At 46.8% G+C, this 143,820-nt stretch overlaps 2 protein-coding genes across 4 annotated transcripts; one reads left to right on the plus strand and one right to left on the minus strand.

Annotated features, from left to right (window-relative positions):
- The first annotated feature begins 41,294 nt into the window (after positions 1-41,294).
- Positions 41,295-107,755, plus strand: DRD2 (dopamine receptor D2). 3 transcript variants are annotated; one of them, XM_030918254.1, is made up of 8 exons: positions 41,295-41,617; positions 92,201-92,516; positions 98,989-99,098; positions 100,122-100,258; positions 101,509-101,699; positions 102,888-102,974; positions 104,467-104,794; positions 106,428-107,755. In XM_030918254.1, exons 2-8 carry the CDS (start codon positions 92,232-92,234, stop codon positions 106,619-106,621), a joined length of 1,332 nt encoding a protein of 443 aa, XP_030774114.1. In that variant the 5' UTR covers positions 41,295-41,617; positions 92,201-92,231; the 3' UTR covers positions 106,622-107,755. The 3 variants fall into 3 exon arrangements, with proteins under 3 accessions (XP_030774114.1, XP_030774116.1, XP_030774115.1); XM_030918256.1 differs by lacking the exon at positions 102,888-102,974 and having other exon boundaries at positions 41,414-41,617; XM_030918255.1 differs by lacking the exon at positions 41,295-41,617 and having other exon boundaries at positions 92,205-92,520; positions 98,996-99,098; positions 106,428-107,734.
- A 9,184-nt stretch (positions 107,756-116,939) lies between these two features.
- Positions 116,940-129,536, minus strand: ANKK1 (ankyrin repeat and kinase domain containing 1). The gene is given in 10 exon segments (XM_010382375.2): positions 116,940-117,995; positions 118,039-118,295; positions 119,224-119,260; positions 119,897-120,015; positions 121,046-121,198; positions 121,839-121,888; positions 122,193-122,266; positions 122,269-122,361; positions 123,533-123,824; positions 129,349-129,536. Coding segments are annotated over 10 exon segments (2,319 nt in total).
- Between the last annotated feature and the right edge of the window lie 14,284 nt (positions 129,537-143,820).

The following is a 143,820-nucleotide window of genomic DNA, read 5'->3' on the forward strand; positions in this document are numbered from 1 at the left end:
GGGATTACAGATGCCTGCCACCATGCCCAGATAATCTTTGTATTCGTAGTAGAGACGAGGTTTCACCATGTTGGCCAGGCTGGTCTTGAACTCCTGACCTCAAGTGATCTACCTGCCTTGGCCTCCCAAAGTGCTGGGATTATAGGCATGAGCCACCGTGCCTGGCCTGGAATCAAGTCTTTTTCATTTCTAGGTCTCCAGTGTCTGGCAAGGTACCTGACTGAGGGTAGGTGCTCAAAAAATGCTGTGAAAAGCATGGACAAAAAGGTGAGAGACAGACACCCCTGCTCCCATCCAGTGGCCATTCCTCTGGAAATGGTGGCATCTCTGTGACCATAGGAGCATCTTGTTTCAAAACAGATTTCATGTTGTTAATAAGGCTAGGCTACTTCAAGTTTGTGCTCTGAACAACTTGAGGGGTTGAAGTATGCTTCTTCCTTCTCTGGATGGCACTCAGACCTCTGCCCTTTCCAACTCTGCTTTGGGTCAGTCCTCTCCATCTTGCCAGCCCTAATACCTGCTTGATGAAGGCTACTAAAGATGTGTAGCTGGCTAGGATGCTCACTGTGACTTCGTCCATCCATAGGGAAGCTTTGTTGATCTCCTCAACAAGGCTAAGTGCAACCTCCCCACGATGACTTCATAGACTTCTTCCATCCTGACGCTGCAATATTGGAGTCACATGAAATACTTTAAAGAAGGCTGATGCCTGGGTCCCTCCCTCAAGAGATTCTGATGAATTGTTCCAGAACGTGACCTGGGCATCAGGATATTCAAAATTCTCAAGGTATTTTTGTTGTGTAGCCAAGCCTGAGAACCTATGCATTTGAACCTCGGCTCCATTGTCTACCCATCAGCTAATGTATCCTTGGCATTCAAGGGATGTTTGCTGAATGAGTGATGAAGAAAGGAATAAATGAATGAAGGGCTTCCTACCCAAGAACCAACAACAGAATAACTCAAGAATGTTTGGCAAAACATACAAGCCCAGGCCCTATTCCCCTTCCACTCTCTGTGCCCCTCCCTCCCTGCCCTCATCCCATCATTCATGAACTCAGATTCAGTTTGTCTGGGCTATTGTTTGGGCTTGTGTGCTTTGAAAAAGACTCCCCAGGTGTTTCTGATAGGCAGAAATCAGAATCTTTGGTTAGGAAAATGAGTAGGTGAATGAATGAGTGAACAAATAAGACATCTGAGCAAGCAGAAGGAGTTTTAGCTGGGAAGAACTAAAGAAGCTAAGACAGATGAGCATTCTGTATGGTTGAGGAAATTGGTGGGTATGATCTTCCACTAGTCTTGTTTCCATTCACTCAGTTGGCAAAATAAACAGCACTTGAGGATGCTCTTTCCTCCTCCCTATCTCTCCTTTCCTTTCTTTCTAGAAGAAACCAGTAATTGCCTGGAAACATGAGTCTGGGCTTTTCTCTTGGGATTCCAACTTGCAGGTAGCTGTGGCTGATCTCTCATTGTTAGCACATATATTGGACTGGAAATTGTAGTCTTGGTGAGGAAAGGGAAAGTAGAAAAGTGGGGAGGAGGGATGAGTCAGTTAGGAATTTGGTGATCAATCCCATCCCCCAACCCCATGATGAGCTCAACCCGGCAGGTCCTTGGAGCTTGAAGAACTGGTCAAGCCATTTAATCTGCAGTCACCAGGGACATGGGGAAGTAACAGAGAAAGTCAGGGATGAAGATGAAGAAAGAAAGAGATCAGCAAGTCAGTACACTACAGGCAGCAAGGAGTTACCCCTTCCTACTCTGCTACTCCAGATGGAGGCACAGGACCCGCTCGCAGGGGCACGCACCTGCAGTGCCCTCAACAAACAGTCAGCGAGCAGTCAGGAAGGAATGTGAAGCAATGCTGTCCTCAAGTTCAGGGATCTGCAAACTAGCCAGTGCCTGGGCTTGTAGCAATTTTTAGTGGAAACTATTAAGACAAACATAACAACCAAACCACAGAAGTGGGCCTACACCATTAATATTCATTATTATTTTCTGCAGTAATAGAAATGTTCAGTACTGTGTTGTCCAATATGGTAGTCACTGGCTTCATGTCACTCTTCAAGTACAGAGAACTGAATTTTACATTTTATTTAATTTTAATGCATTTAAATTTAAATAGCCATGTTAGTGAGTGTCTACCATATTGGACAGTGCAGGCCTACACTGTGAAGTGGATGGATGGGGAGGGATGGGAATAGACCTGGGATGAGGAAAGGAAAAGGAAAACCTTGGTAAAGCATCACGTGACTTGGGCAAAAGAGTCCAGTCCCCGTTGTGGGGTGGAATACTTTATAATATGTTCTTCTCACTGAAAGATCCAGAATGTCCTCTGACCTGTGGTTTTTTGGGATCTTGGGCTAATCTAGAGAGTTCTTGTCCTTGTGATGCCTTCAACACTATGAGGAGAGATTACAGTGCCTGCTATACTCAGGGGAGTGCATTTTTTGATCAAGACTCACGTTGAAAAAAAGAGAAACATTCATTTTTCTATTGTAATATTTCTCAAAACTCTTCCCTTACAGGAAACTCTAAAGGAGCAAACCTCTCCTGCTGGGCCAGAGGGGCCAGACTGGATTGGAACTCAGAGCTAACTCCAAAGACCTCAGACTCTCAGCTCTATAAAGCTGCTTCTCCAATTGGAAGTCAAGATTTCCCCAGGTCAGTGTCTGCTGTTAACTTCCTGAGTGGTGTTGAGAAAATAATTTATTAAATAGGGTTTGTCAAAGATCAGATGGCTGTAGATGTGTGGTATTATTTCTGAGGACTCTGTTCTGTTCCATTGGTCTATAGCTCTGTTTTGGTACCAGTACCATGCTGTTTTGGTTACTGTAGCCTTGTAGTATAGTTTGAAGTCAGGTAGCGTGATGCCTCCAGCTTTGTCCTTTTGACTTAGGATTGTCTTGGCAATGCGGGCTCTTTTTTGGTTCCATATGAACTTTAAAGCCGTTTTTTCCAATTCTGTGAAGAAACTCATTGGTAGCTTGATGGGGATGGCATTGAATCTATAAATAACCTTGGGCAGTATGGCCATTTTCACGATATTGATTCTTCCTATCTGTGAGCATGGTATGTTCTTCCATTTGTTTGTGTCCTCTTTGATTTCACTGAGCAGTGGTTTGTAGTTCTCCTTGAAGAGGTCCTTTACATCCCTTGTAAGCTGGATTCCTAGGTATTTTATTCTCTTTGAAGCAATTGTGAATGGAAGTTCATTCCTGATTTGGCTCTCTGCTTGTCTGTTACTGGTGTATAAGAATGCTTGTGATTTTTGCACATTAATTTTGTATCCTGAGACTTTGCTGAAGTTGCTTATCAGCTTAAGGAGATTTTGGGCTGAGACGATGGGGTTTTCTAAATAAACAATCATGTCATCTGCAAACAGGGACAATTTGACTTCTTCTTTTCCTAACTGGATACCCTTGATTTCTTTCTCTTGCCTGATTGCCCTAGCCAGAACTTCCAACACTATGTTGAATAGGAGTGGTGAGAGAGGGCATCCCTGTCTTGTGCCAGTTTTCAAAGGGAATTTTTCCAGTTTTTGCCCATTCAGTATGATATTAGCTGTGGGTTTGTCATAAATAGCTCTTATTATTTTGAGGTACGTTCCATCAATACCGAATTTATTGAGCGTTTTTAGCATGAAGGGCTGTTGAATTTTGTCAAAAGCCTTTTCCTGCATCTATTGAGATAATCATGTGGTTCTTGTCTTTGGTTCTGTTTGGCTAGCCATAAGTAGAAAGCTGAAACTGGATCCTTTCCTTACCCCTTATACGAAGATTAATTCAAGATGGATTAGAGACTTAAACGTGAGACCTAATACCATAAAAACCCTAGAAGAAAATCTAGGTAGTACCATTCAGGACATAGGCATGGGCAAGGACTTCATGTCTAAAACACCAAAAGCAACGGCAGCAAAAGCAAAAATTGACAAATGGGATCTAATTAAACTAAAGAGCTTTTGCACAGCAAAAGAAACTACCAGCAGAGTGAACAGGCAACCTACAGAATGGGAGAAAATTTTTGCAACCTACTCATCTGACAAAGGGCTAATATCCAGAATCTACAAAGAACTCAAACAAATATACAAGAAAAAAAACAAACAACCCCATCAAAAAGTGGGGAAAGGATATGAACAGACATTTCTCAAAAGAAGATATTCATACAGCCAACAGACACATGAAAAAATGCTCTTCATCACTCACCATCAGAGAAATGCAAATCAAAACCACAATGAGATACCATCTCACACAAGTTAGAATGGCAATCATTAAGAAGTCAGGAAACAACAGTTGTTGGAGAGGAGGTGGAGAAATAGGAACACTTTTACACTGTTGGTGGGATTGTAAACTAGTTCAACCATTATGGAAAACAGTATGGCAATTCCTCAAGGATCTAGAACTAGATGTACCATATGACCCAGCCATCCCACTACTGGGTATATACCCAAAGGATTATAAATTATTCTACTACAAAGACACATGCACACGTATGTTTATTGCGGCACTATTCACAATAGCAAAGACTTGGAATCAACCCAAATGTCCATCTGTGACAGACTGGATTAAGAAAATGTGGCACATATACACCATGGAATACTATGCAGCCATAAAAAAGGATGAGTTTGCGTCCTTTGTAGGGGACATGGATGCAGCTGGAAACCATCATTCTTAGCAAACTATCACAAGAAGAGAAAACCAAACACCGCATGTTCTCACTCATAGGTGGGAACTGAACAATGAGATCACTTGGACTCGGGAAGGGGAACATCACACACTGGGGCCTATCATGGGGAGGGGGAAGGAGGGAGGGATTGCATTGGGGAGTTATACATGATATAAATGATGAATTGATGGGTGCTGACGAGTTGATGGGTGCAGCACACCAACATGGCATAAGTATACATATGTAACAAACCTGCACGTTATGCACATGTACCCTAGAACTTAAAGTATAATAAAAAAAAAGAAAAGAAAATAATTTAGTTTCTCTGAGCTTTCTCTGTAAAATGAGGGGGTTAAACAACCCCTAAGATGCCCGAGGTTTCTCCTAGCTTAAAAACACAACATTTCTAAGGCATTTAAAATGCCCTTACTAGACACCAGTTGAAGTCAAATGGGCAGTGAAATGGCTTCTCTCTCACTGCAGTGAGTTTTTCTTGCAACCCAATTACCCTCGACATTAGTCTCTTTTATTTATTAATGTTATCATTACTATTAGAACAGTTTCTATTTTCTGCTGCTCAGCCTCCGTCACCCCCAGGAAAACCATTGTCAGCTTCAGCCAATCCTGCATGAGCATGGGGCCAGAAACATGCACAACCCAGCTCTGAAACAAATGGCGCTCCCACAGACAGCGCTCATTATTATCTGTCCTTCTCTCCCATTCTACTCCTTCCTTGCTTTATCAGTCGGTATTCTGCTTCTCTCTATTCCATTTTCCTTCTTCCCTCCCCCACTTTTTCCTCAACCATCCTTTCTCTCCTTCTTTATCTCTCCTGTCCACCCCCCACCCCACCCAGGTCTCCACCTCCCTCCCCAGTCCACCTTCTCTGATTAAAGCTTGCAAGTCCCAGTCAGCCTGGTTTTATGCTCTTGCCAAACAGGAGAATAGGCAGTGCTTTGGTGGGTGGGAGGGGTAGGAGTGGCTGAAGGGCTGGAGACCCTGTTTCCATGCATTTCTCCAAGTGCTGAGAGAGAGAGAGAGAGAGAGAGAGAGAGAATGTGGCTATGGGAGCAGTTCTTGTTGCTAATGGAAAACAAAAAAGGAAAGAAAAAGACCTGCCAGCCTAACCAGCCCCCAAACCTGCATGTCCCATCAAGACATCAACAGTCATGTTAAGGAGCTGGAGGTGAAAATGGGGGAGGTAACCCCCTGTATTAGGCTGTTCTTGTGTTGCTATAAAGAAATATCAGAGACTGGGTAATTTATAAGAAAAGAAGTTTAATTGGCTCATGGTGCTGTAAGCTGTGCAGGAAGCATGGTGCCGGCATCTGCTTTTGGGGAGGTCTCAGGAAGCTTTTACTCATGGCAGAAGCTAAAGCAAAAGCAGTCACCTCCCCTGGCAAAAATGGGAGTGAGAGAGAGTGAGTGTGTATAGTGGGAAGGTGCCACATACTTTTAAAAGACCAGTTCTCATATGAACTCAGAGTGACAGCTCACTTATCACCAAGGGGATGGCCCAAGCCATTCATGAGGGGTCCGTTCCCATGATCCAAACACTTCTGACCAGGCCCCATCTCCAACATTGGGGATTATATTTCAGCATGAGATTGTCGGGGTGCGGGGTGAGGAGGGACAAACATCCAAAGTATATCACTGCCCCTGCCAATTCTTATCTTAGGGAGGGGGACCTGCTCCCAACCAAACTCAGGGAGTCTCATCTCACAGAGTGAGGCGGCTAAGTTGTGGGATCCAAATCTGTGGGAAACCAGCAACCTTAGCAAGGGAGACTTGGAATCATCACCTGCAATTCCAGGCTCCTCTGCTGGGCTGATTCCCTGTCTAGAAGACCTCGATGGGGAGCTGCAGCTTGGGCTGGAGACTCATGAGTTAGTATTTCACCAGTGCTTCTATTCTCTTTCCCCCATAGTAGGACATTGAGAGGAAAGCCCTGGCTTCCAGGGACTGTGCTCTCTGCAACATCTTGGGGTTTTGCTGCTAATACAATAGCTGTGCTTACCTTCTGCCCTCATTCCACAAGGAACCCTGCTTCACAGAATTAAATCATGGGACTCAGTTACTTCTCAGACCAAGGGCCCTCTTTCAAGCCCTATTACTCCTGGTCAGGGGTAGCTGGGAAGCAGAGGAGAAAATGGTCTTAAACTATTCTTCCTAATTCTGCAGGGCCATTCTAAGCTAGTGAAATGAGTCCCCCATCTGGGTTTCTGGCCAGTGCCACCTCTTCCTAGCCTCGTGTGCTCACCAAGCCTTATTCTTTTCATCTGTGAAATGGGAATAGAATACCTCCTTCATCCGGGATCTTTACAAAGGTTGAAGGCCTTAGACCATGGACAGGGCAGTTGGGTAGCCTGGAAGCTGGAGAGGGATCCAAAGACTTCTTCAGGTCACTGTCTTGCTTGGGAATCTATAATGCTAGGGAAAGTTAAGTGAGTCCAGAAATGACCATGAAATCGGCTGAGGCAGGTGAGACCTAACAGCTCATTACTTGTGTGACTGACACAGTGACAAGGCCCTAAAGCAATTCTGAGACAGCCAAGAAAGGGCCAATAATGGGCATCTCCTTAGTATCTGGGGTGAGTTTCTGAGGCGTCACTCATCAGTTTCCAGACGGCCTCTGCTGATTTGGTTTTCACGGTGGTGTGGTATGGAACCGCTGACGCGGATGCACGGGGAGAAGAACAAAGGGAGCATTGTCACATTTAAGCAACGTCGACACTCAGGCAGGAACAAAGGAGCTTGTTATGCAATAGACAGAATGAGAAGGCCAACCCAGGGCAGCTGCCTTGAATCGTGGAGTCATGGAGCTACAGTTTTGCCAAGGGAGATAAAACCAAACTAACTTCAGCTTCCTAGTGTGAAGTGATGAGAGGGAAGTGGTGAAGCTGAAAGAGGCTGGCCAGCCTACTAGGAGAGGGATATTTTCAGTGACTACATACCAGGGCTACTGTGGCTGCTAACAGAGGCTTGAAGGTGAAGACAGGTGAGGGAATAAAGGTGATAGACAGGTGAGGAAACAGGTGAGGGCTGTAAAGAAAAGACTGATGACGGGCAGACAATAGGGTGTTCAGGACACCAGGTGAGATAAAAGAATCAGGTTAGTCTCAAAGACCAAGGCCCATGTGGATACCAGGAGAGTCAGCACTCAGCATCAGTTAACAGAAGACATCATCCCCAACTCTAATCCTGCACGCAAGCTGCCTATTTTCGCCTATTCTGTCATCTCTGCTGTGTTAGTGGGTCTGAAGGGTGGTGGAAGAGACAGGGACAGGACAGAGAGGTGTGTTTATGATTAGGGCAAAGTTGTGAAGTCTGGGATTGGGACATTTTTCATGGAAGACAGAAAGATGTCCTACAGTTCTGTGAGGGACAATTTATTCAAAGAAGAGGGACGTCCCTGTTTTCTGCTTCTATCAAGGAAGGAATGTTTAACACAGCAGTAAAATCACCATGGAAATTCAGGGGAAGAGTTTCTTGATCCTGAGAGCAGTGAGCACGTAAGCAAGAAAGTTGGGAGACTTCTTTTCTTTGGAAAGAGTCCGAGTGACAAGCAGCATCAGAGGGGTATCAAGGATCTTTTAAAAAGAGGCTTTCTTCCTGTCTGGGAGGTAACTGTGGCTCACCCTATCTGGGAGGGAATGAACAAATAACCCTCTGATCCTCAGGTTCTGTACATTTACCAATCCACTGGTACCACTCCTGCTGCCTAGCTATCCAACCAGATTCAGATGACACATAGAGTTAGATGACTGAGCCAACTAGCTTATCAGAGCACAACATTTTCTATCTAAATACCTACAGGATTGATCTGCATGAACATGAGGGTGATCACTTTCTGGTTTTTGTGAATGACATTTGAACTTCATGATACTATCTCCCTCTTTGTTCTACTCTTGGGTAAAACAAAAGTATTCTCTCCCTCCTTCTGTCTCTGGCTCTGCCTTTGTCTCTGTTTCTGTGTGTGTGTTTTCTCTGTCTCTGTTTCCCCATCTCTCTCTCTCACACACACACCCCAATAAAAACTTAGCCCTGGAAGAGATAACTAAACTTAGTTCCCAAATCCTGATGTCTTCATTGGCACAGTGCACACACAAACCATTTGCATTAATGAATCAAGGCCATTTATTACCAGGACACTCTTGTGATGGTTCCTTCCTTGGCTTCCTGCCATTTAGGCTGTTTAAAGGCTGCATTCCTCAGCTGCATGCAGAGATAATAAAAGAGGAAACAGAAGGAGGTTCTGGGGTTATGGAGCAGGGAGCAAGGAGGGCAGAGGAAAGCTTCTCCCTCTCTTTTTGTCTCCAGGGAAGCCGAGGAAAGCACTGTGACGATGCTGATGCTCGTGGCCATTACTGGGCATCTGCTATGAATGGATACATACCCAGATGCGAATAATGATGGCAGTTACTGTTGAGCATCTACAGTGTGTATTTTACATTCATCACTGCATGTACTCTTCTCATCACACCTAGGAGGTAAATGTCATTATTCCCATTTGATAAAAGACAAAAATAGGGTGAGGCAGCTGCCTAGCCTCACTGGTTGTGGAACAACCAGAATTTCCAAACCGAGGTTATTCTGGCTCCAAAGTCTTCCTACTCACTTAACCCACTGCTGTTCCTTGTTCTGCTGGCCTCATATGACCTGAGTTTTCAATGAGCAAATCCTAGTTTCTTCACCGGACCCAAATCCCATTTGCACTTTTATTCCCACCACTGCTCACCTGTCAGGAGGAACTGATGACATTTTATCCCCTGTGCTTGCCTACCTGGCCTGACTCCAGGGCCCTCCCTTGTTTCTGCTGCCTGACCTTGGGGAAGGCAGTTCTGGCTAGTCCTGGGTGCCTAGTCTCCCTCTTCTAAATGGCTGGGGTGCAGGAATATGCCTGGAGAGTAAGGCCACTAGACTACAGCAAGAGTCTCAGCAGAGGGATGACCTGTTTCTTTCATCTTTTAAAACTATGTCTGTATTAGTCCTTGATTGTAAAAGTGAAATACTCTTTCTAATATGGGTTTTGTTGGGACACAGTATTGGGTGGTGGCTAAGAGTGTGGATCAAACAGTATACAGTAGGTTTAACTCATTCAAACAACAGCAAGATAGTATTTCACAAATGAACCACAATTTAGTCAACCAATCTTCTATTAATAGATAGTCACTTGGTTTCCAGTTTTTTTCTTTTTCTTTTTGGTCATTGCAGACAAAAGTGAAATAAGCAAATACATACTTATGTACATATATATATATATATATATATATATATATATTTTTTTTTTTTTTTTTTTTTTTTTTTTGAGACAGAGTTTCACTCTTGTTGCCCAGGGTGGAGTGCAGTGGCACAGTATTGGCTCACTGCACCCTCCACCTCCTGGGTTCAAGTGATTCTCCTGCTTCAGCCTCCCAAGTACCTGGGATTATAGGCACTTGCCACCACACCCAGCTAATTTTTGTATTTTTAGTCAAGACGGAGTTTCACCATGTTGGTTAAGCTGGTCTTGAACTCTTGACCTCCAAATTAAGCATTTTCTTGTATGTAAATTTTAATCAAAAGAAAAAAGTAATAAATATAGAAATCTGCTTAATGACACAATTGCTGAAATGCTTAGGAGGAATGTATACTGATGTCCAAATGTTACTCTGAAATGTATCACAAAATAAGTTGGGTTGAATAGTCCCCTGCCGTGCCTCCTGCCAAAAAAAAAAAAAATTCTTATGTTGAAGTTTTCATCTCCAGTACCTCATAAGCGACTTTGTTTGGAGATACAGTCTTTATGCAGGTCATCAAGTTAAAATGAGGTCATTAGGATAAGCCCAAACCCAATAAGAAGAAATTTGGACACAGAGACAAACTTAGAGAGAAGATTGTGTGAAGAGATGCAGGGAAAAGACAGCCATCTACAGCCAATGGCAGATACTGGGACAGATCTTGTTTTATAAGCCTCAGAAGGGACCAACCCTGCTGGCCTCTTAAATTTGGAGTCCAAATTTCTTCTATATTAATTATAGGAGTTTTTAGTTTTAAAAAACTGGATCCCTTGGACTTTCTAGCTATAAAAGCACAGCAATTTCAAATAAAGATAATTTTGTCTCTTCTAATATTTGTAAAATTATTTTAATTTTTTGGTATTAGCTAGTTTCTCCAAAATAATATGTAATAATTCTCATGATAGCAAGCAAGCCTGCCTTACTCCTGATTTAATGAAAATAGCTTAAAATTTTGCTGTTTAGTATAAACTTTACTATTGCTTTTGATATTCTTATCATGTAGAAAATAATGCATGTGTTCTGCTATAAGGTATTTTGGGAATTTATTAAGCTTTTTCTTTGTCCTAAGTATATGATGCATTTTTGCAAATTCTCAATTGACATAAAAATAATGTATGTTTTATGTATATAGAACTGTCAAGTCTGTTGATTATATTATTCAAGTCCTTTTTATCCTTGTTACTTTTCCTCTACTTGGTCTATCAAATGTGTGACATATGTAAATTATAAGACATAATAAAATGAATACCTGTGAGGCCGGGCATGGTGGCTCACGCCTATAATCCCAGCACTTTGGGAGGCTGAGGCGGGCGGATCACGAGGTCAAGAGATTAAGACCATCCTGGCCAATATGGTGAAACCCTGTCTCTACTAAAAATACAAAAAATTATCTGGGCATGGTGGCACGCACCTGTAGTCCCAGTTACTCAGGAGGCTGAGGCAGGAGAATTGCTTGAACCTGGGAGGCAGAGCTTGCAGTGAGCCGAGATTGTGCCACTGTACTCCAGTCTGGCAACAGAGCGAGACTTCGTCTCAAAAAAATAAAAATAAAATAAAATAAAAATGAATACCTGTGAACCCATCACCCAATTAAGAACTACAACATGGCCAATATTGTTGACTCTACCTGCTCGTCCACTAGCCTAACCTCTTGCCTTCTCTACCCCATAAAAGATAACTACTAATTTGCTGTTGCTTGTAGGAAAAATATTCTTTATTGCAGTTAGTTGAGTTCCTTTAGTCCTATTTTATACAGCATTTTAATTAGGAATAGATGTAAAATTTTATCAAATGCCTTCTCAGAATCTGTTCTTATAATCACTTGGGTTTTCTCTTCTGATTAGTTGAAGCTATAAATTAAGTTGTAGATTTTTAAATATTAAACTGATATTAATATTCCTGGAATAATTCTTAATTAGTTGAATTAATTCTTAATTGGTTGAATTAAGAATTCTTAATTTTTACTTTTTTTGTACCATTGAAAGGTTTTATTTGCTATTATTACATTTATAATTTTATCTTTTATAATAAGTGAAATTAGTCAATATTTTATATTTTTCACTGTCAGATATTAAGTTAAACTAGCTTTATTATCTGTAAGATAAATTAGAAAGCTTTTGATATAGTTTGGATATTTGTCCCCTCCAGATCTCACGTTGAAATATGATCCCCAGTGTTAGAGGTGAGGACTAGTGGGAGGTGTTTGGATAATGGGGGCAGATACCTCATGAATGGCTTAGTGCCCTGCCCATGGTGATGAGTTTATGTGAGAGCTAGTTGTCAAAAGGAGCCTGGCACTCACTCTTCTCTCTTGCTCCCTCTCTCGTCATGTGACATGCCTGCTCCTGCTTCACCTTCCACCATGAATGAAAGCCTCCTGAGGCCTCACCACAAGGTGAGCACATGTTGGTGCCATGCTTATACAGCCTGCAGGACTGTGAACCAACCAAACTTTTTTCTTCATAAATTACTCAGTCTCAGATATTCCTTTACAGCAATGCAAAACGGATTAATATAGCTTTCCACTTTTTAATAGTCTGAAACATTTTAAATAACTTAGAAATGATTTGTACCTTAAAGCTTAGATAGAACTTGTCTGTAAATATGTCTGAACCTAGGGTCGTTTTTAATGCGCATCTTTAGTCATCTTTCCAATTTCTTATACAGTTGTCTGTTCAGGTTTTATACTTCTCTACGGGACAATTTTGGTAGTTATTATTATTATTTTAGAGACAGGGTCTCACTCTTGTTACTCAGGCTGCAGTGCAGTGTCATCATCATGGCTTACTGTAACCTCAAACTTCTGGGCTCAAGTCATTCTCTGGTCCAGCATCCTGAGTAGCTGGGACTAAAGGCAGACATCGTCATGCCTGGCTAATTAAAAAAAAAATTTTTTTTTAAAGACAGGGTCTCACTATGTTGCCCAGGCTGATCTGAAATTCATGGGTTCAAGTGATCCTCCCACCTTGGCCTCTGAAGGTGCTGGAACTATAGGCATGTGCTACTGCACCTGGCCTGATAGTTATTATTTGATCAGAAAAATCATCATTTCCTTTAGAGTTTCACATTTATTGCACGTAATATTATTGCATATCTTGCATATCTGTGATTATATCCCCTTCTCATTCTCAATATTGTATATATATATATATATATATATTTTCTTTTTTCCTTAATCTACACAGAGATATTCTGTTTCATGTTTTTTTTTTTTTCTTAAAAACAAGCTTTTGGGCTTTGTTTACTCTTCTTATTTCCATTGTTGTTTTCCATTACATTAATTTAAACATTTATCTTTCTTAAATATCTTTTCTAGTCTCTTTTGGTTTATTTTGTTATCACACATCCTAATTTTTCGAATTTAACACTTAACCAATTTATTATTTATTTTAATTAATAATAAAAGGAGAGATTTAAGACTGTAAATTTCTGGGAGTATGAATTTAGCTGTGCTGGATAACTTTTGATATGTAGTATTATTTATTTAAAATGTAAATGCAATCATTATTTAAGGAAACAACCAGATATATTTGAAATTATAAACACAAAAGTGTTCCTTGCTTTCAAGTAGTTGTTATATTGTTAGGTGTTTTGGCTTAGAAGGGGAAGTTTTTTTAATTGTTGATTTTCAGATTTGTAATAGTTGATTTTCTGAGTATGTGGTCTGCTATAAGGTATTTGGGGAATTTATTAAGCTTTTTCTTTGTCCCAAGTACATGATGCACTTTCGCAAATTTTCAATGGACATAAAATAATGTATGTTTTATGTATCTAGAACTGTCAAATCCTTTGATTATATTATTAAAATCCTTTTTATCTTTGTTACTTTTTTTCTACTTGGTCTATCGAATTTAAAATAAATATTTTAAAACATTCTATTATTTTAGTTTTTCTTATTATTATAGGAGTTAAAAAAATGTTCAGGTTTGACTGCTATATTGTTTATACCAGTAACTTAATGATTATTATATCTTCTTCATGGACTATGCCTTTTATCATTATAACTGTTCTGTTTTTGTCCCAGATTTTAATTCCATTTTATTTGATATTATTGTTGCCATGACTGCCTTTCTTTTTGCTTGCATTTGCCTGATATTTTATTTTCAACCATTTCAAATTTTCTTTGTCATCATATTTTCTGCATATTTATTCATGAAAATTTAACTGAGTATATTTTAAAATTCAGTCTTAAAATCTCTGTCTTTTAATAGGAAAATTTAGGTAAATTACATGTAGTGCGTTACATTTCATACTATTGTTTTCACAGTGCATTTTATTTCATATTACTTATTTTAAATGTTTTTTACATTTGCAGTTTATTTTCTGTTGTCATTTTCTTCTTTTTACTTTTCTCTAATTTTGCTGACAGTTTAGTCAAGACTGCTGTTGCAAATGATGAACCCAACTTTTAACCAAAAGCAGCAATTGGTGCCTGAAATATGGAAAGTCCAAAAGGTGGAACCAGGCAAGGCTGGACCCAAGTGCTTAAGTGATACCATCAGGGATATATTTGAAGTTTAGATTTCTTCCTCTTCTAGCTTCAGACACAGACAAGTTCTCCCTGTGGGAAAGCAAAGATTGATTACCAGCAACTCTAGTCTTATATTTCATCTGCTTAGGAATCCCAGGGAAAAGAAAGTATCTTTTCTTTCTTTTTTTTTTTTTTTTTTTTTGAGATGGAGTCTCCCTCTGTCACCCAGGCTGGAGTGCAGTGGCGCCATCTCGGCTCACTGCAAGCTCCGCCTCCCGGGTTCACGCCGTTCTCCTGCCTCAGCCTCCCGAGTAGCTGGGACTACAGGCGCCCGCCACCACGCCTGGCTAATTTTTTTGTATTTTTAGTAAAGACGGGATTTCACCGTGTTAGCCAGGATGGTCTCAATCTCCTGACCTCGTGATCTGCCCGTCTTGGCCTCCCAAAGTGCTGGGATTACAGGTGTAAGCCACGGCGCCCGGCCAAGAAAGTATCTTTTTAACAATAATTCAAGCAGAACATTCAATAAAGCACTCACAGTTTGTTCATCTTGGGTCAAGTGCCTATTTCCACTTTCTTTTTGTCCCTCTTCAGTAAAATGAACTATTAGGAGGATTTAAAAAGTTAATATTTGTGAAAAACTTAGAAAAGCACCTGGCACCAATAGCAAGTGCTGCATTATTGTTTATTGAGTGAAAAGAACATCTGGGTAATGTTAGCAGAAGAAGGGAGAAATGAATATTGGGAAGGCAAATGCAGGAATATTCATATATTTGGTCTAGTTGAATTTCTGCTTATTTTCTTATTCCTGTTCATTGTGATGTTTTATTATGCTTTCTGATTCTGTTGTTGATTATGTTCCCATTCCTAACAGTCATAATTACACTGATAACTTCTACTATAACACTAAAATCATTTTTCCATTATTTGCGTACTTCCACATATCTATCTCAAGATGAACCTTGGTGGTTTCTAGAACAGTTGTCACTCTGCTGCGCTCTCTTCTCTGCTTCTCTATCGTCTTTTTTTTTTTTTCTTCTTCTTTTTCTTCTTTTTCTTTTTCTTTATTTCGGCTTTGAGTTCTTTGGCTTCGGGGGTCTGGCTCTTGCTTTCATTCTTTCGGGGGACTTTAGTTATTTCTTCTGGACTTCTTTATGTGGCTTTATCGTTCCTCCATTCCTTATCGCTTCTCTCTCTCGCTCTTCTTTTTTATTTCTGTTTTTTTTTTTTTTCGATTCCTCTCTTCTCTTCCTTCCTTCATTCCTTCCTTCCGTCCTTCCTTCATTCCTTCCTTGCCTTCCTTCCTTCCTTCCTTTCCTTCTCTCCTTCCTTTCTCTCTCTCTCTTTCTTTTTTCAAGACAAGGTCTCACTCTGTCTCCCAGGCTAGAGTGCAGTGGTGCAATCATGGCTCACTGCAACCTCAACTTCCCAGGCTCAAGCAGCCTCCTGAGTAACTGGGACTACAGGCATGTGCCACCATGCCCAGCTAATTTCTGCTGCCTTCTAATTGCAGCGTTGCAAATGAGAAAACTTATGCTAGTCTGATTCTCTTTCATGCATGCTTCCTACTCCCTACCTACCCAATTTGGAAACTGCTAATGTTTTTATCGCCCTATGAGAAGTTTCAATATTATATTTTAGGAATTTCACTAGGTTATTTATAGGTATGAATCTATTTTCATCAGTCTTGAGTTGGATTTTCTATATGCTTTCAATCTGCGAATTCAAGTCTATCTGAAGCTCAGGAGAAATTGTCTTCTTCATTCGTTCCTCTCTTCTCCTTCTGAATCTTCTATTTTTTGCTTATTAGGTCCCCGGATTTTTTTCCAAGCTGATGATCTTTTTCTTTTATTAATCCATTTTTGTGTCTTGGCTCTGTTCCTTGAAGCATTTCCCTTGATTTCCTAGATCTCCAATGTGATTCTCAGTAGTGACTTCCCTGCTCCTCAGTTTACTTTAATCTATTAAATATTTAGGGTTTTCTTGTTTTGTTGTTAGCTTTTGAACATCCCTTTGTGCTCACGTTGTGTTTCCTTGACTGCCCTCATCACTTTTTAAAATTAATATTCTCATATGTCTCATCCATCAGCCCTTCCAGAGTGCCCTTGAAAGATTTGTAATATTGCTTTGCCTTCTCATGGTTTGTGATTCCTTCATCCTCACAGAGGGCAGGTTGGTGGGGTTTCTACTGATGGTTTTAAATGGACAAATAGTGAACATGCAAGGATTTCTACCTATTTGAATCAGAGATGATTGAACAGATAATCCATTATCTTCTGTTAAAGGTTGAGGGGATATTTTCTTGCACCTAAGTCTACTAATATAAAGTCCTTGGAGAAATTCCACCAGTGCACTTGTCCTCCTGGATGATCAGAAACAGCAGGATTGGATAAATTCTCCTTTTTAGAACCAAATAACACAGGCAGCTACAGTCCCTCTCCAAGCAGATTCACCATATTCTGCTGGCTAAGCTCACCTTACCTCTCTGAAAACCAGGAAAAATCTTCATCTTTTCTCCAGGCTCAAGGAAATAAAAATCTGGTCCTCTGTTGCTGGAAACTTGACTCTTGTCTGGATCTAAGGAGAATAAAGCCTGTTCTCTCTCTTCATAATCCCTAGGAACATCTGAGGCCTCAGGTGTGCCGTCCAGGTGCCACCAGCAGAGACCTCTTGCTTGTGGTATTACTGCATACTGTTTCATATAGCGGTTAGCAATTATCATTTTTCTTTTAAGTCGGGGTCTCAGTCTGTTAGTCTGCACTTAGGCTGGAGTGCACTGATGCAATCATAGCTCAATGAGACCTCGATTTCCTGGGCTCAAGCCAGGCTCCCACCTCAGCCTCCTGAATAGCTGTGACTACAGGTATACACTACTGTGCCCAACTAATTAAAAAAAAAAATTTTTTTTTGTAGAGACAAGACTATGTTGCCCAGCATAGTCTTGAACTCCTGTGCTCAGGCGACCCTTCTACCTTGGCCTTCCAAAGCGCTGGGATTACTGGCATGAGTAGCCATACCTGCAATGCCAGCAATTTTATTTTTATTGCTATATATTATTCCATTGGTGAGTACAACTTATGTATTAATTCTCATTGGTAAGAATAGTTCATTTATCAATTCTATAGCTGAAGAACTTTCAGGTTATTTCCAGTTCATGGCTACTTTAAGCAATGTTCTGCAAACATTCTTACGGATGTTTCCTGGTGCACATGGGCATTCATTTTTCTGCAGCAGTGGTTTTCAAAGTAGATGTGCTACCTCTGGGGATACCTAAGACATTCCTGAGATGAAAACTTTTTATAAGACATTGTTTACTCTTTTCACCAAGTTGATGGTTGCACTGATGTTGCAAAAACAGTGGTGGCAAAACTGCTGATGCCTTAGCATGAATCAAGGTCGTGGGACCAGACTGTACTAGTAGTCATCATATTATCCACCACAATGTGCCACAGTTTAAAAAATGCCAATTTCACTTAAGAGAGTTCTTTAACGCCAGGTGCGGTGGCTCACGCCTGCAATCCCAGCACTTTGGGAGGCCAAGGCAGGCGGATCATGAGGTCAGGAGTTTGAGACCAACCTGGCCAATATGGTGAAACCCTGTCTCTACTAAAAACACAAAAATTAGCGGGGCATGGTGGCATGTGACTGTAGTCCCAGCTACTTGGGAGGCTGAGGCAGAAGAATCGCTTGAATCTGGAAAGTGGAGGTTGCAGTGAGCCAAGATTGCGCCACGGCACTCCAGCCTTGACAACAGAGTAAGACTCCATCTGGAAAAGAAAAAAATGTTCATTAATATGCAGGAAAAGTTATCAATTATATTGAATCTTGACTTGAGTACTTTTTAAAAATATTCTGTGTAGCATCAAAAAATATCAAGAAAATATCTAAGAAGGAGAAGGCTTCTACAAGGAAAGCTCTGTAACTTCGTTGAAGGACATTAAAAAGATTTAATAACTGGAGCTATATATCCCACTTATAGATTAGAAGACTCATTATTGTAAAGATGTTAGTTCTCCCGATGATGATTTAAAGATTCATCACACAGAGAGTACCGACATTGTCTTACATTTTTGCAAAACCCCTTAATGTCTAGCTTAATGGAAGATAGCTGGATTCCTATGTACTGCTATGTTTTGTTGTTGCTGTTATGAAGGGTTCCTTTTACAAATTGTATTTTCTGTTAGTAGCTGATATACAAAAATATCATTGTTTTTAAAACTATTAATTTTATAGCCAGCAAACTTACCAAAGTCTCTTATTAATGCTAATAGTTTAAATAAAAATTCCTTTTGATTTTCCAGGTGCATAATAATGTTGTCAGTCAATAGCGATAGTTTTACTTCTTCATTTACAGTCTTCGTACTTTTTATTTATTTGTATTGCCTTAATGCACTGGAGATGATCTCTAGCACAATGTTGGACTGCTGTTTTTAGATCACATGTCTCTGCTTTGTATTTATTTTTATAGATATTCTTTAGTACATTAAGAAAGCACCCTCTCTATTTCTATTCAGCTAAGAGATTATTCCTTAAAATTATAAATGAATGTTGCATTTTATGAAATGATTTTTCTACATGTATTGTGATAATCATATAATTTTTTCCTTTTCCTATTAATAAGGCAAATCACTTTGATTTTTTTCTAAGGCTGAATCAGCCTTGCATTTCTGCATTAAACTCTATTTATTTATGGTTACGTTAGTTTCTAAAATTTTTTTGGAAAATTTTTGCACCTCTGTTTGTAGATCAAGTTTGCTTATACTTTCTATTTTTCTCCAAGATTTCCATCAGGGTTTGGAGTCAAAGTCATTGCTTAAGTTGAGAAGTAGTCTTTCATTTTTTAAATTCCTCATAACTGTTTGTATAAATATTTGAGTATTCCTTTCATAAATCGCTGGTAAACCCACTGTTTAAACCATCTGGACTTAGAGTCCAGGAATTTTGTTTTTTATTATTAATTCAATTTTTCTAATGCTTACATAGAATTTTATTTTTTACTGTTAATTCAGTTTTTTAATGCTTACATAGAATTATTCCATTTTCTCCATAATTTATTTAATTGAGCTCTATTAATGAAAACATTAATTGTCTTCTGTTTTTACTGTTACAGAGGATGCTGCAATGAACACATTTACACAAGCATTTTGCACATTTGTGTGTGTGTTTACATTTTAAATATATTTGTATAAGATAGAGTCTTACAACAGAAATTGCTTGGTCAAGAATATGAACAGTTTCAGTTGTCTTGGTCTTGGTATCGGACCATTTCTTCCTTGCGGAAGCAGCATTGGAATGAGAAATGCCCTCTGGGTTAGTTATTGATTGTGTGTAACAAATTACGTTAAAACTCGGTGGCTTAAAAGAACAATAAACATTTATTACCCTCACAGTTTCTGTGGGTCGGGAATTTGAGAGTGGCTTAGCTGGGTGTTTCTGATGTGGGTTCTCTCTTGAGGTGGTATTCAAGAAGTCAGCCAGGTCTGCAGTCATCTGAATGTTTGGCTGGAGCTGGAGGATCTGCTTTTAAGGGGGCTTATTTGTGTGACTGTCAAGTTGGTGCTGGCCCTCAATAGGAGGCCTCCGTTTCCCCAATGTTGGCTCTCCACAGGCTGCTTGAGTATCATCACAACATGGCAGTCAGCTTCCCTAGAACAAGTGATGAGAGAGAGAGAGACGGATATGGCAGCAGTGATGCCTTTTGAACTCTGAAATCATACACCATCACTTCTGCCCTATTCTGCTCATTAGAAGCATGGTATTAAATCTGGCCCACATTGGAAGGAAGAGGAATTAGATTCCACCTGATGAAGGAAGACATGTCAAAGGAATTATGAGCGTATTTTAAAATCATCACAGCCTTTCTCTAAACCTAGTTTAAATGGATTGATTTCCTTGGCATGGGTTTTCAAAAATATGTATCTAAGAAGTTTTGCCCATTGAAGTCACAGAGGCCAATGAGATCAGCTGGTGAGAATGTGGTACTGGGAATACAAGCTGTCAACCACCTGCTGCCCTTGGTGTCCAGTCCCCAGTGCCCTGGCTACTATCCAGGCTCAAGATTTATGTCTTAATTATGTAAATGAAGAGATTATGCCATCAGGGGCCCTGGTGAGCTAATTACTAAACAAGAAATCAATGCTGCTGAAGTCAAAACTAATGAATCCCAAGGCTCCCCACACTCTGACTGTAATTGCAGTAGTGAAAATCTTATTTCAACAGACCATGCCAGAGAGCTGGGAGGGCCTCGCACTGTGATTTATTCATTGAGGTCCTATCCAAGCTGCTTTTTCTCATGGATGCTGGGTTCTGGAAACAATCCCTGGCCGTCTCTCTCTCAATCCACGGGCACCTCAGCACCTATTCAGTCATCTGTAATAGCTCAGGCTCTGGGAAATGAATATAAGGATTGTTCTGGCCAGTGACAGTGAGGAGGGAGGAGCTTCGGTCAGAGCATCAGCTCAGATAGATGTGACATTTGGAGGACTGAGGCAGGGTGAGAGGGTTTCACTGGAGTCCCTTTATCCCTCCCTGCTTTGCAAGAGGTATCCAATTGCCCCCGACAGTGGACAAAAATGGACAGAGAGGTCGCTTGACTCTCTAGGCCCCAGAGGCACAAAAACGCCTACTCAACTCATTGTCCCCTCTGCACCCTCCCTCACTCCCTCACTGCAGGGCTCTAGGCTCTGTCTTTCTTGCTTAATGTGGCTATTTTCCTTTTAATCCAAATTGCCTAGTCTTGCCCTTAGCTTTTATCCAGTGCTGCTACAAGAAATAGCCATGTGCGATCTATTTCTGCAGTTATCGTAACCATACTGTTGAGGATCATGACTGTTAAATCTGCAGCAAAATAATGAGGGGGATTTTTCTGGTGTCCCAGAATTGTGGCTAAGGCCCGAACCAAAGCAGAGGAGAAGAGGCACTGAGGAAGCCTGCATTCTAAAGACAGCTGCCCAGGAGCAGGGCTAACATGTCCTGGCAATGTGGTTTGTAAACCACAGGTTGCAGAACTGACCTGCCCCCTTCAAGCCACTCTCTATCCTGCCTTCTGCTCCTCACTCTTGCAGGTATCAAGTGAGGACTGGGGAATGGTATGGGGAGATGGCACCAGAGCTGCAATCTTACAGTGTTGTTGGTGGGGGCAATTCCCTTATCTCCCCATGGGAAGACACACATGATCACAGAGACCACTGCACTGGCACTCTGCCCTAGAGACTCTCTAAGAGGCCTGTGGAGATGGTCCATGCCAGTGGAGGGCGAAGGGGCTGCAGAGGGCCTGGGAAAGAAGCACTGGGGTTACCCCATCCTGGATCTCAGCAGCCCTTGGAGAACACAGAGGAAGTCCATAGCATTGCCTGTGGTTCCACACAAGGGGCATGGAATGGAACGGCAGGAGCTGTGGACTGTCCAGCTGGTTGCCAGAATAAGTCGGGAAGACACCACTCAGAGAGAGGGGGGCATAGCGCATGTTGAAGGGGGGCATTATCACCTCCTTTTCAAGTGGGTCCTTCTAGGAGAGGAGAGCTGGGTTGAGTTGAACATTGCTCCATAAAAAGACCCCACCCTCCATATGGAGACTGCCACTCAGTGGGGTCCACCAACCTCCCACAGAGCCAGGTTGAGCCAGGCTGAGATCAGAGATGCCTCCTCACCACCACAGACCCTCGACCATGCTGAGATGCCTCCCACCTCCCCATCCTTTCTTCCTGCCCCCAAGTCTAGAACTGCTAGACCCAGAAGAGGGAGGAGGAGGAGGAGGAGGAGGAGAAGTGAAGGAGGAGACCATGCTGCTCCCCCACCTCCGAGTCTCTAAAGCCACAGTCTTCCTGGGGTTTGGGGCATGGACAAAAGGAAGAGCTTTGAATCAGATATGAATTTGGAGTTTTAAATGGAATGGACTGAGTTTTTAGTAACTGAAAGTGACAGGAATATTTATTCACTTTCTGCCCAAAATATCAAGTGATGGGGAAAAGGGATTTGACAGAACACAGCAGAAAGCAGTGGCTAGAAAAAATTAATTTTCATGTTTATACCCCACTGCGTTGAGACTCCTGAATAACCCACTGCACATCATTCTAGTCGATGCTCCTTAAATAAAGCCCCATGGAAAGAAAGTCTTCTCAGAATTTTTTGCAAGCCTATCCAAGATGTGGGGAAATGTGCACCCTCACACACTGTGGGAGGAGAGGTAAATTGTAAAGGCAAGGCTTTTCCAGGGAGCAGTGTGTGTCACAAGACTTAACAAGGGCATGCCTTTGATGCAGCAGTTTTATAGTGAGGAAGGTATTTATTGATGGTTAAACAGGTGTTCATGGAGTACCTATCATGTGTTGGGCACTGTTCTGGGTACACTGACCATGGCAGACATGGTTTCTAGCCTTGTGGACGTTACAGTTTAGTGAAGGAAAAAGACGGGCCAACAGGATGCTACAATACAGGCTGCTTCCTGCCCTAACAGAATGAAGAGCGGGTGACAGTGGTGACATAAGAGGCGCAGAGGACTCGGTCTGTGGTGGAGGTGGGTATCAGAGGAGACTCGTCTGAGGAAGTGATGTCTCTGTTGAGATCTAAAAGATGAATGGACGAGGATGCTTAGTCAGTGCAAAGTGTGCTAGGCAGTGGAATGAGGATGTACAAAAGCACAGAGCCAAACAGAGTGGGACAAGTTCAGAAAACCCAAAGACGTTCACTTTGGCCACAAGGAAGAGCAAGAGTGAAGCGGCTTTAAGCAGGGAGAAGCTGGAAAGGGGCAAGGAGCCCTGAGGGAATAATTCAGGATGTATGCAAAGATTCACCAAAGCATCATTTATGGTTATAATATCTGATGATTGGACACAACTTAGATGTCAAACAATGGGTCACCAGTGGCACCAATACAATAGAACACTGTATGACTATAAAAACAACGCTGCTGATGACTATTTATTGATGTGAAGATATGCTAAATGTTGTACTGTGAAATTAAGAGTCTTGCAAAAAAATCAGCATATATAATATAAAATATACAGGCTAGACATGGTGGCTCATGGCTGTAATCCCAGCACTTTGGAAGGCTTGAGACCAGGAGTTTGAGGCCGGCCTTGGCAACATAGTGAGACCCCATCTCTACAAAAGCCAAAATCACTAGCTAGGCATGGCGGCTAGCTAATGTGCTTATAGTCCCAGCTACTCAGGAGACTGAAGCAGGAGGATTGCTTGAGCCCAGGAGTTTGAGGCTGCAGTGAGCTATAATCAGGGCAGTACACTCCAGCCTGGGCAACAGAGGGAGACATTGTCTCTAAAATATATAAATACATTAGTAAAATAAAATAAAATTGTATGCACAGTTTGATTTTATTTTTACTTTTAAAATTATGCAAAGATTCTGGAAAAATACATACCCAGTTGACTATACTTATCTCTCGGTGTTGGGGAGATGAATTTCGTTCTTTCTTTTTTGCTCTACTGCAGTTTATGCCATACTTTATCTGTGTGCAAGTACGGCTTGGATAATAAGGAAGTCAAAGTTATAAAATATAAAATCACTGAAATGTAAGCTTAAAAAATTTAGTGCCAGGAAAGTCTTAGTTTCCCTATAAAGCATGAAGAAATTATTCAAAATTGAGAAGAAGCTAGTGTAAATGCAACTGACATTGAATATCAGTTTAGATATTTATGAACTCCAACAAATTCTGCATGCTTATTCAGAAGCTGTCCACTTCCCTCCCCCATCTGCTACCATTCCCAGCCACATGCACCAGTTGCTGAGCCCCAGGCAGCGCCAGCTTCTCATGGAAATCTTTAATTCTTGTTCTACCACCTTCTTGGTTCTCTAGTTTTGTCTCAGAAGCTTCTTAACCTATTAGTATCTGCAGGCAGATAAGCTTATAATACTACTCTAAAGTCTGTTCGAGGCCTTCTGGGTGTCAATAAATTCCAGTGGGTTCACACAACTTTGTCTGGGGAAATAGACGTCTTCTTCTGGTCCTACTAGTGTGTGGCTCGCTTTAGGACCTGAGCACACACACCCAGCATGATAAATGTGCATCACCATCTTGCAGAGCCTTGGAGTAGAAGGAGAGAAGCTGGTGAACTTTCTCCTTTCTGAAAGTTAACATGTTTTCTTTTTGCCATGGATACCTGTAATCAGAGTCAATTTGATGCTGTTCAATTATTACGGAGAAAGAGTTGCCACTTGGATTCAGTGCTTTGAATTCAATTGATCTTTGAATAAGAAGCTTCTGCAGTGATGTGGACCCTCTGCCTGAAGTGGACCAACATTCTTTCTGTCCCTTGAAAGACACATGTTGTCCCTGTTCCCATTCCTGTGTTCATGCAGGTCCTCTCACTAGGAAATCCTGCTTTGCTGCACTTTCGGTCTATCCCAATGCTACTGATCTGTCATGACCCAGATAGATTTTCACCTATGTGAAGTCTTCCCTGATGCTACAATTTACATGCATCTAGACTCTATGTGCTCCTTGAAAAGAGCATAGATATTGCCACAGGAAGCCATAAGATCTAGTTGTAACTTTACTGCTTACTACTTGAGAGATCTTATGAAATTAACTTACCCTTTAAGAACATCAGTTTTTTTTGTTTGTTTGTTTGTTTGTTTGTTTCATGGAGACATTGAATAACAGGACACAAGATTACAGAATATTATAGTTTAAGTGCCTTAATTACCAAATGCTACATGTATTATTCAACAAACATTTTTTAAGTACCGACTATGTAAGTGACACTGCACTAGGCGTTACACAAATGCTGGTTTTGTTATAAGAAGAAATAATAGTTTTCTAGGGAATTTAGCCAATTATATTGTTTTAATGTTTCACCTATGGATGTCTTGTTAATTCTTTTTGTATTTTGTATGTTAATTTTTGGTATTGCCGAATATTTATCAAATTCCTATTATGAGCCTAGTGGGGATAAAATGGTGGATAACAATGTTCCTTCCTGCAGTTGCATGGATTTAAAAAATGGGTAACAATTGAAGATTTTTAGCAAGGACTTAATTTGATGGGATTTGTGCCTTTAAAATATGATGTTTTTTCCAAGTAGTTGAAACTTTCTCCCCTTTTTTGTTTGTCTAAGTTCTGTACATTTTTGTTTATCAAGTTTGTTGTCACTTTCTATTGGGATACTTCTCTGAAGTCCAAGTTTGAGTTTTGGGCCCTCCTGTCTTGTACCTTTTCTTTTCTACCTTCTGTGCAGCTCTGATGACATGGGTTTTAAAAGTTTGAGTACTTGTCTGTATGCCCCTAGATCATGAGCTCCTGATGAGACATTTCTGGGTGGTGGAAGAAAGAGTGTTTACTAATTGAGAAGCCTGGAGGAGAGACAATATCTGTGGGGAAGTGCCAAGTTTTAGTTAAACTGGGAAGAGAGGAGTCCGTTTGGTTGAGGAGTCTGGGGGAACATGAATGTTTGTTTACCACAGAGTTGACTCTAAAGGAGACTGTGGGCTCTCGCATTATGAGGGAGGAAGTCCAAGGCAGTGGGAGAGGAGCGCTAAGCCCAGGAGCAAGGCATACGGAGTTCGTTCCAGAGAGAGGTCCCAGGTCATTCTTGAAACAGGAAATCCAAGACGAGGAGAGCACACTGGCAATGAGTTTAGTTGGTGCCTAGTACTCTCACCATGTGGAGAGAACAACAGCCCTAACTCACCAGAAAAGTGCAAGGCCTTTAAGAAATGCTTAACGTATACCTCAACAAAGCTGGAGGGAAAACAGCAACAAAAGGGGACAAATGCTTTATTAAATAAATAAATGTCTAAAGAAAATACTAGGTTCATGAATTACCTTCTCCATATCAGAAAGAGCAGTGGCTCTAATCTTCTGGCCCACACAAAGGAAGGCCCAGTATGTGCCTGGCCATGGCCCCCTGACTTCTGTTGCTATCAAGGCTTGGGAATTACCTGTCCAGAAATCCAAGAACCTTTGCTTATGAGTTTTGTTTTCTCATTAAGCTTTATAGGGTTTTCCCTGATAATTAACACATATTATTTACCAGTCCGTCTTCGCCAATTAAGATGATAATTAGATTCCATGTTCTACCAGGTGTTTACCAGCCACTCTGTGAAAAAGAGCTTAATGAAACAATCCAGACATATAATCACATTAACAAGAGGGGAGCCTATGGGGAGGAGGATTTGAAATGTTTAACAGTTGAGTGGAGAGTAATGGGATTTCAGGGCAAACACAGACCCCATATGGGCTGTCATATATCCCATGGCATGGGAAGGAGAGTATGGGTCAGTTGCGAAGATTGGGTGTTTTTTTTTTTTGTTTTTGTTTTTTGCCTTGGCAGGTCATAGAAACAGGAAGCCGGTGCATGCAATAGTGTGGGCTACAGGCTTTGATAGAATGGTGGCTAACAACAACAACTGATGTTTGTCAGATATCTACTCTGTGCATGGCATTATGTCAGGTGATCTACAAGCTTTATGTCAATGGATTCTTACTGAAACACTTTGAGGTAAGTATTATACTTAGCTATATATTATTGACAAAAAACTGAGGCTCAAAGAGGTTAAGTAACCTACCTAAGGTCATGCGGCTATTAAGTAGTGAAGCTGAGAATAGAACCCTGGGTGAACCAAGGTATGCTCCTCCATGTGGTGGGAGACTGATAGAAAGCAAAGAGGTTTGGAGGACAATGGTGCCTGCCTCTAAAGCCATGTGGCTGCCACAAAAATGGCTTGGCCCAACAGTGGCAAGTATATGGCACATATACAGCCTGTCACTCTCTCCAGCTATTACCCTTGCTAGACATTTCTAGTTTATCATGATCTCTCCCACTGAGCACAGATGTGGCCTCACACTCCTCACCACAGCACTGCAGGCAGCCACTAAGTCAATCAGAACTGACATGTCAGATGAAACCACTTTGCCATTCCTAACTTAGATGTTGTGTAAAAATATCAGTGGCAAAGCATCGGGCTCAGAGTTTGCAGGAACCAGCCCTGGATCCTGGTTCTTCCTCTTCCAGCAGTTCCCAGAGCTTTTCTCACCATCTGTGGAATCTGAAGTATTGTTGTGAGGATTCAATGGAGTAATATCTGCCGATGTGCAAACCACAGAGCCTGCAGGAGAGTAAGTCGTGGGGAAGGGCTGGCTTCCTTCTTTCACAATGGCAGTCAGTATGTTTAGGCTTATATCAGGGCCAAGGATGGGTTTCTCAGTCTTAGAAACCTCCCTGGTAGGGAAAGGCTGTGACACACTAGCCTAGATCCCAGGGAATACATGGAGAGGTGGAGCGTCCAGGGGTGAGGACCGAGAGTAGCTAGAGTGACTGACGTGCTGGAGAACAGTCCAGCCAGGTATGAAGGGAGGTCCATGGAAGAGAGGGGCAAATAAGCTATTTCCAGCAAAAACCAAGAATCCATGGGCCAGGCCCCACCTGGATACAAATCCAAATCTATACCAGCCAACATGAGCCAGGCAACGTGGCCTGAGCTGAGGCTTCAGGAACCCTGGGATAAAGAATGTGTGCTAGACAAACAGAACGTGTCTTGCTTGGCCTTTTCACTATTTTCCATTTAGGCTATGTTTGGTTTTCCTTTAGTTTTCTAAAGTTTCAAAATACCAACGTCTTTATTGATTTAAGAGGAAAAGAGAAACTCTCTGTACCAAAGAAGGAAGGTGGGAAGGTTCAGAGTGGCCTATGCCGAGAGTCCTGAGGTCACTGACCATCTTGGGGGCACTGAGAAGAGCCATGGAACTGGTGAAGCCAAAGAGAGGACAAGCAGTGTGAAGGGGAGGTATTCAGGAGAGCAGCTGTCAGTCGACTTCAAAGTCTTTTGTTACCTTTGATTTAAGTCCCCTTCTGCTAGGTTAAGTAGAGCACTGCATGTCCCTCTTGAGTTCCAGTGTCCTGCCACCTCATGTACCCCTTCCAGATCTTGACTTTGAGTTGATGGAGGTGAGAGAGATCTAGAAAGAAAAAAAAAAAAAAAAAAAAAAAAAAAAAGACCATACCTGGGCATGATGGCTCAGGCCTGTAATCCCAGCACTTTGGGAGGCTGAGGTGGATGGATCACCTGAGGTCAGGAGTTCGAGACCAGCCTGTCCAACCTGGTGAAACCTCGTTTCTACTAAAACTAAAAAAATTAGCTGGGCATGGTGGCAGGCACCTGAGATCCCAGCTACTCAAGAGGCTGAGGCAGGAGAATCACTTGAACCTGGGAGGCAGAGGTTGCGGTGAGCCATTGCGCCATTGCACTCCAGCCTGGGTGATTCTAGGATTGGTGACGGTGGGGCTCCATTACAAATTGAAGGACGGCCAAGAAAGGAGCAGTTACCAGGAGGGAGGAAGAAGGAGAGGGAGAGAGAGAGGCATACAGAAGCTGTGACCTGTGGCCTAGCGTCGCAGGCTCCCCCATCCCCCTGGAGTGATCTAGAGACTGACCCTGACCTCATTCTCCTCTCTCCCTCTGATTTCCTTCCCGTAGTCCAACCCAGTGCTCAGGAAGGCAGAGTGCGAGGGGACCTTGATTCAGTCCACATGGGTCAGCTTCCAGGGTGTGAGCAGGGTGAAGGGCAGAAATGAGACCTGGAAGGACAAATCTGAGATGTCCAGTACAGGGCTTTCCTCCCTGGCAGTGGTCTTGAATCTAGAATTTGAGCACTGTTCAGCTGGTACCTACATTTCCTGGTTTGAGTTTTGCAAATCTATACTCCATGGCTGGCAGACAGCCAGGAAGAGAAGGCAGCCAGTAGTATGGGTCACACAATGTTGAGGGTGCATACCCCAGGGGATGGGAGGTGTAAGGCATGGAGGGTGAGACAGCCTGGAAGGCAGAAGTTGATGTGTGGAAGCCTGGGCAACAGGTAACAGGCCAGTGGTGCCAAGAAGGTACAACTTGGAGGGACATAGGTCATCCACCTGGTTAGTTGGGCACAGCCATGAGGTCTCTCAGGGAGGATTCAGAGTCTTCAGCAGATAGATTTAGCTCAACATCTATTATTTTCCTTTTTTTATTTCAATAGTGTTTTTTGGGAATAGGTGGTGTTTGGTTACATGAATAAGTTCTTTAGTGGTGATTTCTGAAATTTTGGTGCCCATCACTCAAACAGTGTACACTGTACACAATGTGCAGCCTTTTATACCATGTTACCCTCCATCCTTTCCCCCCCAGGTCCCCTAAGTCCAATGTACAATTCTTACGCCTTTGCTTCCTCATAGCTTAGCTCCCATATATGAATGAGAACCTGTGGTGTTTGGTTTTCCATTTCTGAGTTTCTTCACTTAGAATAATAGTGTCCAATTCCATTCAGGTTGCTGCGAATGCCATTATTTTGTTTTTTTTCATGGCTGAGTAGTATTCCATGGTGTGTGTGTACATAATATATATTATATGTATATATATTATATATAATAATATATTTTATTATATTATAATATATTATATTTATATAAATAAATATATAATATATATTATGTATATATTATATATACACAGCATATATACACACATATATGTATATGTATATAATATTTGCTTTATCCAGTCATTGATTGATGAGCATTTGGGTTGGTTCCATATTTTTGCAATTGCAAATTGTGCTGCTATAAACATGTATTTGCAAGTATTCTTTTTGTATAATGACTTCTTTTCCTCTGGGTAGTTTTCTAGTAGTGGGGATTTTCTTTAAGGAATCTCTATTCTGGATTTTCCATAGTGGTTGTACTAGTTTACATTCCCACCAACAGTGTAAAAGTATTTCCTTTTCACCACATTCACACCAACATCTGTTGTTTTTTGATTTTTTGATTATGGCCATTCTTGCAGGAGTGTGGTGGTATCGCATTGTGGTTTTGATTTGCAGTTCCCTGATCATTAGTGATGTTGAGCATTTTTCCGTGTATGTGTTGGTCATTTGTATATCTTCTTTTGAGAATTGTCTATTCATGTCCTTGGCCTACTTTTTGATGGGATTTATTTTTCTTGCTGGTTTGTTTGTTTGAGTTCTTTATAGATTCTGGATATTAGTGCTTTGTCGGATGTACAGATTGTGAATATTTTCTCCCACTATGTGCATTTTCTGTTAGCTCTGCTGATGATTTCTTTTGCTGTGCAGAAGATTTTAGTTTAATTAAGTCCCATCTATTTATCTTTGCTTTTGTTGCATTTGCTTCTGGGTTCTTGGTCATGAACTCTTTGCCTAAGCCAATGTCTAGAAAGGTTTTTCCGACGTTATCTTCTAGAATCTTTATGGTTTCAGGCCTTAGATTTAAGTCTCTGATCCATCTTGAGCTGATTTTTGCATAAGGTGAGAGATGAGGATCCAGTTTCATTCTTCTGCACGTGGCTTGGCAATTATCCCAGCACCATTTGTTGTACAGAGTGTCATTTCCCACTTTATGTTTTTGTTTGCTTTGCCGAAGATCAGTTGGCTGTAAACATTTGGCTTTATCTCTGGGTTCTCTATTCTGTTCCATTGGTCTATGTGCCTATTTTTATATCAGTACCATGCTGTTTTGGTGACTATGGCCTAATAGTATAGTGTGAAGTCAGGTAATGTGATTCCTCCAGATTTGTTTTGTTTTTGTTTTTGCTTAGTCTTGCTTTGGCTATGCAGGCTATTTTTTGGTCCCATATGAATTTTACAATTTTTTTTCTAATACTGTGAAAAATGATGGTGGTATTTTGATGGGAATTGCACTGAATCTGTAGATTGCTCTTGGCAGTATAGTCATTTTCTTTTCTTTTTCCTTTTTTTTAAAATTGTTTGAGATGGAGTCTCACTCTGTCGCCCAGGCTGGAGTGCAATGGCGTGATCTTGGCTCACCACAAACTCTGCCTCCCAGGTTCACGCCATTCTCCTGCTCAGCCTCCCAAGTAGCTGGGACAACAGGCGTTCACCACCACGCCTGGCTAATTTTTTGTATTTTTAGTAGAGATGGTGTTTTACCATGTTAGTCAGGATGGTCTCGATCTCCTGACCTCGTGATCCACCCACCTCGGCCTCCCAAAGTGCTGGGATTACGAGCACGAGCCACCACATCAGACCACAGTGCGGTCATTTTCACAATATTGATTCTGCCAATCCATGAGTATGGGATGTATTTCCATTTGTTTGTGTTGTCTATGATTTCTTTCAGCTGTGTTTTGTAGCCATGTTTTCCTTGTAGAGGTCTTTCATGTCCTTGGTTAGGTATATTCCTTAGTATTGTGTGTATGTATAAATATATATTTTGCAGTTATTGTGAAAGGGATTGAGTTCTTGATTTGATTCTCAGCTTGGTTGCTGTTGGCATACAACAGTAACTCAACATTCATTAAGTGATCTTCTCTGTTTCTAGCACCATGTGACTAAAAGATGGATAACGGAGAAACTAAAGATGGATAACAAAGTCCTTTTCAATAATTTCAATATAATGTGAAGTGTGCCCAAGGGACTCTGGGGGCCCCTTCTGAGACTTTCTGAGGAGAAGAAGGCCTGGGTCCCTCCAGAAAGATGAGTGAGAGTCAGGCTAAGTAAGGAGGGAATAACATCCCAGCCAGAGGGAATGATAGAAGAAAACATGAATGCGAGTACTCATGGTAAGGTCAGGCATTGCTGTAAAGTGGGAGGTAAAACATGGGGAGAGATGCGACTAGAGATGTGGGTGGAGAAGGCAGGCTGTGGCAGGTTGGGAGCAGATAGAGGCACACACTTCACTGTGTGGCCAATGGGCAAGCCTTGAAGGGTTTAAAGAAACGTGCAATGTGATCATGTTTGCATGTGGATGGCCTTCTGGGGGCTAGGCCCAAGCTGGATCAATGGGTAAGTCTAGAGAGAGAGAGAGCAGTGAGGAGGCAATTGCAATAGTCCAGGTGGGAGAGGATGAGGCCTGAGCTAGGCAGGAATGACAGCTAGAGTTGCCCCTGCAGAGCCCAACAGGGAGCATGCTCAGAACTCCCGCTGCCCACCTCACCTGGCACAGTGGGAATGTGTTACTGCTGCTGCCCCTCAGACAGGGTGGCTTTCCCCACCTGTCTGGCTGAACAACAATTTGCCCTAAACTGTACTTAGGACTGTCGTGATATAAGAAAATGAAATCGCCTATAGGTGATTATAGGATTATCTGAAGAGCTCAGGGAAACCCAGGTATTTCTCAGTTTTCCAACCTGAGTGGCAAAGAGATCAGATGGCCCCTCTGGGAAGGTTTGCTGGATACTGCTGGGAGCTGGGAAGGATGAGGAGGGATGGCCATCCGCCTAGGCAGAGAGCTTCACATGCATCCTATGAGAGTCACAAGGGCTAAGGGCATGCTCATGGAAGCAGTTAGGCTTACCTCACAGCTCCCACGAACTCACCTGCCTGAGAGGTCAGGCACATCACTAAAAATAGCAAACCCCAATTACAGAGCACTTCCTAGGGCCCAGGCAGTCTTTCTCAAGGTGTTCCCATACACAGGATCACATATAATTACCACAAAAACGTTTACAAGTAGATCTGAGGGAAGGTGAAGCAAATGGAAGAGTCAGTCCCTGGCTCTGAGGGAAGGCTGGGAACATGGACAAAGAAATTTCTGCTCTGGGACTTCTGGGCCCCTTCCCTCTAATATAAACAGACCAGGAGTGCAGACAGGTTTGAGGTGACCAGTGGGCTGGCCCTTTCTAACCTATTTCTGAAAACGAGAAGGGGAGGTGCCCAAAGCATAAGCATATTGAAGTATAAAGAGGGCCAGTTATGGCTTTGGTCTCTTCCCTCTCTCCATCTTCTGCTACCTCCCACCTCCTCTCTCCTTCTCTTCTTTCTTATATCCACAATATATCTGGCATCATCTATCTACTTTCAAAAACTCCATGCAGTCGGGCCCACCTGTGCAGCCCCCATCTATCCAGATGCTGAGCAAAAGGATGTCTTCTCCCCATCCCTCCCTCCATCAAAACTTTCACACCCCCAGAGCCTGGAAAGCAATCTCTGTTAACCAGCTCACACTCAGGTATGTGTAACAGAAAAGTCACCCTTAAATTTCCACCCTTACATTTGCTCACTGAGCCAAATTATTAATTGGGACTAACTAATTGCAGAGGTTTCTTTTAACTGACACTTGTTGAGAGTCTGCCTTGTGTCAGGTTCTGTGCTGGGGGTATGGAGGGACACAGGTGAGCCGTAGGATTTCACGCTTTAGTTGAGAAGCAGGACAGGAACACAAATGACAATGTAATCAGTGTCACTGAGAGGTACAGGTCTTTATTAATATTGGGGTGTGGGAAATGAGGAAAGGCCTCATGGAACTCAACTATGTGAGTGGGGCCTTGAAAAATCAGCAGGAAACGTATGTATGGATGCAGGGAAGAGGGCTGTCAGGCATTTCAGACAATGGTAGCATGTGTCTGGAGGTGGACCTAGAACAAGTACCCAGAAGACAACAGGTGATCCCAAAGTGTGAGGAAGATGCTTCTGCTCAAAGAAGGCAGAGAAAAGGGTTCCTTTAAATCTCGTCCCTCACTTTGTTCCTGCAGGAGACGAACTCAAAGTCTGCGATGATTTTTCTTCCCTCCTCACAGGATTTCCCACCCATCCCAGTCCCTCCCTCACTGGATGAAGGAGCTGGACAAAGGGGCTGTCTTGTCTTTCCCCCATCTTGACTGAGGGCTTGCTTTGAACCATCTCCTAGCAACCCAGCTCCCATCTGACTCTCCAGCTTTGTGGGCAGACCCACCTGTCATCAGCTCTGTCCAAGTGCAGGTGACAGACCTGGGGGGCTCTATGGGGTCTCAGAGCAACACCCCAACCTTTCTCAATGGCTCCTTTCCTTCCCCTTGGTAAGACCCTCCCAACTACTTGGTTTCTATAACTGTAATAACAGTCCTCCCTCTGAATAGCTTACCCACTATTTATGCCTAATTACCATGTAGCACAATAATGATTATGTATAGCACTAAATGTGTCAGATTAACTTTGCTCGAAGTTTTGCTTCATTACAACACCAAACTTGATTCATGTGCGTTGAGTATTTAACCTCTCTGGGCTTCAACTCCCACATATGCAAAATGATGGGTAGGGATTATTTCAGTGCTTCCCCCGCTGCCTGGTGTTCAGAATCATTGGTTGACTTTTTAGAAATACAGAGGGCTAACCCCAACCCCCTAAATTATAATGTAATAGTTCTGGCATTGGGCCCCAATATCTGTATTTTTCTTTTAGTTTCCCAGGGATTTCTATTGCATCCAATCCAAAGATTGGCATATGGGAAACTCTCGAGTAGGTCATCCCTGCCATCCTTTCCAAACCTCATTGATTCATTCATTGATTCATTCACTGGGAGGGGAAAGTGCCAGCAATGAGGCTGGAAAGAGGCAAGGATGGATGTGGTGTTAGCATGATTAGAATTTATCTCAAAGGCAACAGGAAAGACTTTAAAGGAGAGTAAGTAGGATGACATCATCAGGTTTATGTTTAAGAGGCAGCATTGTTTTGCAGTGTGGAACATGGGCTGGAGTAACGACAGCAGCACAAGAAGGCTTCATAATCTACATGGGACAGGATGATGGCTGGATTGGAGTAGTGGCAGTGGGGGTGGAGTGAGTGGGTGGATCTGTGTAGCATTCAGAAAGTAGAATAAACAGAGCTCGGTTTTATTTTTACCTTTGGATCCGGGATATGGTGAACCGTTTCGCTGCACCACCTCTGTCCCCTTCCTATACTGTAGAATTCCTGTGTGGGTCTTGGTGGCAGTCAGAGCCCTCACCCCACTGAAAGGTGCAGCTCATAGCCCAGCTCAACCAATGAGTGGCAGCTGCCTCAGATTTTGACTGAGGAGCTAGTGAATCAGAGAAGCAAGGACACTGGAGAATCAATCCTAGAGGTGGTACCAGTAGCCACAACTTTCAGTTTTCCAGGGACAGCATAACAGGATGCCAGTGTCTGGTACCAGCCAAGGTGGAGATGCCATCTGGTGCCCTGTATTTAGCTATGATAGCTGAGTTCTCACTGGACTGTTGCTCCAGCTTGATTTTGGTTGAAAGTCTAACAGTAGCTAGCTTTATTGTTCCTGCCTGTTTTACAAGTCTGGTTCTCTAATCTCTATGATTCTGTGAGCTACTACAATATTTTCCATGAATTCCTTTTCTGCTTAAACTATCAGAATCGTTTGTTTCTCACATCTGTGTTCCCAACTGCTACCCTGATTGTGTTGGAGGAAGAGGGGGTGTGAGTAGTTGGATGGTGTGGTCCTCAGAGATGAGAAACACAGGCTGAGGGTCAGGTGTGAGCAGAAGAACCCCAAGTGCTGCTGGTTATAGACTAAAGATACCGTTGCTCCTTATTCACTCACCCTCAATAAAAAAGGAGCTGAGACTGAGTTTTTCTTCTCCATTGAGAGCTTTCTTTGAACTGCACAACTCCATTCAAAACCTGAATGGGTGAATGTTCCTTGCATTTGCAGACTACCTGAAATCTATCATCCTAGTTTCATTGCCTGCTCTCATCTTCATAACCTTCCCAGTGCTCTCCCCAAATTAACAACATTCTTGCCATCACAAGGCTATTGGAAGGTAAATAAGATCACAGACGAGAAAGTGCTTTATCATCTATAGAAAGGACTGAAGAACTTCAAGGCAGTAGATTGTACTTACCTAACTACAACTTCAGAAGTTACATGTAGATTGTTTTCTAACTTCAGTCACTTTCCAACCTATTTACTTGGTAGGTCACAAGATGTTTTATTTTGTTTTCACATAGATTGGCAACTGCAGTAACCACTGAAACACAAGATTTTTTTTTTTTTTTTTGACAGAGTTTCACTCTTGTTGCCCAGGCTGAAGTGCAATGGCATGGTCTCGGCTCACTGCAACCTCCACCTCTCGGTTCAAGTGATCTTCCTGCCTCACCTTCCCAAGTAGCTGGGATTACAGGTGCCCACCACCATCCCCAGCTAATTTATTTATTTTTAGTAGGGATAGGGTTTCACCATGTTGGTCAGGCTGGTCTCGAACTCCTGACCTCAGGAGATCCACCCACCTTGGCCTCCCAAAGTGCTGGGATTACAAGCATAAGCCACTGCACATTTTAAGTGCACAGTTCAGTAGCATTAAGTACATTCATACTGTTGTGTAAGCATCGCTACCACTCCACTTTAGAGCCAGCCTCGGTCTCCCAAAGTACTGGCATTACAGCCGTGAGCCACCGTGCATTTTAAGTGCATAGTTCAGTAGCATTAAGTACATTCACATTGTGTGTAAGCATCACCACCACTCCACTTTAGAACTTTCTTCATGTTCTCATACCAAAACCCCATACCCATCAAATATGTCCCCATTTGTCCCTGCCTCTGGCCATCACCAATTCACTCTCTGTCTCTGTAGATTGACTCTAGGTACCTCATATAAGTGGCATCGTACAGCATATGTCCTTTTGTAACTGGCTTATTTCACTTGGCACAATGTCTTTGAGGTTCCATGTGGTAGCAGGTATGAGTATTTCTCTCCTTTGTTAAGGCCTAATAATATTCCTTTGCATGTAAATACCACATCTTGTTTACCCATGTTGATGGACACATGGCTTGTTCCACCTTTCGGCTATTGTGCATAATGCTGCTATGAACATAGGTGTGCAAATGAGGTGTATATTTTTATGACCTCTTCCCTTCAAGCAATGAAATTTCTAATATGAATAATTGCACTCTGAGTTATCTGTTCTGTAACTCTGAAGAACTGTGTAATAGAATTTCTGAAAGTGAGTCACCCCTGTATTCTCTTTACTCTTTCAAAGTAGGAAGCAGCAAAGAATAAATGTCCATTTCACACTGAGGTGGCAAGGCCCATTAGAGTCTACCAGTGAGGAAATAATTTTCTAAGGGTGATTACACACGCAGATGTCAAAACCCTCAGGTAACTCTGCTCTCCTACCTCGGCTGGATAGTGCCCTGAACTTCTGTCATTCTCAGAAGATTCTCCCCTTCCCACCCTTCTCTGGGGTCTACCATCTCGACTACCTTCAGCCGCTGCCCTAGATTATTCTGCATGGGGCTGTGGATCCCTCAATAACAACAATATCCAAGAATTCCACACCTCTCTAAGGTTTTCTGCATTCAAGGGATGCAATAAAGTACAAAAAAGATGATTTTTTTTTTTTTTTGCCCTGTACTTCCTTTGACCCAGATGGATTGCTGTTCTACTGCTCCCCAGTCATTTGCAAATGGCACAAGAACTAAGACAAAAGAAGAGGATAAGAAAAGAGAAATTCCCAGAGCTTGGAAATGAGGGCTTAGTCTTTATCTGCAAAGTGGGTTAAGAAATGGAGAACTGTAACACCATATAGAAGGTGTCTGTATTTCTGGTGTCACTTCTCCAGTTAAAGTTTTCTGTAAGGGGGGGAAGACTCATGGAACATCAACATCTGTGGGTTGTCGTTCCTACTTATTCTTCATGATAGCACTGCAATGTGGCTCTCTATCCCCATTTCACAATCCAGGAAACTGAGCCCCAGAGCCATTCAGAATTTCCCAAGGTTGTGGAGTTTAGATGGGAACAAACTTCTGTGTGACTCCAGTGTTGCTACTGACATGACTCTGCTCTGCCTTCCCCACCTTTCAGATTTCCCTTGTTTTCTGTGAGATGATTTTTAGAAGGGGACTGTGACAGTCTGTTCTCTCTGGGGGTACATCAGTTTGAAGCAGATCAGCAAGGGACCCCCCTTTCCAAGCTGCAGCGAGCAGTTCTTGGAGCACGGGAGGAAGTTCTAGCTCTCCCTATTCTCTGTTGGTGTCCTCCTTTATTTCCTCATTACAATGGGCCAACAAAATCCCCATCTGTCCCTTACCCATCTCCTAGCCTTGCCTGAATGTCTTTGTCCCCCCAAATTCATATGTTGAAATCCTAAGCCCCAGGATTATAAAATTAGAAAGTCAGACTGTAATCCCAGCACTTTGAGAAGCCGAGGCAGGTGGATCACCTGAGGTCAGGAGTTCGAGACCAGCTTGAGCAACATGGAGAAACCCCATCACTAATAAAAATAAAAATTATCTGGGCATGGTGGCGCATGCCTGTAATCCCAGCTACTCGGGAGACTGAGACAGAAGAATCGCTTGAACCCGGGAGGCGGAGGTTGTGGTGAGCCAAGATCGCACCATTGCACTCCAGCCTGGGCAACAAGAGCAAAACTCCGTCAAAAAAAAAAAAAAAAAAAAAAAAAAGGAAAGTGAGGCCTTTGGGCAGTGATGAAGCCATGAGGACAGAAGGAGACAGAACCCTCATAAATGGGATGGATGAGTGCCCTTGTAAAAGAGGCCCAAGGGCACTCATTCACCCCATCCACCATGTGTGAACACAGTGAGAAAGTGCCATCTATGAAACAGAAAGCTGGCTTCCACCAGATGCCAACTCTGCCAGCACCTTAATGTAGGACTTCCCAGCCTCCAGAACTGTGAGAAATAAATTCTGTTTGTAAGCCACACGGTTTATGGTATTTTGTTATATTAACAGCATCCCAGATGGACTAAGACAACCCCTAATATACATTACTACTCATTTCCTTACAGTTTTCAACAATGAAAAGGATAGAAATAAATGAAAGATTTAGGAGGTACATCAGGTGGAACTTCCTGACTCCGAGGAGGTAAGGAATTCAAAGAGGCTGCTGTAGATCATTTTTCAGGAAAGCTATAAGGCAAAGGGACGCCCTGCCCCCACCCCGCCCACTTGGATTGGGCACACTCCTGCCTAGAGGCAGGGGGAGGCACCAAATGACCTCCAGAGGGCCCTGCTAGCCCAGGAAGCTGGGAGCTTCTGGTGCAGCCGCTGCTTGGCTGCAGATGTTCCCTGTCATGAATCACACAGTGCATCTGTTTGCTGTGCCGCTTGTTTAAAGAGTGAGGCGTTTGCTAATTGAAAACTAAAAGATCCATCCGTCTCACTCACAGCCAGCATGAAATCCATTCGGCCATGTAAGATTGGGGCAAAAAAGGCAGCACAGAGCTACAGTGTCCTTGGGTGGGTGCACCTTATGGAGCTCATCTTCTTGCTGCTTCTGCCTCCTGATGAACAAGGCTCCCCTCCCCACCCCAGAGCAGCCAGGGATGGCCCATATTACCATTGTCTAACATGTCCTCATCTATTTTTCTCAGTAAAGGCCAGAGAGATCGTTATTTTTAGTCCCCACTTAAAAATGGAGAAACTGAGGCTTCACGAGATCAGACAATTTGGGCAAGCCCACACAATGGGTAGGTGACCAAGGCGGAACACCAATCCAGGTGCTCTGGCTAGTCTGACCCATCCCTGAACCTATGTAGAGGTGCTGAGTTGGGAGGTACCAAGTATCCCCTTAAATGGATTAAACCTAGGAGAGAATGGCCCAAGGATATACAAGGGAAACACTGGGATGGCAACCATATCTGTAATGTCTGATCCCTTAAAGGCAAGTATGGCAACATTCTAGGACTCCTATTGATGTAATATCTCCCTATAGAGCCTGCAGGCAAATGGAGGCCAGTCCAGATCAGCAAGATCCAGGGGCAGGAGCAGGGAAGGGTCATGGTGGGGTGAGGTGGGAGCCCACAGCTTCCTCTGCCCCAGTGCCTCCAGAGATGGCTGCGTTTGAGAGGTGCTGTTTTGTGGCTCTGGAGAGAGGGACGGTTCAGTGCTGGATTCTGTGGGATTTGAAAGGGCACTCCATCTCTCTGGGACTCAGTTCTCCCTTCTGAGGTGAGAAGGAATTAGATAAATGCTAAGGTCCTTTCCAGCCCTCACTTTCTGTAATTGTGTGTGTCATTGGAGGAAATGCTGAGATGAAGTTAATCCTTGTGGCCCAGGATGGCTCAACTCCAGCCATGCAGGGCCGACTCCCTGCTCTGCAGTCAGTCTTCTGCCCCTGCTCTTCCCTCTCGCTGGAGTGCTGTGCCATCTTCTCCCCTTGGTAACTGGTGTTGCTCCTTCAATGCCCGGTTCCTGTGAAGTCTTGCTTTTTTGTGCTTCACAGCACCTGTTTAAGCCTCAATTATTTCCCTGGGGGTCTCCTCTCTGGATTGCCAGGGTGCGGGATCAGGGGCCTGGTTTTCTTTCTGTCCGTGACTTCTGAATCTGACATAGAGTCTGGCAAACTGAGAACAGTTGGTAACTAATTGCTGCAGAAGAAAAAGAAAGAAAGAAAGAAAGAAAGAAAGAAAGAAAGAAAGAAAGAAAGAAAAAGAAAGAGAGAAAGAAAGGAAAGGAAAGGAAAGGAGAGAGAGAAAGAAAGAAAGAAAGAAAGAAAGAAAGAAAGAAAGAAAGAAAGAAAGAAAGAAAGAAAGAAAGAAAGAAAGAAAGAAAGAGGGAGAGAGGAAGAAAAGGGGAGAAGAACGAGGTTCTTCTGCAGCCCGAATGACAGTGGGCAGGGTAGCAGTGGAACACCCTTCACCACTCTATCTCTTTCTCCCTCTCCCCACTCCCTGCCTCACACACCTGTTTGGAGTCAAAGGTGAGCTGGAACCCCTGAGGCCTCCTTTTGCATTTCCATCTCATGTCAACTCCAAACAGGCTTTTTCCTTTGGATGAGTCCGGCAATGGAACTGACTACATAGATTACAAGACCTGAAGTCAGAAAACGGATGCGGACCTCTTCCGACACCTCCTCTCCTTGCCTGACTTGCTGGATGGGTGGTGCCTCCCGCAACCCTAGGCTTCCAAGTCCTCAAAGGAGAAGACTGGCGAGCAGACGGTGAGGACCCAGCCTGCAATCACAGCGTGTTACTCTGGGTGTGGGTGGGAGCGCAGTGGGCGGTCGAGGGTTGCGTTCTTGCCTCAAAACAAGGGATGGCGGAATCCCCCAACCCCTCCTACCCGCCCAGGCCGGGGAGCGCCGAGGAGTCACAGCTCCTTCGGTGGGGGGCGGGGCGGGGGCGGGGCCTGTGTCAGGGGCGGGGCCCCGGGCACCTCCCTCCCGCGCTCTCCGTGCTCCCCGCGCTCGGGCGCCGCGGAGCTGTCCAGCTTCAGTGCCGAGCCGGCAGCCTCCCGCGCGCACCGCGCCGCCTCCGCGCCGTCCCCGCGCTCCCTCCTGCCCGCCCGCTCCGCGCCCGGCCCCGCCCCGCCCCGCCCCGCCGCGGCCCGTCCACTGCTCCCCGCGGGCCAGAGCCGGCCGAGCGGCTGCCCGCCGGGGCTCTGAACGGCGCGGCGGGGCCGGGAGCCAGGGACCCGCCGAGGAGAGTGGCGGCCCCGGACGGCTGCCGGAGGGGCGGCCGCGCGTGGATGCGGTGGGAGCTGGAAGCCTCGAGCAGCCGGCGCCTTCTCTGCCCCGGGGCGCCCTATGGCTTGAAGGTAAGCACCGGCCGGATGGAGCGGCGGGAGACTCAGGGTCACGGGGAGAGGAGGAGGGAGCTCCAAGGGCAGCGCGGCCGGGACCAGAAGTTTGTGCGTCCACTCCCGGCCGCCTGCTTGGGAGCGCCCGCCTGGGGTCCGGCTCTGCACCGGCTCCCCGTCGGGCGGGGACGGAGGGCGTCCGGAGTCCGCGGCGCCTATCCCCTCTCCCTCCTTCTCAGTAGCCTCCTCGCCACCTCGAAGGGAATCCTCTCCCCGGGCACGAGCGGGCGCAGCTGGGGCAGCCTCCCCGCGGGGCGCCCAGGGCAGCACGGCCGAGCCGCGGCATCGGAGGGCGGCCGCTCCCCACAATCTCGGAAGGGCACTTCCCCCAGCACCCAAGCGCGAGACCCGGGGCTGGCGGTCAGAGTTTCCGACTTCTTCCGGAGGAAGAAGGGCTGTTTTTGGCAACTATGTGTTGGTGCGACCTGACCCTTTTCAGTTTCTAAGGTAGAAGCTAAGGATGGGAGAGAGGCAGTTTCTGGCTGGATTCTCCCTCGCCCAGGTTGCCGCTGTCCTTGGTCCTGAACTTTCGCTCTCCTTCGTCTTCTCTCTGGTTGACACCTAATCGGGGAGGGAAGCTTGGGTGCCAGACCCGTTTCGACCCGGGAATGCAGGCGACGGTGGCGGCAGTAGCGGAGGGTGACCATCCGGCTCTCGGCCCGGCTCTCTGATGGACCGAGAGCCCCTCTAGGGTGGTATGCGGAGACAAGAGGCAGCTCTAAGCACCAGATAGAGCGCGTTCCTATACCTGTCTGAGGCAGGCAGCCCTTGAGCGCTTCCTCTTGAAGAGCAGAGGTAAGAGGGTGCGTGTGCGTCTACATAACAGGCTTCACCATGGACACAAGTCACAGCACTGCAGCTCCGTGGGGACAGGCACTTGCTCTCAGCCACAAGGAAGCTGTCTGAGCAAGTCACTGTTGCCCCACCTGGCACCCCACTACTTTTCGTTCTGGAGCTCCCGAGGTTGGGTGAGGGGGTGATGGAGTGAGGTGCGAGGCACTTTGTGGATCCCACTCCAGATCCTTCTGCAGATCCAAGCCTTTCTGGATTTTGACCAGGCTACAAACCTTTTAGGCTAATCTTTGCTCCTCCTTAGGGAGCTAGATGTTCAATGATTCTCCCCACTCCCACCCTGCTTCAAGTGCAAATATGCATGCTTATCTCTGATTCATCCTGCAGCATTAGGACCACTTGAAAAAGAAATCATACTTATCGTCTTTCCCCCATGCAGCTGTTTGATGAGGGTGGGCAGAGAGAGAGACTGTGGTCAGCGTGACCAGTTTCAAGAAAATCAGCAAGCTAGTTTCCTAGGTTCCAGTCCCTGCCTTGGACTTCCCTCCCTAGTGTTCAAAATTCCTGGATTATTGGTTTGCAGGGGTTTTTGATGCCATCTCTGAATGCAGACATCTGAGAGGGAAGTGGTTTGGGAGGGCCAGGGTAGTCCCAGCTCTTAAAGATCATTGAGTTGCTTCTACCTTCCCTGCACAACCTGAGGTGCCCAGAAAATGGAGAGGTTCTGATTTGTTGCAGAAGTCCGGATAGCATTTCTCTAAGGGTTTTTTTTTTCTTTTCAATGAATTCCCTGAGAAGCTGGTTAAAAATGCATATTTTTGCTTCTTCCTTGAAAAACTGCTGAATGAGAATCTCAAGCTGAGGCCCAGGAAATTTATATTTTAACAATGTTTCTGGGTGATTCAAAGGTACACTGAATTAGCAAATTACCTCCCCAAAAGTTGAGACTCCTTAGAGAGTCTGTATACGTTTATTTTATTTTGAAAATGGAAAGCAAGTTTATTTTACATAAACTTGGTAGCAGGTATTCTATCTGAAAAAATCACTTGAAGTTATAAAAATGCGTTTTTAAGAGTTAAAAGAATCATATTCCTTGGCAACCATTTGCTGATATCTAAAATATTCCTAAATTTCATACATTTGAAATTTATAAAATTAAGCTATTTAGTCTCACCCTTTGTCTCCTGCTGTTATACCTGTTAAATTCTTCAAGTGTGAGACTCTTGGTAGAAGGACCATCCCCCGATTAAATGTCTTTACTGAAAGTAAGGATGCAATCCAATCTCCTCTCCCCCAGGATCTTCATGGGCTTTTCTTCTTTCTAAAATGTTTGGCCCTTTTAAGGAATCACCAATATGGCTTCAGGTTGACTTACGTAAATACTAACTGTCCCTCTATGGCGGTCAACTCAGTGTTTCCCTCCTGCCCTCCCCTCTGGGTGAGTTATTGTCTTTCATTATGCATGTGCTGTGATCTGTTAACCTAAGTGCTCCTGAAATGCCAAGGAGTGATTAGTTCAGCCTAGTAGCACGTCATGCTCCCCAAGGCTTGTAGCCACTCATGCCCTGCTGGAAGTGACATATTGACTGTATTGATTTGGTTCTTGTGCTCCATAAGCAAGGAGGCTTGTAGGGGTAAAAAGGCTAGTAATGATGCTTGTGGGCTAGTCAGTCTTGTACCTTCACCTACAAGGGTGGATTATTTCTGTCTAGAAAATGCAATTATCTTGAGAATGATATAGGAGAATCTGAAATTGAGAGAACCCCTTCTGTTCTTTCTTTTATACTATGAGAAACAAATGGGAACTTAAGGTCATTAGAAATATGGCCTCATATACTCCTGAGATTGTCTTGCTGAAGCCAGACTGGTCCGGGGTCACCATTCTCTGAATAAACAAGTATAAGGGGAAAGATGTGGGGACTCTGCCTGGAGAGAGTGGTTTCCATCTCCCCTGCAAGTAAAAGTTACATTTTAGTGTTAAGGAAAAAGGGTGACTGTGAAGATAGCACTGTGTATATGTGTGTGTGTGTTTGTGTGTGTTTGCATACATGTGCATGCACACATGAGCACATCGCCCAGGAGAGACAGATATGATGAGACTTCCTTGAGCCAATCCTGTGTTGGCACCCATCACTTCTCCCTCCTTTGTGGCTTAATACCTATGAATCTCCAGCAGTGAAGGTGCTTCAATACCTAGGAAGGGAGGAGAATCAAGTTGAGGTTTTATAATGCCAGAACCCTAAGCCATATTTGCAATATCTCCCGGAATCAGGTTGTATATCAGCAGGTTACAGTAACCTAAGAGTTGAGGTCTTGAAAATAGCTTAGAACAGCAGCCCAGACATTTGCATTTTCCTGGGATATAGTTTAGAAGACTTTAGATTCTTAGATTATTTTCTTGGGCTCCTCAGAGGTCATGCTGGATGCCCCTGACTCCAAACAGGGAAGCTGTTTCCTTAGTCCAGAAATACAGTGGTCTTTCTTCTTTTATTAACGTTCTCCTAAATAGAAGTGTGTAAATTTTCCACTTTCTGGACAGCAAGATTGGAGTTAGCAACCGAAGCTTCTCCATCCTACCAGGTATTCTACTTAGCAGAGGAGCATCCTGCATATAGGAAACACTTGGAAACCATGGGCAGCAGAAAGGACACAGGTTGATTCAGCTTCTCAGCAGGCACCTCCTTTGTAGGTAGCCTCTTACTTAGCTAAACCCCAGCACCATTTTCCCTCCTCTCACCTCCAGTAAGGTATTTTGTGGCCCTGGGAGGACCGTGGAATTAGGTATAAGCCCTTCTGCTGTCCAGAATATACCATGGAACCACTAAGGATATGCAAATTGCTTATTTACCAATTTGAGCAGTAGACTAATGTTAACTCTGGCCTTTTAAATTACTCTAATGGTGTTGGAATCTAATATTAATATACTTTTGCCTCTCACCTGTTCCCATCACCAGTGTAATTGAAGATTTATTTCCTCTGTACTAAAATGGATGCAAAACTTTCTTATTTTTTAACAATAAAATCATATTATCTAAATGCATAGGCTTGGAAAATAGCTCGATTATAGTGTCAGTACATGGGGATGGAGGAGTAATAAAATTATAAGACTCAGCCACTTGGTTTGCTTTGATTTGGGTTCAGAGAAAGGAGAGAAATTTGCCCTCAGAATTGCAGATTTTTTCTTTTCTTTTTCCTTTCACCTTAATCTGGTAAATGGGTTAAGTCAACACCCTTGGCAGCTGGGATGCCCTTGGAAGGCACAGCCTCTTCTCTCCCTAGGATACATGAGAGTGTTTCATTGCGGAGGGATCAATGACCCTGGTGGCTCCAGTGTATAGGGAGGAGCCAGAGATGACATCCTTGGGTCTGAGGCCTCCCTCTTCCCCTGGATAGAAGAAACTGTGCTGCTGCAGTGCTTCGAACTCAGAGGCCTGGAAGCTGCTAGGAGCATTTGGGAGAGTATGGGGCAGTGTACAGAGGTGAGAGCGGAGGAGAAGTAGACCCTTAGGAGGCCCTGAAAGAGGCTGATGTTAAATATGTATTGAATCTAGGCATCAGCTTAGTGTAGTTTGGGCAATTTTGTCATAATCTGATGTCACCTGTAAGGATTTTTACTTTTTCCAGGAGGAGACGAGGAAATTCTTTGCTGTCTGAAGGGACAGGGAGGGGAAGGAGGGAGAACCTCTGGTTTTCCCTGCAGCCCTCTAGGTAATGTCAGCTTGCTTCCAGACAGGGCGGTAAGGGAAGTCAGGCAGACCTGGCTCCCAGGAGCCCCATCAACAGGCTCCTAGGCAGTCCTGCCTTCCAGAAGCTGTGGCTCAGCACAGAACTGCAGCTGTGGCCCCAACGATAATCCCCTGCAGATGTCTGGGAGCCAAAGGGAGTCCTGGGGCCTGTTCATTTGTTATTAGTCTCCTTCAGAACGTCCCTGCCCTTCTCGTTTCCACCCCCTCCTTGTTGTTATTGTTTGGGTTCTAAGTGGCCCAGCAGGAGAAAGACATTAGAAATGAAATTATTTTTGTTACATGCTACATCATTGCCTCCTCTCCTACCTGCTACCCCAGGCAGCGCCATCACTAGCAACTCCCAGGATCTCTTGATCTGGAAAAGTGGCTTAGTACCAGGCTTCCCTAGAATGAGAAGTGGTCCTGTTCACCAGTCCCTCCTTTGCTGGCCTCGTCATCATAACAGCCAGCATTTATTGTGCACTTACTGTTTGCAAGGCACTGTGTTCAGCACTTGATGTAGGTTCCTCTTTTAAACTCCCAAGCCTGCAACAACTCTGTGAAATAGGAACCCTTGTTTTTTACATTTTTTGTTTGTTTATTTATTTATTTATTTTCATTTTTTAGAGAGAGATCTTGCTCTGTCACCCAGGCTGGAGTGCAGTGGTGCAATCATAGCTCACGGCAGCCTTGAACTCCTGGGCTCAAGTGATCCTCCTGCTTCAGCCTCCTGAGCAGCTGGGAGTACAGTTGCATGCCACCATGCCCAGCTAATTTTTTAAAGACTTTTTTGCAGATACAGGGTCTTGCTTTGTTGTCCAGTCTGGTCTTGAACTCCTGGCTTCAGACGATCCTCCTGCCTCAGAGTGACCCTTATTATCCCATTTTGCAGAGGAAGGAGCATGGGCTTAGAAAGGTAAGTGGCTTGCACAAGGTCACACGTTTCATTTGTGAGACAGAGATTCAAAACCAGACCGTTTAAGGCTAAAGCAACAGCCCTCTCTGATATGTAAGTGGCATAAAGAACAAGAAAAGGAGGAGAACAGGGATAAGTAGATAATTCTTTAGTGAACTGAAAGGGCAGTAATCTTTGTGTATGATACCAGGGAAGTGAAGAGGGAGACAGCAGATGGAGAAGGATGAATGAAATAACTCCTTGGGATTCTTAAATTTGAGAACCAGTGAGGAAGTGTTCTGTACCTGGATCTGGGCCCCTTTGGATGAAATGCACTGGGCATAAACCTCAGCAAGCAGTGGGAGAAGCAGGGAGGGTGGCAGGAGCAGGAAGGAGGCAGGGTCAACCAAACCTTCCAACCTGGGGGAGGAGCCGGGAGGAGGTGTGGACGGATGATTTGTGAAACTCTTCTGGAATTGTGATGACATTACCTTCTGTCCCACATCTCTTTGAGGTGAATTGAACTGTCCAAAGGATGAAAGCCAGACTTCTGCCAACAATTAGGTCTTTGGGGTTGCCTTCTTATTACCATAGAAGGAAAACTTGTTTTATCTCCAAGACTAAGCTTCTGCATTTTACAGAAAGGTGAAGGCAGGATGGCCTGGGATCTTGCACAGACACAGGAGTGACTCATGAGAGCTGCCTTTAAAAAATGAGCTGATCAGCCAGACGCAGTGGCTCACGCTATAATCCCAGCCCTTTGGGAGGCTGAGGTGGGCAGATTGCCTGAGCTCAGGAGTTCATGACCAGCCTGGGCAACACAGTGAAACCCCGTCTCTACTAAAACACACAAAAAAATTAGGGGGTGGCAGCATGCACCTGTAGTCTCAGCTACTCAGGAGGCTGAGGCAGGAGAATTGCTTGAACCTGGGAGGCAGAGGTTGCAGTGAGCCGGTATTGTGCCACTGCACTGCAACCTAGGCGACAGAGCGAGACTCCATCTCAAAAAACAAACAAATAACAAACAAAAAACAAACGAACAAAAATCTGATCAGTCCTTTTCTGGTAGACAGAGGCAGGTGAGGCCTGGATGTCCCTGGGCAGGGCACTTAACCTGCGCATCAGTTATTTCAGGCACAAATAAGGGACTGTAATAATCGTATTCACCTCATAATAAGTGAGAAGATTCCTCTGTTGTTGAGCCTCACCGTGAGTTTTATGAATGACATATATCAATATTTAGTCACGTATTTAAACCCTTTAAAAACAACACCATATGGTAGCTAAACCTGTGGGCTCTGGAATTAGACTTCCAGGATTTGAATTCTGACTCTAACACTTACTAGCTATGTGACCATGAGCAAGTTAATTAACCTCTATCACCTGGGGGTTCTCACCTGTAAGTGGATGTTAATACCAACGTAATTGGGTCACAGTAATTAATTAAGGTAATAGAGACAAGATATTTGAAATAGTCCCTGGAAAAAGTGAGCACTCTTTAAATGTTAGCTATAATGATTGTTATTTTTATTATTAAGATGCTTAAGTAAGAAACAACCCTTTGAGCTGTTGTCCTTTTGCAGTAATTCAGCACCTGATTTTACATTTCTGAAATCATGTTTCCAAAACGTTCACAAAATTCAAGGATATACTTCTTTCTCACACTCTACACTTATCTGCATCAAAATTCTTTGGCTTTCACCTGTCAGCAGCTCTTGCTCATTTTGAGCGAGATAGGGGTTTGAATTGCTTGTCATCCCTTTGATTTAGGTGCAGCTGAATTCATTTCCATCTTACCCCACATGAGCTAGGAAGAGGCATCAGTTATCCTGGTGATGGCTTTTCATGGCCTGATTTTTCTTCCTGGTTTCCTGGGCTCTTTGTCTGCTACCTCATGGTTGGAGCCTTCCTGATTGGCAATGTCACATGGTATGTTGCACTCTGGCACAGGCCACTTTTTATTAAAAACAAAAAATAAGGAGAATGTACTGGTGTATAAGGACAAGGTGACTTTTTTTCTTTTCCCAGATTGAGAGGGCCGAAGAACTTCACATGAGCAGACCCCCAAAGCTGGCAGAAACATGTGTTCTGTAGCTTCTGGAGTCGTTAATGGCAGGAGCAAATGCTATCATGTTTTTAAGTGAAGTATGGTCCTGCCTGAGAAAGGAGGATGGAACACAACAGCTTCTGGACCTGAGATTCTCCAATCCTTAAAGAAATCCCTCTTGTTGCCCTTTTTCTTGGTCTATGAATCCCTTCTTGGGGAGGACTCTTTTGTAATTGATGTGCATCTATTTCTGGCGAGCTACAAATGTTCACCATTTAGCTATGGTAGAAGATTTCAGAAGGCACTGTAGGTATTCTGTTCCTGGGTCATCTTCCTTGGTTCACCCTTTTATGGACTCAGCCCTTTCAACTCTTTCACTCATTTATGGCAGGGTCAATAAGAGAAGTGTGTTGACAAGCAGAAGCTAGTTTTCAGGGTCCCAGGCAGAGGATGTCAGCCCCACCCCCACACCACGGTGGATCCATGTTTCCATACACGATTTTTCTTTAGTAATATGTATAGTTGAAGGTCTGGGATCACTCTAGAGTCATATGGTGACCAGTGACACAAAATCTCCCTTGTGGCCTGTCTTCTGTGAGGAGCCAACTTAATGCTTAATGCTAATCTCTCAATTGTGCATTTCTTGTCTTCTCCACCAGACTGTGAGCTCCTTGAAACAGAGAATTTGTCTCATGCTTCTCTAAAATCTATTATAACCTAAAATGGTGCTAGGCACTTGGTAGTTACTTAAATTGTTAAGTGAGAGTGGGTGAGTGGATAAGTGATGGGTAGGTGAGAGACAGCTTACTTCCCCATAGCGACACTCTCCCTCTACTTTGCTTGCAGCTCAACAAGAGTGGCAGTGTCTGAGGCATCCCCACTAGAGGTATCTCCTAGGTCAGCAAGATACTTCATGACTTCTCTCTTTCATCCTTAACCTGCACTATCTGGCTGCTCTCAGCCATGATGACATTATAGGTTGGATGGAAATTTTTCACAGTTGTCACAGGGCGTGGAAGTTGGGGAATATTGGATGGTTGGAGCCTACTTCAGTCAGACACACATATGAAGAAAAAGGTACTGGGGCAGGGGCTGTTGAGGAAACATACACAGGTGTGTTTGTTCAGGTCAGCCTGGGGACCTGAAGACAGAAAAGAGCTGTTATTGAGGGATGCCTTTAGTGCTTTGGTGATTTCTATGTTTAGAGTTTGGGGAATTGGACTAGTCCTTACTTTAAAAGGTACAGAGAAGCATGATTCTACCCAAGACCCTCCAAAAGCAGTAACAGTTTGAACCTATCTTTCCACAAAGCACTTTTAAGAAGTGGGCTATGCATCCCCTTTCCCTCTAGTTATTTAGTTTAACAAAGTGGTTCAGAGCACTCAGAAACCAGGCTAATGCACGATCAGATGTTTGTTCTATCAGTCATGAGCTATGTGACTTCTACCAAGTTACTATAACCCCTTTGAGATGCAGTTGTTTATCTCTTCATAAAATAGGATGACCATGTACTTACCCGATTGGGTTTTGTGCAAAGTAAATGAGTCATGCACAAAAAGTGCTTGCCTCGGTACCTGATGCATGGTAAGCTCTCAGTGAACATTCACTGTCATTATCCTTACCATAATTATCAGTGAGGATAGAAATGTCCACAGACCCTTCCCAAACTGTGCTCCAAATTTTATATTCTCTCTTCTGGAGGGAAGAAAGACACCATTGCAGATGAGAACATTAGACCAGGTATGAATTGGCATAGAGTGTTATACTTGGAAGAACCTAATGTTACACAGCAGGGAAGTAGGAGAGCTAGAACTAGAACTCACTTCTGCCCAGGCTTTTTCCTCCACACCTGGCTCGGGTTAGACCATGGAGTTTTGAAGAAACTCAGTGACTAAAGAATGGAATTTGAAGTGAAGATGGTACAAGGTAAGGCCAAAGGCATAGGCAGGGGCCAGACTATGAACCCTGAAGTGTTATGAAGGAGACTGGATTCCATCCTGAGGGAAACAAGAGGCCATCTTGAAGGATTGGGTTTTAAGCACAGGAACAACTCCAGTGATTCAATTTGCAGTAAAACAAACAAACAAACAACAACAAAAACTGGCCAGGCATGATGACTCATGCCTGTAATCCCAGCACCTTGGGAGGCCAAGATAGGCAGATCACTTGAGGCCAGGAGTTTGAGACTAGCCTGGCTAACATGGCAAAAGCTCATCTCTACTACAAAACTTAGCCAGATGTGGTGGCTCACACCTGTAATCCCAGCTACTGGGGTGGCTGAGGCATGGGAATTACTTGAACCCAGGAAGCAGATGGTGCAGTGAGCTGAGATCCACGCCACTGCACTCCAGCGTGGGCAACACAGTGAGACTCTGTCTCAAAAAAAAAAAAAAAAAAAAAAAGATCACAGAGGCTGCCATGTGGGGGAACTGATTACAAAAGATTCAAGACTGGAAACAGAGTACCTAGGAGAGTTTGCAGTTGTTCGGGCCAGCAATGCTGGCAGTCTGGACTAGGGAGGAGCAGTGGAGGTAGGAAGACTTGAAAGACCTGAAAATTGTATCTTAAATTCGCCAGAACTCAGTAATTGATGGGCTATGGAGGATGAGGGGAAGAGAGAAGCCAAGGATGATTTAAGAACAATGAAGCAAGGGAATTAAAGATATTGGTAAAAGTGTATACATGTTGGGCCAGAAACCTAAGCCAGATTGAAAGGGAAGGAAAGATAGGCTGATAGAATCGGTGGACTGATGGTGTTGATGAAATCAGAGAACTGGTATACTTAGAATCATTGAGAACTTGAGCTAGGTTGTAGAGGCAATTGTGGTCACACAGTGGAGCAACTAAATTTCTAACCTCAGAGAGGAACACCCCTGGTGATGTCAGTGCTCAGGATGCAATCGTAGGAGCAGGTGACTAATGTGGAGGGTATGCTTGGGGAGTAGGAGGCCAGGCATCAAGAGCCAAGCTGTTGGAAGCTGATTTCACTTCCTGAGTTCATGGCACAACTTGGGTTGGAGTGGAAGACAGCGACCTGGGTGCCAAAGGCAGTGAGGGAGGGGAAGTGACCAGGAATGTATAGATGACAGTGACAAAGAGAGATAGAGTGAGCATAAATGGCTGGTGGGCACCTGAAAGGAACAGTCTTTATGAGAGGGTAGGGGAGGTGGTAATGAGACACAGGGATGTGGGGCTGAGCACTGTCCTGGAAGGGCTGCAGCAGAAGTGGTGCCCTCAGTTGAGGCTGGGAGGGGAGGGGCTGCTGCCACTACGCAGTACACACCTCCAGTGTAAGTCTTCTCATCCTGCTGCTGTCTTCTGCTCCCTCCGCGGTTCATAGAACCCATTCCTCTCCATATCTACAGAGAATGGAAGAAAAAGAAGAAAGGTGAAGAGAAGGTGGCAAGTGGGTATAAAGATGTCGACGAGAGAGATGAAATGGGTGGAATTTACAGGGAATAAGAAAGAAAATGAATCTGTGGACAACTGTTGTTCCTCTGCACCCAGTGTGCCACCTGGAACCTTCTATCATGTTGTGTTTTCTCTGCCGGAATGCTCCAGCCCTTAACCTATAAGGTTAACTCCTACTCAGCTTTTAAAACGGAGCCCAGGTATCACTTCTTCCAGGGAGGCTTCCCCGATTTTCCTTCCTACACTCTTTCACCTGCCTGGCCAGGGGCCTCTCGTCTGTATTTCTCTAACATACAGTATTGAGTTGTGTTGTCATTGCTTATTTACAGGCCTGTTTCCTTCCCTAGATGGTAAATTCCTCAAAGGCTGGAATGGAGTCCTTACCTCTCTATCTCCAGGTGCCTGCCCACTGCACTGCACAAAGTGCGACTGTCATCAAGCCCCATCCCCGCAAACGCGTGCTCACCGTAATAAGACAGCAGCACGCACTGTCTTCTGCCCATCCCTGAAGTCCTCCACATTATTAAGGCAGGCTGGAATGCTCCTCCAGCAAGTGATTTAGATGAGACATCCAGAGTGTCAAGGCTGTAAAGAAAGAGACCTACACTAGCTCTACACATGAATGAGAAAATTGTACTTGGAGAGGGAAGTAATGTGTTCAGGGTCTCATGGCTGCTTAGAAGCAGACCAGTCTCAGATCTGGGACCCGTCACCGACATGGCCCACTTCCTGCCACGCCAAACTCCATGCCCAATGGCCACAGGTGGTGTGCACCACACTGTGGCTGCAGGTAGCTGCATTAAAAGTTTCTCCAATTTAACCAGCTCCAAAAATCATCCTCTTGTCCTTTCTTCTCATTTCTGGGTTCAAAATTGCTGATTTGGCTGAGCCTTATTATTCAGCTATACTCCACTGCCTGGGAAATAGAGATAAGTGAAACGTAAAAGTAGGACCAGGCTTGTACTTATGTATTTTGAGGGGTTCGCTTTACGTGATGGGGCTACGGCACCACCAACATCCCCGTTTTCTCACAGGGAAGCAGATTGTAGGCAAGTCGCTGCTCAGTATATCACATGATGTGCAAATGCTCCTTGAATGCTGTGCTATTGTCTTTAATAATAATAACCACCTAAGGTATATAGATTACTCCTACATCATCAGTAAGATCTTAGGAACTGGGCAGCAAGGAGGGGGCAGGAGAAAGGGGAGTTTCTGGGTGCTCCATCTAGCATATGCATGGGAGGTGGTAGGATGCCAGTAAATACTTGTTGCATGGATGAAGGAGTGAATGAATGAATATTTTCCTCTTGCAGAGCAAGCTGAGATTTGCTCAGAAGCATGTAGAGCAGATCACGTTGTGTTGCCCACCTGTTTGGGCTCCCTGAGACCCAGGGCATCCAGAAGGTCTCTAGAGGGAGAGGGAAGGTGAGAGAACCTCTGCAGAGCTCACAGCCACATGCCTTAAACACTGCTTGTGCATGGAGCATGATACCTGCTCCTGCATGACCATGCTCCCTCTGAAGCCTCCAGGGAAGAATCCTGTCTTGTCTCTTCCAGCTCCCCATGGCTCTTGGTGCTCCTTGGCATGTGGCAGCATCACCCCAGTCTCTGCCTCTGTCTTCACATGACTGTCTCTCCCCCATGGCTCTCTGTCTCCTCTCTACTTCTTATAAGGGTACACCAGACATTAATTTAGGGTCCACTCTAATCCAGTATAAACCTATCTTATCCTTAACTAATAATGTCTACAAATACCACTTCCAAATGAGGTCACCTTCTGAGATTCTGGGTGGACATGAATTGGTGGGTGTGGGAGGCTTGGGGGTCGGAGGGGAACACTCTTTACTCCTGTAAGGGAGCATCCTGCTTTGGTGGCTCCTGTTCCTTATAGACATCTTTTGTTTCCTCCAGAGTAGGACTGTTTTCCTTCCTAGTCACCTGTTTGGGAATAGCTGCCCACTTGTCTAATTGAAGCCTCATCTCCTGAGTTAGAAGGCAAATGAGGACAAGAAAGAAAGCAATTAGTACAACTGGGAGTTCAGGATTAAAAAGGATTCACTCACCTGCTGGCACAATGGTTGGTAAGGGGGTAAACTAAAGGGAGTTTGGAGGAAGAGAGGGGAAGAAAGGGGGTCCCTTGAATGTTCCAGCTGGGCTCAGGCCCAGTGAGGGTGGTGACTGGGCATGCATATTAAATATCTTTTATAGTCATAAGAAACCCAGGAATTGCTCCCCATGAGGGCAGCTGGGTGTGCATATTAAGTGCTTTATATAGTCATAAGGAACTCAGGGATTTGAAGTTGTTTACTCAGTGTTCATTCTACAAGCATTTATTAAATGCCTCCTGTACACCAGGATCTCAGACTAATGCTCTAATTTCACAGATGAGCACACTGAACTCCGGTAGGCCAAGTGAATTACCCAGGATCACCTGGGGACAGAGTCAGGACTAAAATCCAAGACTTTAACTCTCACCATGCCTCACACAAAGCAACGTTCTTCTGTCATATACTCCAGTCTGCCTTGGGGGATCCCTGATCTCCACCAGGCAATAGTAATAATAGTAACAACGCCTGCATCTGGACGGGGCTTGACTGTGCCCAGGGTGTGTTTCCAGAAGTCATTTTACCACTGCTTTCTGATGTGTGGGGTGGAGGCAGGGGTAAAGAGGGCTTCCTGACTCCTACCACTGAGTTCAGCTTTGCTGGGGGTGGTAGAGGGGAGGCCTGGGACCTGTACACTCCATAGAAAAGAAGATCAAGGATCTCTTGGACAAAACTAGTGGGACTCACTCTCTGAAACAAACCCTAGACCCACCGGGAGCCCCATCAAGTTTGCCCAGCTGGCCAGTCTGTAAGGACATAGGGGATGCTGATGGTACTAGCAAGGTGTTCTGGGCCCCTGTAAATGAGGATCCTGTGGTCTTGCAGATTCATCTTCCAACAGGCCTGTCTTAGCACCCAGGTGGCAACATTTGGTGCTGTCTGTAGTATCTCCCAGCAGGGCTGAGCCTTCAGAGCCTGCCCTCCTGGGCTTTCCAATCTGGGTGTCTCTGATGACCCAGTCCATAGCTTAGTAGTTACTTGTTGAATGACTTGAGTAAGTCTGGAGAAACAAGTTAACTCCTTCACTGTGATAGGCGAGGGAAGGTATCAGAGAAGGAGGTACAGGGGATTTCCAAGGAGCTGTTCTCAGGCCAGCTTTGGGATTTGAGGTCTTGGAGGCTCCACCTGGGACTTGGCATGGGGCCTGTACTACCTCCCCGAGCGCACAGGATGCTGGAGTCTCCCAACTTCTCTGGCTTTCATCTTGTCTTCATCCCTGGGCAGCTCTCTGCCCTCTGCAGCATCTCCCTACACCTTGTATCCATGGTAATGTCATAGCCACAGGAGTCCATAATCCTGGTAGGAGTAGAGGAGCAAAGGGCAGGGACAGGGGCACATGTGGCCAGCAGTGTCCATGTGCCTCTGAGCAGCCAAGTTCCCACAGGCCAGGGAGGGTGCCTGCCCCAAAGCCTGGCAGCAAGGAGGGGCCAGGGCAGAGGGCCCCCAAGCAAGGCCTCTGAAATTCTTCTGTCTAGAGAAGGAGCCAGGGAGCTCTTGAGCAACAGGTGGAGCCTCTGACCCCAGGAAGCTTTTGGAGCTGGCAGCTCGGGTGTCTCCCTAGGTCAAGACCACAGCCAGTCCAGCTTGGGGCAGAACCCAGATTCTCTGTGGCTCAGGAAAGTCTGCCCGCCTGAGTGTCACCATGTCCTCTCTCCCTGTCCTGCCCAGTCCCTGTTCCATCAGCCTGCGGCAGCTCGCAAGTGCTGCTGGGGCTGGGGGTGGCTGGGGAGGTCAGGGCACCAATGCCAGCCAGGAGAGGGCAGGGTCCACTGGCAGCCTTCGCCCTGGAGCAGCCCCAACCAGGGGAACTGGAATAATGGTCGAAATGAGCAGCTTGTCTGAAGACAGTCAATTTGATAGTGCCTCTAATCATAGCCGCTGAGTTTCTGTCTGCCAGACACAGAGATCCAGGAAAATGTAGTAGAACAGACACAGAAAGCAAAGAAATGAAAAGTAGAGCTGGAATCCCATAGATTTCTTCCCAGACCCACAGCACTATTCCTTGGGGCCCACTGCCCAGTTTCTGTGAAGATTTGGCAATCTGCTAATTTGCTGATTAGCAGTACATACATAATAGTTGTACATATTTTGGAGGTACATGTGACTGTTTGATACTTGTATACAATGTGTAATGATCAAATGAGGGATACTGGGATATCTGTCACCTGAAATATTTATGTTTCCTTTATGTTGAGAATATTCCAAATATTCTCTTCTATCTATTTTTAATGATACACTATGTTATTGCTAACTAGTCACTGTACTGTACTATTAATGCTAGGTCTTATTCTGTCTATCTAACTGAATTTTTGTATCTATTAACCAACCTCTCTCCATCTCCCCCTCACCTTCCCAGCCTCTGGTAACTACTACTATTCTCTGCCTCCAGGAGGTCCACCATTTTTAGTTCTCACTGCTCGGCTTTCTTTCTAAGAAAAATGGACTCAGATGGGTCTTTATGGAGGTCTCTAGAATTAGGAGTCTTAGGTTCTAGTCTCAGTTCTGTCACCTAATTTGTGGCCTAGGTATAGTTAACTTTTGTCTTCTGATTTTTTTATTCTAAAATGATGAAATTGGATTGGATGAAGTCCCTTACAGACTATAACCAACAACATCCGCACTTTTCCTCCTTTGTCCATCCAGAGCTGCATTTGAGGGTGACAAGCCTTGTTTTAAAACACATACTCTATTAAGGTGTTCATTTTCAAGCAGATGCTTTCTTGCCCACAGTAGCATTCAATGTATCCAAGTGAATAATATCTACCACTTTTAAATACTGACTATATTATCTGCCTTATATGCATCAGCTTTAATCTTTGTGACAGCCCTAAAAGGTAGAAATTATTACTCCCATTTTACAGATGAGGAAACTGAGACTTAGAGATAGAAAGTAAATTGTGAATCAAGGCCACACAGGTGGTGAGAACTGAAGCTGGTGTTTGAGCCTAGATCTCTCTGATACAATATTTCCACGCTGCCCCGATCATATTTTCTACATTTGCTAGGTTTATCTTCTTTATTTTCATTATGATATATATCACAATGTATGTAATGGCTTGCCTCTTATTTCTCCCAGCCCCATTGCTGCCCCCAGCATGTGAGGTCAGTAATGACCTCACATAAGATCTTGCCCTTGGTGTTTAGTGCATAGTAGACCCTGAACATTTATAAAGAGGATGTACAAATAAAGGAATGAATATATTGCAAAATTTTAGAACTTGGGTAAGTTGGAGACTGCTTTTAAATATAGAAGTATAGTCCACAGTGCCAAAATAGTGGGCATTCAATAAATCCTAATTCATATGCAAATGTGTACACACACACACACGCACGCACACACAATAATCAAAGCTTGTTGGTGATGATATACACACAGCATAAGTTGTCGTGGACCAGTATTTTTTTTCCCCCAGATCAAAACTGATACATAGCCTTTCAAATAAATTAGTGCTTTAATCTTAGCTGATGCGTTTGAAGGAAGGAGTACATCCACATGCCAGTGCCAGGGTGATCCTGTGACCTCTCCAACAGAAACCATAAAGGACTGTGTTTTCAGAAGGAGTAAACACAACCTTTTCTCTCATTTTTTTTCTGGTGTTATTTGTAGGCCCACACCGGGCATTCCGTATCACCCATGGGGGTCAGAGACTACATATGCAGTAAAAAAGAAAATCAAAGCACGAAATGAGGAAATTACTGATAACAGCATTTATCAAAAGATGAGACCAGAAAATCATTTAAAAATAATAATTAAAAAAACCCATACACTGTGTGTTACAGGGATGTGTGTGTTTATATATAAAAACTGCTAAATACTCAGGTTAGGTACCATTTAACCAGCAGAGCTGTTGCCTCAGGCAGTTGTTTTTCTAATTGCAGGTCTCGGCTGTGTCACCAGCTAGCTGGGAGCCCGAGGGGAGCTAAGAAAGTCTTGTTCTGTCCTTTGAATTCTTTTTCAACAGCCTGGCTTCCCTACCACCCAGGAGGGCACAGATCTTCCATGCTCCTCCCCAGCCCAGGCTGCTGCTGGCCTGCTCTGTCCCACCCACTGGGGAACAGCCCTTGGAACCAGAGGCTGCTATTAGGTTCAGCTTCCAGGGCTGGGACATAATTGGCCCTGGCTCTAATGAGCAGGGCTAAGGTGGCAGAGCCTATCACTGATTGGAACTGCTACCTGCAGAGGGACCAGGACAAGCATAAAGCCAGCAGCTTGGAGAGCTGCCACTCGGACAGCCCATAATTTCCAAATTAGATACTTCTGAGGTCTGGATTTTGCTGTGCAGACAGAGCTCAGGGGCAGCTCTCGCAAAAGCTGGAGAAATCAGACAAATTTTCATTCATAGTCAACAGGGTCCCAGGCTTCTCTTTCTTCCTTTTTCATTTACATGCAAATAGTAGGGGGTGGGGGGTGGACAATGGAGAGGGGATTCTGGAGCTCAGTTCCTGGGGGAAGGGGTGATTGCACTCTTTCAACTCGTTGGAAGCAGAAGTACTACAAACTTTGTAGATTCATCCTCGAGGGCCCTGCCCAGAAATAGCACTGTACAGTCCACAAAGAAGCACTGAGTAAGAGAACAGGGTAGCTTTTTATTGCTGAGATCTCCCCTGCTTGTTATTTACTTATAGCTTTCTGTAATTGAATGAGTGGATATTTATTGAGTAAAGTGACACTCTGTACTAGGCATATATTCTTTACCCAGACCCACTGGAGGGAGAGAGACCATCTGATGTGGCCACTGCACCTCACAGAGGTTAAGTGACTCATCTAGGGAAGTGGCATGGTCAGGATTCAAATGCAGGTCTGTCTTCCCGGCAGCTACCTACGTACTCTCATCTGTCTCTCCCATTGCCTCTGGAGCTGCTTGGGTCTCCTGATGACAGTCTCCCAGCCTGGTGGCTCCTATGGTGGTGGCTGCCACTCAAATGCTGCACATGGAGGCCCATGGCGAGCCCAGGGATCCATTCATTCCTTTTTGCTGCAGGTCAGGTGTGTGCATGTGAATTCCATTGGGGAGCACAATTTATTTTCTTTTATTGTGGTTAAAAAAAACACATAACGTGAAATTTACCATCTTAATAATTTGACATGTACAGTTTTATCATGTTAAGAATATTTACGTTATTGTAAAATAGATCTCCAGAACTTTTTCGTCTTGCAACACTGAAGCTCTATACCCATTCAACACGGATTCTCCATTTTACTGTCTCCGCAGCCTCTGGCCACCACCATTTTACCTTCTGTCTCTATGAATTTGACTCCTTTAGCTACCTCATATACGTGGAATCATGCAGTATTTGTCTTTTTCTGCCTGGCCTATTTCCCTTAGCATGCTATCTTCAGGGTTCATCCATGTGACAGGATTTTCTTCTTTTTTTTTTTAAAAAAAATTGTATTTTTATTGAAAAACAATAATTGAATGTATTTATGGGGTACAATGTAATGCTTCAATACATGTATGTATTGTGGAATGAGCAAATAAGGCTAATTAATGTACCTATCACCTCACATACTTATCATTTTTTTTGTGATGAGAACATTCAAAATTCATTCTTTTAGCAATTTTGAAATAGACAACTTGTCATTACTAACTGTAGTCACATGCTATGCAATGTATCACCAGAACTTATTCCTGTTGTCTAATTAAAACTTAGTCAACTCCTACTCTGCCAATAGGCTCTGGTAATCATCATTTTACCTTCTACTCCTATGAGTTTGAATTTTTAGATTCCACATATAAGCGAGATCATACAATGTTTGTCTTTCTGTGCTTGGCTTATTTCATTTAGTGTAATGTCCCCTAGATTCACCCAAGTTATCATAAATGACAGAATATCATTCTTTGTAAAGGCTGGATTGTATTCCATTGTGGATATATATACCACATTGTTTGTTTCAATGTTCATCTGTTGATGGGCACTTACATTGTGTCCAAATCTTGGCTATTGTGAATAATGCCACCATAAACATGGGCATACAGATATCTCTTCAACATGCTGATCTCAGTTCCTTTGGAGACATACCCCAGATGTGAGATTGCTGGATTATATGGTAATCCTATTTTTAGTTTTTTGAGGAACCTGCATATTATTCTTCAAAATGTTAATTTGTATTCCCACCAGCGATTTATAAGTGTTCCCTTTTTCTCTACATCCTTGGCACCATTTGTGGTCTATCATATTTCTGATAATAGCCAATCTATCCAGCGTGAGGTGACGTCTCATTGTGGCTTTAATTTGCATTTCCCTGATGAATAATGATGTTAAGCATTTAAAAAAATATATGTTGACCTTTCACATCTTTTTTTTGAGAAATGCCTATTCAGGTTCTTTGCATGTTCTTAAACGGGATTATTTTTTATCTTGGTATTGAGTAGTTTGAGTTCCTTATATGTTTTGTACGTGAGCTCCTTATCTGATGTATGACTTGCAAATATTTTCTCTAAATTTATTGTTTCCTTTACTTCACAGAAACATTTTAGCTTGATGTAATTCAATTTGTTGATTTTTCTTTTGTTGACTGTGCTTTTGGGGTCATATGCAAAAAGTATTGCCAAATCAACATCTTTTTTATTTATTATTATTTTTTAGAGATGGAGTCTTGCTCTGTCACCCAGGCTGGAGTGCTGTGGTGTGATCTCGGCTCACTGCAACCTCCATCTCCTGGGTTCAAGCAATTCTCTGCCTCAGCCTCCCAAGTAGCTGCGACTATAGGTGCCCACCACCTCGCCTGGCTAATTTTTGTATTTTTTTTTTTTTAGTAGAGAAGGGGGGTCTCACCATGTTGGCCAAGATGGTCTCGAACTCCTGACCTCATGATTCATCCACTTCAGCCTCCCAAAGTACTGAGATTACAAGCGTGAGCCACCGTGCCCGGCCCAGATCAACATCTTATAGCTTCTCCCCTATATTTTCTTCTAGTAGTTTTACAGTTTCAAGTGCTACATTTAAGTCTTTATTTTGAGTTGATTCTTATATTAAGGGTGAGATAAGGGTACAATTTCATTCTTCAGCATGTGGATAGCCAGTATTCCCAGCACCACTCACCGAAGAGACTGCCCTTTTCTCACTGTGTGTTCTTGGCCCCTTTGTTGAAAATTGATTGACTATAGATGCATGGGTTTACTTCTTGGCCCTCTGTCAGATTCCATCAGGATTTCCTTCTTCTTAAGGCTGCATAATATTCCATTGTATGTGGATACCATGTTTTCTCTATCTACTCATCTGTTAGCAGATACTTATGTTAGTTCCACTTCTGCTATTATGAATAATGCTGCAGCAAACATGGGTGTGCCTGGTCCAGGGACCTCTGACTTTTACAAGGAGACTGAGTAGACAGTGAAGCTTTTCTGCTCTCCCCTTCAACCAGGACAAAGTACAGACCGTGCACCAATCTGTGCCTGATCAAGCCCACTGGGACGCAAGGGGGATGGGTGGGTCACAAGTTACAGAGGGAAAAGCCAGGGCTTTGGAGTTAGATAAGTTTAAGTCCCAAGTCCACTTTCTATGGTCTGTGTGACCTGGAGCAAATCACTCAACCTGTCTGAATCCTAATTCATATATATATATAAAATTCTTTTTTTGTCCAAGATGGAGTCTCGCTCTATTATCCAGGCTGGAGTGCAGTGGGGTGATCTCAGCTCACTGTAATCTCCGCCTCCCGGGTTCAAGCGTGAATCCTAATTCCTTCACCTGTAACTAGATTATTGCAAAAGGACCCTGTAGTGTGTGCTGGTAAATTTTTTAACAACCAGCTCTCCAAAAATAATAGTGCTCTAATTTGAAGCATTCAATGAATTTATTGTGTAAAGACTCAAACTGTAGCTGATTTGAAGCCACCAACCTGCCTTCGTTAAATGTAGAGTGAGGAAGAGTGATTCACACACCATCTCCAGCACACCACTGGTCCATATATAAAATGTCTTTGCCAGTATTTGGGATGTGCCAGGTTCTCTATTAATACTAGTTTCCTTCCTAATATTAGTTCCATTCCCCCCTCCATCGAAAGAACTCTGGGTAACCTAGATAATAAGAATGATTGCTCAATTCTACACGTTTAATTGACAAATATGCATTGACCTTCTATTACATACAAAGCCCTGTCCTAGGAGTACAGTAAAAGGTGTGGAGGAATGAGGAAGGGACTTCTAAAAATCATGTGATCCAGCCCTGCCTTTGGAGAGTCCAGCTTGGGGGGATGACCCCTTCCGTGTGCTGGCATCTCCGTCATGGGCCATGTTAATCACCTGTGGACTTGTTTCTTTCCCTGCACTGTGGTCTCCTGGAAGATAATGACTCTGTCTTGTTTGTTTTGGTATCTACATTGCCTAGCATTTTGAAAGTATTCAATAAATAGTTGTCGAATTATTTTATGAACTTGAAATCTACTTAAGAAGGCATAACTAACAAATCCGAGACGGTCAGAGAAGAATACAAGAAAACAGGCAATCATAATTATAAAACTTCTCATTTGATAGGCATCTTACTACTTCAAAGCATTTTCAGTTAAAAGAGTTAACATGTACTGAGTGCTTATGGTATGTCAGGCATCAATATCCTCGCTCAACATACATTATCTCATTGAATCTTTACGACAACCCAATCTGTACAACTACCCCAATGGGATAGGTACTGTTATCATCACCCCCACTTCCTAGATGAATAAAATGAGCAGCAGTTAAGTGCATTCCTCAGTATTTTTTGTTGTTGATATTGTATGTGTGGAGCCAGGATGGGAACATAGGACTTGATGTTTACTGCCCCATGGAGTAGAGAAAGCAGGAAGCTTTCTCTCATCTACTCATTTGATAGGTGATAAAACTGTGGCTTAGAGAGGGAGACGGAGATTAAGTAACTTGCCCAAAGTCACTCAGCTAACAAGAAGCAGAACCCCAGGACTAAAACATAGGCCTGCTAACTCCATAAAATAAAGAGCATAATATAAATTATGGTGTGAAGTACTATAGACAAAAAGGGCTAGTGGCCAGGCAGGGTGGCTCACACCTGTAATCCCAGCGCTTTGCGCTTTGGGAGGCAGAGGTGGGTGAATCACCGGAGGTCAGGAGTTCGAGACCAGCCTGGCCAACATGGTGAAACCCCGTATGCACTAAAAAAAATACAAAAATTAGCTGGACCTGGTGGCAGGCACCTGAGATCCCAGCTACTGAAGAGGCTGAGGCAGGAGAATTGCTTGAACCCATGAGGTGGAGGTTGCAGTGAGCTGAGATTGCACCACTGCACTCCACCCTGGATAACAAAACAAGACCTTGTCTCAGAAAAAAAAAAAAAAAAAAACAAAAGGGGGCTGGTCCAGAGAAGGGCCATACTACTGGGATATCCAATGGTCAGTGGTCAGGGAAGATTTCCAGGAGATGTGTGGTTTGAGTAGGACCCTACTGAGGGTGAACCTGAATCAGCAGTGTCTCATTTCCTGTTCCCCAATGTGTGCACATACCACACACACACACACACACACACACACATGCATGCACACCAGTAGCCCTAGCCCTTGCCCCTCAACATGGAAAGCAAGGGCTAAACTTCAGACAAGCTTTCCCCGTCTTCTGGAAACCACAGCTTCACAGTTGCTGCTTTTCTTGTGTATTTATTTTTCAAGTCATTTACATAAAGGATCTACTGTCAGACAACATTGCCCTTTCTCCTGGCTTTTATCTCTGACTCCTGGAGAAGTTGTCATGCTCTCAATTACCTGAAACATGCCTGTGTCCCAGTAAGATTTGGGGTCAACCACTTCTTACTTAGTTGTAGTAAGTACTACAACCACAGCGGCCGAACTTGAAGCACAGATCTCCATTAAAAGAAGAAGAGTGCAGGCTTTCCTGCAGGCCTTTTGGGCTGCTGGTGGGTGTGCTGGGGTGTGAGTTGAATGTGTTGGCCTGGAGGGGGCCAGAGGAGGGGAGAAGAAATGGGACAGTGGAGCTCACTCAGCCTCCTAATCCATCCCAGCTACGGAATTTTCCTGTGAATGCTTATTTTTTGAGTCATGTACACTGTTACAGTAATATTCTTCAAAAGATTAAAAAATCTGTTTCTCAAACAATTATATGTCAAAGATTTATTTAACTCATGAATGAGACAACTAGCAGAATGACAAAGCTGGGTTTAAGAGAGGATACAGGCCTATAATCCCAGCACTTTGGGAGGCTCAGGCCAGTGGATCACTTAAGGTCAGGAGTTTGAGACCAGCCTGACCAAATGGCAAAACCCTGTCTCTACTAAAAATACAAAATTAGCCGGGTGTGGTGGCAGGTGCCTGTAATGCCAGTTACTTGGGAGGCTGAGGCAGGAGAATCACTTGAACCTGGAAGTGGAGGTTGCAGTGAGCCAAGATTGTGCCACTGCACTGCAGCCTGAGTGACGGAGCAAGACTCCATCTCAAAATAAATAAATAAATAAATAAAAGAGGATACAGGAAAAATTATATTTATATACATTATATATACATATACATGTGGAAGAAATCTGGAATAAGATTGCTAAATTAGATACAAAACTTAATGTCTCACAGGGCAATAAAATCAGAAGGCTTTGGACTATCTTCTCTACTGGATGGAAATCACTCACATGTTACCATCTTTTCTACCTGTAGGCCTCTTGTGGATAGTAAATAGTAAACAAACAAAATAGAGTCTTCTGGAGAATCAAAGCCTGAGGTGAGCTTGTTGTCTTATTAACAAGTTTTGGATACATATTCTTAACAGCTTAAAAGAATCTAGCCAGTCCTGTGCAGTGGTTGCCATTCTGCTAGTTGCTGAATATGCCTATCCAATTATGTGTTCTGGAACCAGAGAGGTAACTACAGGACGGGTTCGGAGACCCACTGGACCCACTGTGAGAAGGAACTGAGCTAAATCTCCATTGATTTCCTGACCTCCAAAAGTCCTCCTTTGACTGGGGGATACAGCGATGTTTCGGGTCACTTGGAATTAGTGTCATTAGAGCCTAGTCAGAGCCCTAACCTAATCTAGCAATCCTCCAAAAGTCTGACTATTTTATTTTCCCAACGCATAGTTACCTTGGTAAGGCCAGAGGTCCCTTTGGAGAAAGCTGGGAGAAATAATAACAATGTAAATTTTTGGCAGGGGTCTTCCTCAAGAGGACCAAGTCTCTCCTTCATTCAGGGGTTCTGCATCTGTCAATTGGCTCAAATCTGGGAATTAATCAGGGGGCATAACTCTCTGTTTTGGTGATTAAAGTTAGACTTCTGATCACTTGTTATAGAACTCTTCTACTTAAAGAGATTAAGTGAGAATGCAGTAGATTGCCTATCTATTTCTCTGCTAAGGATACCATGATCACCTAGCCAACACCATTGGTCTCAGACTATTTTATTACCTGCTTTGGCTCTGCTGTCCATTAGGCTGTGGAGACAATGTGGTGGTTGGGGAAGGAGCCTGTCAGGCAGAATGTTGAGATGCGAGTTCTGATCCTGCCTTTGCTACTAACTAGCTGAGTAATCTTGTGCAAATAGAGAAGCCTCTCTGGGCCAGCTTCTTCAGCTCTTAAAGAGGGAGTAATAACCCTGCCCTGCTTGGTCACAGGACTGTTTTGAGGCCTTCAGAAAGCACAATGTTGTTGACTCTGGCTGCTTGTTTGGCATTGGTGTTTTAGATGGTGTGAGTAGAGGACGCAAGCTGGAAGTGCTTTGGCTCAACTAGTGTGATTAGTTAGTTGCCGGGATTTCATGATAGGGAGAATTCAAATAAAAGTTCCAATTTCTGTCTTCTTTTGAATATTGTTGCCATTCTCAAATGCCATTCTCAAAAGCCTAAGGGTCCCATTCTCTCCAGTTTACCAGCCACCTCCCACTGCTTCACTCGTGAACATTGCATTCATGGAGGGTGGCAGGTGCAGCTCTGGATGCTGGGAATAAGTGCATACAAAATGGAAGAGATATGAACTGCAAAGCGAGCCAAGTGGAACAGCAGGGCTGGTGCTAGTCTGAACGATAGCTCACAGAATAATCAGTTCTACTCCCAACTGCTCACTAAACACCACCCCCAGATTTCTTTCTTGGCTTCCAGCCATTTTGCTCTGACTTTGGGGTGAATTTTTGCTTCTCTGGTAGTCTCTCTCTGGCTCCAGTTCTTGGAAGACCCATCCGGCTTGTCTGAGTATATCCACTTGCTAGGTATTCAGGCCGTTTCTGCACTCTCTTCAACTATTACTCAAGCTTAAAATCATGGCTTACCTGCCCAACAGTCCTCCCACGGTTGACACCATCTTGGTGGGAGCAGCTCCGTGTTACGGCCGTCACTCTGCTAGCCCAGCATTTATTCATCGGAAGTTTTACTGTGCACCTATGATGGCATGTGCTCAGGGGGAAGCAGCATCATGCTTTTCCAAGACTGCCCTTGGCTCACAGGGTCTGCTCCTGTTGGAAGGACACCTGCAGTTCCCAGCTCATTTGTGGAGCACAGGTGCTTGACATGTCCAAAAGTCATGAATGCCAAGGCCTTCCTGTCTCACCCGCCCAATTTCCCAGGGCATCTCATGTTCCCTCCTCCCCCAGGGGTCTGGGACATGCCTCAGCTTTACAATATCACCTTGGCAGAGCCTCACATATCAGATTCTATGGGAGCACAGCGGGAAGAAGACTTGATGAGCTCAGAGGGTTCAGGGAAGGCTCTTCTTGGAGGTGGGCTTTACCCTTTTGAAGAGTTGGCAGGATTTGGACAGTTGGGAATGGGGAGGCAGGTGGAGAAATGGCAGCATTCAAAGGAGGACGAGGCGAAGGGAGGGGTACGAAAGTCACAGACTAGATCGACGCCAGCTGCAGTCTAGCCTGGCCACATTAGGGGCCAGCAGGTAATGTGGGAAGATCAAAGGCAGAGAGCTAAAGAATCTGGACTTTTCCCTTCAAGGGAGTCATATAAGATATTTTGAGCAAGGCGGTGACATGAGCCTGAAGCCATGGCTTTGGGAGGTGGACTTGGTGGGCATGTGCAGGATGGTCAGGAAGGGAGGCTAAAGGTAGGGATGGGTAGAGGCTCTGGAATTTGGCCCCCTGCTGAACCCTCCCATCTCCCCCATCCTGCCTGGGTCTGTGGGCCTGGTCTCCTCTTCGCAGGCCCAGTGTGGTGCACCTCCTTTAGAGGGGGCCAGGGAGAGCTACCTGGCTCCTTATCAATCCTTCCCACTCTAGGGAACCCGAATGAGGCCTGACCCCAGGCCCCTCTGGGAAGTGACAACGAGCTTGAGAAAGAGACAGAACAGACTGCTGTACCCATGCCCGTGGATGAGGACAGTGAACAACACCAGGCTCTCTGGCTCTGTCTTCCTCCTGTTCCTCTCTCATGGCTGGGGCTGAGATGGAGACAGGTGATTAATGCTGCTGTCAAGGGAGCACCACGTTGCAATTACTGAGATGCCACCTCCTTCAGAAGGAAAAATATTGTGGCAGTGACTCCTGGGCTTTTTAGAGTGGGGAGCAGTTCTGACAGGGAGCCAGGAGTCGCTGCATTTCCAAGAATAGCCAGGGAGTTCCCCCGGAGCTTGGGGCGTGGTTTTCAGCCACTGTGCATCTGGGCTGGGCTGGGGCGCTGGAATCACAGTTGCTGCCTGGTTCCTTCGAAGGAGCAGCTGCCCCAGGTTGAAGCCAGACACCCTTACCCATTGCTCTGGGCTATCCTCTGGGCTTGGGTGCTCTACTGGCCTACGGACCAGAGATCTCATCAGGACAGGAAAAGAGCGTCATTAGACTCCTGCATCTTCCTGCCTAGGAGCTCATTATCTCTGGTGACTCACTCACTCCCTGTTTCGTGGTTCCATCTCGCAGAGTGATGATGACTTCCTAGCCTGAAGTTCCTCTGATTACATTCTCTGCTGCCAGACCCCATCTCTAGAACCCCCTCAGGATCTCTTTGTGGGGTCTTGCCTTCATCATGGACGCAGACACCTGCTTTAATCACAGTAGACAGTTGTCCCCAGACTGACAAGCAGGAAGGGCCTGGGCACCCTGAGCTCCCTCCTTCGGCTACTGGCCCCTCAACACAGACAGGGCTGGAGATCGAATCATGGCAGATTAGAATCTCAGTACTGGTGGGAGGAAGCCTTGTGTGTCCTCTGATGTGGCCACATGTGTTTGTTACAAAAGGACCTCCAGGGCCAGAAGAGGGAAGCCACTGGCTTGAGGTCACATGGTTGAAAATGTGGGGCAGAGCAGGGGCCCGAAGCCGGGGGCTGACTGCTGGTCAGAATTCTGTCCCTGCACACCCCGCCCTGTGTCTGTCTGTCTTGCTTCATGGACCACTCACAACCCAGAGCTCCGCCTGCCTTCTCTGTTGCCCACCAAACCCGTGTGTGTTTGTTCGTTCCTATGCAAGGTGAGTAGTGAATTTGCTGGCTGGCTCGCATCCTCTGCAGGTGCTGGAACAAGCAGCACCGTCTTTTCTTTCTTTCTCTCCTTTTTTTTTTTTCAGAGGGTGGTATGGAAGCCTTGAATCATGTCAAAGCCTTTAATCTTGTTTTGGTTCTCATGGGCACTTCCATCCGCCCATACCAAGGATTCTGTGCAACAGGGATGTGCCAGAAGCTGCAAATTCAATTAAAAGCCCGAGAGAGCTCGCCCAGGAAAGGTACAAGAGTGGGGAGAGGATTTTATGATTTAGAAAACAGCATCATGGAGCCTGAGCAATTCTAGGGCAGCAGCAGCAGGGACAGACATGGGCACAATGGAACAGAGTGTGGCCGTGCAACCCAGTGGGCCTCCCGATTTCACCCCAGGCTGAGGGAAGGTGGGGCTGCTATCTTTGGAGGCTGGAGCAGAAGTGGGCAGATTTGGACTTGCAAGGGCTATGATATGCTAGATGATCCCAAGTTCTCTGAGGGCATCTACACAGATCTGAATCTGCTCAGCATTTGTGCAGCCCTCTTCTTGTCCGGTGTGAGTGCTGCTTAGGAGTCAAGACTGCAGATGAAGCCCGCAGCAGCCAGTTAAGAATTCTGTCCTATCAGCCATCAGTTCCTGTGCAATGGTGCGATGGTTCCTTGAAGACCCCTCCCACTTTGGAAACTCAGGGAATATGCGTTACCGTCAGTGTTGGCCTCATCCTCACTGGCCACCAACACTGAGTTCCTAAATGGTGCTCTTACAACCACATGCCTCCATAGGGCTTCTCTCTGTTTCTCATTTTCACAACTACTTGCATCAATGTGTACTGTAAAATGGGGACAGGGGATTGACTTTACAGGAGTATTCTGAGGCTTAGTAGCAATATGGGTAAACTATTTCCAAATATCCCATCTTGCATTTGCAGGATGTTAATGCTAGTAGGGGGCCTCATTGCCACAGTGGAAATAGGGGTTTAGCAACTAGACAAACCCAGTCTTCCATCCTCCACTGCCACTTCCTAGTTGACACAGGTTATTAAAGAAACTCCCTTGGCCTCGCTGGCATTATCTGTAAAAAAGGGTTAGCAATGTTTACCTTTTAAGGTTACTTTCAGAATTAGGACAAAGGTGTGTACAGTGTGCAAGACAGTGTCCAGTATACTGTAAACAATCAATAAACAGGAGCTACCATTACTATGACTGCTGTGTTTTCTCCCGTTCTGACAGTAACTCTGTGTCTGACTTAGTGTCCGGGGGTAGAAACTGGTCTTTTCAGCAGATGTGACTCTAAGGAGTTTGGATGAAGAGGGTGCCTGGGGAACCAGGGTGGGATCCATGGAGGTGGGGTGCCTGCATCAGATCTGTCATCAGGGCTTCTGGAAAGGGGCAAGTGGGAAGGGGTAGCTGAAGACCTTCCACGTACTTCCCATGCATGAAGTGGGGTCCATGTGTCCCAGGAGGAGTGAAATGTGCCACTGAGTTCTGGCAGGAAGCAAGGGGACAATTGCAGGTCAGACACAGAGGAAAAGCTTCCTGGGCCAGGAGAGCAGGCAACTCACTGGAACTCACAGACCCAGGCTCCTGGAAATACTCCAGAACAGTGGCTGGAAAATGCCTCCAAGGCCAGGCCATCCCCAGCATCTCTGTAGCCAGCACTGCTCTGGAGACAGGCTGAGCTTGTTAGAGTCCTCCCTCTATCACCTAGCAGCTAGAACTGTGGATAAATTTTTGAAGTTCTCTGGGCCTCAGTCTCCTGAAAAATGGAGACATGATGAGGATTCATGGAGAGCACGTGTATAAGGAGGGTTGCTGTGCCTGGGACACAGTAGGTGCTTAAAATTATGGCTACGAAAAATGGATCAATTAACAGATATTAATTCCCCTCTCCTCCTTTTCTGCTTCTCTGACTCCTGCCCCTTGCATGTGCAGTCAGCACCATGTGGGACAGATTCTTGACATTTGCTCCATCCAAGGATAAAGGAGAAGGGGACTCTCTCCTTTGCCTGGAAGAAGTTTCTGCATCCTTGCCTGCAGATGGGAGGAGGATAAGATGCCTCCAGAAGGCCTGGAAAGTCCCTTCACACACATACCTGGGTATCGGAGGTGCCTGTGTGAATGTCTGTTTTCCATTCTAGACAATTTTAGATGTACAGAAGAGTAGCGAAAGTAGTGCAGAGAGTTCCCATTTCACTCAGCTTCCCCTAATGTGAACGTTTTATATAACCACAGTGTGATGATCAAAACTAAGAAAATAACGTTGGCTTAATACTATTAACTACATGACAGATTTTATTTGCATTTTGCCAGTTTTTCAACTAATGTCCTTTTCCTGGCCCAGGATCAAATCCAGGATCCCACATGGTTTGGTTGTCACATCTGAGTCTCCTGCAATCTGTGACAGCTCCTCAGTCTTTTCTTGTCTACCAGGACCTTGAGATTTTTGAAGAGTGCTGGTCAGGTGTTTTCAGAATGTGGAGCTGTTTTCACACTTGTGATGGAGTGTGCAGCACTGAGTTTTGTAGTCTTGCTTTAATATTTTTCTACTTTCTTATTTTTGCTAGACCCCCAGAACCGCTGCTTCTGCCAAAAGTCTGTCCCTTGCAGTGAAAGATCCCATGTTGCTACAAAAGTGGCAGGAAGTTCATATGTTTAGTGTGTGACATTAGCCACTTTACCCCCTCTGCAAAATGTGTATCCTCTTTCCTACTCACCCCGTCCGACTTGTGCTCACATCAGAGCCCCAGCTGTCAAGCTAGTACCTCTATCCAGATGGTGGCCTCCATGAGAACAACAGAGCTTGCCTCTCTTGTTCAACATTGTACCCCTAGTCCCTAATCAGCGCTGCATAAATAGGGGCTCAGCAAATGTGTGGTGAATAAAGGAGCAATCACCGTCATCATCAGCCACCATTTATAGATGGCCCATGGAGTGTAAAGGACAGTCATTCAGGCTATGGAGGTGTAAGGCATGTAATTTCCTCAAGGAACATATAGCCCTGTTAGAGACTGAACATAGATAGAAAAAGCTAATACTCTGGCCAGTCAGTACAGCAGCAGCCCTCATATACAGTACGGTGGATTGACTGATTCCAAAGTTCTTTAAACAGGGAATTCATTTAAAAAATGATACTCCAATCATTTCATTTTACCTTAGGACATTCATATATGTTCATTTACCAAACGTTCTGTTTATATCTTGGGTCATTTCTTTGAGTACAAATTCACCAGCTGGGCGCAGTGACTCACTCCTATACTCCCAGCACTTCGGGAGGCTGAGGCGCGCAGATCACTGGAGGTCAAGAGTTTGAGACCAGCCTGGCCAACGAGGTGAAACCCCGTCTCTACTAAAAAACATAAAAATTAGTTGGGCGTGGTGGTGCATGCCTGTAATCTCAGCTATTCCAGAGGCTGAGGCAGTAGAATCGCTTGAACCCGGGAGGTAGAAGTTGCAGTGAGCCAAAATTGTGCCACTGCACTCCAGCCTGGGCCCCAGAGCGAGACGGAAAAATAAAAACACAAACAACGACAACAACAGAAAGAAATTCATCGACTGGAGTCTCGCCTCACCCTGTCTGCTTATGTGTACCCATAGTTCTTTACTTACAGCTTCCAGTGGGTTTTAGTTTCATTTTTTAAAGCAAAGACTTGAACTTACAAAATGATATAGTGTAGACTTTTAGATTTTCAGAATTTTCAGTTATCTCATTTGCATATTAGATAACTAGTTAGTTTTTTTTTTTTTTCTGTTTTTAGCAACTTTTCTTTATCAAAAATTTTCCCAATGCATTCCACTTAGTTTTCACGGACCAATATTTTGACTTGGTATCCATATTTCTTTGTTTATGAAATAGTGAGCTAATGACAATGACAAGAACAACTGGTTACACAGGTTTGGGAGAGGACTAACTGCCTGGTGAGCCCACAGGTCCCCTGGTATGCTAGGAGGACAGATAGAGCACAGAGTCCTGGCAGGGACCATACGGTGTGCGGTGCACATCCATCAGTGTCCATTCCCAATACAGGGATTGGAGAGCGATGGTTAATCCAATCTGCCCAAAACTTGGAGGTCACTAAAGAGCTTCTAATATGTATCTTTCATCTCAATTTAGTTGTCCTTGCTGAGCGCCACACTGTGCTAACATGCGCTGGATACTCCAAGAGCAAAAGATGAATGAGCTACAAGCCTTGTTCTTAAACAGCATAGGAGAGGAGAGAGACGGACTTGCAGATTTTGGTACCACAAGTGCCAAGAAGAGCCAATAGGGTACTATGAAACTGAAGAGGAATAAATAATTTGCCCAAAAATGGATCATAGAAGGCTTCTCAGAGGAGGTGGCCTCAGATGAGCAATAGAGGCTGTGGTAAGAAAGGAATTTGCAAGAGGCTGAGACCACTGAGCCTCATCTTCTCAAACAACCCAAGCATACAAATAAGCCTGTTAACAGAGATGCGGGTGTTTTCTGAAACAGAAGTTGAAAGGACCAGCAGCAGCTGGGTCCACTTGTTCACTGTCATCAGCATTGGTGGTGAAGGGGACCAGAATCTTCCCCTCCCCCATCACACAAACCCCAGCATATTTGTTAGACTTACAGATAAGAAAAGACGGGGACAGAACCAGCCTTCCCTCGGGGAGCCCAGCACTGCATGGAGGGGAAACGGGACAAAAGTAATGGGCAGGCCCCTCTCCCAGGTCACCAGCAGCCCTGCCTATCAAGCTGATGTGTGCGGTAGACTCCAGACCTCAGTTTGCCTCATGCCAGGAAGATGGAATGTTTTGTTTCCATCTGTGGCATGCACCTCAGTTGCTGAAGAGATTAGCACTTCCTGGGCTGCAAAGGTAATTAGATGATCAATCGTAGAAAGTCTAAAGCAAATGGAACCTTTAGGGAGAGAGATTTGTATTTACTGTGCCCCGTGGAATATCAGCAGGGAAGAAAAGGAACCTAAAGGAGCCTGTGCTTCAGAAACAGGCTCCAGAGACAGGGCTGAAGTCCCCAGACAGGGCTGGGGAGGTGTAGAAAATCAACACTTTGCTCAAAAGCCACCAGTGTTGCCTCAAACCTCCTCAGCCTCAAGAGTGCTTCTCCTGCCGCTACCCCTTGATGGGGAGGATTAGGTGAGAGGATCTGAGAGCATCATTCAGACACAGCCTTTGTAGCCCAGCAACATAATAGCAACTCAGTTACCCCTGCTAACTATTATAAAACACAGGACGCAAACTTAGATACATTCTGGAACCTGGTAGTTAATGTTAACTGAGTGAAACCAGCTGGGTGCAGGGTTGTAAGGATGGCTGGGGATTGTGGTAAACTTGAGCGCATGTCTGGAGCTGGACATAATGACTGGAGGGAGGGACCTCTGCCTTGGCTTCTGCCAAAGTCTTGGGGTATGACCACTTCCAAGCTAGGGCAATTATGGCCAATTTTCTTTCATCTATGCCCCTACGCCCATGCTGTTTTCATATAATTCCCAGATAGCATATAATTTCATCTGTAAATATTTCAGTGTGTTATCTCTAAAGGATAAGGACTCTGAAAAAATTCACTATATGCAGGGAATGTGGGGAACATGGGTAGAGGTGTAGCTTCTTTTCTTTTCTTTTCTTTTCTTTTTTTTTTTTTTTGAGACAGAGTCTTGCTCTGTCGCCCAGGCTGGAGTGCAGTGGTGCGATCTCAGCTCACTGCAACCTCCACCTCCCGGGTTCAAGTGAATATCTTGCCTCAGCCTCCAGGGTAATTTTTTTTGTATTTTTAGTAGAGATGGAGTTTCACCGTGTTGCCCAGCATAGTCTTGATCTCCTGACCTCATGATACTTCCACCTCGGTCTCCCAAAATACTGGGTATGAGCAACCAAGGTATAGCTTCTTTTTCCATCCTTGGAGTGTGGAGACAGTCCATTCCTCATGAGCCAGGCTGTCCTCTGCTTTCTTCAATCAGGGTGTGCCTTGTGTAAAGGGGACTGTCTGGACTTGACCTCAGCTTGTTGTTGCCATGCAAGAATGCTGACCCAGTGTTTCCAAGATTTTATGATTCTTCTTGTAAAAGAAGCTAGAGATCTGTATTTTAACGTGAAATGTCCAGTTGTAAATATTGGCAATAAATGCCAATTTTTCAACAATGCTATGTGAGCCCAACAAATCCTATATGCAGGCTAAATGTAGTCCATAGGCTGCCAGTTTGCAGTCTCTGGGCACGAAGGAGATTAGCTAGTCAGTACCAAGTCTCCATTGCTGGGCTGTTGGAGACTAGCTGTGTAGCAGGCAGCCTCGCAAAGGAAAAAGGTTTTAGCAGGCTGCCATTGCCAGCCTCCATTTCCCACCTAACAGAATGGGTTGATTCCATGGTATGGTCTGCCTATAAGTTGGGGCTTATGGCCTGTGGCTCACTGTAGGAAGACAGCAAACATCTGGTTTTCAGATGACCTCAGCATCCATTGGAGGGTTATTTGCACAAACTTGGCAGCTTGAACTGATCCCTGAGAAGAGCTTCTCCTCCTTCTTGCCACAGTCATCAAAGCTCTCTCTGTCAGCCTGTGCCTCAGGGAGCTGTCATAGCCTCATTACTGCTAATTCATCTTCACTTAGTGCATCAAAAGGCTGATTTATCAAATTGGGTGGGCGCACAGGAAGTTTGATTAGCAACATTATGTTGTTTGCCATGACAGGCTCAGAAAACTTAGCTCATTTGTGTCCCAGGAGCCTCAAGAGAAGACCGAAGTGTTTATATTCTACCTCTGAAATTCGCAGGATCAGAAACCAGTGCGGTGGCTCCAGTCTGGGGTGTTCCCAATGGGGTGCCCTCTCCATTTCTCTCCCTTCTGCCTCCTCACAAGTGGGTCTCTGGAGTAAAATGTCTCGATTTCTTATCCAAAGAGGTACCGGCGTGAGCAGGGTCCCTGGTTGCATCCCATCATCCTCTGTGGCAGAGTGGCTCTCATGCCTGGGAATGCCCTTTCATCTTCATATCTAATGAAGCACTTGGGATTTGCATTATTTGCCTCTGCCATTATCCCCATCATGGCCCATGTCAAGCTGCTGAGCAAAACATCCAAAGGCACAGCCTTTCCCCAGGCTCCTGGGACAGAATGGGACAGAAAACCTCCCAAAGAAATAGTTTCAAGAAGTAGCATTTTGCAGAGAAACCTAACAGGCCCCATGGCCCTGAGCTTCTCTCTGAAAGTCTGTGGGGAATCATCTCTGAGCACATTCCTACGAGTGCATGCTTTTACCAACATCCAGAGGATGGAAAGAGAGGGAGTGCTTGGAAAACAGCCCTTGCAAAGAAAGGTTAAAAGAAAAGGTTATGGCCTGGAAAAGAACTGGTTAGGGTGGGACTTTCTATATATGCATTGTTCCTGAGTGCCACTTGAGCCTGTCTCTGCTGAGGATCGGTATCTGGGCGAGGCGAGCATACACAGACGTTGCATAAAGTTAAGTTAGACTCAGGAGAGGCACTCATGGAGGCTCCAGAATTGGTCTCCTTTAGTTAAGTTCATTTATTTGAAGATGCAGATGATGATGATCATACAGTGACAAGGATGGTAGTGACCAGGATGAGCCCTTTCCAGGAGTCAGACAGAGAGCCATGTAGGATAAAGCAGGGGACCTGTCTGGAGACCTTAATTGCAATCCTGGTTCTGAAAGCAATGGGCTCTATGAACTTGGGTGAGTCATTTCACTTTTCTAGTCTTAATCTTAGTTTTTGGTTTTTGTTTTGTTTTGTTTTTCGAGACAGAATCTCCCTCTGTCACCCAGGCTGGAGTTCAGTGGCATGGTCTCGGCTCACTGCAACCTCTGCCTTCTGGGTTCAAGTGATTCTCCTGCCTCAGCCTCCTGAGTAGCTGGGATTGCAGGTGCCCACAACCGCCCTGGCTAATTTTAAATTTTTATTTATTTATTTATTTTTGAGATGGAGTCTCACTCTGTTGCCCAGGTTGGAGTGCAGTGGCATGATCTTGCCTCACTGCAAACTCCGCCTCCCAGGTTCACACCATTCTCCTGCCTCAGCCTCCTGAGTAGGTGGGACTACAGGTGCCCACCACCATGCCCAGCTAATTTTTTTTTTTTTTTTTGTATTTTTAGTAGAGACGGGGTTTCACCATGTTAGCCAGGATGGTCTTGATCTCCTGACCTCGTGATCCTCCCACCTCGGCCTCCCAAAGTGCTGGGATTACAGTTGTGAGCCACCACACCCAGCCCCCAGGCTAATTTTTGTATTTTTAGTAGAGACGGGGTTTCACCATGTTGGCCAGGCTGGTCTTGAACTGCTGACCTCAAGTGATCCACCTGCCTCAGCCTCTCAAAGTGCTGGGATTACAGGTGTGAGCTACCATGCCCAACCCTGGTCTTAGTTTTTTAATCTATGAAATGAAGAGATTAGATTAGATATCCTCTAAGGCTTCTTCCAGCAGTAAAAGTCAATATTTTATATTTTTCCAGGTTAGTTACCAATAAAATAGGAACAACTGAGTGCCTTCTCTCACTCAGAGACTGCGCTAGTGGCTTGATGTGTCTTGTTTAATTTTTCTGAAAACCTCACGAAGAAGGCAGTCTCGCCCTGTTTTAGGCTGTTCGAAGGAGCGCCGTCACTGTCAGCTTCCTCCAGCACAACAAACATCCAGTAAATATTTACAAAACTGGTAGCCTTCCTAGGAGGTGCTAAGGTTACACATAGGCTTAAGACAAGCTCTGCCCATCAAGGTGCACAGTTGCATCAGAGAGAAAGGATAGACACAGAGCAAAGTAAGCAGGAAAGAATCTGTGCATGGCAAAGAAATACCGCCAACTACACGCTCTTGAGTGAGATGATAATAATATACTACATTCACATTTTTATAGGACTTTAGAGTTTGCAAGACACTTTGGAATATATCATTTTACTTGATTCATCTATCACTCTCTGAAATTAGGTCTGACAGCTCTCATCACTAAATTATTAACTATTAAGTTGAGAATTAGAGAAGTGGCTCATCCAAGGGAACTGGATTTTCCTTCTGCATGTCAGACATCCACACAGTGAGACAATAATAATGCAGTGCTGATGATTGCATGATGCCTGATAGAGTCTGCCAAGTCTTATCACGTCTCATGCTGGTCCTACTTCTGTCCTGAGGAGCAGAGATGTCTCATAGCCATTGCATCCTTAGATTTACCAGGAAGGTTACACGCCAGGTAGCACTTCTTTTTTCTCAAAGATTTAGTGGGAAGGCTCAAGGTTATTGCAAATCTGCATGACACACCCCAAAAGGACTTTAACCAAGGTCACCTGCCAGGTGCCCTGATACTTTAGGGCTTTTAGTTCAGGGGTGAGTAGTGGGAACAACATGGTAGGCATGGCTGGAATCTCTCTGAAGCATGCAGAAAATTGGGGGCCACAGAGAATTGGGGAGTTTCCTTCCCTCAGGCCCCTCATTCCAGCTTGAGTCTTTTGCCTGGGACCCTCACACAGTTCAGCTCCTTTCCGGCAGCTGTTGCATACTTGTAATGACATTAGCTGCCACTTATTGGGCACCTACCACTTACTGGCCCCTTTATTCACATTTTCTAAGTCAATTTTACAACCACTCTGATGAGGTGGAGGTTATTGCCCCCATGTTACAGATGAGAAGACTGAGGCCCAGAACAATTTCATTGTCAAGACCACATTGCTACCAAGTGGGGCTGGAACGCAGGTCTATCTGTTGTCTGCCTGACGAAAAAGAAACAACAATAAAAAGAGGACGCATTGACACGCCTTCTTCAATTCCAGGGACAGAAGGAAGTGATTCCTCTGTCTCCTGGGCGTCACTGCTTAGGAAGGCCTCAATGTGGGCCCTGGGATGTGGAGTGGTATGCGCAGCAGTGGGTGCACAGCCTGTTTGCAGGATGGTGCCCAGCACTGTGGCTGCTCTTCCAACCTGCTTCCATTGACTGGGAGAGGCAGCTGGGGGCTCTTCTGCACCCTGCACTCTGTTATCGGGATGGAGAGACTGCCTCTCTGCCCTCCTCCGTTGCGCCTATGTTGCCCCTCCTCCAAGTGAGGTAGCAGAAGCTCAGGCAAAGCAAGATGCCCAGACCTATAGTGTCACCCTTGGTGGTGGACACATACCCTATGGAATGAAAGGGAGCATTAGGGAGGAGCCTGGCCTGCCAGATGGATCCAGAGGCAGCCCCGGGAGCTGAGAGAGGATGAGGGACCCCAGCTCTTGCCCACACTCCTCGGCTCCACCCAGACTCCAGCGTGCCCTGTGCTCCTCGTCTCCACCTGGACTCCAATGTGCCCTGTGCTCCTCGTCTCCACCTGGGCTCCAGCGTGCCCTGTCCTCCTTGTCTCCACCTGGACTCCAGCGTGCCCTGTGCTCCTCAGAGCTCCCTTGTCAGAGCAGCCCCATGTCCTGGAGATGCTAAGAGTGTCATTTTCTGGAAAACATGAGGTTGCCTAAGGCACTTAGAATTCTGAGGAAACTTGGGAATGGCCTGGACCTCAACTCCCCTCTTTATAGGGCTGTAAGAAGTTCCTTTGGGGGCTCTGTGGACACCAGCCTGACACCTACCAGCCTGGAGGGGTGAGGCCCTGGCCATCCCCATGAAGGAACTGTGTAGATGTGCCTCGGACACGGGACTGTGAAAACCTTACTTCCTTGTACCCTAGATCCATACTCAACTCCTGGTGTAAGGAACAGTCTGGGCTCTGCAGGCAGATCCACTGGTGTTCACAATCCACTGCTTGTTTCTTTGTCTGCAGCATGGGGATCATATCTAATCTCACAGGGCTGCTATGTGGAGTAAATGAAATAGTAGGTGCCCAGCACTTCACACAGTGCCTGGCCTGCAATAGGCGCTCAGTAGCTGTTCTATTTGTCATTAAAGTGGGCTTTACCACTCCGCCTCCATCCCTACCAGCTCAGCCACCACCTGCTGTGAAAGAGAGGACATGACTCATTAGGCCAAAGCTGTCATGTCTTGAGAAAGGATCCCAGGCCATAGAAAGGGTTGCCAGGGCTTGTCCCCAGGGCTCCATCTGTCCTGGACAGGGCAATGGAGTGATCAGAACAGAGGGAGGGTCTGGCAGCCAGACTGGCAGAAAAGGAAGCCAGTGTTCATAATAAGAGAACTTGATCAGAAAGATACCTTGAAGCCTGGCTTGCTTGCACCCATCTGTTTTCTTAGGGATGGGCTTTGGGGTGAGGGTTAAGGAGCAGATTAGATATTTTAAAACATTTTGTTATAGAAAATTTCAAACGTATACAAAAGTAACAATAATAGCATCATGAACCTTAATGTATCTATCACCCACCTTTAACCACGATCAAATTATGGCCAATTTTCTTTCATCTATGCTCCTACCCCCATGCTATTGCCATGTAATTCCCAGACAGCATATAATTTCATCTGTAAATATTTCAGTGTGTATCTCTAAATTATAAGGACTCTGAAAAAATTCACCAGAATACCATAACATCCATAATTCTGAATATCATAAAAATCTACTGTTCAGATTTTCAATTGTCCCATAAATGTCAGGGATTTAAAACAAAAATGGTTTATTTGAATCAGGATCCAAATAAGGCCACACATCACAATTGGTGAAGACAGCTTTTAAGTTTCTTTTATTCCAGAGGCTCCCCCAACTCCATCTCTTTTTTTTTTCTTTGCAATTTATTTTTGGAAGAAACTGGGTCATTTGTCCTATTGTATTTTCTGCAATCTGGATTTTGCTGATTGCATTCCTGGGGTGAAGTTTTACCTTCAATTCGTCTTTGAGGTCTTGACACCAAAACAGCTCTTGTGTGGGAGTCCTCAAGTCCAATCTTGCCTGCCCACCTCCTCCATTGCAAGAGGGCCTCCCATTGCCTTCACCAAATGGGAAAGAAAGGTCCCCGGTGCCAGCTGCTGGAGCCGAAGGATGAGAAACATGGGGACAAGGGTTTCCGGAGGTTTCCGACAGTGTGATGGTGGGCCGTGCTATTATTTGGACTGGGCCTTCTCTCTGGTTTTATGAACAGGAATGTCTTTTAATAAAGCAGAGCAATTTTCTGCCAAATAGCCAGGATTGTTTTTCCTCCTTTTGGAGCAATAAGGTTCAGGATTTGTCTCCCAATTGACTTTCAAGAGCATGTTTTCTCAATTCTTTCCTGAAATTAAAGTAAAGGTCAAGGAGGCTGGTCTAAGACCCAGCCCTTCCTTCTCTCTGGGCTCTGGCTGGCTGGAGTTTGGTAGCTAAGTGTGTCCTTGGCTCAGGTGACCCTGTGCAGCCCCTGGGGCAAACCAAGCTCAACTTCCCAGTTTTTTTCTTTGTGGGGGCAAATTGAGGAGGAAGGGAAAGTGGGGGGTGGGGGGAGGAATATAGTGCCAGTCTGTGGGTTCCATTCTGAATTTAGATCTCCTGGGCAATTTCTAGAGGCTTCATTCTCCCCACTGTGTTCCCTTCTCAGGGAGGGGGCCCTGGGCCCTATTCCCCCACCTGCCTCCCACCCGCCAGTCTTCTGTTGCACACGTGAGCTGCCCCAGGGATCTGCCCCTTCCCTCGCACAGTATCAGAGCGGTGAGGATTTTAATCAAAAGGCAGCACATGCAGAGAACAGCACCGCCACCACCCTGCTCAGCATCACTGAGCCGTTCTCCCCCACCCCCTCCCCACACTGAGTCACTCCAGCTAACAGTTAATTAATTTGTGACACTTTGACAGTTTGTGAGGAGACATTTTTACGGAGCCATAAAAATCCGCAAGGTTGGGGCTGTCAGGCAGTCACCCTTCTTGCATTCACTGCATCCCCCAGACCCTGCCTTACCCCACTGCAGACCCTGGAGGCCTGCAATAAGGTGAGGTTGGGAAGACTCGAATTCTGCTGCTGCTCGGGCCTCTCAGAGACTCCACACTCCCAGGGATGCCTGGGCAGACCCAGGGCCACCTGGCCACCTTGGGAAGAAGCAGAGAGTGGGGTTGTCTGGGATGACAGCCCTGGAAGAGAGGAGGACCTGGTCATGCTCAGCTGTGGTCTCCTCTGCTCCTAGACAGTCTTACCCAGGGGCCCTTTCCACAGCTGGGCAAGGAACTGTGTGTGCTCCAGCCTGTCCTTGGGGACACCCCCACCCCACCCTCATGCTCCTTAGAGAGCTGAGTCTCAGCTGCACTCAGCTCACTCACTGGGGATGCTTGGTAGTCTCTGGCTGGTGTTGACGCGGGGAGATGGCTCCCTTGGCCTGCTGTGACTTCCCTCCCACAGGGTGGTACCAACCTGGACACTCTGAAGCCCTGGGCCCCCAGGTCTTCCAGCACCCCAGAAGCCATCTCCACCTGCTCTGTGCTTTTCTTTCCACAGACTGCGTGTTGTCTATGACCTCTCCCCACCTCCCCGCACTCACTTTCATCCGTGTGCCTCCTCTTCTATTTCAAATGCCTTATAACGCCTTTGGGCCACAGTGATGCCCACCTGGGAAACACCCTGCAAGGATCCCAACCAGCTGCGCACCCAGCCCCAGCTGCCACCATCACTGGGACCCAGAGGGTCAACAGGAGATCTCAGAAGAGGCTATTGTACCCTTCACGAAGGATCTGGGAGAAGAAATGACTGCAGGGTAGAAAAAGACCTAGGGACTGGCCCCTTCACACTTGAATGAGATACTACCTCCGTGGACGTCTCTCAGACACTTGTGGAGCATGTGCCATTGCCAAGGTGGTGCTGGAGAGGGAGAACACCAGGAGAGACAAGACACATGTGAAAGTTGCACACAGTTTAGCAAGAACAGACATCAAACAAACCACTAGACAAATACTGACTTCATTACATCTGTGCTGGGTGTCACCGAGGAGCTCCTGTGTTGTAAAAGCATTAAGTGAGAGGATGGGCTCTGAGCTGGAGTGGCAGGAAGGCTTCCTTGGAGAAGGGGCCGGAAAGATAGTTCTGAAGGGTGAGAAGGAGGAGGAGACCAGCCAGGGTGTGCTATGCTGAGCCCAAGTGGCAGGAAGGGGCTTAGGGTTAGGAGTTGGGACTCAAGGAGGGTGCATATGGCTGCCTGTGCCGGTAAGTTTATGGATGTGGTGACAGGAAGTTGAGCAAGTGCTCAAGGATAGCTTCTATTTTTACTGTGAGGTAGGAGGTAAGGCCAGGAACTGCTGGCCAGGTTTAATTCCAGGGAGCAGGGAGAGAGGCTTGGAGCAGGTGACCCAGGTTGCCAACCTCAGGCTGGGCCACAGAAGGCCCTCGAGACTGTAGCCACTTTTTGGCTCCAGCTGCATAGGGCCAGACACAGCTGGAGACCACCAGTGGAGAGATTCATCCAGGCTGTTCCACGCCTTCTAAAGAAACCTAGACAATGTTCCCTGCTGCACGGCCCCTGGGCTCTGCTCCCTCGCTGCCTCTGGGGAACACCAGGTTCCAGGGAGGGTCCCCATGCTGGGGGAGAAGGGATGGCAAATGGGGGTGTTAGTGTGTGGCCTCCCCCACTGTCTTCCGCAGCAGCCTCTGCCACCCCCAAATGGTAGTTCAGGCCACTCCCTGGGCTTCCACTAACGGGTGTCCCCCCAGCCTAGGTCTCTAGTCCAGACCTGTTCCCCCACAGTGGTGCTGAGGCTGCAGGTGGGGAGGGGGAGTCCAGGGGCTCAGGAGAGGGGAGCCCTTCCCCTTAACTGGGAAAGAGCAATCTGCATTTCTTCCCTCAGAAGTGACTGCTGACATCGGGACCAGACCCACAGCCTCACACCCCACTCCCCTATGCACCTGGGCCTGGGATGCAGGAAAAGCCATTTCCAGTGAGCCCAGGAGGTTGCCATCGTCCATTGCTCCAGGCTCCTCTTTGCCCCCACAGTCCTCTCTGTTTCTCCTCCCCCTCCTTTTTTCCCTCTCCACAGACCCTCCACACCGCAGCCCCAGGGCAAGCCCCAGGGCTTGGAAGTTTTGCCCTCCAAAGAGCGACTGTGCCTGTCCATTTACCCACTCCCGCCCTCTGCAGCCCAAGGTCTGCAGCCGCCTGGCCTAGGGCTTTGGGAATGAGGTTTCTGTTTCCTGTGTCCTCTGCTGAGGTAGCCTCCTAGGCCAGAGTACATTAGGGTGTTATTCGGTAACTCCCTCCTTTCCCCTTGGATGTAGGAAGGAACGGGTGCACCTTCTTTCTTCCCTCTTCCATTTCCACACTGCCTTTTCGAAATTGCAAGAGATGCTAAAAGAAGGCTCAACCCCAAGTCACAGCCTGGCCTTTGCCTGGAGGGGCAGGGGCAGGTGGCCTACGTCACCAGGGTCCTGGAAAGGAGCCTCTTACCCACTCACTCCCAAATCCTATCCAACTCAAGTCATTCCAATAGGCTGCTTTTGAGATGCAAATGAAAAATACTTTCTTCTCCCCCTCTACTTTTTCATTGAAATGCTTCACATCTCAGAAAAGAGGAAAAAATGATGTGTTTAAGACAGCAGTGTCTCACCCGCCATCAAGCCTGATAAGGAATTGTTAAATTTTAATTAGACAATTTGATTCCTTCAAGTGCCGAACTTTCAGGGAAGGCAGCACCAAGACTTAAGCTGAGACGGCAGCACAAGAAAGACGTTGCTGGGGTTTATGCTGCATCCAGGGCTTCTGTCCCCCACCTTTCCAGCTCTGTGCCCCAGACAAAATAGAAATGAGGTGGTGGGAGAGAGAGGGAGGGAGAGAGAAAGAAAGAGAAAGAGAGGATCAAAGAAGATCCTCTTCGTTCTCCCTGGACTTGCCAGCTTTCTTCCTGGATCCCAGGCTCTCCCAGCAGATTGACCCTTTTCACCCTGCTCCATCAGCCTTGGGACTAAGGGTGGCCACACCTTCCAAGTTTCTCCTGAGAGAAAATGTCAGGTTTGGGTGTCAGCCTCCAACTGTTGAGCTTTAAAGGAGCTTTTTAACCTTCCAATACATTTGAAAGAAGCCATTTCTGTTTATAGGTTGGGGTGCCTGCCAGTTTCGGGGTGTGACTGGAAAAGCAACCCCTTCCATACCTCATCTATATCCCAGAAGGCCTGCCCACTCCCTGTCCCCTCTACTCCTGGGGGCAGTGCAGTGGGTGGCCTGAGCAGGGTGGCCTGCCTGGGGCAGCCTGGGTGGGCTAGCTTAGCCCCAGGTATCTGGGCTCTTCCAGTACTTCTCAACTTGAGAGCTAGCTAATTTCCAAATTAGGGCACACACAGAAAATAGTAGCATTTGTAAGGCGCATAGGGTGAACGGCAGAGGCTGCGGAGGTTGGAAATGCCTGGCTCTACATCCCAGTTGACCTGATATTTCTATTCACCTTGATGCATTCTAAACATCTTGTTGGGGAAGTTCTGCTCTGAAGCTTCTGAAGAGAGCCACTATTATAGAAGGCTGGAATTAGGCTAGATGTTACGGAGAACTTGACGGGCAGGGGTCCTGAACACTAGAATGGATGACTCTGAAAGATATTTCTGTAGATCTTTGCCCTTCTGAGCTAAGGCAGAGCAAGGAGTCCTGGAGACAGATGAGGAGCAGATGATCTTTGTCTCTTTGATGACCAGTAGCTTGTAGGTCACCACACAAATGCAATCTCCCCTTACTCCTGGCTTCCACCAGGGCAGCTGAGAAAGAAAAGCCTAGGAGGCCTCAGAGGACCCATGGAACCTTTTCTGCAAGCATCTGCCTGGTGAGGGTAGAATGAGGAGCAGCAATTACCCCCACTTTCCTGCACAGAAAGGTGCCTTAGGGGAGAGGCAGCCACCCCTGGAGTGAGGCCTGGCAGCTACAGGGTTAGATCATTGATCCTCCATCCCGGAGACACTGTCAAGTAGCTCAACCTGTAAGAGCTGGGAAATAACAGTGTCCATGCATGTTATTGGTGCTCATTAAGTTCTTGTTGACTGGGGACTGCGATTTGGAGCTTTTGTCAGCTTTTATGCGTGCTGCAGGGGTCACCTGGGAGAAAGATGGAGATGACATTTGGAGGGTGGTGAGCAAGTTGATCATATTTTCATAATCCCAAATCAAAATGCTTGTTTTTGACAACAACAGATTTTTAAATATAATGTGTCACTTTCTCTGAAAAAAATTTTCATGTGAGAATAATGCACCTCGGGTTATGTATTTAGCCAATCTCCATTTTAAAAAAAGAACAAGAAATTGGGACCATCATGGCAAATATAAGGTGCCATGTGTTATGTGGCTTTGCATTTTCCCTCCACAAGCTCCAGAGTGGACAAAGAACTCACCTGGCTTCTCTGGAGCCAGAACCAGCCCAGCATACCTGGAGCAGCACTGGGAACCTTTCCTCACTCCCCTACCACGAACACAAGCTCCAGCCAGGATGGAGAAGCTCCTCACTTGTGTATTCTCATGGGATGCCCCTTGGAGCCCAACAACCTGTGCAGTTCAGAGAAAGATGGACAAAAGGGAGGGATGGGCTGGAGCTACAGCAGGGAAGCCTGGGAACTCGGGCCTCTTGAGAAAATGCCAGCAGAGAAATGCTGGGAAGGCCCTGTATTGTTATCTACTCTACAATGCACATCCCCCTACCCCCACCATTTTAATGTCTTTGAAATCAGAATGCATTTTACAATGGACAACATCTTGGAGCTGTACTGGGGTTGGATAGCATTTTTTTTTTCTTTCCTAGTGGTACATAAAATAGTGGTGCATCTTCATTCGATTTTGTCTTAGAGTCTATGAAATGTGGTGATTAGTATGATAGTCATTGGCTATAGCAGCTGGGCTGAGAGAGCTGGATCTTCCAGGCCAGCAGCTGCCTCATCCCAAGGGTCACTTGGGTTTGTCCTGCAGCCAGGGCCCAGGGACAGTCTTTGTCTTTTCCTTCCTTTACTTCCTCCCAAGGAATTGGTGGCTGCATCTTGAAATCTGTCTCCCCTTCATCCAGCCGCCTACTTTTCAGGATGGGCCATAGGAGGCAGTGTGCCCAGGAGGACCTCAGACCCTCGTGAGCTGCATTTGAACAGCACTAGCCCCTTCATCTCACTGAGCCATTGGCTTGTGGTCTGATTGCTTGTTTCATTTCATTCTTTGGCTTGGTTTGATTTTTAAAGTTGACATTCTCGAGGGCTTACCTGTGCCTGGCACATGGCCATGAGTCATCTTACTTAATACTCACAATTGTTGTTATCTCTATTTTGCATATGGGAAAACCGGGCTCAGGAAAGCCAAATCATCTGGCTGAGGCCCCAAAGTTAGTAGGTGGTAGAGTTGGGACTTGAACCCAAGTTTTTTAGTCCTCAGCTCGAATGTCATACTAGCACCTCTCAGGCTAGAGTACCTCCTCTGTGGCAGTGGATTTGCTGATGTCTGAATTCCTGCTCAGCTTGATATTTATACAGTGAGAGCCAGCCAGGCAACCCCTGCTTGTAAGAGATGCCAGCCCCAATTAGATAAGGTGCTGAAGACACGATAGAAACCAGGGCTGACACCAGGTGTTAAAGATAGCCCTGTACCAGCCGGGCTCGGTGGCTCACGCCTGTAATCCCAGCACTTTGGGAGGCCGAGGCGGGCAGATCACGAGGTTAGGAGATCGAGACCATCCTGGCTAACATGGTGAAACCCCATCTCTACTAAAAATACAAAAAAAAATTAGCTGGATGTGGTGGCGGGCACCTGTTGTCCCAGCTACTGGGGAGTTTGAGGCAGGAGAATGACATGAACCCGGGAGGCAGAGCTTGCAGTGAGCCCAGATTGCGCCATTGCACTCCATTCTGGGCGACAGAGTGAGACTCTGTCTCAAAAACAAAAAAAAAAAAAACAAAACAAATTAACAAACAAAAAGCCCTGTACCAAGGTACTTATAGGGGTTACAGGTATTTAGGCATTTGCCATGTTTTCCCTTTTTTTCTGTAATATAAATATACTACATTTGTATTAGCAACAAAAAACAACAAGAACAACCAATAATAAATAATAGATTAGAAAATCAAATGCGTGAGGCCTTTCTCAGAACTTGGGTACAGGGACTCTCCCTCACCCTGCAGAAGTAACCAGCGCTCCAGAGAATGAATGCTCACCCTCAACCCCACTCTGACCTGCAGTGCTCACATTTGCCATCTACATTGTGCTCATAATTTTAAATCCTAGACTAGGTATGGCTCATGCCTGTAATCCCAGCACTTTGGGAAGCCAAAGAAGGAGTATCTCTTGAGGCCAGGAGTGTGAGACCAGCCTGGACAACATAGTGATGAGACCCCTATCTCTAAAATTAGCCAGGCATGGTGACACATGCCTGTAGTTCCAGCTACTCAGGAGGCTGAGGTGGCAAGATCACTTGAGGCCAGGAGTTGAGGCTGCTGTGAGCTATGATTGTGCCACTGCACTCCAGCCTGGGTGGCAAAGTGAGGTTCTGTCTCTATTAAAAGAAAATTAAATCCCAGTTTACATCCTCCTCCTCCAGAAAGTTCTCCACAAACACCCCAGCCACACTCATGTGCATATGCTCCTGAACATCAACTGTAGTAGACACTGTGGAGTGCCGCCCAGATCCCCCTGCAGGACCACAGCCCTCATCTCCAACTACTGGGAGTGTTGGCAACTGCCAGTTCTGGGTAACTGCCCACTGCTGAGGAGAGATGCCTCTTTCAAGGCCACACTGCTTTCCCTGGGACAGCTACAAGCTATGACATCTATGAGAGGGGATTAAAGGCCCTACCCTGTTGCCCTCATTTTGGCAACTGGTAGGGTGCCCTGTGGGGTCGCCCGATGCCTTTGTAGTGACTTCTCCCTCTGGCCTGTCCTGCTTCCTCACTCCTTTGCACATCTTGATCCTGAGAGCACTCCCCAGTACATTTCCCGCAGGCTGATTTCCTCTTCAGAGTCTACTTCTAGGGACCTGTATTAGTCTACTCTCGCTGCCGTGATAAAAATACCACAGACTGGGTGGATTAAACAACAGAAATCTATTTCCTCACAGTTCTGCAGGCTGGGACGTCCCAGATCAAGGTATCAGCAGGACTGATTTCACTTAAGGCCTCTCTCTGTGGCAGTAGATGGCTGTCTTCTTGCTGCATTCCCACATGGTCTCTCCTCTGCGCGCGCATCCCTGATGTCTCTTTTTATGTCCAAAGTGCCTCTTATAAGGACTCCTGTCAGAATAGGTTAGGACCCACCCTAAGGGTCTCATTTTAACATAATCACTTCTTTAAAGGCCCTGTATCCTAATGCAGTCACATTCTGAGGCACTGGAGGTTAGGACTTCAGTATATACATTTTGTGGGTTGAGGGAAGAGCATAGTGCAGACTGTAACAGGACCCAGCGTGCAGCATCTATGGCACCCTCGGGTACCTTTCAAGTGGGAAGGGGTTTTCTTCCCAGTTGCACTAACAGAGCTTTGAATTCAGCAAACGTCTGTTGAATACATACTGCCCGCAAACCGCAGTCAGGAGTTGGAAAAGAACAAGATGGTATGTTTTTCTGTTGTTGTTCATTCCAAGAACAAGAGGAGGAATGAGCAAGACAGATTGTAACTCTTGTGACGTCTACATCTCAGTGAAAAAAAGAGACTCCTAAATAGGTGTCTCCTGCAGCACTGGGGTGTGTTTCAGTGCTGCAGGACCCTGCAGAGGATGGGTGATGGCTCAGGCAGGAGGACATGGGTGGATTCTAGGGCAGGAGGATTCTGGGCAAGACTCGCTTTGAAGGATGCATAGGGACTGGAAAAGCAGAGGAAAGGGAAGTGAAGGGAAGAGTTTTCCAAATCCCTTTCTCATTTGTAAAGTAGGGATAATAATTAGACAAGATCAGGCATGTTCCAGGTAGTACGGCCATAGACAGGGAAAATAATTAAAAGCCTCTGACAGTTGTTTTGAGGATAAATGCGACAGTATATCAAAAAAACTTAGCAAACTATAAAACCTTTTACAAGTATATGATGCTATCATCAGCAGCAGGGAGTTGGGGGAGAAGCTGAGAGCGATGGTCAGGATGGGGGCAGTGAGTGTGCCTCACACGCCTCAGGCCCCTGACACTGCTTTGCACAGTGCTTTATGCCCAGCAGGTTCAATAGATGCTGATTGAGTAAATGAATGTCAGAAGCAGCCCAAGGCGCCTGATCAATACATACATGCAGGCCTCCCGCTGTGGGCTCCAAATGGGAAGAGGGCGCAGTTGGCTTTGCAGAATACAGCATCAATATGACACATGCTTCATTACCTTAGAACTGGAAGATTTGCTGCATGGTGGCATTCCATGTCACCCCACATGGAATTAGGCACTTTGCTTTTCCCCAAGGCTCCAGAGTGATGGTGGTGGGTAAGACATGATCCATACTCTTCTACTAAAGCTGGAAGAGTGGGTGTGTCAGACAGGGATGAGAGTGTGGAGGTTGGGCAGACCCTTTTCCACCATCCCTTCTGACCCACTGCAGGAGGTGTGCCCTGTTCATTGATTGGACATGGCATCACATTCATCCCAAATGGCATCAATTGGCGGTTTTCAGTTTGGGGTAGCAAACTACCTGGAAGTCATGTGCTTTGTATGGAATGCCTTGGAATGCAGATAAGTTTAATTCTATTGTGTAAAATAAGAAGACTTTTGTTAGCTGAAAAGCCAACTATATTATCCGTGTATTATGCTTCAGTCACAACCAAAACTCAGGCTGTCAAGTTTATCAACTCCTGATGCCTCCCAACTCTGCTCCTGTGCCCCTGTGGTCCCTTTTCTCTGTGAATATGCCACACCAGCCTCCCAGAGCCCCAGGCAGAAATCCTAGCATTACCCTCGACTTCTTATCTCCCTGCTTGTCCCATACCCACTTTTGCCCCACACCTATCCAAGGACCAAGGACCATGAAATTGACTTCCAGTTTAACCGCTGATTCTGAACAGGTCTCTCCATCCTCATTCCCACTATCTTTATTCAGATGACCACAATTTCTAACCTAAATTACAGCCAAAACGTCACTCCCCTCTGAGCTCTGTTCTACACCATACACCTTTCTAGAACACCAGTCCAATAGGGTCATGTCTCTGGGCCCAACCTCTCAGTGACTTTCCAGCTGACAAGACCCAATCTGGCCTACAAATGTCCCTGCAGTTTAATTATCCTCAGCATTACTGCCATACCCTACATTTTTGGCCAAACAGAATTGTTTGCTGTTTGATGATTTGGGCCATGTCATATTGTCTCTCTGGAACACACCCCCCTCAACCTCTCTCATTTAGCAGGCTAAGTTCTCCTTCTACTTCATCCCAGATGATACTTACTTCAAGACATCTTTCCCCTCCATGGGATGAGATGCCCATTCTGCAGGGCCCTCACTGCCTGCATCCTGCCAAACCTCATCATCTCTTATCTGGATTCCTGTTACAGTCTCCCAGCTGGTGTCCTGCTTCCACTCTGGGCCCCTCCTCTTCATTCTCCACAATGCTATCAGCATCACCTATTTGAAAGGCAAATCTGATTATGTGGCTCCTGCTGCCCTTAGGATCAAGTATAAACTCCTAGCATGACTTTTATCGCCCTCTATGATCTTGCCTATTGCAACCTCCCCAGACTCAACCCTTGCCAGGTCCCTCCGCATCATCTATCCAGAATCTCTTTCAGGCCCTCCACCTGTTTTCTATCTCTGTGCTTTGCATATACTGCTTCCAATGTCTAGACCTTCCACTGACTCCCAGTTCTTTACCTGGCTAATTCCTACACATCCTTCAGGTGTCTGTCTGTTGAACATGACTTCTTCCAGAAAGCCTTCCCTGAATACCTGAACTTTCCTGAATTTCCTGAATACCTGAGGTTATGTATCTCTCTCCCTGTTCCATTTCCTACTAACTATCACCCATAGATGTAATTGCTTGATTAATTGGCTGTTGTTTCTCCTAGAATGTGATCTGCAGAGCCATGTATATTTTGTTCCTGCTTATATTTCTAGAACTATATAGAACAATGCTTAATAAATATTTATAGAATCAAGAATGAATGAATACCCATTTCTGTTTCGATGACTGGAAGGTAGCAAGCCTGGTTCACTCAAGTATGTGGGGCATGGATCATGCTTAAGAAGTGTTTGTTGAAGGAATAAATAAATGATGGATCAGCTCTGTTCAAGCTCATCTTATATGTTTAAAAAAATTTGTGCTTGCTCATTTGTCCTACTAGCTGTAAAAACTTGCTAGCAAAAGAGTGGCAGAAGGCCCAACATTTTAAGAAAATTCTTAGCCATAAACCTTAAAATCCCGAGTTGGAGAATTCTCATTATTAAATGCCAGGAGTTGGTCTTCTCCCTGGAGACCACTGCAAAAGGCCCTCCCACTGACACCCTGTGTCCGGTTTTCCTGGCCAGAGCCTGGCCACCCAGTGGCTCCGCCGCCCCGATGGATCCACTGAATCTGTCCTGGTACGATGATGATCTGGAGAGGCAGAACTGGAGCCGGCCCTTCAACGGGTCGGACGGGAAGGCAGACAGACCCCACTACAACTACTATGCCACGCTGCTCACCCTGCTCATCGCAGTCATCGTCTTCGGCAACGTGCTGGTGTGCATGGCCGTGTCCCGCGAGAAGGCGCTGCAGACCACCACCAACTACCTGATCGTCAGCCTCGCGGTGGCCGACCTCCTCGTGGCCACACTGGTCATGCCCTGGGTCGTCTACCTGGAGGTAGGTGGGCCCCCCGCTTGCTCCAGCACTTTCTCCAGCAGGGCCCTGCCCTGGACACTGGGGACTTTAGCTCCCCACTGGCTTTTACCAGTGAGTTTCCTGGTGCTTCCCCAGGTGGTTTTTCCTTCATTCTGGGCTTACTTTTTCTCCTTTCGAAACCGGTAGATTGTTTGCTTAATAATCGTAACTACCAATTGTAAAGTGCTTGCTAAGTGCTGGGCCTCATGTAAGGACTTTAAACATAGCGTTTTTCTGTATAACCCTCACAGCAGCTCAGAGGCTGGCATTATTGCCACCATTTTGCAGTTGATAAACCAGGTGGTCAGAGAAGTTGAGTGACTGCTGCAGCATCACACGCTGGCAAGTCCAAGCTGGAACTCTGGCCTCAGAGTTAGCTCCTTACGTCATATTGGAAATAGGAGTAACTGGCGAGGATCCCCAAGGAGGGGCGTGTTTATGCTTCCAGGCCCCTGAAACCTTCATTCCCATCTCCCCACTTCAGAAATGGGGCTGCTGCTCTATGCTCCCCATATCACCTCTCCTTCCCGCAGCTTATTCTGGGGCCCTGTCCAGGACCTCCAGGTAGAGGCTGCCATGGACTATGCTGTAGCCCTTTTGTTAGGAATCATTGTATAGTCACTCATTTCTCGGTCCAGCTCTGCACCTCAAAATGGGGAGTAGGCAGCACAGTCTAGACACTGTACCTGATGCATTGCTGACACAGACGCAGTGAATACTCTTGGTAACCCTGGGAGTCCATGTTACTCTTCTCACTTTACAAACAGTGGCTCACGCCTGTAATCCTAGCACTTTTGGAGGCCAAGGCAGGCAGACCATGAGGCCAGGAGTTCAAGACCAGCCTGGCCAACATGGTGAAACCCCATCTCTACTAAAAATACAAAAATTAGCCAGGTGTGGTGGCACACGCCTGTAATCCCAGCTACTTGGGAGGCTGAGGCAGGAGAACTGTTTGAATCTGGGAGGCGGAGTTTGCAGTGAGCTGAGGTTGCACCATCGCACTCCAGCCTGGGTGACAGAGTGTCTCAACAAACATAAAATTAAAATAAAAATTAAAATTAAAAAAATAGGAAATAGAGGCTTTGGAGAAGAAGTTGCCTTTCTTCACCCAGGTCACAGGGAGAAATGCTGTTGGAGAAATCCCAAAGCAGATATTCTTCTCCAGGAAGACAGCTTCAGAGCCAGCAAGCAGATGTGGGAGCATTTAGGGATCATCAGTGGGCACAAGCCGGATCCTGCCGCTTTCTCTGCCTGGCTTTCTAGGGTGGCCTGTCCAAGGCTGAAGCAACCTGGGAGTCTGGGTGCATGGGAAGGCATGGGAGCAGGCATTTAGGAAAGTGCCGGTGCTCTGCCCACTGAACCGTTACCTTCCTGCCCTGAGCAGAAGAGGAATTGACCAGTGCCTCTGAGGCCATCCCTGCCTGTAGGGAAGGGGTTGTTGAAAGAAAATGCCAAAGCTTTGTAGGTTTAAACAGAGGAGACATCTAGATGAGGAAGCTCAGGTGAGGAGGTGAGACTGGTGGAAAGTAGCTCACCTTCCTGTCCCCGGGCCCCCAAGGGGCTCGTGCGCTTACTGTTGTCACCACCACCCTGACCCCAAGGGAGCTCTGATCCATCACCCCTTGGTTTACTACAGCCAACGCAGGCTGCAAGTTCCAGAATGACCTAATTGGATATTAAGGAAGAGCCAAAAGGAAAAACAAATACAAAACCACATACAAATATTCAGTTGACACAGGCCAGGAGTCCAATTCCCCCTGGATCCATGTTTATGAGGGCCCCTAGACTCTGTCTATGCCTTCTTAATTCTTACACTTGATCCTCTCCTTCTTCCCTCTTCCAAAGGATGTCCTAGATCTCAGACCATAGGGGAAAATGGCAGAGCAAACAACCTCTCTGTGACTCAGTTTCCTCATCTAGAAAATGCAGATAATAGTATCGTACAGCATAGCATTGTTGAGGATCAAATAAATTGATGTATTAAAAGTGATTAGAATGTACATGGCTCACAGTGAGCACTACGTAAATGTCAGCCATGGGCGATGATGATTAAGATGAAGATGACAATAGACATCCAGCACTGCTCCACATAGGGAGGACTCCTCATTCCTCTTCACTGCCCCATGGGATAAAGAGGAAGGAGAGAGTACTCCCTATGTTCACCCCAGGCAAGTAGGTACCCTCTTCCCAAAGGAATGTGTGTTCTGCCCGGGGCTCTGGGCATGGCTTCTGTTGGCTTCCAGACCCCCTGTCTCTACCCAGATACTTGGGTAGGGACAAATCCATACATGGGCTATAGGGGGTTCTCAGGAACCTATAAGTCTTTCAAACAGATCCTTTAAACATGCTTGTTCACCTTATTTTAAAGGTGAAGCTGAGTGTGTCAGGGGAGGAGGGTGCAGAAGCCGTTCTCACAGGGCAGGGCTCAAACTCTCCCACAGCATCTCATCAAACTAGAGCTGGGCACTGAGCCTTGTTTAATGGACATTATCTCAGAGATTTGTTGTCCCTAGAGAATGTCCCAGGTGGCGTCTCACCTTGCCCTGATGTCCTGTCAGCACACCCTGCACTGTCTCCTCTTTAAGACATGTTCTTGTCATCCAGACTTTTTCCTCCTGTTCCATTTCCAGCAATGCCATGCCAGCACCTGTCTGGCTTAGGACTAGGTGTGCATTATTTATCTTGTTCAGTGTACAAAAAGCACACTGGTTTTGGAGTAAGAGGACCAGGTTCAACTCCCAGCTCTACTCCTTTCCATCTAGATGCTATGGGAAGAGTTCCTGATGTCCACATGTGCCATTCCATGTTAGCCTCACAACCCTTTAAAGACGGGCTTCCTGTGTGCATTTATTTTCTAGATGAGAACAGGAGACTGAGAAGATGAACAAAGATCTCAGAGTTATTCATTCACTCAGTCAGCATTGACTGAGCACTCTGAGGTCTTACCCCAATCCTTGTGCAATGGGCTAAGGCACTGGCCTGCTGGGGATGCAGAGGTTGACAGGGCTCCTACAGTGCAGCCTGCTGCAGGTGACAGTGGAGCAGTCCCCATAGGAGGTGTGGGGCATGTGGCCCAGCATGGGGATGTCAGGGAAGACTTTCAGGGAGAAGTGATGCTTTAGGAAAAATTATCCAGGAGAGGGAGGGAGACCCTTGCATTCTCAACAAAGCCACCCAGCAGGGAGAGGGAGTAGCTGGCTGGAGGTACGGAGGAGAGGTGGTCATGTCATTTGCCTCTGAGGCTTACTGTCTGCATTCTAAGACATGAGCGTCAAGTGGTTGGAACAGTCCCGACACATGGTAAATCCTTAGTATTATTATAGTTATTAGGACTTAGCTGAGCCAGCTCAGGGCCCATACTGCAGATCTCAGCTTTATGTGAGCAAAAGCATTAAGAAATGATGCCTGGGTGCCTGGGAGTATGAAGAAAAGAGCCTTGGGTTCAACTAGCAAACCTGGGACCACTCCTTCCTCTGCTACTAAACCACCAAGTGATCTTGTTCTGTTTTCTTCTCTGACCCTCCCTAGTTTTGTGCACCCTTGAAATAATCATCTTTCTTTTTCACACCTCATGCTTATCAAGTGCTTGTCACATAATTACCTCCTACTTTGATAAGCTAGATGGTCCCTTCCAGGACAGCTTAGGAGAGAGCATGGGGTGTGATGCTTCAGATTCCAGCTCTGCTGCACACCTGCTGGGTGAACTTGGCCCCGTTACACGGCCTCTCTGAGCGTAAGCTCCCTCACCTATGAATGGGATAAGCAAGCCTTTCTTGTAAAAGTTTTAAGAACTGTACATGGGATAAAGTGCCATGCCCACAGTAGATGTTTTACAGGACAGTGGCCACCAGTGCATTTTCTTGAGTCTTTAAATTAGCAGCCCTAACTACTCTCCAAGGCAGCTTCCCCTGGGACCACAGAGGAAATCTCTTTGTTATTCTGGGCTCCAGATAGGCCAGTACAAGTACAGATTTAAGATGCCCATGAAGGCAGGACTGTGTCTGAATTGCTCACAACCGTGTCCAGGAGCCTAGGATAGAGCCTGGCACACAGTAAGTTGCTCAATAAGTGTTTGTAGGAAAGAAGGATGGTAGAGAGGAGCGAAGGAGAGGAGGAAGACAGGGAGGAAGGCCCTGATATCTCAACCTAGTTCCCCAGGGACCTGAAAGCGGCCCCCAAGTACCAGTCCTAGGAGGGGCTTCAAAGTGGGATGTAAACCAGGTGGCGCTGGTTCCCTGCCCAGTGGTACCCTAAAGGCACACTCTGTTTATTCCAGGAAAGCCCTTTATGTGCCCTCCTGCCTCCACCCCCAAACTAGACATCCAGCTGTCAGCTCCTGCCCACCTGGTCAGTGCAGCAGCACAGGGAGCCAGGAGAGGCCCTGGTACGAGGCCCCCATGTGAGCCCCTGGGAAGACAGTGCCGCATGAGAGGCTTGCTGTGTTCTGGGGCAAGCTGCTGTTTCTGCCACACAAGATGACAGCAGCTGCCTTGCCCATCATTGAGCTTAAATGCCAGCGTTTGGTTGGATGACTAGGAGCAGAAGAGAGGGCAGTGATCAGAATGAGCAAGGTTATAATTAGCCCTGCTGCCGAGCTGCACAGTGACACGCAGTCTGCCCTACTCCAGGCTGCGGGAGGGGGCTTTCCCGCTCCTCTCTGCTCCTATTGATAGAAGCCAAAGGTGCATCTCCCTGTCCTGACTCCATCCTCAGGGAACTGGGGCTGCTCCAAGCTTCCCGAGTGCTAGCGACAGTCTGCCATGTGTGCCTGTGTGTGAATGGGTGGTATGAGGTGGGGGGGCAGTGTGTGTGCATGTGTGTGTGTGTGTGCCTGTGTGCATGTGTGTATGAGAAACATGCTCCTGCCAGGAGCTAGACTCTTCATTTCCCATCCTACCAAGGACACAGCTCATCACAGCAACCCCTTTGCCCACCCCAGCTCACTCGGGTGTTCCTCGAGCACTAGCCCAGATCTGCCTTCGTTCGTTCTCTGGGTATAAGAAGTAACAGAAATTTCTTCTCTGTTTCATGGAGAGTCTTCATCTTCACCATTATTCTTAACAGATAATTTTGGGGCCCCGACTCTGCCATGTACTGCGCCTACCACTGAAGGGCTTGCCTGGTGCAGCCAGAGCCTGGGCCAGAGCAGGACCAGGAACTGAGCCCACAGGCCTTGGGGAAATCACTGCACTTTTCGGAGGCTCGGTTTCCTCACTGGTTCTCAGTTTCCTCATGGGCATTCTAAAATTTTACCTGGAACCTAATCTACAGAGGTATGGCTGAGTGACAACACAGGGAAGCCAGTGCCATTGGGAAGAGTTTAACGTGATGCACAATATCCCTAGAAGCCAGATGCTCGGCCTGCCATGTGGGGTGCAGGGGGAAGCAGCAGGACTTGGGTAAGGAGGCAGAATCAGGGACAAGGGAAAGCCCAGGCCACAGCCCTATTGGGGATCCCACAGGAAACTCAAGGCAGAGCAGATTAAACAGCCTAGGGGGCCAGGCACAGTGGCTCTCACCTGTAATCCTAGCACTTCGGGAGGCCGAGGTGGGCCAATCATGAGGTCAGGAGATCAAGACTAACCTGGCTAACACAGTGAAACCCTGTCTCTACTAAAAATACACAAAATTAGCCAGGCGTGGTGGCAGGCGTCTGTAGTCCCAGCTACTCGGGAGGCTGAGGCAGGAGGATGGCGTGAACCCGGGAGGCAGAGCTTTCAGTGAGCTGAGGTCGCGCCACTGCACTCCAGCCTAGGCGACAGAGCGAGACTGTCTCAAAAAAAAAAAAAAAAAAAAAAAAAGCAACCTAGGGTTGGCTAGTCTCAATCATCCTGGCAGGCTTTGGGCTATAGGGGTGATCTCTAGTTGTCTCTCTGGTACCTGAGATAATTTGGGACAAAGGAAATATTGGCTTGATGTGTGTGTGAGTTAGAGAAACAGGGTGGCTGGCTTGCATTTGAGAGGCATCCTAAGTCAGTCACTTTCTGTCTTCAGGAATTAACTAGCTCTGGGACGGGAAGTCTCTCTGTGGGTCTGCGAGGCTCTGAAGTGCCAGAATATCAGGAACAGAGAAAATAGAAAAATATAGTCAATATAGGTGTCTCTGTGATGAATGGATGCCAAATACACAAATACAGAATCTAAGAAAACACATAGGGTTAACAAAGATTGCAGAGATTAAGATTGAAAGTTGAGACCCACCGTATAAGTTGGCTATCTTTCTTCTAGCACAGTAATTGGCATTAAGTGGTCTTATGTATCTGCGAGAAGACGAGCGAGGGGCAAGGGCCTCAGACACCCAAGGGCATCATGCCCCATACCCCAGCTGAATGCCCGCAAGACTTGCAGCTGCCTCCTGAGTCTGTGACCTCATTGGCTCCAGGAGTACCAGTCTACAGGACCTAAGCTGATCTCCCCCTCCTGCTGTTCATCCATTATGTTGCTTTATCCCCAGGTGGTAGGTGAGTGGAAATTCAGCAGGATTCACTGTGACATCTTCGTCACTCTGGACGTCATGATGTGCACGGCAAGCATTCTGAACTTGTGTGCCATCAGCATCGACAGGTGAGCCCAGCCAGGGTGGAAGAGGTTGCTCTGGCCACTCACCATTCCCTCTGCCCCAGCTTTTCTCAAAGCCAGGCTGTGTCTGGTGTGTGTGGTGCTGTGCAGCTGGCTGTGTGCATGTGGGTCCGTGCGTTTGTGTGTATGGGCGTGCATGTGTGTATGTTTGGCTAGGAGAGCACACACTCCCTAAAGAGAAGCCATCTATGGGTAGTGGTGCTGCCAAGCATACTCAGACAGTGACTGGTATAAAAGGGAAATACTGTGATTCTGATGGAAGCCTTAGCTCTATCACCTCTTACTCACGTGACCTTGGGCAGCTCATGGACATTTTCAGAGCTCTCAGTTTCATTTTCTAGAAACCCACACTGATGACACCTGCGGCCCGGAGCTATAGTATCTGGTTATGCATTTTATGTCCTTAGCACATGGCCAAGGGTCCCAGGCCATGCACACCTTGCTGAGCCGCATCCTTGGAGCCTTCCACTAATTTGCACAGATATGACCCTACCTCCCTCACAGCATTCTTGGAAGATGAAACAAGTTAATGAATGAGAAGTGCCAGGTAAACAAATGTGATGAAGGATTGTAAACAATTGCCATTGTTAATTCCTAGTAACTAAGGCTTAAATCTTGCTCTGAGGGCCTGGCTAACAATTTATCAACAAACATTTCCACCTTTCATGGGCTCAGCACAAGTGCAGTGGGTACAGTTTCAAAGGTGGAAAGATCCAGGCCATGGTTCTTTGAAAAGCCTGAAATCTGAGTGGAGCTATTTAGAATAACAGATATGAGCCAAGAGTAAACAATAGCTCACCAGTAATTAAGTGTCTGGGCTTTGCCAACTGTCCTCGCCATCTTTGTTTGGGGACAGGAGGGAGGGTTGAGTTAGCATCTCAGGCAAGTTTCATAGAGGTGTGTCAACTTTTTAGCCCCAAGGAGTGAGGGTGCCTCTGGTGTGTGCATGTTGTGGAGTGAGGGGTCCCTGGGCCTGCACCCCAGATTCAGGGTCCCCCGCCCTTGCAGGTACACAGCTGTGGCCATGCCCATGCTGTACAATACGCGCTACAGCTCCAAGCGCCGGGTCACCGTCATGATCGCCATCGTCTGGGTCCTGTCCTTCACCATCTCCTGCCCACTCCTCTTCGGACTCAACAACACAGGTACGTTCTGCTTTTGTTTGCCTGGGGCTCGGCTGGCCCTGGGCCCCTGCTCCCTCAAAGGGCCCTGAGGGAGCAGAGTTCCTGGCACAGATATGGGTGGAGGCCCAATGGGGGCCTATCGCCACCCTGGACTGAGTCCAGGCTACGTGTCCTGGGCCAAGCCCAATTCAAGAATTGTCCTAGGTTGGCAGAGAGGAAACTGTGGTCCAGGACACAGCGGAGTTGGATAAGGAGTGGGGATAATGGTTCAGGGGGATGTCTGGGAATTTTCAACTTTGTTTATTAAGTTGAAGAGGCAAGACGTGCTTCACAAACTGCATGTGTATATATGTGCACATGCACATGGGATAGGGGAGGCTTACTGGGCTTCCATCTGCCCCTGACAATGGTATTTTTGTAATGAAGTTGCAGCCCTCAGGGCCCGTTAAACCCAGGCCAGGCCTGAGTCACCTGGAGCAGGAAAGCTAGAAGCGAACAGGAGGTGAACTGACCACGTGCCCATTTCTGTGGGAGGCAGAGTTAGGAGTGTCTCAGACAGAGAGAACAAAAAGCCCCCGACAGCGTGGAACTTTCTCTCATCAGGGAGGCAACAGCGATGGCAGGTGTGCACCTCTGGAGATCGTAACAACATAGGATACAGTGAAGCCTTGAAAATGTGTGGTTCAGTATCTATTATAAGCATCACAGGAATTCGAAGTGGGAATAGCACTAAACATACTTGGATTAATGCAGGAAGGCCCTGAGATAGAGGACAGGCATCTGGTAGACCTGGAGTGCACACAAACATGAAACACATAGGAACACAAGTGAGTTCAACAAACAGAGCCAAGTTATCTTGCTGCAAACATTAAAAGGTAGCCAACCTCTCCCAAGACACAGGTCAGACTAAAATGATGGTTTACTCTTTTAAAAGTTTTTTTGTGTCATTCCTTCTGGATACTCCAGCTTCACTTTTTATGCCCAGACATGACAAAACTAATGACGAAGTAATGAGGGAATAGTAATGGAAAGACTTGGGAGCAGTCCATCATCATAGCTTAGCTTTTTGCTCACAACATGTTTTTAATACTCTGGTTTCTGCTGTGCGTTTATATATATCTAAGATGACCAGGCAGCCTTAAACATCTAGTCGCATTCATGTTCTCTGTAAAATCGCTCCTCATTCCTGGAAGGACATGAATGGGCTCTTGTGGAATTATGGCCCAGTGGGCGCGCTGACTCCCTGCCCACCTGGGCTCTCCCTCCCTCAGACCAGAACGAGTGCATCATTGCCAACCCGGCCTTCGTGGTCTACTCCTCCATCGTCTCCTTCTACGTGCCCTTCATCGTCACCCTGCTGGTCTACATCAAGATCTACATTGTCCTCCGCAGACGCCGCAAGCGAGTCAACACCAAGCGCAGCAGCCGAGCTTTCAGGGCCCACCTGAGGGCTCCACTAAAGGTCTCAAGACACCCCCCACCAACTCCAAGTGTCCCCACCTAACCATTACCAAGAGGGTTCATCCTATGCTCAGGTGGGGGTTTGGGACACCTCAGCAAGGGTTAGGTCTAGGCTAAAGGAACTCCCAGGAGCTGGGGAAGGGCAGATTTTGAAGGCATGGACCTCAGCGGAGCAATCTGAGTCTCCAGGAGAGGGAGGCAGGGTCCATGACACTCAACAACAGGGAGAAGTCTTTGCTTGGAGATCTTTGTGACTGAAGGTGGCAACTCTTGCTTGGTACCCCCGTGGGCTCCTCTCTTCCTTTTTTCTGGTTTCTCTGTCTCATTTTAGCTTCCTCTGACTCCTCCATCCTCTTTCCTTTACCTTCCATACTCTCTGTCCTCCCCTCCAAACACACATCCCTTTTCCTGACTTTCTCTCCACTATGCCTCTCCTCTGCTGCTCTTCCATTTTCCCCCGATGTCTTGTGAATTCTCCCCTTCACTCAGTCCTTCACAGAAGGAAAGAGGATGGAGGAGGAAGGAAAGGAAAGGAAAGGAAAGGAAAGGAAAGGAAAGGAAAGGAAAGGAAAGGAAAGGAAAGGAAAGGAAAGGAAAGGAAAGGAAAGGAAAGGAAAGGAAAGGAAAGGAAAGGAAGAAACTAAAGGAAAGGAAAGGAAAGGAAAGGAAAGGAAGAAACTAAAGGAAAGGAAAGGAAAGGAAAGGAAAGGAAAGGAAAGGAAAGGAAAGGAAAGGAAAGAGGTGCCCACACAGAAGGAACAAGAGCTCTTGGGTTAGACACATCGGGTTCAGATCCTGTCACTGCCACTTTTTTTGCTGAGTGACCTTAGGCAAGTTGCTTAACTTCTCTGAGCCTGTTTCCTCATCTGTTAAATGGGAATCAAAATACCAGCCCCACAGGGTGGTCTTGAGGATTCCATGTGAGAAGGGATGTAAGTGTGCCTAGCACAGTGCCAGGCCCTTAGCAGGTGCTCCGTAAAAAACAAGGTCCTTGTGTCCCTCGTCCTACCTACCACTGTTTGTCTCATTCCAGCCTTCTCCCTTGCCCTAACTGCCTCCTCTGGCCCCCACCCTACTGATCTCTGAGCCCTTCTGCCCAGTCTGAGTTCCATGGACTGCTGCACTTTGGGTTTCTCTCCCTCGCCATCCCCACCACCTTGTGTGACCCATGTGCTGGCTCACTCCACAGGGCAACTGTACTCACCCCGAGGACATGAAACTCTGCACCGTTATCATGAAGTCTAATGGGAGTTTCCCAGTGAACAGGCGGAGAGTGGTAAGTGCTCAGGCCAGGGACCCAGAGCAAGGTCTTTCTGTCCCTAAGGAAGCCCACTGGCCATGGTTCTGAGACCTCAGAAGCTGGTCAATGGGAGAAACACCCCCAGAAACCCCCACCTTGCTTCAGCTGAAGGCAGACTCACTGTGCACACCTCCAAGGAGGCATGGAGTGAGACACCTTGGTTCTGCAAGGCATGGATGTGCACAAGAAAATGGTTGGCCATACCAACATAATAAAAATGATAATAATGGCTATTCGCATTTCTCAAACATCTACCATATCCCTATTATCTCATCAAATCCTCACCTCGACCCCGGGAGGTAAGTCTCTTTGATCGAACCGATCTTCAGTTGACAGAAGAGGAAACAGGCTCAGAGAGATTAGGCAACTCACCCATCTCAAGAGTTGGTGACACTAAGCCCAGACCTGTGTGACTCTGAAATCCACACCTGTGTTCTTTCCACTGACATGAGCTGCCTTATGGATGGGCAGGTTCTGGGGGAGGACGGAATAGAGCAACTGCAGGGACTGGTGGTGGAGCCGTCTGTGTACATAGAGCCCTCAGGTGCAGAAGCACAGCAGACCCCCACCTCTGCCAGGTGGTGGCTGTACCAGGATGCAAGCAGCAGGCATTCCATCCTCCAGAGGGATGGAGAACAGGGCCAGAGAACCCACAGAGGGCCACATACAAAATCCAGGTCAGGTGTCCTGCCTTCACCTGCACTGCAAGGACAGGACTCTAAGAAGCTGTTTAGGAGGCAGATGCCAAAACAGAGCCTCAGAGTCAGGGCCAAGGCAGCAGCCCAGTTACGCCACCTGGGCACATAGTGAAGCTGCACTTCAGAAGTTCAGACTAACACCTCCAAGGCCTCAAACAGGAGAACCTACGGAAGAACCCAGGAGGTCATGAGTGGATCCATGCCAGGGCCCTCTAGGTCACCCCAGCAGGGAAGATGTGGGGCGCCGGGGGTCAGCCCTTTGGCACCTGGATCAGTCTATCCAGGAGAATATGGAGCCCATGTGTGTATGCAGGTGCAGATACCCATGAAGTGGGAGCACTGGGCCCCTTGTTTGACAGGGAGAACAGGGGTGGCTGCCCTCTTTGCAGTCGGAACATGAGTTTCTGGAGGCAGGACCAAACATCATCAGCTCTTGACCCCAGCAGCCAGTGGGGCACCTGGCACTTTGCTAACAGTAAGTGTTGCTCAGGCTATAAGAGAGAAGTCCCTGGTACTCAGCCCCGGCAGAACAGAGGTGGGGTATTAAGGCTGCATGAGGATTGCCATGGGAAAAAGGACAGGGACAATCCTGCCAGGGCTGTCATGGGTCCTGGGTCCCATGCCTCAGTGACATCCTTGCTTCCCTGGCAGGGTGACCCTGTGGTGTCTGCAGGAATCTTCAGAGGGGGAAAGGGAGGGGCCAGTGAGATGGGAGGCTGATGCCTGGGAACTGGCCCGGCTTTACCCAGAGCCCTCTGCCTCTGGTGCAGGAGGCTGCCCGGCGAGCCCAGGAGCTGGAGATGGAGATGCTCTCCAGCACCAGCCCACCCGAGAGGACCCGGTACAGCCCCATCCCGCCCAGCCACCACCAGCTGACTCTCCCCGACCCGTCCCACCACGGTCTCCACAGCACTCCTGACAGCCCTGCCAAACCAGAGAAGAATGGGCATGCCAAAGACCACCACAAGATTGCCAAGATCTTTGAGATCCAGACCATGCCCAATGGCAAAACCCGGACCTCCCTCAAGACCATGAGCCGTAGGAAGCTCTCCCAGCAGAAGGAGAAGAAAGCCACTCAGATGCTCGCCATTGTTCTCGGTGAGTCGGCCCTGGCTGCTGGCCACAGCCGCGTCTGCGAAAGGTCCCATTCCCTGCCATGTCCTTCCTAACCATGGCTGCAGGATCATGGGGCTAGCGTTTCCTCAGGCACAGGCCAAGCCCATTGACATACAGACAGCCCTATTAGGTATGTTCTGTACTTGTGCTCACTTTACAGATGGGTAAACAGAGGTTTAGAATTTATAAAACCTGACCAAGAGGACCCGTGGTTTGAGCTCAGGTAGTCTGACTCCAGAGTCTGGGAATTTGATCAGTCTATTATGCTGGCACCAGAACCTCATGTGCCTGTGTGCCCAGGAAAGTCACTCTCTCTCTCTAGACTCCCCATCTGTATAGTAGGTTACTTCTCAGGGTTGTCATGACAATCCATTGGTGAAAGCATTTTCTAAGCTACAAAGCACTATCCGTATGTAAGTGTCATTATTATGGTTTTTATTACTATTGCTCTTGTTGAGGAATTGGGAAATTCAGTTCACTTCACTCAAGCAAGATTCCATAGGACCAGAGCTGTGAAAAATAAAAGGGATGTTGGGGAGTGGCCCCCAATCTAAATGAAAAGCAGCCCTTGTCCACAAAGCAGGATTTTTCAATAGAAGTCTAGAAAACCACGTGGTAAAGGTCAAAACCCAAAAGGTGGACTGATATGGGTGGCTGGGAAAAGGAGGGACCCCTGTGACTCTGTCTTCCAGGAAGCACCTGAATCCCCTTTGACTGCCTGATGATCCTGGGGCGTGAGTGGGGCAGCTGTTACCTCCCTTCTTTTATGAATGACAGCACTTGGTTCCGTGGGACCACTCATGATCATGGGACTGGGATGTGGTAGGCTGGGATTGGAGCCAGGCCCTCTGCTGCAGTCCACAGGGGCTCGGCCCTGTGGCCCTACTCTTCCCAGACACCATTCAGTCTCCAGGGATGCCTCCTGTGCCTGTAGGGCATTCCATGTACACACTGCTTCCAGGCTGAATGTCACACCTGCGCAGGAGGTCCTGGAAAAAGTGCACCCGAGTTAGGTGAGCAGAGCAGGTAGGCGGCCGCCCTGGGTGACAGGGCATAGTTCAAGGCAGGGATGAGCAAGTATGTACCCACCAAGACTGGGGAAATTGGGGGAAGGCTGGAGCAAGATCATTTGGGGACCTGGACAGGGCGGAGTTCAGCTCTCAGCTTCGCTGCTCAAGAGTGAGCGACCTTGGGTATATTGCAGAGCTGGTGTGAGCATTTTTCTTACGTACCTCATGGGGATGCTATAAGAACTAAGTGGCATTGGTCTATAGCCCTCAAAGATGACCTGGAAGTAGAGTAGATATATCCATTTCTACTGGCTAACCGGGGTCAGAATGGTAACCTTTTGGATTTATTGTTAACCCATGTACCCTTTCCTAAGAGGTGGGAAATGGACAAATGAGGAAAGTGAGGCTGAGGGAGCTGAAGGGATCCTTCACTGCAAGTGGGTGTCAGAGGCAGGTCTAGGATCCAAGACCGGGACTCCTCCTACAGTGCTGCTGTGGCTACAGCCCGCCGTCTTGGCATATGTGCCCGGGCACACTGGGTGCAGCTGTTCCCAGCCGTGCCTCCCCGGCCCTGGGGACCAGCCTGACCATGCCCTCTCCCTCAGGCGTGTTCATCATCTGCTGGCTGCCCTTCTTCATCACACACATCCTGAACATACACTGTGACTGCAACATCCCACCTGTCCTGTACAGCGCCTTCACGTGGCTGGGCTATGTCAACAGCGCCGTGAACCCCATCATCTACACCACCTTCAACATTGAGTTCCGCAAGGCCTTCCTGAAGATCCTCCACTGCTGACTCTGCTGCCCGCCCGCACAGCAGCCTGCTTCCCGCCTCCCTGCCCAGGCCGGCCGGCCTCACTCCTGCGAACCGTTGGCAGGAAGGCCCGGGTGGACCAGCCTCCTCTTCACCCCGGCAGGCCCTGCAGTGTTCGCTTGGCTCCGTGCCCCTCACTGCCCACACACCCTCACTCTGCCAGGGCAGTGCTAGTGAGCTGGGCATGGTACCAGCCCTGGGGCTGGGCCTCCCAGCTCAGGGGCAGCTCATAGAGTCCCCCCTCCCACCTCCAGGCCCCCTATCCTTGGCACCAAAGATGCAGCCGCCTTCCTTGACCTTCCTCTGGGGCTCTGGGGTTGCTGGAGCCAGAGTCAGGGCCCAGAGGCTCAGTTTTCTCTGTTTGTGGGGCTTGGCGTGGAGCAGGCGGTGGGGGGAGATGAACAGTTCACACCCTGCAAGGCCCACAGGAGGGAAGCAAGCTCTCTCGCCAAGGAGCCAGGCAACTTCAGTCCTGGGAGACCCATGTAAATACCAGACAGCAGGATGGACCCCAGAGATTCCCAAGCCAAAAACCTTAGCTCTCTCCCACACCCCAGTGTGGACCTCTACTTTCCTGGCGAGTCCGGACCCGCCTCATCCCGTTACAGCTCCCCAAGTGGTTTCCACATGCTCTGAGAAGAGGAACCCTCATCTTGAAGGGCCCAGGAGGGTCTATGGGGAGAGGAACTCCTTGCCCTAGCCCAGCCTGCTGCCTTCTGACGGCCCTGCAATGCATCCCTTCTCACAGCACTTACTGGCCAGCCTGGGGCCTGGCAGGGAGGTCAGGCCCTGGAACTCTATCTGAGCCTGGGCTTGGGGATGTCAGAGGTTCTTTGAGGGGCTGCCTCTGCGACACTCTGATGCAAAACCACTTTCCTTTTCTATTCCTTCTGGCCTTTTCTCTCTCCTGTTTCCCTTCCCTTCCACTGCCTCTGCCTTAGAGGAGCCCATGGCTAAGAGGCTGCTGAAAACCATTTGGCCTGGCCTGGTCCTGCCCTGAGGAAGGAGGGGAAGCTGCAGCTTGGGAGAGCCCCTGGGCCCCAGACTCTGTAACATCACTATCCATGCACCAAACTAATAAAACTTTGATGAGTCACCTTCCAGGACCCCTGGGTAGAAGGGAGCAGCACCACTTCCATGCTTGGCATTCAAGTGTAGCGAGACCCCTGTGTCTGCAGGGTCTAACTCAAGGAAAGCCAGGTCGCCCCCACTGCTCCACCTCCCCTGTTGCAGCTCCTGCTTCCTCTGAAGGACCCATTCTTTGCCCTGTCACCCACCAGGGAAGAGAAGCCTCTGTGGAAAAGTGGCCTTGGATGTACTGACATTGCCTGTGTCTGCCTGTGTCCGTTGCCCTGTCTTCTGTCCCGTGTCAGGATCCCCTTCCTCTAGGGCAGGCTGGGAGAAGCAGAGAAGGCCCCTGACCACTGCGGCCTGGACAGTTCTCCCTCCTCTCGGTCTCCAGGCGGGTCCCTAGCTCCAAGTCTTCTGGGGCCACAACTTGGTACTGCCCTGACAACAGAAACTTGACTTTCTACAAATGAAGCGTAAATCAACCCAGTGAGGGAGGAATATTCTTACCACCTTGAGAATAACTGCAGTGATGACAAACAAGGTGCCGGCACCCACGGGCTCAGGCTCTGGGGAGCTGTCAGGGCGTAATTTGCATGCTAAATACAATATTTTTAGCACCAAAGTTTGGAGCACTTAACTTGCCCTGAACAGTTAATTATGGACTTTGATCTTCTCCCTGAACCTAAAGGTAGCGCTAAGCCCTGGGAGAGGCTCCTGTCCCCAGGAGCACCCTGATTCTGGAAGGCATGCAAAACAGGCCCCTAGTCTAACTCAGGGAGACCAATGACCCAGTGACCATCTCCTGGGGAAAGCATCAGGTCCCCAAGAGGGCTAGAAGCCCCAGGTGCCCAACCCATCCCCATTGCACACATACCGTGCTCAAACTCTGTGAAAGATCTTGACCCAGATGGATGCTTAAAAGTACATCCCACGATTAGCAATCTTATGAGGGTATACAGGCTTATCAGATGTGAGGATTGGAAGAGATGACAGAGAGAAGCAGAGGAAAGAAGAAAGGGAGGGAGGGAGAAAGGGAGGGAGGGAAGGGAGACCCAGAGCAGAGTGAAAAGAGCATTGACAGGGAGCAGAGGGGAAGAGGGCAGGGCAGGGGCGGGAGGCGGGGCAGAGGAAAGTTGCCCACAGTTGTCACGAGGCTTCATGTCTTTCTGCCAGACAGCAGATTGACAGCTAGAGTTGGCAGGGGGAGGGCTGGGCTCCACCCTCTCTCCCCCCTCAGCACTTCAGGGGCAAAGAAATGGGAGGAGTAGGACCCGACACGACACGGGAACACAAGGTGGAAGGGGGTGGCCCAGGTTCTGACTCTCTCCAGAGAGGTCCTGACGATGGTCTCTTGCTCTTGACGACAGGGTGGAAAGGAAGCCTCCAGTTTTCACTCCTCTTTGCCTTTCCCTAGGTTTCTGTCTGTGCCTGTGCCACTCTGTAGAGTGCCTTTTAATCAAAGGATCATTCATTTGCCTTTACAGCAGATAGAGTCTGCACCCTTGCCCCCTGCCCTGCCCTTTCCTAGAGCACAGCCCAGGATCACCACCTAAGGGCCAGGCACAGCGGGGCACTTTGCACATGTCATCTTAGATGGGAACCGAAATCACACAGTCACAAAGGTCACACAGACCCAGAGGCGACTGCAAGTCTTCAAGGCTTCAGGCCCTCATTCTTCCTCCTGAAGGACTCTCAGATGGCCCTGGCCTGGGGAAGGGTCCTGGGAATTAGAAGATGAGTTGTCCAGCAGGCTAAGAAATTGCATTGCTTCATCCACCTATCTGCTGTCTTCCTCAGGGAATACTTATTGAGCAATTCTTGTGCTTCAGGCCCTGGGTGAGGTGCTGGGATTAAAACAGTCAAGAATGGTCACTGGCCCTGCCTTCGTGAGTTCAGTCTAGTGGGATCACAACAATGTAAGACTCCGTTTTCCCCAAGGCAGAGCCCAGGGAGGGCAGACACAGCACAGGCACACGCTGTGCACTTCCAAGGCACCATTCTATTAGACGACGTGTGACACAGCAGCCTTGGTGTGCCTTGGCCTTGAACAATGAGGTAGGGCACCAGTGGGGGCAGGAAGACTGACAGCATGGACCACTACTTCCTGCGTGGCTGGGGCAGGAGGCCCTGAAAGAAGCAGCTGCAGATCCTGCTTTCCAGGTGGTCTCAGCACAGGCACAGCCAGTTGCCTGCAGCTAGGAACACTGAAGCCTGGCCTGCTTTGGGGGCATTTCCAGCATCCCGTCCTATCTGGAATCTCTTCCCAAAACATCCCTGTCTCCAGGGACTGCATAGCTCCTTTTACCTGGTGGCCCAACCCTCTCTGTGTCCCACTGGCTCACTGTCCTCTTGGGTCCCAGGACCTGGGCTCAGTGCGCAGCTTTAGCTTCCATCTGCACAGGGCCCTGTCTGCGGGCTTTGCCCTCCCTGATGGCATGTTCTTCTCCTAACAGCCTGGAGTGAGGGGCATTCTTATCATCTCCACTTACAGAACAGAAACCTCTCATACAGAAAGGGTGGTTTCCCTTTCAGGGTAGATCTTCTGATTCTACATCTTATATTGTCCATTCCAGCCCAGGCTTCTGACCAGGCTGAGTGCAGTTGAAAGATGCTAGGATGTCAGAAGATTTTTTTAAAAAGAGAAAGAATACCTGTTTTGGACCAGACCTGTAGGGTAACAGCCTGGGGTGCATGTCAACACAACTTGGGCTGCTCCAGGAAGCAAGTGGGTAGGTGGTGGGGGCAGAGCAGTTCTTAGTGGGGCTTCAGGAGTGAGAAAGCCAGTCTGGGCATCTGTGTGCTGGAGGGTCCTCTCCTGCCAACCAGGTGGCCCTGGCTCTGCTACACTAGTTTCTGGGAGGGCACGGGGAAGCAGGAGGCTGGTGGAGGGAGAGCAGACCATCTTTGGTGTGGGGAGACCTACCCTGGTTTTGGGGGGTTAGAGGGGACGTGGGAAGGGGGTACCTGGTAGGAACAGCTTCCTGCTTCCTCTCTTATCACAGTTCTGCTACTTGGCAAATAAGGCCTCATTGGAGCAGAGGCCCAGAGAGGCACAGGAGAGGGAATGTTAAGGAGGGATGTGGAGAGAACTCTGACTCTCAACTGGAGCCAGAGACAGCCCCAGGTTCATAGGAAGTGCCGCATGACCGCTCCACTTGCATGTGGCTTTCTCCCACATTCACACCTGGCTTCTGACACCCAGAGCTGCGTGTGAGGCCAGGGAGAGGGGGCCACCTCTCTGGCATCCCAGGGCCAGGGGGAGTCAGAGCTGCACAGGAAGGAGGTGAAGGATGGCTCTCAGGAAAGGGGGGAGGTGGTGCCATTCCAGGATTGGGAGGGGCAGGGCCTGGGGCCATGGACTGTGCAGAGACAAAGCTGGACCGTCTACACCTTCTGGATTTTCCTCATCAGGCCCAACTCCAAACACTCTGTCCTGTTGCCCCCAGGAGTGCGTAAGTTGTGGGCAAGGTCATTTGGGGGACCAGGATCTGTGCTGTGTCTAGGGCAGGGAAAAGCATGGGAGGGGCAAGAGAGGCAGGACACTGCACTGCAGGAGACAAGTCCCTTGTTGGTTTTCTCCCAGAGCTGACAGCACAGACCTCACCCAGGCTCTGGGTAGAGGAGGCATGACCCGCTAGTGGGGCTGGCCCTTGCTCTATAACTGACCTGATCCGTAGGTTTTTCCCAGGGGGCTTCAGTGTCTCAGCCCACACCAAGGCACTGAAGGAGAGTCTCCCTTTCCTTACCTGAGTGTATTGGCAAAGGGAAATGGGCAGAGGCTTCTAAGAGCATCCTTGCAAAGAGCTCCCAGAGGATGGGCTGTCTATGTCTTATTGCAAGAGAAACATTCCTCTGATTTAGGAGGAACTGCAAGAAATGAATGTGTTGAGTGCTTATTAACTGCCTTGCCCTCTGATTGGCAGCACATCAGGTTTAATTCTTACAATGACCCAGAGATAAGCATTGTTGATGCTAGATGATACCATCAAGCTAAGATAGTTTTAGCAACCTGGGATCTGCAACTAGTAAATGACTTGGCCAAGATAAGAACCCAGGTCTGCCTGCCCGGGTCCACTAGACCCAGCCACCCACAGTTTCCCTCCCCAACCTCAGCACAGCCTGGTTCCCATCCTCTGTCCCTTACATGACCTTACAGCAAAGACCCCTGCTACCAGTGATACGATTCAGCGAGCAGGGAGGAAGCAGCCTCTGAGCCCCAGACACCAGGGCACTAAGAGGGGACTGGATGGAACGCAGAAACAAGTAGGGCGTGGTGATGTGGCATGCAATGAGCAAGGAAGGTGGACCTGAGAGCAGCTCTGTCAACCTCACTACACTGGGCGTCGGAACAGAATGCCCCTGAGGAAGGAGTGAGCATCTCCAGGGGGCAAGTGGAGAAGTCTTCGTGGGCAGGGACAGGCAAGTTGGATCTGGAAGGGCAGATAGGATCCCGGAAGGCACCGGTGGAAGAAGTCTTCAGCATTACCAGGAAGAGGGGCCTGGGGCTGGTGGGGGCTGCAGCAAGGCAGCAAGGCTGGCTGGTTTCAGAGTGGGCTGGATCCCTAACTCTCTGGAGGCCCTCACATGTTGGTGAGATGTGTTCTATAGGTAAGCACGGGGGGCATCAGGAAAGGATGTTCCTGAACACAAGATCACCCCAGAGCTGCCATCTGTGTATGCAGGAAGTCCTGGGGCTCCCTCCTTCCTCTCCTCCCTGCCACAGGCCCGGAGCCCTGTTTCCTCCCCTTCTCAGCCCTGCCCCTTGTCATTCTCTCCCTGGGGCTCACTCCCCTCAGGTTGGCTTTGGAGAGGGACATGGTCTTCCCAGTCTCCTCATTTCCCATAGGCCTTTTCACCCCTGAGGAGTTTTCTGCTGATCCCTGCAGTCCTGCCTCCCATCTAGACAGTGGCAGCAGCCCGTTTGGCCCTCTGCCCTACACTTTGCTGTGGAGACAGCTTGCCAAGCCTCCCTGCTCCTTTAGGATCCCCAGCCTCATAACTGGAGGGTTCCATCAACAGCTTCCATCTCCCAGCACAAGAAAGGAACCAGGTGGAACAATCTGGGTTACCTGCACCTCTGGGGATGGCTAGGCTAGGGGATGCCATCTCCCAGGACCCAGGAATGTCCTCCTTGAGGTGGGCTGCATTGGTTCAAGCACAGTTTAGAATGGGAAAGGAGGCTGTCATATGGGTAAAGGGTAATGAGGGAGTTACTTGAGTAACATTGGTGAGAAGGGACAGGACCAGAAAGCTGGAAGAGGAGAGAAGTGACGGTGAGTACCAATGTGTGCTGGAGATAGGCGTGATCTAATTGCATTCCTGAGATAGCAAATCTGTTATAAATACAGATGCCAAAGCCTGGAAAGTCTGGTAAAGTCCACAGATAGCAAAGGGCAGAATTGGGATGCCAAGCCAGGTGTGCCTGGCTCTGAAGTCCCATAGGGCAGGGTCCCCATCTCCCACCACTGACCCCCATTTCCTCATCCTGCAAACAGCTGAAGAGGTCTTTAGGATGCATAGCATGTTCTGATTGCATCCTCCTTCTGCTGGGAAACCGACAGCAGCTCCCAACTGTCCCTCATCCTGTGTGGGAGCTCCCAAATCAGAATAGACATTAGGGTCTCTCCACCGAATATGCACCTCCCCACCCACACCTGGACAGCACTGTCCCTCCATCGGCTGGCCACTGTCTGCTCTCCATAGCAGCTGTGTCTCTTTCACATTCCCCAGCTGATCCTCTCCCCTTCTAGCCAGTCCAGGCTTTGCTCCTCTTCTGTCTGTCCTTGTCCTCATTCAACATATGCATCTTCCAGAAAACCCCTTCCTGATCGACCCCATGCAACATGGCAACTGCCTGGAGGAGGCAAGACAGGTATAGACTGTGCTGTCCACTGTTCCCATGTGGCTAGATACCCACATTTAATTTATTGAAATAAAAAAAACTTGATTCCTTGGTCACATGAGCCACATTTCAAGTGCTCAGCAGCACCTGTGGCTGGCGGCTATCCTACTGAGCAGTGTGGATGTAGAAGGCTTCCATCCTCCCAGTGCTGGTCCAGAATGGCTCCTAAGTTAGGAGTTTGGATACCTTCAACTACAATGGAGTATAAAGGGTGAAGTCAGGCTTGTGGAGGGAGAAGAGAATGCTTAGGTTGGGACACTTTGAGTTGAAGGGGTCTACAGGACCTCCAAGAGGAGATGCCCAGCAAGAAATTAGGGAGCTCTTATCCCCCTGATCCCCAGTCTCCCCTAAATAGGGCTTGAACTTCCACTGGAGACCTTCTCCTTGGGAATCTCAAGGGCCTCATTCAAACCCAATTTTAAACATCCTTAGGGAAGCTCTAGAAGGCAGCTGTGTTGAAATGGGACTCAAAGTGGATACTGTGTGTGTTTGTGTGTGTGTCTGTGTCTGGCTAGGAGTGGCTTGATAGGGCAGAAGAGGACACTGGTAGGTAATGAGGGGCCATGGGCTGGCCTGAAGTCACGTCTAAGAGTTATCTCTTAGAGGAAGTGGAGGGAGCAGAGGTGTGAGAATCTCTGCCTAGTCTCAGGATCACCAGAGCTGAAATGATTCCCAGAGACAGTCCTGTCCACATGGCATCCCTCGACTCTAGGTGCAAAGGATCACCTACTTTTTCTAACTCTATTCTTCAAGGCCTTTTCTCTGTTCTCAGCTCTTTCCGACAGGATCAGCCAGCTACTCTTCTCCCCCTTTGGTTCCTTCCTGATCACTCACACCAATGGATCTGAGCTCCCCTGGCTGGAGGGATATAGCCCCAGAGCCTTCTCTGGCACTCACAGAGTCCTAGATTTGGAGTTAGATCTGGAAGGGCAGATAGGATCCCGGCAGGTGGGAGACTTCAGAGTGCAAGGAGAAGCAAACAGCCCTGTGCCTCCTCCACTTCCCTCCTCCTGCTCCTGCATGTTCTGGGAAAGATAGAACTCCTAGGGGCATCTTAACTACAAGTTTTGCTTAAGGCTTAGTCTCAGTGAGACTAAAGAGATTGAGCTGGACAGCTAGCAGGGAGTAGGAGGATGGAACCGTCAGCTGAGTATCCCCTGCCCCCAGTCCTCAGGAGTCCAAATGGGAGAGAAAAAGACCTCTGACACCCAAGCTGCTGGCCACTGATGTCTGCAGGGTTATCTAAGGAAGGGCACAGAGAGAAACCACGGGACGCCCCAGTGCTTCTCAGACCTGGGTGCTCTTCAGAATCACCTGGGAATTGTTAATGATGCTCACACCAGGTTCCTACCCTGGAGGTTCTGGTTTAATTGGTTGAGGGTAGGGCCAGGCGTTGGTATATTTTAAAAGCCCCTCGCCCAGGAGATTTTAATGTGCAGGCTCAGTTTACAACCCCGGCTCTAGGACACACTCCAGCTTCCTGGGCTTACATCTGACCTTCCATGGTGACCATAAGCTATGGCAAGGCGGTGGTAAAGGGCCCAGGGCCCAACAGGCTGCAGCTGTGGTCCAGAGGCCAAAGGATGGAGGACACAAAGCTGCTAGCTCTGCTGAAAGGGACTTGTTAATTCAACAGGATTGCACGTGGGCAACACATTTCCTCTGCCCCACCTCTCTCACACCATGCTGATGCCAGGCTGCTGGCTGCTGGCCCCATGCCCAGACTGGAGTACCCAGACCAGGAGAATGACATGCAGAGGTGGGCCTGCCAATCAGCTTGGCTCAGAGCTGGCCAAAATGTGGGACAGATGATTCCTTTTCTCTGACAATTGCAAAACATCCTTGAGTGGGAGGGGCTACTTCTACTGGGCTGTCTAGCAGTGTAGGGAGATAGAAGGAGCAGGATAGAGCCCCAGGACACTCATCCTGTCCCCACTCCCTCCAAATTGTTGGCTGCTCTCCTGGAAGCTGAACTAGGGCTCTGGTCACATAAAGTTACTGTGAACACACATATGCACACACATATACCCTACATTAGACAAATCGCATACAAGCACACCATACTAATGCTACTGGCCTCTATATGCAACTTGGTTCCACAGGCTAATCCATCTCTAAACAGGAGACTCAGAGCCTCAGCTTTCTTGACTTCAGAGTTTGAAATCTGGCCTTAAAACTGGACACGATGAAGGGTGAAGGGTGGCACTGGGGACCAGAGACCTCGCATCTCACATAGGATGACTTATCCACAGTTGGAGTGCACCCTTCCTATACCCCGCAAAGGCCATGAGGATGCACTGGGATCAGGGGCACTGGGATCAGGGGCACTGGAAAGCTGTGGTCAGTGCGGCAACAGGTGGCTGGCTGGGACTTTAAATAGCAAGAAGAAACCTCCTTTGAACTTTTAGCTTCTGCCCCTTGAGCAAAGCACATGTCTCTGGCTCTCCCACCCCAGCCTGAGGTAAGGAGCCAAGAACACAAGACATGAGATGGGAGGATTCTGCTTCCCTCACTGCTGTACCTCCCACCATCTTCAGAAGGGGTCTGCTAGGATGCAAGGGCCCCTGTGAACTCAGAGGCGAGTGGCAAAAGATCGTAGGTGTCTTGGAATGGAGAGGGGATTCATTTGGGGGGCTTGCATCCCCAAAAAGGAGGGGGAGGAAGCCTGGGTTCTGTTGGAAGTGACTGGAGGACAAGTTGAAGGCAGCTTTCCAAGTCAGGGCCCCTTCCTCAGTTACAGCCACAGTGATACCTCTCCCCATGCCTCCGTCACCCAGGTTCCTGTCTCCTCTCGAGGTTGAAGGGGCAGGTGAAGAGTGCAGGGGGAAGACGCCCTGCCAGAAGCCCAGCTGCACTTTCACCAATTCCTACTCCATCCAGGCGAGAGGCCCTAAGTTGTCTAAATCCCTTCCTTCCTTCCTTCCTTCCTTCCTTCCTTCCTTCCTTCCTTCCTTCCTTCCTTCCATCCTTCCTTCCTTTATATATATATATATGTGTGTGTGTGTGTGTGTGTGTGTGTGTGTGTGTGTGTGTGTGTGTGTATGGAGTCTCGCTCTGTTGCCCAGGCTGGAGTGCAGTGGTGTGATCTCAGCTCACTGCAACCTCTGCCTCCTGGGTTCAAGGAATTCTCCTGCCTCAGCCTCCCTAGTAACTGGGATTATAGGCACATGCCACCACACCCAGCTAAATTTTGTATTTTTAATAGAGACAGGGTTTCACCATGTTGGCCAGGCTGGCCTCAAACTCTTGATCTCAGGTGATCTGCCTGCCTCAGCCTCCCAAAGTGCTGAGATTATAGGTGTAAGCCACCATGCCTGGCCAAGTTGTCTAAATTTCTGTCTGGGCTCCTGGCTCAGAACCACCCAGAGTGGCCACTGACGGCTCCTTGCCCTCTAGGAAGGACATGATGACCCGCTTTTGGCTGTGGAGGGCCAGTTGCAGGGGTGTGCAGCCTACTCCATCCTGGATGTCCAGCTGGGCACCTGCCTTGACCAGCACTTTGAGGATGACTGTGTTGCCCTTGAGGGCGGCCAGGTGGGCAGGTGTCCAGCCCACCTTGTTGAGGGTATGGACATTCGCGTGATGTTCCAGGAGGTTGATGACACTCAGGAAGGTGCCCCTCTGGACCGCCAGGTGGAGGGGTGTCCAGCCTGACTGCCCTGCAGCATTGGGGCCAGCCCCGCACTGCAGCAATGCCGACACCACCGCCTCCTCCCTGTGGCGTGCAGCTAGGTGCAGGCGAGTCCAGTTCATAGCTCCGAGAGCACCCATGTTTGTGTGGCTCTCTGCCAGCAGATGCATGATCTCCAGGTGGCCCTTGTAGGCTGCTAGATGCAGGGGTGTCCAGCCCTGGTGGGTGGGCAGCTCAAGGCTGGCTCCGTACCTGAGCAGCATCTTGCAGATCAGGTATTTTCCTCTGGCAGCCGCAGTGTGCAGTGGGCTGTAGCCACTCTGGTCAAGGGCATCAGGGGCCGCTCCACTCTTCAGCAGGTGTTGGATGGCCCTCACTTTGCCCCGCTCTACTGCCAGGTGCAGTGGTGTTTTCAGGTTTCTCTGCTGAGCATCCAGCTTAGCTCCCTGGCTGGTCAGCAGCTTGACCAGGCTAACATGGCCGAAGTAGGCAGCCACGTGGAGAGGGGTCTTGCCCTCAGCCTCATGCAGGTTGGGGTCAGCCTGACGGGAGACCAGAAGCCGTGCCACATTCTCAAAGTCATTCTGTGCAGACAGGTGAAGAGGGGTCCATCCCTCATGTTCCTGGGCATCCACACAGGCCCCATGGTCCAGGAGCAGGCGCGCAGTGTGGGCATCCCCATTCTGGGTTGCAAAGTGCAGTGGGGCCCAGCCGTCCTCATCCACTAGGTTGGCATTGGCACCATGTCCCCACTGTGTGTGTTTGTGTATGTGTCTGTATCTAGCTAGGAGTGGCTTGTGCCAAAAGCAGGGCACAGAGGTAGAGTCGCTGGTCCTGGGCGGCGATCAGGAGGGGTGTGTATCCAGAGGCCGTCTGGCAGTCCACGTCTACCTCATGGGCCAGCAGCAACCTCACCTGCTCCACACTGCCCTTGGCCACCAGGAAGTGGAGGGGGGTGACCTTGTTCTCATAGATGCACAGTTCCTCATCTTTTGGGACCAAATTGTCATGGTCGGAGAGCTGCAAGGCCCACTTCAGGTAGTTTCCTGAGTCTGCTGGGAGAAAGATGGGGTTGAAATAAAAGACCTGTGACCTGTCCAGAGGTCATGATGGCCATCTGCCTGCCCCCTGGAAGTACCATCCAGGAACAGAGGCTAGAGCAGTAAGGGCAATGCCTTTCCTAAGCGTGGCTGTCTACACAGCCATAACTATTGCTATTCAAGTTCAGGTTCTGTCGTCCTGGAGAACTGAGTCCTGCAGTCCTTTCCCCACAGATGAGGCAGAAAGAGCAGTGGGCTCAGGAGGCCTGAGCGCAAATCCTGGTTTTACCCCTCAGCATCCCCCGACCTTAGCCAATTCACTGCCTCTTTGAGCTTCCATATCTGGATCAGCAAAGACAGGACAGACAATGACCAGCTCCTTCTACCATTGAAGGACAAATGACATAGGTAAGAGCTTTCAGGGCAGGGCCTGAGGGGAAGTAAGTAGTTGTAAGTTGGAAATAAACTTGTGATTGGAGCTCTATGATCTAAACTCCCCTCTGAGGTCTTAAGGATCAACATCCTTTTGCTCTACCCAGTGGAGTTTTAGAATAAATGATTACTACCCAGGCCTAACCCTCACAGATTCTGGTTTAATTAGTCTACGGTGTGCCCAAGGCAAAGCATTTTTTTTTTTTTTTAATTTCCCAAGCAATTCTAACATGTAGCTAGCCTTGAGAACCAATGCTCCACCTCTCAGGTCAGGAAAGGGGAAATCCGGTCTTGCAAGGACACAGACCTGAAGGGGAGGCAGCCAGGCTCCCTAAGGGCATGTGCCTTTCTGAACATGCAGCTGGGTGCTGGAAAAGGGCACCCAAACCCTGGATGTGTGACAGGCCTGCGGAGGAGGGGGAGACCAGGGAGATGGGGAAAGGGTGTGATTTGACTCCACTTTCTCTACTGTGAGTTCTCTGGTCCCACCCATGGCACCCAGACTCACCACTGTCCATCAGTTCCTGACTGATGTCCTCATTCACCTGGGGAGGCATAACCAGCAGGCAAGGTGGAGATCAGTGGTGCAGTTCTAGCCTGTGCCCTCCTCCCCTCCTTCCCTCTCTCCAGCACTCCAGGTCACTGTCAGGACTCACAGCCCACTCTATCTTGGGAGACCCTTCTCCTTTGCTATGACTATCGCCATCTCTCTGGCGGAAAACACTGAGCTGGAAAAACCCTCCAGAAAGAGGCAGCTCAGGGCCTTGCCTTCCACTCGGGCCATGTGAACTTCAGGGTGGATCTGTGAGTTCAGCCAGGGGAGCCCCATGCTAACCCATGGCTGGTTTCCGTGTTAAAGTAGGGACAGGAGAGCAGGGGGATGATGTTGACACCCACAGCATGAAAGCTTGGGAGAGCCAGGCCTTCTTTTGCAGGACAGGAGGCAGCTTGGTCCAAAGCATGTGAGAGAAGGTATATCCTTCCCAGGGGCTCTGTGCTCCAGTCACCATTATCCCTTGGCACACCTTTGTGCGAATTAGGGAAAGGTATTCCCTCTGGATGGAGGTGGCCCCGAAATGAGCTGTGCATGAGTGCTCAGTGTCTGGCCAGAGATCACAACAGTCCACACAGCGGGCTCCAGCTTAGCACAACCGTAAGGACTGCCCAGCTCACACACTTACCTCCCAGGGCTGGCGCAGCAACAGCTTGCAAGACACCTTCCTGGCCAGGGCCTCGCTCTTTGGGACTACCACAGGACTCTGCAGCAGAGACAGCAGTATGTCTGTCTTAATGGTAATGTCTGCTCCATGAATGGGAAAAAGACAGGAAAGGAAGCAACAGGCTGGCCCACAGTACCCTCCCTGTTTTAGATGCCCTAATATTCCTGTCTCCTCCCAAAATCCATTCCTGGGTTGAACATATGAGCATATGAACATATGTTCATATACATGCATGAGATGGCAGGAAACCTGGGTCATGGTGGGACACCTTCAGCAAGTCACTGACCCTCTGAGTTATCAGGGTCCTTTCCTACAGATTGAGGGGGCAAGGTTAGGCGATCTCTAAGATGCGCACACTTACACACAGGTACGTTTTCACAGTCCCCAAAGGACTGGATGACCTCATGGGCCATCCCCGGCCTGTGATCTCATGGCCTGGAAACATTTTACAAATGAGGGAACAGTAGCTCTGAAAGGACGCAAGGCTGGCTGGAGAGTTTGGAAACAGGGCCAGGCCCAGATGCTGTGGCTTCTGCCTTTTGGCACCGAAGGTTTTCTACTCTGCCTCCCACAGGTATGCGCATTAACACATACAGAGCCCAGAACCCATCCTCAGCTACTCCTGGCTCCCAATGCTGCCCTCCCAGCCCCGTGACGCAGATTCTGCCTCAAAAAGTCCTTCTAGGCCAGGTACAGTGGCTCACACCTGTAATCCCAGCACTTTGGGAGGATGAGGCAGGAGGATCACTTGAGGCCAGGAGTTTGAGAACAGCCTGAATAACACAGTGAGACCCCATCTTTAAAAAAAAAAAATCTACAAAGTAGCCAGGCATAGTGGTGTGCTTGTTGTTCTGGCTACTCAGGAGGCTGAGGCGGGAGGATCTCTTGAGCCCAGGAGTTCGAGCTTATGGTGAGGAATGATTGCAACACCACACTCCAGCCTAGACCGCAGAGACCATGTTTCTGGAAAAAAAAAAAAAAAAAAAAAAAGTCCTTCTAGGCCATGGGGTCAAAAGTGTCTCTCTGCATAGCTCCCAGGAGTGCCCAGTCATCTCCCCTCCCGGCCGCGCCTAGCTCCCAGTCCCTGGGCAAGGGGCGCTGGATGAACACCTAGAAAGCATGGCCTCTTGGGGTCCTGGTCCCAGCAGCATTTCATCAGGTCCATCAACTGCTGGGCCTCACTTGGCCATTGGTCAGAGACAGGCTGTAGGGAGGGCCGCATGCCTGCCGTCACTTGGATAATAATCATCATTATGTTGAACCCTGCAAAGGGAGGCTCAGGCTATGTGGGTGCTGAGAGGTAGGGCTGGAGGGGAGCAGGGGAGGAAGGCGGGGACTCTGAGGATCCCGACAGGGCACGCATGCAGTGGGGGCTCCACAAATGCTTGGTGAATAAACAGCTAGACTGTCAACCGACTTGAGGTTCTGTGCTGAGTAGCCAAGTCTCTCTGGTCTGGCTCCAGCCACCTCCCAGGTCAAGACTAGACATGACCCCACATAGCAGGTCTGTGCTGTTCAAAAGTAGCAGGGCTGACAGACAGGCTCTGAGTCTCAACATTGCGAGGTTTTCCAAGTTTCCTGCAGTCTCTTTACCTGGCATATAGGTGGCAGGGGGCAGGGGTATGAGAAGGCAGAAAGGCCACTTTAGAAGCAAGGAAGTGAGGGCCACAAAGCATGGGCTGGGGACTGGGCTGACCTTCCCTTTTCTTTAGCTGTGACATGAGCTCTAGAAATAGAGGCAGGAAGGAAGGAGGGTGAGGAGAGGAATCCCTGAAGAGAATACAGTTCCACACACACCTGGACTTGCGCTCCCTCTCAACCCTCAGTCCTCCCACAGCCCCTTCCAGGAACCCCTCCCAGGGGCCCTCTTGCCCCCGACACAGAGCCACAGCTGCCTGCTTACCTGAGTATGGTTTCTTCTGAGTGAGGAGCTCCCAGATGACAATCGCAAAGCTGTAGATGCAGAAAACGCTTTCTGAATGACTTAGTTGAACATCCAAGATCACCCCAGCCTGGGGGACCTACGGTTCACACAGCCCCAGGCAAGCCTCTCCAGCCAGAGTCCTCCCCAGCCCTCTGCCTCTCCAGCCAGAGTCTTCCCCAGCCCTCTGCCTCTCCAGCCAGAGTCCTCCCCATCCCTCTGCCTCGGGCCAGACCTCATCCCCACACTGCCCTGCCCTTTGGGCCATAGTGGCCAGGCAGGGTGGTGGCAGCAAGCTGCCTGCTGTGTGTGTGGCATTGTGCCTGGCCTCCTCACCTGTACACATCATGTTTGGGGCCCGGGGCCTTGTTACTCTCCAGGAATATCTCAGGGGGGATGTAGCTGAGGAGAGGATGTAGCTGAGCGTGCCCCGCAGAGCCGACCTCTCGATGTACTGCTTCCGGGTGGACTGTTCCATCCACTTGGACAGGCCGAAGTCTGAAATCTGGGAGAAAGCAGGGCCAGGGATAAGGACGCGATAGAGTCACATAAACAGAAACAGCTATGGCTTCCCACCCCTCCTGCTATCTGCCTGTTCCAGGGTAGAGTAGTGGTTTTCTATGACACTCCCTCCTAGCACTACCACTTACTATCTGGATGATCTTGGCCAAATTACTTATCTTCTCAGAGCCTCAGTTTCTTCATCTGTAAAGTAGAAGTAATATGAGTGTTTAACTCACAGTGCTATTGTGAGCACTAAATGAAGTACCATGCAAAAAGCACTTAAACAGTGCCTGGCACGTAGTTAGGAGATGGTAGGTGTTACCATTATCCAGAGACTATGGATAATGAAGTTGCCACCTTCGGTGAGCTGTTCATTTCACCTCTAGGGGCCCTGAAACACTTATACCATGGACATTTATCTTCCCTTTGCTCTCATCCATTGAGTCATTCACTTGCTAAGTTGGCCATGCATTGAGGGCCAGGAAGGCTGTGGACCAAGGACTGGGCAGCAGATGAGAAAAATGAGACACACCCTGCCAACACACACACTCCATATCCTCGTAAATACTTATTCAAATGGGGGGGTCCAGCCAATAATGAAAGTGTTTCACTTATGATTATATACCTATGTTGGGGTTAGTAATATGGAGAATCAGAGGTACAGTGAAGGTATATAATGGGGACCTGCTGGAGTGGATCAGGGAAGAGCTCCCTGAGGAGGTGATGTTTAAGCTGAGAGCTGAATAGTGAGTAGACCTTTGCTAGATAAATTGGGGGGGTGTGGGGGAACAGAAGGTGCAAAGGTCCTGGGGCAGAAAAGAGTTTTAAGAAGTGAAAGAATGTCCATTACAACCTTTCTTAGGGATTGTCTCATTTACACACATCTCCATCCAAATAAAAGAAAGTGTGGGGGGATAGAGATTATTCTGTCCAATTTAGAAATGGGAAACTGAGTCCAAAGAGGGTTATTATAGGCATCCTGATACCCAGCCTCATGCCCCAAATTTCACTGCTTAGCCATCTCTGCTGCAGTGTGATCCCTGCCTTTAGAATTTGTCCATGAAGGGAACTGCTTAAAACCCTTGTCAGACCAGTCAGGCAGGTGGATAATTCTGCTTACCTGGAGGAAACCCTCAAGTGAAAGGGAGCAGAGAATTGGCCAGAGCCCTTACTTTGACATGCATGTTGCTGTCCAGAAGGATGTTGCCTGGCTTGAGGTCCAGGTGGAGCAGAGGCGGCTTAATGCTGTGCAGGAAGTTCATGGCCAAGCTGGTCTCGTGGATGATGTGGAACTTGAGCTTCCAGCAGAGGCTGTGGATGGGCAGCATCTTCTCCAGGGAGCCACTGGCCATGAACTCCATCACAATACCTAGGGGCTGCTTGTACACCCCGTAGATGGACACAATGTGCTGAAACTTGATCTCCATTTTGGCAGCTTCTTCAATGAGGTAATTCGCATCAGAGCTATGGAGAGGGGGAGCAAGATATGGAAGGGGGTGACCCGTTCATTACTACAGCAACCAGCAGAACACATAAACTAGCCGTGATGCCAGGCTGTGGGGACCCAGAGAAGCCTCGGGAACTTGCAAGGTAGTGGAGGAGGACAGATCTGAAGCACTACTTAGCAGGCAGCATAGATTACAGTCCAGCAGCAACAAGGCAGGAAGTCAAGGAGTTTGCAGCTTTAGGAGCCAGTCTATTCTGCAAAGGTGGCCACAAAAAAGCACGTATCACAGTTGGTCATTTATTCTGGTTGCTTGTTTCTATGTTTATCTCCCCTAGTAGATTTTGAGCCCCTGGAGGACCAACATGATGCCTTATGCTTCTGCTTCAAAACATCATTTGTTACCATTTAAATTATGGAAGTCATACGTATACCTTGTAGGAAACATACGGAATATAGAGAGCTATATAAAAGAAAAACAAATAATCAGGTATGCAACCTTCCAGACCTAGCCTCTGTTGATATTTTGGTAAATTCTTTTACCATCCACCTTCAAGGTATCTCTTTCCCTTTCTCCATCCCTTTCACTCCTTCTTTCTTCTCGTTCCTTTTGGATCACATAGTATGTGGAGCACGAGCACTTCCCCGCATTCCCCGCATTTGTGGAGCCCCCACTGCGTGCATGCCCTGTCGGGATCCTCATAGCCCCTGCCTTCCTCCCCTGATCCCCTCCAGCCCTATCTCTCAACACCCACATAGCCTGAGCCTCCCTTTGCAGGGTTCTTCCAAAGCATGATCTCCCAAAGCTGCACACTCTTCCATTTTATGGATGAACTGTAATTATTCATCTTTATAATTCCCACAGCACATTGCCATGCACTGCACAATACATCTTTGTTGAATTGGAACAGAAGTCACAACTTAAGGGAAGGCCTTACAAAATAAGCATTTGCAAACCCTGTTGCTCATTTCACTGTATGTGCCCACGGAACAGTAAATATGGATTGTTTTGGGATTGCGGGGATGGGGATTAAGGAAAAATGACAGATTTGAGAGCACAGTATTTGCAAAACTGTGATGCTGCTGTAGTCAGAGCCTGCTGGCAATGTGCTTCTGGGGCCTCCCTGGGAAGCCAACTGGAGAGCCCCAACCTTCAGGAAAAACCACATGCTCTTCCTGGCATCTGGACGGGTTGGCTACTGTAGGTTTCTCCTATTCTTGTTTACTTGTGCCAGAGATCTCTTCTCCACCTCTGCGATATTTTTAATCTGTCTTCTCTCATCCTCTTGGGTTCACAGGAACCAATGACATCTGCCATGACGTGGAAAAAAGCATGGGATGTGGGAATCACACTGCCCTGATTTCAAATCCCAGTTTCACCCCTTATTACCTGCATGACCCTGGGCAAGTGGATCCTCTGGGCCTCAGTTTCTAAACTAAAAACTGGGAATTATTGTAACTGCCTTGCACAGTTCTTTCATAGCTTCATACCCAGAAGTCTTGAGACCATTGACTGCTGTCTCTCCTCTTCCTCATCTTGCTGCACCCACTTTCATCTAGTTTTTGGTACCTGCACTTCCCTGAACACCTGTGGCTAAAGTCACCAACAGCCTCTATATTGCTGTATCTAACCAACAGTTTTCACTTCTTAGTGTATAGTTCAGATCTCTGACTCTTTTTCTTGAAACTCCATTACCTGAGCCATGTGTCAACATTCTCCTGCATTTCTCCTGCCTTTCTGGTCACTTCCTCTCTGTTTCCTTTGCAAGCTCATATCATGTTACTTGACCACCGGGCTTGGTCCAAGCCCTTCTTCTTTGCTCCTCTCCCTCTATAATCTTTCTCTAGTCAATCTCGACATCTCCAGTTGGATATTCAATACCAAATGCGTTTAAAGCTAACCTCCTGATATTCCCCTGAAACCTGCTCTTCCTACAGTTTTCATCATTTCAGTGAATGGGGCCTCTGTCCTTCTAGTCCTCAGAATAGAACCCTCGTGTCATCTTTGACTCCTTTCTCCCTCTCACTTCCTACATCCAAGTCTTTGCAAATCCTGCCAGCTCCAGCTTCAAAGTACTGTCGAGCAACAAGCTGACCACTTCTCACCACCTCTCCCGCAAGGTGCATCTTGGCCCAAGCCTCCTAATTGGACTCTCTCTTTCTCCCGCTTCCTCTCCACAATCATTCTCAACCCAGCAGCCAAAGTCATATTTTAAAATCTAAGTCACAGCATGTCACCGCCCTTCTCCAATGGCTCTCCTCATCACGGTAAAAGCCAAAGTTCCTTCATGGCTGACAAAGTCCTACAAGATTTGTCCACAACCCCAGGCACAGCTTGCTGACTTCCTCTCCTAATCACTCCCCTTTCATTGTGCTCCTGGCACACGGGCTTCCCACTGTTCCTCCACCGTGACCAGTGTGGTCCCACCTCAGGACCTTTGCACCTGTTGTCCTCTCTGCCTAGAACACTCCTCCCTAACAGAGCCACATGGATTACCCCTTCATTTGCTTCAAATCTCTACTCAAATGGTACCTAATTAGTGTGTATTTCACAGAGGAGTCTCTATAAAAAAAGCAACCTCATCCCAACTCTTATCTCCCCTATACACAGACGGCCCTGGCATTAATATTTTTAGACCAAACCATTTCTTAGAAAATCAGACTTCTCAACTCTCCTTAGATATTGTAATCAAGAACTGTCAGGTGGTCATGAGCACTATAGCTAAAAAGTTTATTATTCATTTGCTATTTATTTTGTCTTCCTCCTTTAGATTATAAGCTTCATGAGGTCAGGGACTTTGTTTTTTTCACTTAGTGCTTGGAATGAATGCATCTCAAATGCCTTTTTTTGTTTTGTTTTGTTTTTTTGAGACTGAGTCTCATTTTTTTCGCCCATGCTGGAGTGCAATGGCGTGATCTTGGCTCACTGCAACCTCTGCCTCCTGGGTTCAAGCAATTCTCCTGTCTCAGCTTCCTGAGTAGCTGGGACTAGAGGCACCTGCCACCACGCCCAACTAATTTTTGTATTTTTAGTAGAAACGGGGTTTCACCATATTGGTCAGTCTGGTCTTGAACTCCTGAACTCAGGTGATCCACCAGCCTTGGCCTCCCAAAGTGCTGGGATTACAGGCGTGAGCCACCAGGACCAGCCTGATGCCCTAGTTCTAATGACCACTTATAACAAATGACTCCCAAGTCTTAATATTCTTAACACCAACCTTTACTCTGACGTCCACTTGACAACACTTCTTGTCTATTTAAAGGCATCTGAAACTCAACAGGTACAAAGCTGAACTCATGATCTTCCTCTCCAAACCTAGGCCTCTTTTCATACTCTCTTCATTAATTGTCAACACTGCCATTCAATAAATATTTATTGAACACCAACTATGTGCCAGGCACAGGAGACAGAGCTGTGACCAAAACAGACACTCTCATGGAGTGGACATTTTAGTGGACCCTCCATTCCTTTGGGCAAGCCAGACATCAAGTTAGCTTTAATACTCCTCTTCCTCATCATGACCCTCCCCATGACTAATCCAGCACCAAGTCGGGTGGATTTTTAGCTTCTAAATATGGCTTAACCCGATCCTTTCCTATCTCCACTACCAACACTCCAGTCTAGCCCCCATTACCCATCTCTTGTCAGAATGAAGATAACAACCTCCTAACTTGACCAGCATCCACTGTACCCCTCCCAATGCATTCTCCATACTGCAATTCTGATTAATCCCTCCCATTATCACCACCGCTACCTGGCTGTAAATGCTCAGTGGTTTTCCACTGCTCTTTTGCTCTCCCAGCTCCAGCCATCATGGCCTTTTCCCATCTTTGTACTTACCATGCCCCTCTAGCCACAGATTCTTTGCACACTCTGTTGTCTGTTCTTGGAAAACTGTCTCCTCCTTACCTACTTAACTCACTCATTCTTCACATTTCAGCTGTAGCGTAACTTCTTCAAGGAAGCCTTTTCTGATCTCAGTCAAACTTTCTATTAATGAGCTCTCTTAGAACCACAAATCTCCCCTTCTTAAGCTTCTCACAGTTGCACATTTACATTTACATGTGAGATTATCTGGTTAACGTCTTCCTCTCCCTAGGCTGCAAGCTCCTGGAGAGAAAGGACACATCTGTTGCATTCATCATTAATCCCAGGGTGTAGAACAGTGCCTGACACATAGTAGAAGAGCAATAAGCGTTTGTCAAGTGGGTGAATGAATGAATAGCTGGAAAGAGGATCTAGTAAAGTAATGCATGGAAAGCTCCTAGTATAGTAATCCACACATACTAAGCCTTAATTACCATTAATTATCTTACCCCCTCCACCCAGGGAATTCCCAGAACTTGGGAAGGGAAAGCAGCAGGAGTTAGCATCAATGTCTCACAGTGTAATCATGTCACTGCCATCTGTTTCATTTCGTTCTATATTCCAAAGGCTATAAATGATTTAGACAAATCCTAGCATAATCTGACCCTCCTCCAAAACCAACAGGCAAATGTTGAGGGAGGAAGGTGAGTGGGCCTTAGGCGATTTCATTTTTCCTCTCCTCATAAGGTGGGGGAAGGCCTGGGAATTGAGTGTGTGGCACCTGAGGCTGTGTCTTAAGAGTTTGCATGGTAATCCTAGAGAACCACAGATAGCATCCAAGCCAGATGCCAGTCGGAGAGGCTCCCGCCCCAAACTCTCTAATTGATGTCCCAGAGCCTTGGGAGGAGGACATGGTTATCATGCTCAGATTTAACCTCCCGAGTGTCTTCTTCATGGCTGCAAGGTACAAGCACACAGTTAGTATATGCAACTCCAGTGGGAATGAGACTGGATCCCAAATCAATGGGAAGACAGAGAACAATGGAAACAGTGGGAAAGAGGTAGGAAGAGAAAAATGGGGGCATGTCAAGGCGTGGCTATAGTGCACATGACGACAGCAAGGGACAAAAACAAAAACAGACATCAGAGAACTCCAGACTTGACCTTCCAGGGGCCTGTACAGGCCATCAGGTTGGGCAGTCTCCATCCCTCGGCCTCCTCAGCTTGCACTGGTTGGGAGGGGCCTCCTCCCTCTACCCACCATGGGAAGAGAGAACATGATTCCCTGCAGATCACTGAGCAAAGTGCCACAGCCTCCCAGGAAGCTCAGCCCTGCCCTGAGAGTTGGGGTAGGTAGGAGGGGGGCAGAGAGCAGTCAAGAGCAGTCATTGCCACAGGACACCCGGGGAAGAAGGCGCTGTAGAGAAGGATGGAAGGAGGCAGGACAAGTTCGGAAGGTTAGATAGGATAAAGGAGTCTTTGGTAGGTAATTCCCGCTTGCCTTTGACCTCTGTTGAGTCTACAAACAGGTATTGTGTGCCAGTTCTATTTTGATTAGGGAGACAGGTATGGCTGTTCCTGGGAGGCTCAGGCTACTGGGTGGAATTCAGAGACACCGCGGGGGACAGTCCTCAGCCCCAAACTCAGCCCATTCCTTCCTCGCAAGCTCCCTGGGTCCAAAGCTTGCCGGGCCTCAGTTTCTCCTCCGAGAAAGGGGAGGGCGTGGCTGGCAGTACCTGGTGGCATCGGGTGGGAGGCAGGGGGGCACTTGATGGTGTACTCTGTCTGTCGGCCAGCGCCTGTGCCGCGCCTGGAACACCTGGCTGAAGCCGCCGCTGGCCACTAGGCGCCAGTCGCTCTCGAAGTCGTCGCGAGTGAAGATGGGGAGGCTGCCCAGCAGCTGCTCCGTGGGGTCGGCGGCCATGGGGTCAGCGCGGCCGCCTGGCCCTTCTCTTGCTGTCTCCTCGCCGCGCACTCCCCTCTGGGGCTGCTGCCTGGGTGGCCCAAGGAGCAGCCGCTTCCTGCTCCTCCGGTCCGGGAGAGGGGAAAGGGGAGACGAGCCGGCACTGCCTCCTTCCCCGCCCAAGAGGAGCCGCTCCTGCCCCGCAAAGGTGGGGAAATCCCAGACATGAGCCCTGAGGGCCCAGCAGGGATGGAGCGACCTGGGTCTGGGGAGAGGGTATGTCCCTCCGAAGCCCTCGCATTTCCCCGTCTCAGCCTTTGATTTTCCCCAGTTCTCTGTAGGGAGGGATGCTGAGAGGTGAACGGAAGCTGGAAGAAGTCCAGCCTGAGAAGTTGGATCCAGTTTATTTAGGCCCAACGCTAAGTGACATCGGTTAATGCATTCCTGCAGTGTATTCAAGAGGGTTTATGAAGGATTCAGGCCTGGACCCCTGCCCCTATCCAGCAAGAATGGGACTGAAACAATTTTAACTGGGGATTTTCTGGTCTGAATCTGTTGGTCTGACTGGTTTCATGTTTCCTTTGTTCTTGTTGGGGTTTTGTTTGCTATAGGTTACCAAGGAGGGGTCAGCAGGGACAGAGTGGCGGGGGAGGCTGGGCTCCTGTCTGCAGGGGACTCCCTTCCTGGGGCTGCGCTCTACCTGACCTCAGAGGGATGGACCCCAGCCTCGGGGTAGCCACGGGGAAAGTGGCTTTCTTGGCCCAGTTACTATGGGCAGTTTGTTGCCAGGGATAAGAGGAGGCTCTAGCTGGAGCATGACCAGTACTGAGCCTGGAGGTTCCCCTGGGTTCTGGCTCCATGGGACTGCCCTCTCACCTTGGAGACCCTAGAGCAGGGAAAATGACAAGTGCTTGAACAGACAGGTCTCCCCAGGGGCACTGACCAAGTGGGCCATTGCCCAGAGACAGGTATACCTGCAAGAACTGTGGCCACACAGTGCAGTCAGCCACTTCTCGCCTACAGCTGGGTAAGTCCACAAGGAACCCTCAAAGTGACCACTGTCAGGTTTGAGGAGCCCACCTACCAGAGGAGGAAGTGCCTTGCCTTCAGCCCAAACCTGTAGAGCCCCTCATCCATGCCACAAGCCCACCAGACTCCCAGGGAACAGTGTAGGCGTGATAGGCAAACAGAAACTCCAGCAAGCTGGAGAACTTGCTCCCTCCATAACAACTTACCTGCAACTTCCAGGATGAATTCTGGCAAGCAGATTAAGGATCAAAGATTGGGCCTGGAGACAGTTGTCATAGAAACTAGTGATAGCCACTATAAATTGAACATTCACTTTGTTCCAGGATCAGTGACTATTTCAGTTACTGCATTGCTTTACAGATATTATCTTGTTTATCTTGCAACAATGTTATGAGGTCAACATGTTCTATTTATAGATGAGGAAACTGGCTTCAAGACAATAAGTAGTCAATGGACACATAGCTAGTAAGTGGTAGTTGATATTCAAACTCAGGTCTCTTAGTTTCTATGGAAATGGGTTGGCCAAGGGAGGATCAGGGAGTAGCATTTTATGAATACAAAGAGGGAGAGAGGGAGTCATGCTCCCTGGAAGAGGATGGAGATAATGGAAACTGCATCCGGAGCAGGACATATCCCCCAAACGTATGTCAGAGGGAGGCCCCCAGCTTGCTTTGGCTGGAGCAAGGCAGGGCATGACAGAACCCATTGCTTCTGGAGTAGCCCTGCCTGCCCGAGTTTAAAGCCTCTGCCAAAGAAGTTTGGAAGGTGATAAAGGACATTACTGTCAGGGAGACCAGGAGGTCAAGAGGATGTTTCATACCCTCTACTGGGAAGGTGAAAATGGAGACTGGGAAGGTGACCAGCCACCTAGCCCTGCAGAAGTTTGACTAAGGCCCAGATCTTTGACACTCAGGGAGACCTATCTCAGCTCCTGGAGGAAATACCAGGGGTGAATGGCCTGAGTCATTTCAGCAATTCCCCTTGATCCACTTATACCTGAAGTGGCTCTCCAGGGGGAGGAGGTAACCAGAAGCTGCCCTTGTCTGCCTGCAGAGACTGTCACAGGAATGCTGAAGAAAGCATCATTCCTAGAGGAGAGGACACCCAGGGCTCAAGGCAGGTTGCCAGGATCCCGAACAAAACACCACTGAATTTCTCACAGGGCTGGAGGTGGAGGAACTGCAGGGGCAGGGCGTATTACTGCTGACCCGCCTGTTGAAACTCTCTGCGGGGGTTCAAGCACCCCCGAGGCTTCTGAGGAGTCAGGCAAAATAGACACATTCATTGACCCAGAGGGACTGGATCATTTGACTGGGCTTGTGCTGCTCCTTATAGCTGTCTAACATGGGCCAGGGCAAAGGCCTAGTAGGATAAGCTCTGGGAGAAGTTGTAAGTGGAGGGACCCTTTCTGAGTATAAGGTCACAGAGGCAAAGAACTCCTGGATCTCTCATTAAAAGTAGGGTGAGGTTTAGGGATTTGCAAAAGAGCAAAGTCAACTCAGAGGCTGCTGGTTTCTTTCCAGTGGTCTGAGTACAGAAGTCCCTAGGTCCTGGCTGGTTGGGAAGTCAGCAGCCAGTGTGTGGAGGGGAGAGAGCTGGGGGACTGGGAGGGAAACTTTACCTTTACCCATATCTACCTAAAAAAGGGAATGGATAATGAGGTGGTTATAGTCCAACTATGACCCCCACCCACCAGAAGGGGCAAGGAACAGGTTCTAGCCATAGACGTTTTACCCTAAAATGCTCTGAGTCCTTCTGACTGACCTCTATTAGTGTATTTTGTTTGGGCAGATGAAGATGGAAGTGTTCTGGACTTGGAGTTATTAAATGAATTTTGTGTGTATATGTGATTGTCTTCGGGGAACCTAAAATTTTTAGCCTACCCCTCCCAGACAAGTGAGCTGGTACAGTAGCTCTGCAATACTTGAGAAGATGCTGAAATCTGATGTGAGCCTTTCCCCAAACCGGAATGACAAGCTATTTGCATATAGGGAAGTTTCTATATGCCCCTGGGCAGACTGCGGGGGTTCAAGCACCCCCGAGGCTTCTGAGGAGTCAGGCAAAATAGACACATTCATTGACCCAGAGGGACTGGATCATTTGACTGGGCTTGTGCAGTCTGGAAGTTTCCAGTCTGCCCCTGTTCTCCACCCTGCAAACATGTCACAGAGAACCCTGGACAGGTTCTGGCAGGTCCCAGCCTCTGGTAGCTTGTGTACTGAGGTTGTTCAGGATAAAGGAATGTATGCAGGACATTGGAACATCTGTTCAGGAAGCAGGACTCCCAGAGCAAAAGGGATTGAATGAGACAATAGGAACAGAGTTTAAATGCTGGAGTGAGTGAGTCAGTCAGACCTGCGTTTAAACCCTGACTTCTTTCTATCACTTAGCATTTGTTTAACCTTGGTCACATTACCAAATCTTTCTGGGTTTCTCCATCTGTAAAATGGATGATAATCATAATAACCATTCCAAAATGTTGCTGTAAGAATTATAACCTTTAAAAATATACCTAGTATATTAGTATAATATTATACTAATATAACATGATAATATAATATTAGTTTAATATACCTAGTATATTTTTAAAGGTTATAATTCTTACAGCAACCTTTTGGAATGCTTATTATGATTATCGTCCATAAAATATATCTAAATACTAGGTATATTTTTAAAGGTTACTTTCCTTAGGTATATACTAGGAATACTCCTAGGCAAAAAAATGAACCAACTGATACTTCACACCTGAAAAATTAACTAAAAATGAATCATGGACTTAAATATAAAATGTAAAACTATAAAAATTTTAGGAAAAAAAAGTTAGAGAAAATATTCTGGACCTAGGATTAGATGAAAACTTCTTAGGCTGAACCCCACAGGCACGATCCATAAAAGGGAAAATTGATAAACCGAACCTTATCAAAATGAAAAACTCTCACTCATTGAAAGACCTGGTGAAGGGGAAGAGAAGAGTGCAGATGGAGGGAAAATGTTTGTAAAGCACATATTTGACAAAGTGCTAGTTGCTACAGTGTATAAAGAGGTCTTCAAACTCAATGCTAAAAAATTATCAAATTAGAAAATGGGGAAAAGACATTTCTCTGAAGAGAATATACAGATGACAAACAAGTGCATGAAAAAATGTTTAACATCATGAGCCACTAAGCAATGCAAATAAGATACTACTACCTACCTATCAGAATGGCTAAAAATAAAACCGAAAAGATAGTGGCAACCCCAAATGCTGATGAGGATGCACAGTAATGGGATCACTCATATGCTGGTGGAAATGTAAAATGGTACGGCCACTCTAGAAAAGTATTTGGCAATTTCTTATAAGACTAAACATACGATTGCCATACAACCCAGCAATTGTACTCTTGGGAATCTATCCCAGAAAAATGAAAACAGTGTTCACACAAAAATCTGTATATGAATGCTCATTGCAGCTTTATTTACAATAGCTAAAATCTGGAAACAGCTCAGACGTCCTTCAACCAATGATGGCTAAACACACAGTGGTGCTGTATTACCGAACAGGACTCAGCAACTACTGATATACACAGCCACCTGGACAAGGCTCCAGTGAATTCTATTGAGTGAACAAAGCCAATCATAAGAGGTTACATACTGTATGACTCCATTTATATTGCATTCTTAAAATGACAAAATTACAGAGATGGAGAACAGATTAGTGGTTGTCAGAGGTGAGACTGGGGGAGAGGCAGGTGGGTGTAGCTATAAAAGGTTGGTGCAAAGGATCCTTGTGATGAAACTGTTCTGTATCTTAACCGTGATGGTGGTCACATGAATCAATGTGACAAAATTCCATCAAATTAAATGCACACACAGATGCACAGACACACATACACATACACACACAAATGAGTGCATGTAAAACTGACGGCACCGGAGTGAGGACTATGGATTGTATCACTGTTGATTTCCTGGTTGTAATGTTGTGCTATAGTGACATAAGATGTTACCTTTGGGGGAAACTGGATGAGGGTATCAGGGATCTCTGCATAAGTTCTTAAAACTGTGTGCTTATCTATAATTATCTCCAAACAGAACATTTAAAAAATACATATAAAGCCCCCTTCTCTTCTTCCTCCTCCTCCTTTTCCTTCTCCTACTTCTCCTTCCCCCTTCTATTTCTCGTTCTTGTCCTTATTACTAGGTAATGTTATATTCTTGGAAGGAAAATATTCCCATAATAGGAGAAAGGCAGTAATCTAACATTTACCACGGAGCACCTTAAGGAACACAGCTATGTGTCCCCCTGTGGACACGAAGAAACCTCAAGGAGAAAGAGAAAGGCCACTGTGTTAAATGTCTGAGGTTGGAGACAATGGTGAGAGGGAGCGAACTTGTTCCAAGACTCAATACTTTGACCAAGGTGATGGTCAGATAAGCTGAGACCCACTGACAGGGCCAGGATTCTATCCGAATCACAAAATATGAGAGTCATTCAGAGAAAGCCGAAATAAAAAGCCAACATGCCATTGTCCAAATCATGTTAGGGGCTCTGTCTGTCCAGCATGCTTACCAAGGCTCAAGGCATTGTGTGCCTGCATCTGAGACGTGCAGGGATGCAGACACAGGCTGGGCTCCAAAGCTGGGGCCTCCTGCTATGGGGTGTGTATGAAAGAGGCAGTGAGATGGAGTAAACCAATAATGTTGTAAGAACATTTCTGGAGTTGGCAGAGTATAGACTTACCTTCCTAATATGGAAACCAATCTCCCTTTTGAAGGGCTTTTTGATCAAAAACTACCTTGAGTGTCAAGAAGCCAAAAATGGAAGCCCTGAGTTTCATGAACCATGGTTTTCATTGTCAAAATCATGGCCACAGGTTTTCTATGCTCTTGGGTGATTGTGGTTCTGGGCTGGGTCTATATAAAATTAAGAAACAGATGTCCCAAGCATCTTGCCACCTCAAGCAGTTTAGAAGAAATGCTTGGCTGTGGCCAGGGCTTCAGAGAAGCATCATTCCAACATGGGGCCTTAATAGCCTCAGAACATGCCCAAGAGGTCATGGTCAATACCTTCTCTGGGAGTATCCAAGAGACTAGGAATGCTAAATTTAACCTTTTTTTTTTTTTTTTTTTTGAGATGGAGTCTCGCTCTGTCGCCCAAGCTGGAGTGCAGTGGCCGGATCTCAGCTCACTGCAAGCTCCGCCTCCCGGGTTCACGCCATTCTCCTGCCTCAGCCTCCTGAGTAGCTGGGACTACAGGCGCCCGCCACCTCGCCCGGCTAGTTTTTTGTATTTTTTAGTAGAGACGGGTTTCACCCTGTTAGCCAGGATGGTCTCGATCTCCTGACCTTGTGATCCACCCACCTCGGCCTCCCAAAGTGCTGGGATTACAGGCTTGAGCCACCGCACCCGGCCAATTTAACCCTTTTTAATTTAACAAAGAGGCCAAGGAGATTGAGGAAATCACCTTGACCCTCCTATTAGCAGGACTCTAAAGGGAAAATGCCCTCCTTATGTCAACCTTGGTGATCTGGTCGTAAATCTATCCTTCTGCTCTCCTCTGGGCCCTTCCTGGATAGCCGGGAGCAAAGGAAAGCTAGGACTAGGGAAGGACTTAAATACTAAAAGGTGGTTTTCTTGGGAACTCTGAAAGCTTGCTGGCTCTGCAGGTAAAGAAAGGGACTTCTAAAATGTGACTAGTGTCATGCTTCTTATAACTTCTTTTTTTTCTATTTTCCTTATTGTTAAGCAGAGTAAGTTCCCTTCCTTCCCTCCTTCCTTCCCTCCTTCCTTCCCTCCTTCCTTCCCTCCTTCCTTCCCTCCTTCCTTCCCTCGTTCCTTCCCTTCCTTCCTTCCTTCCTTCCTTCCTTCCTTCCTTCCTTCCTTCCTTCCTTCCTTCCTTCCTTCTTTCCTGCCTCCCTCCCTCCCTTCCTCCCTTTCTCTTTTAGCGGTGGAGAGTTAGCAAGACCACACACACACAAAAAAAAGAAACCAAGAAAAGATTTTGCATGGTGAATTATTTAAGTTCCTTGTGGATTCTGGATATTAGACCTTTGCTGGATGCCTAGTTTGCAAATATTTTCTCTTATTCCATAGGTTGTCTGTTTACTCTGTTGATGGTTTCTTTTGTTGTGCAAAAGCTCTTCAGTTTGACTGGGGCCTACTTGTCAATTTTTATTTTTTTGCAATTGTTTTTGTTTTGTTGGGGGACTTAGTCATAAAGTCTTTGCCAAAGCCAATGTCCAACATGGTATTTTCCTAGGTTTTCTAGGATATTTATAGTTTTAGGTCTTACATTTAAATCTTTAATCCATTTTAAGTTAATTTTTATATATTGTGATAGGTAGGGGTCCAGTTTCATTCTACATAGGGATAGCGAGTTATCCCATTTGTTGAATAGGGAGTCCTTTCCCCATTGCTTGTGATTGTTGACTGTCAAAGATCAGATGGTTGTAGGTTTTTGCAGCTTTATTTCAGGTTTACTATCCTTTTCCATTGGTCTATGTGACTGTTGTTGTGCCAGTACCATGCTGTTTTGGTTACTGTAGGCTTGTAGTATAGTTTGAAGTCAGGTAGTACAATGCCTTCCAATAACCCCAGTAAAATGTGGGCAAAAGAGGCTGGCGTGGTGGCTCACACCTGTAATTCCAGCACTTTGGGAGGCTGAGGTGGGTGAATCACAAGGTCAGGAGTTCAAGACCAGCCTGGCCAACATAGTGAAACCCTGTCTCTACTAAAAATACAAAATTAGCTGTGCATAGTGGTGTGCACCTGCAGTCCCAGCTACTTGGGAGGCTGAGGCAGGAGAATCGCTTGAACCTGGGAGATGGAGCCAAGATTGCACCACTACACTCCAGCTAGGGTGACAGAGCAAGATTTTTGTCTCAAAAAAAAAAAAGGTGGGCAAAGGTCAACAAATATATGAAAAAATGCTCAACATCACAATGTACCTGGCTTGCTTCCAGCCAAGGTACATTGCTCTTAACAAATTGCAAATCAAAACCACACCAGCTTACTCCTACAAGAATGGCCATAAAAACAAAACAAAACAAAACAAAAAAAAAAACAGTAGATGTTGGCATGGATGCAGTGATCAGAGAACACTTCTACACTGCTGGTGAGATTGTAAACTAGTACAACCATTATGGAAAACAGTGTGGAGATTCCTTAAAGAATTAAAAGTAGAACTACCATTTGATCCAGCAATCCCACTAGTAGGTATCTACCCAAAAGAAAATAAGTCATTATATGAAAAAGATACTTGCACACACATTTACAGCAGTACAATTTGCAATTGCAAAATTGTGGAGCCAACCGAAATGCCCATCAATCAACTAGTGGAAAAAGAAACTGTGGTTCATATATATGATGGAATACTACTCAGCCATAAAAAGGAATGAATTAACGGCATTTTCAGCGACCTGGATGAGATTGGAGACTGACTATTATTCTAAGTGAAGTAACTCAGTGATGGAAAACCAAACATTGTATGTTATCGCTGATATGCGGGAACTAAGCTATGAGGACACAAAGGCATAAGAACCATACAGTGGACTTTGGGGACTTGGTGGGAAGGGTGGGAGGAGGACAAGGGATAAGAGACTACAAATAGGGTGCAGTGTATACTGCTCAGGTGATGGGTGCACCAAAATCTCACAAATCACCACCAAAGAACTTACTTATGTAACCAAATGCTACTTGTGCCCCAAAAGCCTATGGAAACATAAAATAAAAAATAAAAAGTGGGCAAAGGACATGAACAGAACATCTCAAAAAAATACCTGCAGCTAATGCATATATGAAAAAGTGCTCAACATCAGTAATCATTAGAGAAATGCAAATCAGAACCACAATGAGTTACTGTTTCACACCAACCTTTTTTAATAATGGCTATTATTTAAAAAAAATAAAAAATAAAATAACAAATGCCAGCGAGGCTGTGGAGAAAAGGGAACACTTATACACTTATACACTGTTTGTGGTTGTGCAAATTAGTTCAGTCACTGTGAAAGCAAGCTGAATATTTCTCCAAAAACTTAGAATTACCATTCAACCCAGCAATCCTATTACTGGGTATAAAATAAATCTTTCTACCCAAAAGACACATGCATTCATATGTTCATCACAGCACTGTTCACAATGGCAAAGACGTGGAATCAACCTAGGAACCCATCAATGGTGGACTAGATAAAGAAAATGTGGTACATATATACCATGGACTACTATGCAGCCATAAAAAAGAATAAAATCATGTCCTTTGTAACAACACAGATGCAGCTGGAGGCCATTATCTTAAGCAAAATAAAACAAGAACAGAAAACCAAATACCACATGTTCTCACTAGAAGTGGAAGCCAGACCTTGGGAATACATAGACAGAAAAATGGGAATAACAGACACTGCAAACTACTGGGGGTGGAGAAGGGAGGGGGTGAGGGTTGAAAAACTACCTACTGGGTGCTATGCTTGCTTGCTTAGTCCCTGGGTGATAGGATCATTCATACCCCAAACCTCAGCATCACACAATATACCCATGCAACAAACCTGCACATGCACCCACTGAATCTAAAATACAAGTTGAAAAAAAAAAGAAAATATTTTGTTTGTTTTTATCACTATGTGGTATAGGTGGTTGTGAAGAATACAATTCTTAAAAGTCAAAGAAACTCAAATAGACTAGTAGAATATGGGTTGCTGGATAGGAATCTTGTTCTCTGCTCTGTCGTCAGTACTTGGCCATGTAGGAGGGAGCTCATTTATAATTTGATAAATGAATGAATGAATGAATGACAAGGAAGGTGAATCTCCCGGGGTGAAGGCTGATTTCTGGCCTTTTTTCAGAGACCGCTCTAGTCTGAGTAGGTTCTGAGTCATTTTGTAGCAGATCCGGCTTTTCCTTTACAGTTTTCTCCGAACTGCCTACCCAGGGTCAGGCCACTAAAACCCCTAGGCAGATTCTCCTGGGAGAGATCCTCAGAGATTCCCCTCACTGCTACCTTCCCCCGGTCAGTTTCCTTATGCTCATTTACGATGCTTCATATTTTTGTAAGTATGGTTTTCCAGGAAAAGGGCTTTTCTGATGAATGAGAGAACAAATTGATGGTGAGGCTTCAGGGGTCAAAGCAATAATCAGACAGTCATTTTGCCAGCCTTTGCTTCATGCCAGACACTCCATCCCAAGTGCTTAACTTGCATTATCTCATTTAATATTCTTGACAACCCTCTGAGTTTGGTGCTATTCTTATTTCCATTTTTGCAGGTTTAGTGGAGCCTTGGGTCATGCAGTTGGCAATTCAGTGGCCCAGGACTTAAACCTGGCTTGCTTCCAGCCAACGTACATTGCTCTGAACATATGGTCAGAATAGCCTTGATCAAACCAAATATAGGACTCTCAGACTGAGGCTTATTCATTGTTGGGGGTGGGGTGGGGTGTCACGTGCTCCCCAGGTCAGGCCTGAACAATAGGACCTCCTGGGGGAAAAATCAGCTGTGGAAATTTAGAGACACTCCCAATTCTCCTTCAACTTGAAAGGAAGAGAAAAGAGAGGGTGGGTGTGCTGGTACCGAAGAGGTGGAGCTTTGACAAATATGCTCATCAGGACTTTGCCTGCAGCAAAAAGATATCTTTGGAAGCTGTGCCTGTGGAAAGGTCAGTATTAGCTCAGTCAAATTTGGCTTATGGAGAAACTTCAGGATTACTTAGTTGCAGTGGAAATGTCTCTTTGTCTCTCCAGTTTTGGTTGGAAAGAAAGCAATGTGTCTCTGGGACTGTCAAAACCCTTTTTAACCAGTAAGAGGAAAACTATGTATGTGCTGGTAAATTTGAATTGAATATGGAAACTTGGCACATAGAGTGTCAAGCAGATGGAGTTTCAGACTGGGAAAAGAATGCCTTTCAGATTCCATCCAGCTCTGAGCTATCCTCTCTCTCCTGGGGGAATTACTCAGGATGATCTAGAAGAGAAAGGAACTGATAGTTGGCCCCGGGAGGGCCCCTGGGAGCACGAATCAGGAGCAATTGGGAGTGGAGAAGGCGAGTGACTGAACATAAGAGCTGAAGCATTGCCCCTTTCCAGGTATACAGCAGTGGCAGGTACCAGGTGCTAGGCACAGGTGCAAGGGCTGGCTTTTCATAGAAACAAAGACTGGTCTAGACACAAGCCTACAGTGATGTGAGAACAGATAACCAAAGAAGGCCTGCTAAGAGTATTTTTGCCTTGAAATTCAAAGGAGCAGAGGACCTTATCTACTTGGGAAGGTGAATGAGAATGTGTTTTGGTGACAGAGAGTGGATAAGGGAATTTGTGGAGATGTCTTCGGTCAGCTCAGATAAGAAAAGTGAGGGTGGGAATCACAGCAAATTTTCCTGCCCCAGCCTTTGGTGTAGTCTCAGTTTCATTCATCTCTATCCTCTCTCCCTACCCGCAACCCACACTCATATTTGCGGTGTCCTTCTTCCAATGGAAAGGGACAGCTCAGACATCATCTCTTCCAGGAAGATTTCTACCCCAGTGCCTCATGCTGGCCCAGATGCCCTAGCTTTGTATCACAAACATTCACTAAGCCCAAGGGTATATGATCCTTTAGTGTGTTGTTCATTGGCTCTCTTTCTACTGGGACCTCCTTGAGAGAAGAGAAGGTCCTATCCCTCTGTGTGTGCCCAGCACTTATCCCAATGCCCGGTACATAGTGGAAACTAATAAATAGAAGCTAGTGTTTACTGTAGTATTTTAGCTTAAACCATTATCACCAGTAGGGGCTGGGGAGCTGTGGAGAGTCTGAAGTTAGAGTAACCAGGCTTCACCCCAGGCTGGCTCTAGTGAAAGTCCCCTAATGCCTTCTCTTGCTAAATTTCATCATTCAAGCAACAAATATTTATTAAGCACCTATTATGTATCATCACTTTTCTAGATATTTGGACACATCAGGGATCAGAACCAACAAAAATTATGAAGTTCATATTCTAGTGGGAAAAGGGAGCAGAATGCAAACAATAAATCATATATCATGAGAAGCGAGTTAAACAGTATGTTAGAATAATATGTATCTATTAAGGTATTATGTTGGAGAAAGAAAGGAGATGGGGAAAATAGGGCAGGAGCACTTAACATTTTAACTGATACCTTAAGGTGTCAGCCTAAAAAAAAAGAGACATCAGAGAAATATATCTCCTAATTTAATGAGTTTATTTGGGAGTAAGCAAAAGGATTATAATCCAGGATGCACAGCTATAGCAAGCAACAGATGCACCCGAAGAGGGGAGGGTGAGGGGAAGCTTTTATTGGCAAAAGGATAAGTTCACATAAGCTGCTTGGAAACAGAGTTCATTGGCTCTGGAGGCTCAAAGCCAGAGTTGGCGTCAGTTCATTGGTGGAGATGCTGTTACTAGGCAAGTGCTCTTTTGAGAGTGTCTTTTCTGAATTGCTGTAGTCCTAAAGAATGTCTAGTGACAAACCTGGTCCTAGAAATATGTGCTTATGTATAAAACATAGATCATGAAAAGCATGAGACGTGTGAAGGGCGTGAAGGAATTTCTTAGGGGCGTATTTTAGAAAGTCCTTGAAACAGTCTTATCTCAAGCAAGCGTGGGTCCTTCTCCTTCCTGCTTTCCCACCTCCAATTTGGGTCTGACAAAAGTGATTTTGTCCTGGTATCTGCAACTTTCACAAAGGGTGAATAGAACTTAGGCAAGATAAAAGGGACAAGGGGAATCATGCCGAGGGGGTATTGATAAGGGATCTTTTGGTAATGGTGACAACTCAAAGTAGCTTAAGCAAGAAGGGAATTTACTATCTCGTGTAACTAAAAAGCCCAGTGACAGCCCAGGCATAGTGGGATCTGAGGGCCCCAGCAGTGATGTCAGGGCTCTCCTCAACTTCATCTCTTGGTCCTGCCTTCCTCTTGTGTGTGCTCCATTCTCAGTGAAGAGTCTCTTGAGGATGGTAAATCATCACTGCAGCTCCAAATGCCCATCCTATCTTCTGAGCAGACTCAGTGAGAAAGTTCCTTTCTCCTTTATGCCAGCAAAACTCTGAGCTGACTTCTGATTGGCACTCTTCTGGTCACATGACCATCTCTGACCCAATCAGTGTAATGAGAGGGATGTGCAGTGGTGTGATTGGCTGAGCCCGAATCCATGTGCACCCCTGGAAGCAGGGCTAGCTAGCATCCGGTCCACCTAAATCATGTGGTCTAAGCCTGGGGTGGGGTGGTTCCTCAAGAAAAATCGGGAGAGTGGGCAATGGGCAAGCAAATACCCATTGTCTTATCTACAAGGAAAGAACAAGTGAAAGGCCCAGACCCAAAGCAGTGAGCTGATTGTCTGAGGTCACAGCCCTGGCAAGGCCAAAGCTGGTAGCCCCACCGCTAGTTCACACTGCTTCCCAGTGCCCTCAGAAAAAACCTGCTGGGGGCCATCTTTTCTAGCCCTCTACTTGTGATTTTCTCTTTTCAATGACTTTGGTTACAGCAGCAAACAGCTCCACTATTTGGAATGTCCTCATTTCAAAAGCAGCACTCCTACTTTCATTCCTGACCTAAATTTTGTATGATTCCACTAGTTCTAATGAATAAACAAACAAAAAGCACGTATTTCTTTGTTGCTCTTTTAGTGATCCAGAGCCTCAGAGGTGTGGTTCAGCCAGAACTAGGGATCCCAAATGGATTGTGGTTTCGTGGAGAAGGGTGGCCACAGAGAACATCTAAGGGAAAGACGAGGCCAGGTCCATCTATCCCTAGTTGTCAGAGGTTGTTCGCTGGTGCTCAGAGGGTTCACTCTGCCTCCTGATGGGGTAAATAGGGCAGACCGAATTTCTCCTGATGTACTTCCAACCTGCCCCTGGAGAGCAAGTGGCAGCTGGGTCTAGTGGAAAGAAAGACCACATAGGAGCGAATTTGCTTTAATCAGCCCAGATCCCTTCATTTATAAATGACTGAGAGCAGATGGACAGAAGTCTGAACTTTGAACCTCTGAACTTTGGAGTGATAACTCCTGTAATCCAAGGGTTAGGACTTGGAGATTCTTCCAGGCCAGCCAGGCCCTTCCCTCAATTCTCAATGGCTATTTCTGTGATACCTGCCATGGGGTGCATAGTTCAGGTTCCAAGGCCCCGACAGCACCAAGGGCAGTTTTTGTATGTGTCTGAGTTATTTTCACTTTGATAATGCCCTGCTAGAGTAATAATAGATGTGGATGAGAAAATAGGACTCATTTTTCCCAATGTCATTTTGTACTATCTAGCACAATACTTGGCACATAGTAGGTACCTGACAAATATATATTGAATGAATGAATGAGTGAG

Source organism: Rhinopithecus roxellana, chromosome 15 (genome assembly GCF_007565055.1).
Source record: "Rhinopithecus roxellana isolate Shanxi Qingling chromosome 15, ASM756505v1, whole genome shotgun sequence".
NCBI lineage: Eukaryota > Metazoa > Chordata > Mammalia > Primates > Cercopithecidae > Rhinopithecus > Rhinopithecus roxellana.

Excerpts from the sequence above, each read along its gene's own strand:
- DRD2 (XM_030918254.1), top strand. The coding sequence starts at position 92,232 with ATGGATCCACTGAATCTGTCCTGGTACGATGATGATCTGGAGAGGCAG. Across the intron at positions 102,975-104,466 it reads CAGTGAACAGGCGGAGAGTG|GAGGCTGCCCGGCGAGCCCA; the intron begins GTAAGTGCTCAG and ends CCTCTGGTGCAG. Across the intron at positions 104,795-106,427 it reads GATGCTCGCCATTGTTCTCG|GCGTGTTCATCATCTGCTGG; the intron begins GTGAGTCGGCCC and ends CCTCTCCCTCAG.